The sequence below is a fragment of the Anabrus simplex genome, chromosome 1 (assembly GCF_040414725.1).
Source record: "Anabrus simplex isolate iqAnaSimp1 chromosome 1, ASM4041472v1, whole genome shotgun sequence".
NCBI lineage: Eukaryota > Metazoa > Arthropoda > Insecta > Orthoptera > Tettigoniidae > Anabrus > Anabrus simplex.
The window spans coordinates 721,471,489-721,615,667 of NC_090265.1; the positions used below are offsets into that span (position 1 = coordinate 721,471,489).

General features: G+C 40.4%; 1 protein-coding gene across 1 annotated transcript; it reads left to right on the top strand.

The window, feature by feature from the left end:
• The first annotated feature begins 5,385 nt into the window (after positions 1-5,385).
• LOC136856818 (homeobox protein Nkx-6.1-like) lies at positions 5,386-114,557 on the top strand. Its single transcript, XM_067134957.2, has 3 exons — positions 5,386-5,728; positions 105,790-105,986; positions 114,372-114,557. Exons 1-3 carry the CDS (start codon positions 5,386-5,388, stop codon positions 114,555-114,557), a joined length of 726 nt encoding a protein of 241 aa, XP_066991058.2.
• The last annotated feature ends 29,622 nt before the right edge of the window (positions 114,558-144,179 follow it).

Below are 144,179 nucleotides of genomic sequence, written 5' to 3' on the forward strand. Positions count from 1 at the left end.
AGGATGGTTGTAGAATCCTGATTTTGTACCTCCATATACTTTGTCTTTTCATATGAAATTTGCAGACCTGTTCTTGCCGCTATTTAATGAAGTTGTAGGAGAGGATTGCCAAGTCATCTGCAAGCGGGAGGCAATCAAGGTGTACCGGGCGAGTTGGTCGTGCGGTCAAGAGCACACGGCTGTGAGCTTGCATCCGGGAGATAGTGGGTTCGAATTCCAGTGTCGGCAGCCCTGAAAATGGTTTTCCGTGGTTTCCCATTTTCACACCAGGCAAATGCTGGGGCTGTTCTTTAGTTGAGGCACGGACGCTTCCTTCCTACTCCTAGGCCTTTCCTATCCCATTGTCGCCATAAGACCTATATGTGTCGGTGCGGCGTAAAGCAACTAGCAAAAAAAAAAAAAAAAAAAAAAAAAGGCAATCAAAGTGAATTTTGTTTTCAGAATTCTACAGTATTGATCCCTTTAGTTTCATTTTTCCATTCTCGAACCACTTTTTCCAGAACTAGATTGAATAGTAGTAGTAATAATCCACCGCCTTGTCTGACCCCTATTGTAATTTCGAATGTTTCTGAAATTTCTCCTAAAATAGTAACATTCGCTATTGTGCCTGTTAGAGTTTGTTTGATCAATTATTATTATTATTATTATTATTATTATTATTATTATTATTATTACATTTTTCTGATTTTGGTAACCACTTGTTCATTGGCATAAAGCCTTTAGCTGAAAAAGAAGTGGCATGATTCACATGTGCAGAGTAATTTTAAACGCTAAGGAGATGGTATATTCGAGTTGGTTTTTAGTGCCTATCTTTGCAATTTTAGTGCCTATTTGTTGATTTTAAGTGCATATTTGTCTGCCTACTTTGGGCATTTTTAGTGACTATAAATCATCGCCGTAGTTATAACAAAAAATTAACGATGAAGAGGATTAATTTCTGATTTGGTAGGCTTCACTTCTCAAGCATAGAATGCTGTCCCCTGCCAGTGTATAAGTAACAGTGACTCATCGCGAGCATATTTTTCGCTCTGAGGCTCACATCCACAGTACTTGTAAAAAAACAGAATACAATATTGGGGCGACGTGAAAGACCTGGCTACAGAACTTCCCTGAATGCTCTTTACTTCACAAGGAGGAATCGAAAGTAGAATAGATTTGATTAGATAGGCAATGCCGTACGTAAAAGATAAAACTATCTTCTTCTTCAGCCTTTTTCCACACCTGTCGAGTCGTGGGTGTGAGCTGTGGTTTTGCTAGTGATGGGATACTCGAATACAAAATAATCGCTTATTTGATTATTTCATTTTATTCCATTATTCGATTATATTTCCCAATCGATTATTTTTCGATTATCCATTTGAATAGTGATTAGTGAATATTTTTATCCGATTTTTTTTCGATTATTCATTCGAAGCTCCATTAGAATGAATGAGGCGATCGAATAGTGAATATTTTTTTCCACTGGATTATTTTTCGATTATTTTTATTATCCATCTGAGATTCTATTAGAATCAATGTGGCAATCGAGTAGTGAATTTCCCCATTCGATTATTTTTTCGATTATTCATTCGGAACTGCATTCGAATGAATGAGGCAATTGAATAGTGAATGCTTTCGAAATCATCGAATGAAAAGTGATGTTATTAAGACAGTTAATTCACTCATTTATTTTCAACATTTGGAGATACGTTTGGAAAAAGGCGTATTTCTATTTTTCATAAGAGTTCATCTATTCGCTTATTTCAATGGATTATCCATCCGACACGCCTAAACCGAAAAATTGATTAATGATACATCCGAATATTCTACGCGATAGGCTACAACTGAATGAAATTTGAAACTCATTCGATTATTTAAATAACCGGTGGAGATTATTCGAATATTAAAAGTAGCATATTTGATTATACCATCACTAAAACTCAATTAGCCTAGAGGAGAGTCGTATAATATGGAATACCATTTACTTTTGACAGTATAACTTCTTACCGAAATCAGTTAGGCCTATGAAATATAAATAAATATGGTTTGAAAATTCAAATAATTAGCCAAGATTCTCTATATTTTTAAATTGTTAATGTCCTCACGTCAAAATTATTTCTTTCAAAAAGTTGCACTTGGTGGGTAATACGGAATAGTCGGCTAATATGGAATAGTAGGGTAAATAATATGTGCCTACGGTAAATTAAAATACAGCTTCAATAAATTCTTTCAGTTATATTTAAGGAACGTTCTTACAGGTGGACGTACAGAAATTTTAAAAAATCGAAAGAATAAAATTGGTAATTAACTTAAATGATAATCTGTATACACTAATTATTCAGAGTTTTCTTTTTACAGTCACTTGTTCATTCAGTGACAAAAGTCACAGATGCAGAAACCGAGATCTATAGGTAGTTACATGTTATAATATACCAGGATTAATGCAATTAATATTAATTAATTTGAAACGTCATTTTACTTTGAAACTAAAACAGTATTCCATATATCCCGACACACCATGTTTGAATTAAAGGATTCGTCATGCCATAAACTTTGCACAACAAGGAAGTTACACTGGTGTAGCAATATAAGCAACTCTTGTACAATATATAACATTGGATTTCCTAGGACTAAACTCAGTTTTGGTAATTAATACAAGCTTTAAAAGAATTACCTGCAAAAGGTTTTCAAATATGAAAAACAAATATTCTTGCTCCACGCACTAACCTCACTCACGAGCATGTCGAAACTGAATACAAAGCATCATGAGAACATTTACCGTAATTCGACGAGTTTCCACCTGAGAGGAGTACGTTACAGGCAAGATATTGTGGTATTCCATATTGCCCGACTATTCCATATTACCCGATTCTCCTCTATAGGTAACTGAAACTCATCCGATTATTTTATTCGATTATTGAAATAATCGGATGGAGGTTATTCGATAATTAAAGTATTCGATTGTCCCATCACTACGTTTTGGTCATATTTTACGACCGGATGCCCTTCCTGACGCCAAGAAAATATGAAGGGATGTAATCACTATTGCGTGTTTCTGTGGTGGTTGGTAGTGTGGTTTGTCGCAATATGAAGAGGGGAGTGTTGGGACAAACATAAAGACCTAGTCCCCAAGCCTGAAAAATTAATCAGACGTGAGTAAAATTCCCGATCCGTCCAGTTGTTTTGGCGGAAGCTTCATACGCCTCAGAAACCATATCCCTTGGAGATCACTCCAAAATTACAGAAATTGGAAAGCAAGAAAGGGACGCCTGAAATTCCATGGCCATATCTATAGAATGGACAGCAACAGACTGACCAAAAGCTTATTTAAGGTAATTAACTCAAAGAAGATCAAATTAAACTGGCTAGAAGAAACTAAGGCGGACCTCCAAGAAATTAATATCACGGACGACATCTTAGAAGATCGTGGAGCCTTTAGTACAATAATAGCCAAGCACAAATTCAAGGAGAAACCTAAAAAGAAAACTGGTAGGAAGTGGTCCACAGAACGCGAGAAACAACACAGTGTATTCATGAAGAGAGTTTTGGAAGGATAAGAAGGGGAAAAGCATCAGGCCATCGAACAAGTTCAAACGCGCATAACGAAGAAATAATAATAATAATAATAATAATAATAATAATAATAATAATAATAATAATAATAATAATAATAATAATAGTCTAATAAAAGGAAGTTGAAAATATATGGTCACATTCTCAGAATGAATAATGATAGACTGACCAAAATAATTCTAAATCTTGCCCTCACACTGAAAGTTAAGAACAACTGGTTTAATGATGTAGAATCAGATCTTCAGGAAATCAACATCAACCAGGAAACTGTGAAGAACCGATCTGCTTTCAGAACACTGATTAATAACCAGTTTCGCGGAGCCAAAACCTAGAACTAATAAAACGTGGACAGAAGAACGTAAGAAGAATTTCAGTGACAGGATGAAGAGATTTTGGGAAGAGAAGAAGGCGTAATCATCACCTAAATAAGTTCAAGGGCCGATGACCTTCGATGTTAGGCTCCTTAAAACAACAAGCAAGCAAATAAGTTCAAGCGTGCTCCTCAGTTGGGCATAACGATGTGAAAATAATAATAATAATAATAATAATAATAATAATAATAATAATAATAATAATAATAATAATAATAATAATAATAATAATAATAATAATAGGTTAATGACATTTTGTAATAATCTGTACAAGATAGAATATCTACCTTGAATTAACCTTTTCTCTGTTGCTGTCCGAGTAATGGTTGTTCAGGGGTTTGTTCCGTAGTATGGCTCTGTAAGAACGGGGTAGCGTATAATGATTTTATGAACCCCGCAGAAAGATGGGATGTGAAGACCACAATGTCCGTCAAAAGGAAAGCAGGAAAGCTCTGTCTAATAAGTGAACTGAGGTAATGAATCATTACCGACAAGATTACGTAGAAAACCTCTGCTCTCATCCCTAACATTTCTGCGGTTAGTGGTCTCCCTCCCCCTCCCTGGTGGATGGAAGCGGGGAAACCACTTCACGGGCCACGCTTTTCGTTTGTTCTCAAACCAGCGATGATATGAGCTAAGGAGAACGCGAGAGGGAAAAATACAATAATAAAAAAATTGAGAGGCGTGACCCTACAGCGAGCTTCCCCCTCACTTTAGCACTGAACTCATCCGCTATTCTCATATCGTAAACTAGCCGAGCCAGGTCTACAACTCCGCCCTCACACGATTCTAAATGCAACTCCGCCTTTCAAAACGTGCCTGACGACCAATGACAGGCGAGTATAGCCCCACTGCCTAGCCAATCCTGCACCGGGATTGATCCGTTTGTGGAGGGGTGCGGGAGAAACGGGGACTTCATCAGAGCTAGTGTGGAGAAAAAGCTAGGCTTGTTGGGTTCTGGTAGCTGTCGGCGTGTATTGCCTCTAATTAAGATTGCAAAGCCGCCTGAACTGGAAGTGTTGTCTGGACCAGAGCTCCATCAACCGGCAAGCGCTGCGGTCGTGTGTTCGCTGCGAGTGGCGTTAGTCAAGTGTTCAAGATCATTGCTGTGACGACAGAAATGAGTGTTATTTACGTGGACATGGTGACATTTCCTTAATTTAGAAGTAGTTCAGTTTAATTAAACTGGAAGTCTTCTAAGCTGGCAGTGTCGACAGTGTAGAACAGCGGACGATTTTATGTCAATTAATCATAATAACAATAAATGTAATAAGACGGACAGTTGAATAACAAGAAATTCGGTAAAGTTAGGGACACAAATATGATTTTGCAATTTACAATCCTGGAAAATTTCAAATAGTTGTTGTGCAACTACAGCGTAGTTCTTACGAACACTCGCAAGGAAATGTGTTTACACTAGACAGTTTTTCTGGTTATGTCCGAGTGAGCTCATTGAACAATCATGATGCAGAACCCGTTGCTTAGTTACCCGGCCTTGTCGCACTTCTTAGACCTGCGTCACCAGCAGTTTCCGGCGACCGCTTCCGCAGCGACGGGCGGCTCGCCGCCCCCAGCGGGGCCTCCTTCACTCTTCATGTACTCCCGCCAGCCCGCCTCGAGCACCAGTGCCGGTAAGTCGTTCACCATTGACGCTATTCTGGGATTGGACTGCGGCGGAAGAAGCAAATGTGAAGCCCGTGCTACGGACCTGAGCGCCGCGGCGGCGGCCGCAGCAGCAGTGGCAGCCTCCAACGCCAGCAGAGGTGGCGCCATCCATCAGGCAAATCTTTGCAGACGGACAACCGGTGAGTAACGTGCACAGATCACGAAACTTTTTCTAATATTTATAATTATATCTTCATTGCATTTCGTAAACCGTGTTGTAATTTATTGCTATTCGTATTATAAGGAATGAGCCTCCGTGGCTCAGGCGGCAGCGCGCCGGCCTCTGACCGCTGGGTTCTGTGGTTCACATCCCGGTCCCTCCATGTGAGAGTTGTGCTGGACAAAGCGGAGACGGGACAGGTTTTTCTCCGGGTACTCCGCTTTTCCCTGTCATCTTTCATTACAGCCACACTCTCCAATATCATTTCATAAATCATTCATTAATCATTGCCCCAGAGGAGTGCGACAGGCTTCGGCAGCCGGCACAATCTCCATCCTTGCCGCTAGAAGGGGGCTTCATTCATTCCATTCCTGACCCGGTCAAATTATTGGAAACAGGCTGTCGATTTTCTTTTCATTTCATATTGTAAGGAATTTATTCACGAGTGGGAACTTAAGCGCTATGGGCACTAATTTCCACAAGTCAATGTTTTTTTTTAAACTCTCGAATGACATGTAGCCTATAGTCTAATATTATTTCTGTTGCCATTACTACATTAATTCATTCATTATGCAACTCGTGGATACAGTGGAACTTGTTTGCACGACTAAAGTCGAGTGCAAAAATGATTTATACATACAAGTTGTAGCCTATATATACGGTACTGTCTGTATGTTTATCCACTAGCAGTTAGCCGCGGCTTCGCTCGCGTGGATTTCGTAATTTGAAAAAGTAATCGTTCCTCAGTACTGTAGCCTACTACATTATCTGACAATTCCTAAAGTATAAAAACTCACCGAATATTGAGTTTCATTTACCCCAGAAACTCTTTGTGAACCACATTTGCGGTATTGCCTTTTTGGGCTGAGATGACCATGCGACATAGAACTGTAGGCTACATTCTTCTCTCAAGTCGAAAAAATACATGTTTCTTTATTTTTAAAAGAGATTCCAAATACCAGTTTTCACGTCCGTATTTTCAGTTTTTGAAATATAAGTATCTTCATAAAAAGAATTCAACTTCTTTTTCATTTCTTTCTGCCCACCATTCTCCGTTAAGTGGACTTTCCGAAAAAAAAATACGTGTTTAATTATTTTTAAAAGGTATTAAAATACGAATTGTCACGCCTGTAACATGTTAAGGTCTTCATATATACCTGCAGTCTACTGAAGATAAGCTCATTTTAAAAATTCACCCCCTTTTTCAGTTCTCCTTAAGTGGATTTTCCGAAAACAAATTATCTAGGTTTCTTTATTTTTACAGGAGATTCCAAATACCAATTTTCACGTCTGTGACATTTTACGTTTCTGAAATAGCGGGTACTGTAGATATAGTCTTTTAAAAAATTAACCCCCTTTGTCAATCCTGTTTACCCCCCATTATTTGGATTTTCCGATAACAAAAAAGGGCGTGTTTCTTTACTTTTAAAGGAGATTCCAAATACCAATTTTTACGCCTATAAACTTTTAAGTTTTTGAGATATAGTGCTTACTGTAGATATACTCGTTTAAACAATTCACCCCTCCCCCTCTTTTCACCCCCTTAGCAATGGAATATCCAAAAATCCTCCCTTAGTGAGCACCTACATTCTAATATAGTATAAATGTATACCAAAAATTTCATATCTTTATATCCAGTAGTTTTGGCTTGGCGATGATGAATCCGGCAGTCAGGACATGTTATTTTATATATAGCCTAGATTGCATAAGTTAACGAATGTAACGAATGTATCAATCCTATGGAAAGAAACATTTTAAAGGAACCACTTTTTCCGTTTGCGAAAATTGAATGATCTTGAATATGTCTCCCGGTCATCCATCAACGGCTGATAATTTCATGTGGCAAACATCTATAAGACATAGCCTGCACGGTTACTAGGTAACATTGTCTGATCATCCATCCGTACCTTAAATCACAGTCTACACGGTTGCTATGGTTACACTTCCGTCACGCATTCTGTCACGTCACGTTACACTCATTTTCGGATGACATATTTGTGTCAATAAGAAGTAAGGTATTAGAATTGCTCGTTTACGTGGTTATAGCAAGTAGCCTATGTATTCTTTGGTATGATGTAATATAGACTAATTGCGCATCTCCTGAAGCACACGGAGAAGGCTGTGATGTAAGTTATAGTAGGCCATGAACTCTCTAAGGCAGCAGGAAAAGTTATTTATATACTTTACAAGGTTAAGGGTGAGATGTTGATGGCCGAGTTGTGAAGGCAGTGATCTACCGTAATACAATAGGCCGTAGAGTGTGCGGTAAAGTTACTTCATTGCACATCTGTGGTAAAATAAATTTATTTCACAGTGTCCAGAAAAGGACTACTGTTCAAATGCAAATCTGTTTAGAAAACGCGTATCATTTTGTTGTTCTGGTAGAAATTAAATTTTATTCATAGTTGCTATGCATCAGAATAATGTAACTGTAAAAAAAAGGCTACTTTTTTCACGGTATGAAAAAAAATACTAAGAACTTCTTACCACAGAAACCAGTAAAACTTCTAAGTACACTGTTTCAATAAAAAAATGTATTAACTCTCAACGAAAATCGATATTAATGGTAGCCTACTGTCGGAAATACTCCTTATGTTAATTCCTAGAATACGACATTCGCTTGTGCTTTGATCTATTTATATGCTGATAAATTTGTTGATTAGCCTGTACTGTTACCTTGAAAACAAGTAACAATTACAAGCACTGCCTGCTGCATACGACCAGGCTGTTTCATTTAAATTTTGTAGTAGGCCTACACATTGAAAATTATTATATTATTCGGCAAGTATTAGAATGGTGATTTAAAAAATTATGACTAAACGGGTGGCTATTTTTACTTGTCTGATTTAAACTACTCTCTTATGGCTTATGCAGTAAATTTCCCACTTGTAAAAGAAAGCACCTCTTTAGCCTCTTGTTATATGAATGCTATTTTTTTAATATTTCTTGTAATATTTGCTTTTATGAAATACATGCGTTTGTCATTGCATGAACGAGAGTCGGTTGCTATCGATGGCAATAATGCTGGTTGGCAAGGAGATTTGCAAGGTGTTCATTCATATTGGTGTCAAGTGTTCCAAACAGCAAAACATTACAAACGTCCATATGAAAATGATTTTGAAATTGGGTAACGAATAAATTGTGACAGGAGAGCGAGACATTGATCTTGAAAAGGCTTTTGATGACTGTGCCAGGTGGGACAAATTGATGGCAATCTTAAAAGAAACATGGAGTCGATTGGAGGGATAGGAGACTAATAAAGAACTTGTACTTATGCCAGAGAGCAAGAGGAGATGAGATGAGTGAGGAAACTAAAGTAGGAAGATGTGTAAGACAAGGTTTCTGTTTATCACCGATACTGTTCAACATCTATTTCGAGGAAATAATCAATGGAAGTATTAATGGAAAAGGTGGAGTTTGTGTTGGGGGTCGGAGAATAGAGTGTATAAGATTTGCAGATGATATGGTTATGGCAGAAAGCGCACGGGAAATGATACAAATGTTAGATGAACTCAACACAAAACTAGAAGAATATGGAATGAGTATTAATAAGTCCAAGATCAAAAGTATGATAATTGGAGGAAGAGGTAGAAACTGTATTAATATCGGAGGTGAAGAAATAGAGCAAGTCAGTAACTTTTAAATATATGGGAAGTGTTATCAGAGAAGATGTGTACTGCACAACAGAAATTAAGAAAAGAATTTGCCATGGCAAAAGAATGTTTCAAGAGTGAAATTACTTTGTGGGCCACTAAACAAAGATTTGAGGAAAACACTTGCCAAGTGTTATATCTGGAGCATTGCGCTGTATGGTGCGGAGACTTGGACAGTACGCAAGAAAGACGAAAGAAGATTGGAGGCAATAGAGATAAGGATATAGAGGAGAATAGAACAAGTGAAGTGGAAGACCGGGTAAGGAATGAAGAGCTGGAGAAGAACGAACTATCTTGCAAATCGTTGGAAGGAGAAAAATTAACGGGATCGGACATTGTTTGAAGGAATAGCAGGAATGGTGAAAGGCAAAAGGAGAAGAGGTAGGGAAAGATATGAAATGCTGCACAACATAAATGGAAAAAATATTCGGAGATGAAATACTTGGCTGTGTACTGGCAAAAGTGAAAGAGGTTTATCACATGACAAGACTTGCCAAAAGGCGGAATACCTGAATGAATGAATGAATGAATGAATGAATGAATGAATGAATGAATGTGTGTGTGTGTAATAATGAAAACAACAAGCATTTCTATTTCTATTTCGTCTAACAAAGCGAAGACTTGCTACATGTTATAACTAGAGCCCGGAAGTTCAGGCGCTTGTTTTTGCTAAAATATGTAGGAAAATAAGGATTTAACATTTAGGAGATAGGCAGTTAAATAATTGAAATAGGCATTTATAATGATGGGCACTAAAATAATAAAGATGCTTTAATGTAAGCTACGTAACACACATCTGCATCACATTTTAGTAAGTTATTTAATCTTACATCCCCCTGTGGGTGGGGATGATAGAATAACGTCAATGGTATCTCCTGCTTGTCGTAAGAGGAGGCGACTAAAATAGGGACCAGGGCCTCTCGACTCGGGAGTGTGGGTTGGCGACCACGGGGTACTATGAGCTTAAGGGCAGACTACTAAAAGCAATGAAAGGTATTGGGCAGAGGAGAGAATTGGTGGTAGAATGAGTTCTTGGTTCAAGGCCGTAATTTTTCACCGTTTTTGTTCATACTTTAAATGGATCATCTACTGAAAAGTACAAGGTAATAATAATTAATCATTTCGTGTGGCTATTTCTAGCCGGGTGCAGCCCTTGTAAGGCAGACCCTCCGATGAGGGTGGGTGGCATCTGCCATATGTAGGTAACTGCGTATTATTGTGGCGGAGGATAGTGTTATGTGTGGTTGTAGAGATGTTGGAGACAGTACAAATACCCAGTCCCCGAGCCAAGGGAATAATTAACCATTTAAGGTTAAAATATCCGAGCCGGCCGGGAATCGAACCCGGGCCTTCTGACCCGAAGAGCACTGCACTGACCATTCAGCCAAGGAGCCGGACAAGTAGGCCTACAAGGTGGCAGGGAGGGATTAAGTTAGGCGGAAATGTAGCAAGCACTTTGGCCTATGCTGACGACTTTGTTTTTTTGTTTTGTTTGTTAGGGGCTTTACGTCGCACCGACACAGATAGGTCTTATGGCGACGATGGGATAGGAAAGGCCTAGGAGTTGGAAGGAAGCGGTCGTGGCCTTAATTAAGGTACAGCCCCAGCATTTGCCTGGTGTGAAAATGGGAAACCACGGAAAACCATCTTCAGGGCTGCCGATAGTGGGATTCGAACTTACTATCTCCCGGATGCAAGCTCACAGCCGCGCGCCTCTACGCGCACGGCCAACTCGCCCGGTCGACTTTGTTTTAATAGCAGATTGTGCCGAAAGCCTGCACTTTAATACCTTGGAACTTGAAAATAGGTGCAATGAATATGATATGGGAATTATCCTTTCCAAGTCTAAAGTGATGTCAGTCAGGTTGGGAATATAAAGCTGGAACGGGCAGATCATTTCAAGTATTTTCGATGTGTATTCTCCCAGGATGGAAATAGGCTATAGTAAGTTATATTGAATTAAGGTACAGGAAAGCTAATGCAGCCAGCTCCCGCACGAAACTGTCTTTACATCGGTCTGTTTTCAGACCAACTTTGCTTTACGGGAGCGAAAGCTGGGTGGACTCAGGATGTCTTATTCATAAGTCAGAAGTAACGGACATGAAAGTAGCGAGAATAGTCGCTGGTACAAACAGGTGGGAACAATGGCAGGTGGGTACTCGGAATGCCGAGATAAAAGCTAAATTAGGAATGAACTCGATGGGTGATGCCTTGACCGGCTTAGTTGGTGGGGTGGGGTAATGTAAAGCGAATGGAGGAGGAGAGGTTACATAGGAGAATATGGGGTCGATCATGGAGGTAAGAGAAGTAGAGGCATACTACGACGACGATGGTTAGACTCAGTTTGTAATGTTTTGAAAATAAGAGGTATAGAACTTAACGAAGCCACAGAACTGGTTACAAATAGAGCATTGTGGCGGCGATTAGTGAATTCACAGATGCTTACAGACTGAACGGTGAAAGGCATAACAATCTAAAATGAAGATGTATGATGTAGGTGTATTTATTTATTTATTTATTTATTTATTTATTTATTTATTTATTTATTTATTTATTTATTTATCAAACATCTTGGAGGATGAAAAGACGTTAAGCGAATATGATACAAAAATGAGTATTTCTAAGCCTAAGGTCATGTCAGACGGAAGAAACCTAAGGGGGGTTCAGTGTCAGATAGATAATAACCTAGCGCACACAGAGTTGTATTTTTCAATCAAAAGTGCCACAAAATAAGAATGAAAAGCATTTGTAAGCGGAAGGATCGTTCAAACTAAAGATGAGACTAGTTAAAACTCTGGCTTCCCCCGTCTTCCTCTACGGAACTCAAACGTGGACCTTGCGAGCTGCAGATATGAACAGGATCAACTAATTCGAGATGTGGTGCTGGAGGAGAATGGTTGGCATTCCTCGAGCACAGTGGCGGCGATTAGGGGGCGCGGGGGGGGGGGTACGAAGGTATGGCAGTCACCACATTCCCCCCCCCCCGCCACTTCATGGAGAAAAAAATACATTTTTATTCCATTTTATCCACGTAAAACTAGGATTTATTATATAAATAGCAATTTGAACAAACCCTCATATGTATTAGGTAACTACTTCCTTTAATTTCTTTAAATATTTACTCAGCTAACCGATTTTTAAGCGCCACAGCAAGTAGTGGAGACTCGAGCCGAGCGTGTAGAAGAACTATTAGTATCTGATGGCACAAAACTTTAGTTGCGCACATGTATAATTGTTCCTTTGGTGTGAAATTTCTATTGTGAATCAAAATCTCAACAAAAAAAATCTATAATTACTGCAGTTAAATTCGTAAACTGTCACCCTTTACTTCTCTGTCGAAATTCGCTCAGAGAGCATTAAAAACCGTTTTGCAGTTATTTTGTTTCAATGTCATTGTCCAACACCCCCCCCCCACACACACACACTATATTCCCCAGGCCCTCGGTACTTCCTTATTTCCTATAATTTTTTTCCCCTTCCCCGCATTTCTAATTTCCAATTGCCGCTACTTCGTACCAACGAGTCTATCCTTAAAGATCTGACCATCAGTATCAAGTTATGATCAGTGTGCCAGCAAACAATTTTGCAATACTTCGATCACATCGTTCGACTCAGGGAAGGGAATCTGGCAAAGCACGTAATTTCAGGACATGTGCTTGGGAACTGGATGAGCTTCTACACGCTGGACAAACAACCAGAACATCATATAACCCGCTTGGCAGAAAACCGCGAAGGATGTAAAGTGTAAACGGACACGAAGACATATCTTCACAGATCACGATCCCGAGGACTGAGGGGACGAAAAGAAGAAGAAGAAGAAGAAGAACCGTGGACGGCATGAAAACTGCACTAAATTTCTTGCGAACTTTTACAGATTTATGACTGTCTACCGCTAACCACTGACGAAGAATTACTAAAGGGACTAGGTCGTAATAATAATAATAATAATAATAATAATAATAATAATGATGATGATGTTATTTGCTTTACGTCGCACTAACTACTTTTTAAGGTCTTCGGAGACGCCGAGGTGCCGGAATTTAGTCCCACAGGAGTTCTTTTACGTGCCAGTAAATCTACCGACACGGGACAGTCGTATTTGAGCACCTTCAAATACCACCGGACTGAGCCAGGATCGAACCTGCCAAGTTGGGGTTAGAAGGCCAGCGCCTTAACCGTCTGAGCCACTCAGCCCGGCAGGACTAGGTCGTAAGTCAAAGCGCAGTACGGTTATCCCTATCTTGAAGGGTGGTTCGAAACTTCGCGATCAATCGACCTCATAATAATAATAATAATAATAATAATAATAATAATAATAATAATAATAATAATAATAATAATAATAATAATTGAGGTCCCTAAACAAGAACGGTGTGCAGCCCCAGCTGGTGGTAACTATGAACGTTTTCTACACGGTTTTCCAGATCAGACTGACCCCCATGTAGCCTACCTACTTGACCGGTCCACGAGTGACCGATAGTTAGAGGAGTTCTCAATGATTTCCGACAAGAGAGTAGCGTTACGAAAATATTGCAAACTTTGGGCTAGGGAGACTTGGGAGGGATGGTGTTGAATGACATTAGTAGATAAATAATCTTGAATTGATTGTGTAAAAGCAGGAAGAAAAAGTCGGCATTTATGAGGAAAAATTGGGATAAATATTAATTTTTTTGGAAGAGGATTTAGGGACTGGAATAACCTAATAGGTAGGCTAAATTTCCAACTTGTTCGAAATCATTTCAGTAAAGACTAGGTAAACGATTTATAGGGACTCTGCTACCTGGGGCATAGCCCTAAATGCAGATCAATGGTGATCTATTGATTGATTGATTGATTGATTGATTGATTGATTGATTGATTAGGACGTACCAGGCGCCACACATGGCCATTTACAAGCACTAGTGAAGATTATTATTTTCATCGGAGTAAAGAGGAATATAAACACTTCAAAGAAAAAATTCAAATTTCTTGGCTCGTTTTGGACTACCTAGAACATTTTTATCTGTCGAGGAATGGATAGTTTTAGCGTAAATACAGTAACTTCCATCTCCATTACGCAGGGCACATGCGAAGGGCTAATTAATGATGATTAATTAACGGGAGATATTAGACGTTGTTTTGAGCCCAACGACGCCCTTTTCAAATGTCTCAATCCATTTAAGCAAACCCCCTCTAGTCTGGGGAGAAGCAGCTGATCCTTGAGCATAGTTCGTTACCATGACGACTCCCTACAGTGACACGGTGACGTCACAGTCTCTTTCATTCCTGACTGCCCAATCACTGACTTTATTGCAGCAGATTTCAGCGCACAGGTTCCAGATCTAAATAAACCCCTAAAAATTAGAACAGAGGTTACATAAAATGGAACATATCTAATCAGTAAGTTGCGTGCCAAAAGTGTGGATTCAATCCCAAACCTCTCCGCAGTGCTCATATGGAGTGATAGCATATGAGGTTGTTGAGGGTGATTCGTCCGTCGGATGGAGACGTAAAGCCTTTAGCAGACCCCTTGCTGCTATGTGATGGTACCGGGTTTCACCTTCTCCCTTCCTACTATTATATATCAGGGCATTCATTTCATCTCATTAACTCCTCTGATGAGGTTGACATCAGGAAAGGCATCCAGTTGTAAAAACACGCTACGAAGATTCATCTCACTTCATACCCGACCCCGTAAGAAGTGGAACAAGTGTTGTTATTGTTGTTGTTGTTGTTGTTGTTGTTGTTGTTATAGCTGCCTCTGTGGATCAGTGGTAGAGTGTCGGCCTCCGAATCCCAAGATAGCGGGCACAAACTCGGCAGAGGTAGTCGGATTTTTGAAGGGCGGAAAAATGTCCAAGCGACACTCCATGTCGTACGATGTGGGAATGTAAAAGATCTAACTAACCGACAAAATTAATTAAATTAATTATTACTCAGCCATAGATGTCCAAACACATTCGGTGTACAGTGACATCTGGTAGGCCTAGAGTAAAACGGAATGTCGAAATTGACGAGCAAGCAGCCAGACGGCGCCAGCACACGCTAGTTGAAGCCATACGATTATTATTATTATTATTATTATTATTATTATTATTATTATTATTATTATTATTATTATTATTATTATTATTATTATTATTATTCACATCGGTTACTCTAGGAATAAGAAAAAAAGGCTGTTCAAACCTACTGGAAGGTGGAGGAAAATTACGAAGGTCTTTGGAAGTGTCTTTCTCTCTATTTATCCCTCTCTTTGAGCAAGAATGTCGGAATGGCTGGCACGGCCATCTAGCCTCTCTTGTTTCGTTCAGAGAACGTTTTATGGGGCCATGAAACTCTATTGAGTGTTAAGAAAATAAGTTGTTCAATTAAGCAAAACGTCCGGCTGGTTTCAACAACTGTACTTTTACGATGTGCGCAGTCGTCATAAGAAAAACTCGCTCAGTTGGGGAATGTTGAAAATGTAAACGAGTAGGTAACAGGACAATGTTAATGGAAAATAAATCATATACTACTGCATCCATTACAGTTATGCACTATAGTTCATTCCATGTTAAGAAAACAGTATTGCTCTTATGACAACAGGGTTGCCATTTCGAACGGCTCTGCTCAACACCATCATGAGAAAACGCTATGGTATCTATACATCACTCATACCTGCACTGCCGGGCGAAATCGAAAATTCAACTCAATGTCCGGATAGTTTCTCGGCGAAATTCTAACACATGAAGAAAAATTCGCCACAGAAATTAACTTGAATCTGGAAATATTACTGTGTCTATTTCATACGATAAAGCGTGAAATCAAAATTAAGCAACAGGTTCGAATAGTATAATATATTACTCATTACAATTTAAACACATGCGGTGAAGTTCGCTAAATAAAAATAAACTCCAATCTCGTTTGATATACGTAATATCACTGAAAACAATAATCACAACCATCACGATATTCACGGTATAACTCGAGTGTGATAGTGATGGGATATTCGATTCATTTTACTGAATCGATTCATTTGATTCCGTTCACGTTACTGAATCGATACAGTGATCCGATTCACGGCACATTAGTCACCGCTGCTACTGCATCTGTGTAGTATGTGCTGGTAAGACAGCAGCAACAGCATTCAGTGCTCGCAGCTGCCATCTGGTCTTCATACTATGAACTCCTTTCTTAGAAAAAAAATGCTAGTCACTCTAATACATCGAAGGTTTCCGGCGACGCAGGATGGGAAAGGTCTAGGATTAGGAAGGTAGCAGCCATGGCCTTAATTAAGGTACAGTCCCAGCATTTCCTGGTGTGAAAATGGAGTAACTACGGAAAACTATCTTAACGGCTGCCGACGGTGGAATTAGAACCCACCATCCCCCGAATGCAAGCGCATGGCTACGCGATACTAACCGCACGTCCAACTCGCTCTATCATTTTTGAAAATATGTATTTTTCTCTCAGCTGAGGATTTTTTTAAATTGTCATAGGTTATTTTGTATAGGCTACCCGATATGTACAGTAGCCCCCTGGTTTTCTGATTCAACATACTGTTGGTTAGGTTATTGCGTCAGTCGGCTCACTTAGGGTCTACTGTCCACATATGATTGAAGTCCTGTGCAACGATGTGGCATACGAACTGAGAGAATACTGAGCCGTTCTTCCCAATATAAAACAGGTACTTTTGAGTGGTCATGAGCATCACTCATAGTCATACGGCAGGCTAGAGTCAAGTTTAATTGTCAAATGTCAACTAAGTTATAATACTAAGATTCATTAAACTAATGAACACTATAACCTAATAGCCTATCTACTTACTAGCTACTTCAGAATTATGTTTTGACTACTTTTTTAACACTGCAAATAAATCCATCTATTATCTAAATCTCTCTGTAAGAAGAGGACAGTGAATGCAAGTGGGTATTATTTTCAAATGAGCTGAGCTCGAGAGTCCATTATAGCATACGATTCTTTCAGTGTAGCATGGCTCACTGTATGTCTCGCTGCAGCGGAAGCTCGGCTCCCCGTCAACGTCCAGTGAGTGTGCCACTCAGCACTGTCCGCTGGGAGTAAGCTGAACCGTGTGCCGTGAGCTCGCCGTTCCTGCGAACTGATTCACTCGGACACTTGAATGAATCGGTACACTGCTTCGAATCATGCATTCAGTAGCCAACACTAGAGTGTGAGGCTCCAAATGACCTGCAATGCCGACACTCCAAACATGTATCATCGTGAACTGTCCAGTGAAATAACTTCTCATCAGCATACACAGGCTAAACTCTCAATTTAATACAATTAATTCTCTCACCCGCAATGTTTCCAATCCGCGTTGTTTTCGTCTCGTAAAGATATACAGTAGAATCCAATCCAATTTACAATACCGTTATTACCTTGGCCGTGTGTAAGAATATATTTTGTTCGTGAGGTTGGCTGTCACAAAATACACTTCGCTGGTATCAAATAGAATCGTCGCCTTGAATTAATTGACGTTACTTACGGTCTTGCTTAAAATGTGCTTTACAACGCACTCACTTGGATTTGACAACCCTTACATTTTTCAATCGTTCTGGATCGCTACAGGACATCACTCCTCTTATACAACCTGGTTCCGAGGTTACCCGTGGAGCAGAAAGAGGTTAAAGAAGGTGCCGGTGTGAATGGGTCTAACTACAGTACAATATCAAAGTTTAGTTAAAACTTTAAAACTTTTCCAAAAACAAAATATTTTTCACTGAGAGAACATAACAACATATCAGGTACAAAAGCAATCTTGAGACAAGGCTAGGAAAATCCAAGACCAGTGAACTTTATAGATTCTGGGCTTCAAGCCCCTAGTTTCACAATTCCAGAGATACCGGATCCAGTTTACAAAACTTTAAATAAAATAAGGAACCATTAAGTCAAGGACAGGAATCCCCTAAATCAAGAGCACTTGCTCCCTCAATTACAATGTCAAGCCTTCCAGAGGCACCCTTCACAATTACAAAACTTTGAAAAGAGCTAACAGGCTTTCCGTTTCATCCAGTCTACTCGAGGCAACATAAAAAATCTAACACACTCTGGCCTTGCATGGCCCAACTTACAAATTGAAACAGGGGTATCTCGTACCCAACGTATAGGGCCTTTGCGAAAATGAACAGGTTAAGTAAACGGCCCTAAACACAAATTGAATGGAGGTGTACTCTGCCCTCCAGATAATGAAATATAAAATCCTACAGGGCTCTTGGCCGATGAAACTGGGGCTATTCCCACACTACTGAGGTGGCTCGCAAGGAAATTAATACATTACAGAAACGAAAGGTTGCGAAAACGTAGCCACCTCAAACCAAGATGAAGGGGAGCTCGAGTGGGTAACTTACTCTCTCTCCCCGATTTACAGTTAAAGATTTATGGAGTTTTTACATTAGCCAAAAGAAAGTTACATTTTAGAAAGGTACTGTTACATCATTAAAGATTTGGACCTTCCCCTCGAATAAGGCTGCGGAGGTGGCAAAGAAGTATGAAGTTATGTGGCCATTACCTTATAGACGTTCTGCTGACCGAAGAAAGAGGCTGTCCCGCCTCCTGCCTTAACGTACACACATGGAAAGACGACGATCAATTGGCCAGGAAACATGAAAAGCCGCAGTTTATATACCCTCAGGGAAGGTTCGAAATAATTCAAGATTAATCGGGACATAGCAACGAAGACATCGGTACGTCATACTAGAAACTAATCAAGCTGGGCTGAGTAGCTCAGACGATTGAGGCGCTGGCCTTCTGACCCCAACTTGGCAGATTCGATCCTGGCTCAGTCCGGTGGTATTTGAAGGTGCTCAAATACGACAGTCTCGTGTCCGTAGATTTACTGGCACGTAAAAGAACTCCTGCGGGACTAAATTCCGGCACCTCGGAGTCTCCGAAAACCGCAAAACGTAGTTAGTGGGACGTAAAGCAAATTACATTATTATTACGAAACTAATCAATGACAAATGAGCATTAAACAGCGGTTCTACGCTGGTGAGTCTTAGATAAAGTTGCACCGCGACTAGGAGAATAATGGATAGGAAGAGCATTGGGAGATACGAGGTTTTAGAAGTGAGCCATCGATATGACGCTGTTGATGGCGATTCGTCCGTTGTATGGCGACGTTAGCCTTGAGTAGACACCTTGGTGTTATTCAACAGGAGTAGGCTATCTGCCGATACTGGGTATACACTGAAAGGGTAAACCTCTGCCTATTTATTTATTAGCGCCGTGTTTTGTACAACTTGACTCAGGCCATAGAGCCTGCTATTATGCCAAATCATAGCTAATGCACATACTAAAATTCGGTAACTTGTTATAAACTGATTGTAAAACCTTATCATCTAGTTCCTAAGGTTAAAGTTTACATGAAGAAAGTAAATTATCTTACGACATATTATGTAAGTAATGTTTGCAACACCTTCTTTTAAACGGCTGTATTCCAGGAATGTCTCTAATTTCAGCCGGCAGGAAATTCCACATGATGATAACAGCAGGGGTGAATGAATCACTGTAACCAGCTGTGCGATGAGGTGTGAAACTTTGCAGGGAGTTGGTTAATGACCTTGTTTGATGATTATTTCTGGACGACAGGTATTGAAGGTCCGTTTTCGAGTAACCCGGCGTTTCACTCCGAAGTACATTATGAATCAGTGACGCTGTAAATTCTGTCTCTCCTGTAAACAGTGGCGGCTCGTGTTGAACTATGTTGGTGGTTCTGCACTGTAACGCCCAGTCTATTGCATTAAATAGTCTATTAAAAAATCGAAATTCGTATTGCGTACGGGAAGTGCCACGTGAGCTCGTGTGCATCCGTTCTCCAACTCTGCGAAAACGCCTAATGCCTCTCTTCCTCCATATCCTATCAGCTATGAAGTTACAGAATATGTAGGAAAAAATACATCTCAATGTGTAAGACTTCAAAGATGAAATGAAATGAAATGGCGTATGGCTTTTAGTGCCGGGAGTGTCGGAGGACAAGTTCGGCTCGCCAGATGCAGGTCTTTTGATTTGACGCACGTATGCGACCTGTCCGTCGTGATGAGGATGAAATGATGATAGAGACGACACATACACCCAGCCCCCGTGCCAGCGAAATTAACCAATGATGGTTAAAATTCCCGACCCTGCGGAGAATCGAACCCGGGACCCCTGTGACCAAAGGCCAGCCATGAAGCCGGACACTTCAAGGATATGAACAACTGAATAAAAGCATACAAAATAAAGATTTCTTCTCCTTATCGCAAATAATTTTGTTGTGGTTTCGACATACTCATTTTTTCTTACAAAAGTTCCGAGGCCTGCATACAACTTTCGGTCACGTAAAGTCTGTCGTGTATTCAACTGTTGTTTGTTATGAACAAACAACAGTGGTAGGATCAGAGAATAAGGCAGCAGAGATCTCAAACTCACGATAACGGTGGTTCTGGTACGTTTACTAGGATTTATGGTTAAAAACACTGTTCAGTATGGCCTAATTCAGCAATGTGCTGCATCCGTAACACGGTGTGGTCGACAGTTGCCCGCACCATATCGGGTAAAATCAGGGCGACGTATGGTTGTATGCTAGCCTTTAGATCAGGCAGAGACCGGATAGACACGATCATTCAGATATTCCCACAATCAGAAGTACATGGATTTAGATCGGGGGACCTTGAAGGCCACGCATGTGGAAAATGCCTAGAGATGATGCGGTCGTTACTGGAGGTTTCTCGCAGCAAATCTTTCACCTGGCGAGCGACTTGTGGTGTTCAATCACCACTTATCTGTATTTAGGGCAGTCGCCCGATTGGCAGATACCCTATCTGTTTTTTACCTTTTCTTAAATAATTGCAAAGAATTTGGAAATTTATTGAATATCTCCCTTGGTAAATTATTCCGATTCCTAACTCTCCTTCCTATAAACGAATATTTGCCCTAATTTGTCCCCTTGAATTCCAACTTTATCTCCATATTGTGATCCTTCCTACTTTTAAAAAACACCCCTGAAACGTATTCGTCTACTAATGTCATTCCACGCCATCTCTTTACTGACAGCTCGGAACGTACCACTTAGTCCAGCAGCTCGTCTCCTTTCACCCTAGTCTCCCCAGCCCAAACTTTGCAGCGTTTTCGCAACGCTACTCTTTTGTAGTAAATCACCCAGAACAAATCGAGCTGCTTTTCTTTGGAATTTTTCCAGTTCTTGAATCAAGTAATCCTGATGAGGGTCCCATACACTTGAACCATACTCTAGTTGGGGTTTTACTAGAGACTTATATGCCCTCTCCTTTATATCCTTACTACAACAACTCCTAAATATCTCCGTAACCACATGCATAGATCTGTACCCTTTATTTAAAATACCGTTTATATGATTTGCTGAATGAAGTTGTTTCCTTATATTAACACCTGCGTAGTTACAGTGTCACGGACATTCCTACCGTAATCACATGCTCTTGATGCGCCCGACCCCACCCCAGAATTCCATACCGCGACGTGCCAGCTCTAATTCCTTATATTGGACTCTCAAAGCAATCTCCACCACTCTTCCTGCAATATTATCAACACAAGAACACATAACTCTGATAGCTAATAATAGGAAGAGGAAATAAAATAGAATCAAAAGAGATCATTATTATTATTATTATTATTCCGCAACAACCAAGGAACTGATACAACGCAATTCCACCGGAAGAACATTCTGGGTCAGAGTTAAGGAAAAATTCACGTTCTGACTGCTTGTAGCGCCATATTTGCGCCTGGTGGCAAGAATTAGAACTAATAATGTTTGTGCACGGCCGACTGGATCCTTCGCTGCGCTCCGAGCTAGCTAGAGCAACGCATCAAGTCGGCCTGGGTTTGTGGCATAATTCGCGAACGCATTGTTTAGTTAGCCTATCTACGAAATTTGGTTACGTGAACGAATCGTATCCACGAAATTGCTTTGTAATTTTTGTCCTAAATGGAGGTTGATAATTGCTTTCACACAAATCAACAGTAAAATTTGTGGTAAATTAATAAATAGAGAAATATGGATACGTAAATACGTAACTATGGCGACTCTTTCGCTGTAGACACGACTCTCTTTTGTGGCATTCTGCTTAATCGTGCTATCTTTTGTTTCCTTCTCGAGGTCCAGGGCTAGCACTACCGCCGTCCCGAAATATTCAAATATTGTGTAGGCAGAGCCATCTACAGTTAAAGCCGGAAGGTACGTTTGGCAACGCTGTATCTATCTGTCAAGCGGAGGCCGAGAGAAAAGGGGGCGTGTCCGATTTTGAATGACTTTACCAATATTCACTACATTTAGACCAACACAGTGATTATGATAAATGCACACTCTTCGTAAAATGGTACTAAGAAACACACCCATCAGTAAATGCATTCACTGAAGTTAGAAATACCTACACATTTTATATGAATAAAAACAAAACACTTTAAGAACAGTACTCACAAACTCAATTATTGCGGAGCAATGACAGCTTCCTCCACTTAGTGTTTTTATCCTCCCTGCGGACATAACTCGTATTCTTCATCTGCTGTCAGCACTTGTTTACCACGACATTGGAAAATGTAGACAATAAACAATCTATCGGACCATTATTGTCACGCCCACAAAAACGGCGTTCAAACCAGAACTATTGATTGGCATCTCTTCCTAAAGCAGCTCAGGATAGAGAGAACAGAAATTCTTTATAATTTTCATAATCCAGGTAGTCTTCGTACACCACTGTTCTGCAGACACACACAACACAATGTGATGACACCACTGACCCACCTCTGAAGTTCTTGAAAATGGGGATTACCTGTTTCATTACTCTGCAGGAGACCTAAACAAGAGTCACAGCTTATCCTTCTGGATATTGTCCTTAGTGTATACCCATAAATTTACAGCATATTACCCCTGACATCTCAAAATGCCCACCAAATAAATTCACATGATAAAAGTGAGTTTAAGTTGTTTAATACGTCCATGTTGAACCCAATAACACCTGTCTTGATGGAATCAGACATTTCTAATTGGCTACAGCCAAACCTCACTTCTCCATACCATCATCACTACCGCAACCCTAGAACACCCTTAATCGTAATTTTCATTTCACTTTCTAGGACTTGAAGAGCAGTAACATTGTAGTTACAACCAATAAGCTATAAGTACTGAATATACTTTCTTTCTAAGTTATCAACTTTGAAACTTTTTTGGCAGTAAATAATTTGCTTTCACAGTTCCAAACGAAACTTTTTGAGTAGGGCCTAACTCTTCTTCCTTTTAGTGCAAATAATAATAACAATAATAATAATAATAATAATAATAATAATAATAATAATAATAATAATAATAATAATAATAATAGTCTAATAATAATAATAATAATGTTATTTACTTTATGTCCCACTAACTACTTTTATGGTTTGTGGAGACGCCAAGGTGCCAGAATTTAGTCCCTCAGGAGTTATTTTATGTGCCAGTAAATCTACCGACGCGAGGCTGACGTATTTGAGCACCTTCAAATACTACCGGACTGAGCCGGGATCGAACCTGCCAAGTTGGGGTCAGAAGGCCAGCGCCTCAACCGTCTGAGCCACTCAGCCCGGCCTTTTAGTGCAAAGTTCGAATGTTCCTTCAAAAATATTATGCATTTAGTTGAGACCACTTTGACATTTTACCATCTGCTAAACATGTCATTTCTTTTACCAACACCCGATAACTTAATATAGCCTATACAGTGACATTCATATCCTGGTGAATTTTGAGTAAATGGGTTACATTTGGCATTTCATCCATCTTCTTGTCTACCCTACTCGATATCTCCAGGCTTCTACCTTCAGGATCTTTTCTTTTAATACTTTTCGATGCCAAATATTTTTGGCAAATTTGGGAAAATAATTGGACATGCATCAGGGAGAAGCTCATTAGGTTTAGGTGGTAATATAATTACGTTAATTTAATATCACAGACTTTATCCTATGTTGAAAAACTTTCGTGTGTGGCATGTTTTATGCATACGACTGAATCCTTCCCAGGTTCGTAATTATCCCGTTTAAAATGACAAATCCATTTTTGTTTTAATTCCTCGTCTGAAAGGAAACTAAACGAGGTAACAAAACCTTTTTAATGCTATAGTTGTTACGATACATGGGAACACGGCATTTTCTGGGCATCTGCAAATACACGAAACATTTTATTAATAAGCCAAATTCAGTCCGCACCTTCACAAATAATAACGTTATTGATTTAACGTCCCACTAACTACTTTTACGGTTTTTGGGAGACGCCGAGATGCCGGAATTTTGTCCCGGAGGCGTTCTTTAACATGCCAGTAAATCTACCGACACGAGGCTGACGTATTTGAGCACCTTCAAATACCACCGGACTGATCTGGGCTTAGAAAGCCAGCTCTACATTCCAAGCTACTCAGCCCTGCTTGGCCTTCGCATTATTTCGATAATAGGCTCTACGTATGCTTATTCTATCACTTATCTTGTTATATACACTCGAACTTATCTCCGTGAAAAATTAAACGAAACACAAGACGAAGTTCACTAGACATCAACATACACGGACAGATCCCGCGCTTTCACCTTGGCCTCCAGTTGACGTTGCCAAAACTTACATGACTCCGGCTTGTAACTGTAGTCGGCTATGTGTGTAGGGCCTACCATTTTGAAAATCTCGGCAAGGTGGTTCGCAGCCAGAAGGGATACGATTCCAAGAAATACCGTCTAGAAGGGAAAAGTGGCTGTCGGCTAAATATAGGCAAGGTCCTAAAAAGGAAGTAGTTGGATATCCTCAGATTACTGTCGCATCTGTAGCCTTTACACCGTTATTCAGATGGTGGTCAAAGCCGTGAAGAATAGTGGATTTCTTGTGATAACTGTAACGGACAATCACAAAATAAACGTCTTCATGTTAGAACATTTAGGACAGCCTCGAATATCTGAATGGTAATGTCCCAGTCAATATAGAAACAGAAAATCAAAGCCTAATTTGCGGATACTAAGTTCATGTTGTTGAAGAGAGAGGATGGAGTGTGGCATTTACGTCAGCAACATCTAACTGCCTAGAACTTCGACACCACTAAATGGAACTGATTACGCATCACGACAGAGGAGGACTTCGATACCCAAAAGCTTGTTTTATTGCTTTGGTGAAGCATCTGCAGGAGTTTGTTGAAGCTGCTATTTCTTACTATCGGAAGACCTTCAAATTTACGAGCATTATATGAGGACTAGCTAATTCTCCCCTTTCAGAATGTGTTCTGTTACGGTGTAAGGTCAAAGAATATCAGCAAACTGTTTGTGATATTATCCTAACCAAGTTCGTAAGACCTCTATTAATTGATATGGCGTTGGCAAGAACACAAAATATTAGCCGCCCGGTGATCCCTCCAAGCCTTCGTCCAGAAAACTCTTTAAATTATAACGTGGAGAAGTCAACTGCTACTTCACACAGGCAATTTTAGAGATATTTGATATTACTGATGCAATTTACGAGTTTCAATGAACATATGGCTATACTGCATAGTGTTTTGTAGGCTGTCGTCATAATAACGTGTTAAGAACTTTGTACGTCTATGCCTGCCATCTAGCGAATATTTTTGTCGCAGCCTATTCGCAACAAGCCTCGCATAGAGCAGGCAATATAGGAGGATCGAGACGGCGGTGGCTAGTACTGACGAATGGAAGTGTTATGTCTGTGAAGTGTCAATATCTTTGTCCATCATGACTAGCGCGGGCAGTTCAAACGGGAAAATGGAGGTGAAAAGTATATCGTGAAGAAGACAAAAATTATTTTTGTTGAAAGAAAAATAGCATGATCCCTCGACCAATAGTATAATTATATTAATTAATGAGTTATGGGCACAATTCATCAACTCGCCCCACCAAGTAATATGAAGCAAAGCAAAGGAGTTCAAAGAAAATCGTAGGCCCACTCCAGACTGAAACCGGCTGGAAACTTAGGAACAACAGTGAAGTCTACAACAATGTGAAGACAATTTCAGAGACCACGAAAAAGAGAAGGTTATCATTTCTCGGACATTTGTACAGAATGAAGAAAAGCAGGCTAACTAAAAAGTCATTCGACTCACCTGTGGAACAAGAACAAAGACTCAACACACAAAAGTGTTACATGAACAAAAGACATACTGAAGCGCAGTGATGTAGTAGAATTCATCGTCATAATGCGCGAAGTATGTATATAATTTTTCTAGTAATAATGGTATTTATTAATGCACCGCTACTTTTAATTTTAATCTTAATTTGCTTAAAAGCAATTATTATCTGCCATTTACGACAAAAATGATAATGAAATTTCGTGGATACGATTCGTTCACGTACCCGGACTCGGCAAGAAATTGTCACCTGAGCCCCTATAACCGTCTGCCTTTAATCTCTGGTCAGAGCACTTTCGTGTTTTCCAAAGTACCCTCTGGGTTTTGTGTAGGTCTACAACACACGAGCCGCGTTCTGGCTCTATTAGAATCGCCTTTCAAGCTTTTCCTTTTCTCTGTAGCATCACACCCATCAACATATTAATTGTGCGTTATAATCCCGACATTCCTACCGTAATCACTTGCTCTTGATGTGCCCCACCCCGCCCCAGAATTCCATACCGCTACGTGCCAGCTCTAATTCCTTATTGGGCTGTCTGTCCGCCACTCTTCCTGCAATATTACCAACACAACAACACAATACTCGCATAGGTATAATACGAACATGAAATAAACTAGAATCAAAATAATTTACTGTTATTTTTTAAATTTTCTTATTTGCGAATTGACCCCTTAGGATCACGCTAAATTTTCATTTTTTATTTGTCTGTAGTTTCCTCTTCCTCCGTTACTCCTTCATACGGGCGCTATGCTGTTTCTTCTGTTCATCCAGGGTCTTCCCGTCTTTGCAGTTCTTTCGACTTGAAAATTTTGAATTATGGTCCGAAATGTTTTCCTTTCTTACATATGAACTTCCTGGATGTTGGACTTCTCTAGATCTTTACGAACTTCCTTAATCCATACCATCGTTGTTTTCTTGTTCCACAGCTAGTCGAATAAATTTTTAGTTAGTCTGGTTTTGTCCATTCTGTACAAATGTCCGAGAAATTATAACCTTCCCTTTTTCATGTTCTCTGAAATTGTATCCACATTTTTGTAGACTTTACGGATGTTCCGAAGTTTCCAGCCGGTTTCAGTCTAGATTGGGCCTAAGATTATCCGTATTCTTCTTCTTTCTCTGATCTCCATCTTCTCCAATTTGTAATTCATCTAGAGGCGTTCGCTTGCATACAGATATTCTGTTTTTACTACAGTGTTGTAATGCCTTATTTTAGGATTCCATGAGATGCATTTCTCGTTGTAGATGTTTTTAGTGAGTCTATAAGCTCTCTCCATTTTTGAGATACGATCGTCTACAGCAGGTTTCTCTCTCTTTCCAGTTCGCGTATCAAGTAATCCTGGTGAGGGTTGCACAGACTGGAGCCATACTCTAATTTGGGTCTTACCAGAGACTCACAAGACCTCTCCTTTCCATCCTTGTAATCCTGTAATCATTAAGAGGGGAATTCCTCATGACAGTATTCTTGGAACTTTCTGCTTTCTTATATATATATATAAATTATATGAGTAAAAGACTGGAATCAGAGGTAAGTCTTTTGCGGATGGTGTTATTTTGTATAGAGTAATAAATAAGTTACAATACTGTGAACAACTGCAAAAAGACCTCGACAATGTTGAGAGATGGACAGCAGGCAATGGTATGATGATAAACGGGGTTAAAAGTCAGGTTGTGAGTTTCACAAATAGGAGAAGTCCTCTCAGTTTTAATTACTGCGTTAATGGGGTGAAAATTCCTTATGAGGATCACTGTAAGTGCCTAGGTGTTAATATAAGGAAAGATCTAGATTGGGCTAATCACATAAAAGGGACTGTAAATAAAGGGTGCACATGGTTATGAGGGTATTTAGGGGTTGTAGTAAAGATGTAAAGGAGAGGGCATATGATTCTCTGGTAAGACCCCAAGTAGAGTATGGTTCCAGTGTATGGGACCCTCACCAGGATTACTTGATTCTACAACTGGAAAAAATCCAAAGAAAAGCAGTTCGATTTGTTCTGGGTGATTTCCGACAAAAGAGTAGCGTTACGAAAACGTTGCAAAGTTTGGACTGGGGTGACTTGGGAGAAAGAAGACGAGTCGACTAAGTGGCATGTTCCAGCTGTCAGTGGAGATATCACGCGGAATGACATTAGTAAGCGCATAAGTTTCTGGGGGTTTTTAAAAGCAGGAAGGATCACAATATGGAGAGAGGAAAACAACAGATAGGGAATCTGCCATATAGGCGACTGCCCTAAATGCAGATCAGTGGTGATTGATGATCGACTGATAATGTACGCGTTCGTTGATATGTTTCTTTTCTTGTACATTTCTCTGGTCGCAAGGCAGGTAGTCCTCATGTTTTTCACCAACTCTTTTATCTCTCGCTGCTCCTGTTCCTTACTTTTCCATATTATCCAAGGTACTTAAAAACTTTTCTACCTTCTGCACGATGTCCTCTGGTGGTTTCCATACCCCGGTTGTGTCCGGAGTCTTCAAGAATCTTCCTTATTACTTTTTCTTTAATTCTTCATTTTCTTCTTCGAAGCATTCCGCTGTATAAAGGCATTTCAGTTTATGACAGAGTTGTATTTTTTTTTTTTTATTACAGAAAGTGATTTGTTTTCTAAATGTCTTCCGTTAGTCGATAAGCCAATTATTATTCTATTATTATTGTTTTTATTCTTGATTCATTTGCCCGATCAAGGAGCGCGTTTGAACTTATTAACACTCTTTTGGTTTTTCTTCTTCTCTTCCCAATATCTTCTTCATCCTCTCGCTGTGTTCCTTTTTACGTTGTTTGATCCATCCTGTATTTAGAAAATGTGTGTTTGTGATATAAGATTCTGAACTTTATTCTATCTTGAATGGATTCTTCATTAATATCAATTTCATTTGGGTCTTCACTGATTTCTTTTAGTTAATTATTGATAATTTTCGTTGATAAGGCTAAGTTTAAATTGTCTTTGTGAACCTGTTATTATCCATTCTATACAAGTGACCGTAAAATTGCAATCATCGTTTCCTCATTGTATCTGTGACTTTTTCTGTGATTTCTTTTTCATCCATTTTACATTTTCGCATTTTATTTCTAAGATTTTTTCCTTGGGATTTTTCTTTCTTGTTTTTCGTTCATCTTTATTCGAGATCTGCCACCAATTATAATAGTTTCAGATGCATAAAATGCTTCTGTCTTAAGTATTGTGTTATAATATACAGCAGTCATTTTGCCTTTTGTGATATAGTTCTCTTATTGTATCTATTCCAAGTAATGGTGTATGCTCTTTGAAGTTTTCAATCCTTCCTTGTTAGCTTGCTGATTTAACCCTGTTGGTTCAATAATATCACCTACGTCTTAAATTTGTCTACTTGAGCGATATTTCCATATTTGGAGATTAATGGTTGATTGTTGAAACCAGTTCAAGTCCCTTCCAAATACTTTGTCTTTTCACGAGTAATTTGGAGTCCTGTTTTGGCTGCTATTTCATGGGGTTTTTCTACAGACTGGACTGCTTCCTCTCTGTTGTTAGATAGGATAGCAATGTCATCAGCAATTGCTAGGCAAGTAAGTGAATTTTGTTTTGGATATATCTACCAATATTTATACCTTTAGTTTCATTTTGCCATACCTAATCACTTTTTCCAGAACTAAATTAAATAGTAAGGGAGATAATCCACCCCTTTGTCTGACTCCTGTTTTGATTTCAAATGCTTTAGAAATTTGTCTTAAAAACGTTACTTTCGATGTTGTGTCGGTCAATGTTTGCTTGATCAATTTTTTTTTTTTTGTCAACTTGGAATTCCTCTTGCACGTTAAACACTGTCTGTGGGTCTACGATGTCGTATGCCTTTTTGAAGTTAGTAAATGTGACTACTATTTGTATGGTTTTTCGAATTTGAAGAATGGTTTTAATGTTGAAAATTTGCTCAGCATACGACGATCTCCCTCCATACAGGGTTGGCGTCAGGAAGGGCGTCCTGCCGTAAAAAAGAGCCCAATCCACATGTGCGACACAGTTGAGACTGAACAATAATGAAGTCTCTGAACGCTTAAATGCATCATTGCTTCGTTCGGCAGCAAAATCGACAAGGAAGCGGTTGCAATTCGTTTTATAGGATATGATGTAGGCTTCGAAACGGCACTTTCATCGTCATCATCTTCATCATCATCATCTGTTTACCCACCAGGTTCGTTTTTTTCCTCGGACTTAGCGAGGGATCCCACCTCTACCGCCTCAAGGGCAGTGTCCTGGAGCTTCAGACATCGGGTCGGGGGATACAACTGGGGAGAATGACCAGTACCTCGCCCAGGTGGCCTCACCTGCTATGCTGAACAGGGGCCTTGAGGAGGGACGGGAAGATTGGAAGGGATAGACAAGGAAGCGGCCGTGGCCTTAAGTTAGGTACCATCCCGGCATTCGCCTGGAGGAGAAGTGGGAAACCACGGAAAACCACTTCCAGGATGGCTGAGGTGGGAATCGAACCCACCTCTACTCAGTTGACCTCCCGAGGCTGAGAGGACCGCGTTCCAGCCCTCGTACCACTTTTCAAATTTCGTGGCAGAGCCGGGAATGGAACCCGGGCCTCCGGGGGTGGCAGCTAATCACGCTAACCACTACACCACAGAGGCGGACGAAACGGCACTTTGCTTTTCAAAATCGGACTGACGTTTCCGAAGTTATGCCCTCGGGCGCAGTAGAGCCAAAATGGCGTCTAATTTGGCGGCCCTCTTGATGGGTGATATCACAGAAATTATGTTTTAGTATTGCATTTTACTTTGTTGTTCTACGGGCAGGGATGAACAATATTGTCAACCTAGAACACATTTTCAGATCCATGTAACTGTGAAGTAATATGTTAAGTTACTTGAAATACTTTCCGATCGTTGCTTCTGGCCCTCCGTGTATTATAGGGCTTCATTTTTTTGCAAACACTAGTAGGGACTATACGCAGAAATAATGTTATATTAGAGAACTACGCTACCAATAAGACTGTTTAGCTGACTTTACTGAAGAACAGGTCTTAATTAATTTGTTTTCTCAGTTCAATGAAATTTGAAAGTCTCAATAAACTGGGTTCATTGCCCTCACGCAAGTCGCTAGTATCATTTAATATCGGTAGCTTTGCTTCTAAGCTAACATTAACGTGAGCGCCCACGAGAAAACAGGTGGCCCTCGACCGGTCTGCGACGTTTAGTGTAACATAAGGCATTGGATTACGTCTTAGGTTACCTTAAGTAGGAGTCACGTGATACTATGACAGTCGTCCACGAAACAGGGAACAACTACACTTCATCATGATCAAATTACCACACAGGGCATACAATCGTTATATTACTATTGCAGTTCCCCTAACGCGCTAAGGAAGACGTACTTCTTTGCCTCGTTTAGAAAGGCTATGATGATAATGATGATGATGATGATAATAATGATAATCAGTGAAATTGTTGAACCAGCAGTTTTAAATCAGCAGGCTAACAAAGAGAGAATTGCAAAACTTCAAAGAGCATACGAAGTTTCTCGGAACAGATACAGTAAAAGAACTATATCAAAAAAGGCAAAATTACGACATCATAACACAATAGTTAAAACAGAAGCACATTATGCACCTGAAGCTATTATAATTCGTGGCAAATCTCGAATAAAGATGATCGAAAAACAAGAAAGAAAAATCCTCAGAAAAATCTTGGGACCAAAATGCGAAAATGAAATTTGGATGAGAAAGAAAACATATGAAATATACCAAGTTACAAATAATAATAATAATATAATAATAATAATAATAATAATAATAATAATAATAATAATAATATGATGGTCACTTATATAGAATGGATGATAACAGGCTCACAAAGAAAATTTTAAACTTAGCCTTATGAAGGAAAAATCACAATAATTGGATAAAAGAAATCAGTGAAGACCCAAATAAACTGACATTAATGAAGAATCCATTCAAGATATAATATAATTCAGAACCTTATTTGCTGTGAAGTCCACCCGACTAAACTCAGGAAGGACTAAATAACGTAAAAAGGAACACAGTGAGAGGATGAAGAAGATATTGGGAGAAGAAGAAGAAGAAAACCAAAAGAGTACTGTTGAGGAGACAGTAGCAGATGAACGGGGTTAGGATTGTTCCCCACATGGTTGTGAGATACTGCTTTGAGACTTGACCGTGGCACGGAGCTTGTCTGCTGGCGAAAATCGTTAATCGCGGCTCTATGCTGTGAGGGAGGGGGTTGGGAGGCTAACGTCTTCATCTGAGGGCGTGCGGCTTGCTGTGTACAGGCCTCCTTAATTCTCAGTAATGAACAGTAATATGAAGTCGACTGCTGTGCTAAACCCACATTTCACATTTCTTTCTTCTCACTATCACGTTCCCATCTCTCATAGCATATGGTGGACGTGATGAATCTTTTCTGAATTTTTTAACATTTTCTGAATGGTTACGAAAGCATTTAAGTAAAATATCGCTTACCTTACTTCTTGTCAACTATATCAACCATCCGGGTTTTCGTGGATAAGTAAGGTAAGAATTAAGGAAACAAAACACGCCTATGATAGCCACCACTTCAGAGATTGAGTTATGCATTCTTCTGTGTTGCACCTCAGGTGTCAAGAGACTACCCTTACCTCAAGAGATGTCTATCGTTACTGCAGAAATTTTAGCTATCCCCGCAGCCATTACCTATGGAATTCGTCTCTTCTGTAAAATTCTAATACGTTCTGACTCACAATGTGCCCTTCAAACGCTACAACATTCTCGTTAGGACTTGTCTACACATCAGTATGTATTAGACATTTTTAACTTAATCTATGCAGCTCAGGAAGTACATCTCCTGTGGATTAAAGGCCACGCTGGTATAACGATGAACGAGATAGTAGACCAGCTAGCGAAAGAAGCCACAACATGTGAACTCCGCCTTTACAAACAGTTTTACCATATTCTGATTCCCTGTCCATGTCACAGCTTACTAGAGGAAAGCACTATGCTAACAATCAGCCTACCATACCAACGCAAATCTGGTTGAAGAAATTGAAACTACTCGCAGACACCTTTGATCTTTAGTAAGAATGAGTCTAAGCTATGGATGCTATCCGCGTCATCTACACAGGATCAAGGTCTTAGACAACCTTCACTGCCCAGAAGACCCTGGAGAAATAGCCGACTTGAACCATATCATACTGTCACGATGTAACTTCAGTTGCCATCCTGTTATCAAACCTAACTCCACAATATTACGCGCTGTAGTTTGCCCATATTTATCAGACTGTGGTATTAATTTATAAGATAAGACTTCCTTTTTTCAACCACGAAATGCATGTACCATAAATGTATTCTCACTCTGTAAATGCTCGCAGCATAGTCTTCCGAGGCCTAACGCCGTTAGTAGGAAATGTAAATTAAAAACTTCAGAGACAGAGAGAGAATTACTATTAAATCATTCTGAATGTAGGAGAAATACCACCAAAAACCACCGAAGTGTCCAAGTAGGTTCAAAGTTGATTGTCATAACGTGCCAAGGTGTTCAAAATCTGAACATAGATGTCTCGGTTCAAAGACACAGAACATTCTTTTTGACCCTTAAAAGCAAGTCCCTGGGAGCCTAGAAGGTTATTAAAAGATGTATAATTTTCCTGTTCTGATTAGAAGTTTCGTTACGCTTTTCTGTAACTACTTCACGCTGCTCTCTTAAACAAAACTCAATTTGCGAATTTTTCAGATAACAGAAGTATTTTTTTAGAATTCTGTCTTTATTTGATTAAAATCGTCGTACCCATACGCGTTCCGTACGTTCCTTTCTTTCGGAAAATAAAAGGCATGGCCAACAATACATTCTATTTAATTGTTAAAGCAACACAGCCACAGGATAGTCATGAATGTGCTCGTTGAAATGTTGAGTAAATGTCTCTGTTTTTGTTTTCAAACAAAGAGTTTAGCTTTGGTGGATCACTTTCAACAATGTCTAATTTCTCATGAAATGGTAACAAAAAGAAAGGAGCCTTAGGTGGTTTTCAGTTGAACACTTCCAACTAATTTCTCTAATCCCTGTACCGCAGTGCGTACTTACACCACTTTTCCCCACTGACACCAAGTCTTCCATCCTTGGTTCAGTGGGATGTGCGCTTCCAACTTACATACATCTACGCTAGTTCGCAGCGTACTGGAAGACTCAAATGAATAACTTAATTCACCTCTAGACTCTACGGCAAGATAAAATTCACTTAACCGATATACATAGCCTAACCAAACCAAAAACCAAACCCCATGGCGCAACAGCCCCGTAGAGCCATGGACTACCAAGCGACCGCTGGTCAGCCCAAAAGCCTGCAGATTACGAGGTGTCGGTTGGCCAGCACAACGGATTCTCTCGGCCGTTATTCTTGGCTTTCTAGACTGGGGTCGCTATCTCACCGTCAGAGAGCTCCTCAATTGTAATCACGTAGGCTGAGTAAACTTCGAACCAGCCCACAGATGCAGGTAAATATCCCTGACCTGGTTGGGAATCGAACCCGGGGCCTCCAGGTAAGAGTCAGGCACGCTACTCCTACACCACAGGGCCGGCGATATACATAACACATACACTATTTTTTTCAATCTGTTTTACATCGCACCGAGACAGGTAGGTCTTATGGCGACAATGAGATGGGAAAGGGCTAGGAGTGGAAAGGAAGCGGCCGTGGCCTTAATTGCAGGTAGGTTCAGCCGCAACATTTGCATAGAGTGAAAATGGGAAACCACGGAAAACCATCTTCAAGACTGCCGAGAGTGGGGTTCGAACCCACCATCTCCCGGGTGGAAGCTCACAGCTGCGCGCCCCTAACCGCACGGCCAACTCGCCCGGTCATAAATATACTGCTGACTTTGAGAATGCACCTAATGAAAAACTAAATAGTAGACTAATACGTAAGATAACTTTACTAGGCGTTCGCACAACTTCGTCATCTTGCCTGTAACTTCAGAATCACATCCATGGGGCTCGGGAGTTCCTACGTCCTACCACCCGACGGCCGACCTTGCAGTGGGGATCATCATTAGGCCTATAGCCTGTTATGCCTGTTAGAGTTCAGTCTGCAAGTCTCTGTGAATTTACTAACCGTCGCCACAGTCCTCTACTTGTAACTAGCTCTGTTTTCTTGTTTAGTTCCATACATCTTAAATCATTAGAAACTGAGTCTATAACCATCGTCGTATTCGTCTCACTCTACTGCTCTTACCTTCCATGACCGAGTCTAGTATTCTTCTAAGTAACCTATCCCCCTCCATTCGCCTCACATGACCCGACTGCTGAAGCCGAATGCGTACAGCTTCACCCATCGAGTTAATTCCTAACTTAGCCTTTATCTCCTCATTATGGCTTCCCTCTTGCCATCGTTCCTACCTTTCTGTACCATCAATCATTCTCGCTACTTTCGTGTTTGTTACTTCTAACTCATGAATAAGATAACCTGAGCCCACCCAGCTTTCACTCCCTCACGGCAAAGTTGGTCTGAAAACAGACCGCTGTAGACATAGTTTCGTCCGGGAGCTGATTTCTTTCTTACAGAATGCTGTTGACCGCAATTGTGAACCTGAACGAGCTAGAATAACATAGAGAGGTGGAAGCAGTGCCAGGCTGAAACTAAATGAACGAACGTCCGCCATGTTTTAGGCGGTTACAGAAGCAAGAGGGCATGGCTGTCGAATGTCGAAAAACATTGAACATGCGCATTATGGAATCACTGGTATGAAATGGCGTATGGCTTTTAGTGCCGGGAGATCCCAGGACGGGTTCGGCTCGCCAGGTTCAGGTCTTTTGATTTGACACTCGTAGGCGACCTGCGCGTCGTGATTAGGATGAAATGATGATGAAGACAACACATACACCCAGCCCCCGTGCCAGGGAAATTAACCAATGATGGTTAAAATTCCCGACCCTGCTGGGAATCGAACCGGGGACCCCTGTGACCAAAGGCCAGCACGATAACCATTTAGCTATGGATCCGGATATGGAATCAATGGTGCACAATTAAAGACAGCTGAAAGTTTAGAGCATTAATAATCACAGAGTGCGAATAGCGCCACTTTCTCCATGTTGCGGCGTGAGGCCATCACGATCACCTGATTTTAGAGTAGTTCGAAAGGATTTAAGGAGAATCATCATATAGTGACATACGAACACGAGCGTTATCCTGCTTGGCTGTTGAGGTTAAGCGTAAATTACAACAAAAGCCCGTGGACATCTATATATTAAAAGAGTTTACTAAAAAACAGCATTGTAAATCCGTTCGTCCGTTCTACTGGAGCCATTTGCTTCATTTCTATTTTATTATCTCCGGAATTACCTGCTGGTGAACCACAAGACATTCATAGGTCTCTAAATTCAGCCAACTTTGAGTAACCATTAAATGATCACTCCAATAATTGCAGGCGAAGGCTTACCCTTACCCGTAATAATAATAATAATAATAATAATAATAATAATAATAATAATAATAATAATAATAATAATAATAATAGACTAATAATAATACATTCTGTACTTAACAGGTTGCTAAGCGACTAACACTTTCATAGTGTAATTCTGATATATGTGTTTCTCATCCTTAGTCATTTCATTGCATGTAGCAAGACCAACTACAATATATCAGACCAAGACCGACTACAGCCGGTCTTGATCAGACCTTAATGCAGCTATCGATATTAGCTAAAATGGCGGCCCGATCGGTTTGTTCAAATGTAAACATGAGCATGTGAGAAGCATCTATTTAGTTCTTTCTGTTGATTTGGATTGATTAGGAAACGTTAGTGTAGTCATATTTTTTGAAACATGGTTTTAAAACTATTTTGATATATTAGGACGTGTCGATCGTATTGTATGCCTGGATGTAATTCATATTACAGGAGATGCACTCGCATTCAGATCAAGTGTACTTAATGCATCGTGACGATTTCGTAGTTACAAGTAATTTATTACGGTGCATTAAAACATTCGAAGATAAATTTGTCAACAGAGAGGATGTGTTCCGTGTACTTGATGAGCTGTTTTCCCGGAAAAGGCCAAAACTCTGTGTTGGTGCCTATCCTAGTACATTTCTCAATTACTATACCATTTGAGGATTTTAAAAGTGAGGTTATAAAAAGTGATAAAGCTATTTTTTAATTTGTGAATGAAGATTATATTCTCCTTGTTAAATTAGAGGATAAGGTATCAATTGATATACTGTCCCTTACAGGACGTATTTACGTTGCCAACGATTTGGGTGTTAGAATGCTTTAAACGAAAATAAATATGCTACCAGAGAATTTCAAGTTCATTCCCCTGTAGATTCTCTGAAGTGAAACAGATGTAGCAGTTTGGTGGATCATTAGGCCCTATCAGAAACATTGTTATGAGAGAATTGAAATTCGCGACAAGGTTATGTTTCTAAAAAATTTCTTGAACGAGGTAGTCTATTATAGGCCTACTTAAAACATATGGTAATAGAAAGGTCATTCAAATAAATGCATTTCTAAAACAAGTATTGATTTATAGGAAGAAGGATTACGGTCTGGAATAATTTACTAAGGGTTCTCCCTACACCAGTTCGATAAATTTCCCATTTCTTTGAAATCACTTAAGAAAGTACTAAGTAGACAATTGATACGTAATCTGCCACTTGGTTGACAGCCCTAAATTCAGATCATGGGTGAGTTATTAATTAATTGACGGAATTGAAACGTATCAAATATTCCCCCAGGACTGTTATTTTAGAATGCAATCCTTATTCCTTTATCATACTAGTTCATAGAAAATATGTACCGTATATTTTGAATTATCCAAATATTGTTTATCTAAACATAGGCTATCTCTAGATAGTGTTGGTCTATTACCCAAAGTAAAGTTTCTGTTCGTTATTATTGACAGCTCAGCAATTCAATACGATAATCAAAAGGTTATGTTTATGTATCACAGGCATGTTTACATGCAATCGATGCGTCGGCCATGTTGTTTTTGTATTAAGGTCTGATATTATTGTAGATGGTCTTGCATGTAGCCATGTTTGATAACTACCTCTGAAGCCAGAGAGTATACACTTCCTATGATCATGGAAGAATACCATTTCCTGCTATATATTCTTTGATTTTCTAGCCTTTCCCAGTTTCCAAATATATTCTGCAGATGGTAGAGCGTTTCTAATAACTTACATGCTGCTAAGAGAAAAATAGTCTACGTACAAACAGACCCCCATCACGACATACGCGTTATACATTATCCGGGAACACCTATCGAAGGATAGCCTAGCTACACTAGAAAGAGTGAAGGCCAAGTATCTTAAGAAAGTTCTCTGCTTGAAAAAAAAAAAAAAAAAAAAAAAAGTTCCTTCGAGACTAACCTATGAGCCCACAAGACAACCGTTCTATACAGAAGAACTGTCTTCTACGACACAATACCAAGTTTAAAATCATGAACTGCAGGATAAGAAAAAGCGAATATATAGATATTTACCAAACATATGGTATGACAACGACAGAATGAATGAATTCTGACTACGAACTGCGGCATAGCATAACGCGCTTCTTGTGAAATGTTCATAAAATCATTGCAAAGAGCAGGACTACGACAGGAATATCAAGACGAGTTATCTGACCTGTTTATAACGAATGCTGCAGAGCAGTACGAGTCCTCTAGTTAATTAGTATTTATGAAGGAAGTCCTTAAAACGAAAGGGACCTACAATAGGTTACAACCTCATTCTGATGATATTTTTAAGCGTATTGTATCCCAAAGAGTACTACTATAATATTGTTCAATGTAACGATTTATTTATTTTAGCTGTCTGTTTAACGTTGCACGAACACATGGGAGGTTTCTGGCGATGGAAGGATGGGAGAGAGCTAGGATTGGAAAGGTAGCGGCCGTGGCCTTAATAATTAAGGTTCAGTCCCAGCATTTGCCTGGTGTGAAAATGAGAGACCACGGAAAACCATCTTCAGGGCGGTGGTATACGAACCCACTATCTCCCGATTGCAATCTCACAGCTGCGCGACCCTAACCGTAACGCCAACTCGCTCGGTAAAAATATTGATAATGGTCTAATGTAGGGGACATACACTATACTTTTTCCTTTTACCAAATCATATTGGGATAACCATTTGCAAGGTAAGGGGCTGCCTGGCCCAGGCGGTAAAAGCGTGCTCGGTTCGTCCGGAAGGACGTGGGTTCGAATTCAAGAAACGAGATTTCCACTTTCGGATGTGCATATGGCCCTGAGGTTCACTCAGCCTACACCAAAAATGAGTATCAGGTTAATTCCTGGGGGCAAAGGTGGCCGGGCGTAGAGCTAACCACTCTACCCCATCAAGTGCCGAGGTTACGAATGGTGGAAGTCTTTACCTTCCACCCCTCCAAGGGCCTTCATGGCCTGTACGGAGATGACTTTCCTTTTGCTTTGCTTTTATCTGCAAGGTAACCTTGAACATTGTGTACGAAGTGTAGCCTAGTTTTTAAATATTAATGCGGCTGACGTCTACAATAAACACACGTGTTTCTTTTTTCTTTATAACTGGCTTTATGTCGCACCGACACAGATAGGTCTTATGGTGACGATGGAATAGGAAGGAGCTAGGAGTGTGAAGAAAGCGACCGTGGCCTTAATTAAGGTGCAACCTCGGCATTAGCCTGGTATGAACATGAGAAACTATGGAAAACCTTCTTCAGGACTGCCGGCAGTAGGGGTTCGAACCCACTATCTCCCGATTGTAATCTGACAGCTGCGCGACCCTAACCTTACGGTGAATTCATTCGGTGTACAGTAAACACTTAATGAATTTTACGAACACCAGTAAAATGCTATTTTTACTATGCTTGGTGTACGTTTGTCTGAAATAGGCCTACATTAAACCATTGCCCAAGCACAAGTCTTCAGGACAATTATCGAGAGAAAGAAAGAACCTGAACCTGAATATCAGACTTCAATGAATCATACATCACCACCAGATGGCAACAAAAATGAACTTTCAAGGGCAAAGATAAATAGGTACCGAGAAATCACCACTTATGGAAAGGCTGAGAATAGGGAACATTATAAATCACTTTACTCCGATTAGTGCAGCCATACGCTGAGCATACGGTTGACTGGCATTCTTGAAGGAGAGAATCTAACTTTTCACTTCTTAAAACACACGATGTTCAATTGCCACGCACAATCTTCATGTCACCACATCATACGATCTCCCACCAACACGCTTTGTTTTGATGTAGATGTTGATTCCCATAGGGAACATGAACTATTTGTCCTGAATGAGTAAATTTATAATACCAATATAATGGTCCGTTATTGGACGTTATAAATTTTCCAGCTAACTCATTCTTGGTTGCCTGCGTTTCGCCCTCGTGTGCTAAGTTGGGCTCATCAGTTGGTACTTAGCACACCTAGTAGGTGTGGCATTGCTGGTGGCTTCAAGTAGCCTCCACGGTATGCACTAGCCTTGCATCTTGGTAGGTGTGCTAAGTACCAACTGATGAGCCCTACTTAGCACACGAGGGCGAAACGCAGGCAACCAAGAATGAGTTAGCTGGAAAATTTATAACGTCCAATAACGGACCATTATATTGGTATTACGCTTTGTTTTGACAACTCGAAATATGGCTTCACTTTATCAACTAGCCTCCGCTCCAGGAGTGGGTAAATATGTCATAAAAACATACATTCCTACAGTACGGTGCGATAAGGTTTATTTTCCATTACACGTTCGCATAGGAAAGTGAACACAACGAAAAGTGTTCTGATGGACTGCATGGGAGGCGTGACCTGTCTTAAGGATAATAATGGATAGGAAGAGCGTTATGACATACGAGGTTTTGTTTTTTCAAGGACGATATGTTCATAGCGAATTCTTGTAGTGAAGAGTTAACAAGTAAAGGGAGGATTACAGTGATGCAGGGAGCTAATATGACGGGAGCGGAAAAACTAAAACTTCTAGTGATCAGAACACCTGTTCCTCGGGTGTGAATTCATTACTGGTCACGTACAAAAGCAACCCCGGAAGTCGTGAATGACAAGCTACCTTTACGAATCTTGGCTGCGTGGTACTGACGAGAAGTTTCAACGTACCTTTCGTAGACGACTGCTCTGCTCATCCCAAGATGCTCATTCAGGAGTTAAAGGCACTGCGCTACCGAACTTACATCCAAACTACAGCCCGTGGACAAAGGGGTGATTAACATCGTGAAGCATTTCCATAGCAAGAGCGCTCTTCAGAGAATTCTGAGAGGAACTGAATCCGAGGAGTCATTAACAGACATTAATCAACTACAGTCGATACGAATGCCGAGTAAATCATGGGCAGGAATCAAACTGTTTCCGCAAAGCAGGATTTTTGAAAGGAGCTTCAGAACACGAAGACGGGGGAAGTCACTCCTATTCCTGAAGAATGGGTAGTGTATCAGTAGACTGTTAACTGCAAAGCTGATTTTAAGCTTACAAAAATGTGGACTCTGACGTTATAGTGACCGAACCTCCTACGGATGTCGCAACGCTGCTGCCGAGCAAGAAGAAGAAGAAGGAGAAGAAGAAGAAGAAGAAGAAGATGATGATGATGATGATTAGAACTGCCTTCTCCTGTACCGTCAGCAGACCAGGCGTTAAGTGCAGTGGCTATTCTTCGATTGTACTTACGGAGTCAGACGAATTTACCCAAGTGTTTTCACAGAAATACATGTTGTTAAAAAGTAAGTAGAAGAAAATAAGGTTGACAGTAAAAAACAGAAGAGACTAATGGATTTGTTTCAAAGGTGTTAACGGAGGTATATATATCTTGTTTCGCTACTGTATGTACTGTATTCTATCTTCTAATAAGTTACTTTCATAAGGGTCATAATTAAAGCGATGCCGTAAAATACGAGTTTGTTTGTATATGTTTTATGTGCAATACATGCTAAAAGAGTATTCTCTATATCTCGAAATTTTGATACTCGAAATAAAATTTAACTCCCGAGGTGATTCGAGATATCGACGTTCCACTGTATGTGTATACACATCTACCAATACATGCTAGAGTCTTCTTAGCTACGATCTCAGTCTTAGAAGCTGTGTAATTAAAACTAACATAGTTCACCCGGACGAGACTAAATTCTCAGAGTAATCCTGCTGGTTTATTTAATACCGATGTGTATTCGCTAGCGCTGTTAGCGGAAGAGATAGAAAGTAAAATGACGCCACCGTCCTGTGTAGCGAGGCCTGCCACAACCACGGCTTCTAAATTAATCTTCCAGGCAATAAGGAGACAGCGGAGAAGTTTTAATAATGGATGTAAGCTGCCAATTAGCAACCTTAAAGGCTTCTTTCTTCCTACGTCCCTTACCTTCGATCAAAGAGACAAGACTAATAATATAATGTCCTAAGAGGTTAATAATTGCTTTTTTTCCTTTCCTACCTTCTCGTGCTCTGTTGGTACACACCAAGTAATTGTATCACTATTATATCACGTTGTTTATCGCGTGAGCGTTTTTCTTAAATGTTAATTGGAACTCATGGCATTAGTAGTTTGCAACATTTTCGAAACAGTAGGCCTACTCTTTTGTCGGAAATCACCCAGAACTATATTCTAACTGGGATCTTACCAAAGACTCACAAGATCTCTCCTTTACATCCTTGTAATCCTGTAAACATTAAGAGGGGAATTCCTCAAGGCAGTAGTATTGGACCTTTATGTTTTCTTATATATAAATGATACGAGTAAAGAACTGTAATCAGAGATAAGGCTTATTGCGATGATGTTATTCCATATAAAGTAGGCATAATGAATAAGTTACAAGATTGTGAGCAACTGTAAAAAGACCTCGACAGTGTTGTGAGATGGACAGCAGGCAATGGTATAATAATAATTTCGTGTGGCTATTTCTAGTCGAGTGCAGACCTTGTACGGCAGAACCTCCGATAAGGGTGGGCCGCATCTGCCATGTTTAGGTAACTGCGTGTTATTGTGGTGGAGGATAGTGTTATGTGTGGTGTGTGAGTTGCAGGGATGTTGGGGACAGGACAAACACCCAGTCCCCGGGCCACTGGAATTAACCAATGACGGTTAAAATCCCCGACCCGGCCAGGAATCGAACCCAGGACCATCTGAACCGAAGGCCAGTACGCTGACCATTCAGCCAACGAGTCGGACCAATGGTATGATGATAAACGGGGTTAAAAGTCAGGTTGTGAGTTTCACAAATAGGAAAAGTCCTCTCAGTTTTAATTACTGCATTGATGGGGTGAAAGTTCCTTGTGTGGATTGCTGTATGTGCCTGGGTGTTAATATAAGGAAAGATCACATAAATGGGAATGCAAATAAAGGGTACAGATCTCCGCACATGATTATGGGGTATTTTGGGAGTTGTAGTAATGATGTAAAGGAAACGGTATGTACGTCTCTGGTAAGACCCCAAATAGAGTATGGTTCCAGTGTATGGGACCCTCACCAGTATTACTTGATTCAAGAACTGGAAAAAATCGAAAGGAAAGCAGCTCGATTTGTTCTGGGTGATTTCCGACAAAAGAGTAGCGTTACGAAGATGTTGCGAAGTTTGAGCTGGGAAGAACTGAGAGAAAGAAGACGAGCTGCTCGACTAAGTGGTATGTTCCGAGCTGTCAGTGCAGAGATGGCGTGGAGTGACATTAGTAGACGAATAAGTTCGAGTCGTGTTTTAAAAGTAGGAAAGATCACAATATGAATATAAAGCTGGAATTCAAGAGAACAAATTGGGGCAAATATTGGTTTATAGGAAGGGGAGTTGGGGATTGCGATAAAATACCAAGGGAGATGTTCAATAAATTTCCAAATTCTTTGCAATCGTTTAAGAAACGGCTAGGAAAATAAGAGATAGGGACTGTGCCACCTGGGCGACTGCCCTAAATGCTGATCAATGTTTATTGATTGATTGATCCGTACTACAACCTCTCATAACCATATGAAGAGATCTGTAACCTTTATTGGCAAGCTCGTTACTGGTACCACAATGAAGATCATTCCTTTATATCAACACCTGTACATACAGTGTTTTCATCGACATTCCGAAGGCCGTACATCATCATCATGAGAGGATCGAGTGGAAGAGAAGAAGGAGAGTATTAGCGTAATAATGAGAAGTGCCACAAAGGTGTGAAAATGGGACGCCCTTTGACAAATTAGTCATGTCCTTCCTACAGCACTGTACAGGGCTGAACGGCCCCCCACACTGTTGTACCTAACATGCATTCCTGTACTGCTTTCGTGCTCATCTCATTATCTAAAGGCCTCACAGGAATCCGACCACATGTCCCCTCGACCCTAGAGACCGGTATTCACTTCCCAGCTCGTGCGCAGTCTCTGGAGCTGGAAGTGTGTGTCGTTGCGACTTAAAACAAAATAGCTTACCTTATCATTGGTACTTCTTATCTGTACCAAATCTCTCGACCATAGCCAGCGCACTTTTATCTCTCAGTTGCACTTCTCACGAATGTACAGTATTTACTCTCTTTTAAGTAGAGAAACACCTTTATCTTTCCACAGTAGACAATGGTGTGGTTACAGTATTATGCCTGTTGTACACCATCCAATTTTTCTTTCACTTCAATACTTCACAAGAAAAGTTGTCAAATTTCTCAAAGATTGTTCAGCATTGCTGACAGTTTGACAAGATTTGAAGAGATTTGGCAAGGTTTGATGACATTTTGTTTTAACATGGAGGAAAGGCAAACCGTAGTTGTGGTTCTTGGACTAGCACTGAAATATATTCTTAAAATGAAGGGAAAGGTGCGATAACCACAATGTAGGCCTACACGGCGAAAATATTAATGCCGTTATCTTCAACATATTTTTTGCAATATATTTACCATTTGCAGAGGTTATGTTATAACTTATTTTATTTATTTTATTTACTCACAAAATTGAGTAAAAATCATAGCAATGCAACGGAAATTAATATTTTATTAAATGAAACCATATAGGGTGGTCGGAAACAAAGTGAACGGAGGATTTGAGCGTCAGAGCGTTGGTCATACTGATACGTAATTTGAAAAAAATACGTCGATATCTCGCACCGTTGCAATTTTATCAGCTGCTGAAGTTAGCCAATCAGATCACTTCGTGGGCGAATTGAAATGGGCTATACGAGGCAGTGTTGCTAAACCCGCACATGGCTTGGTCGGGCTCGAGAGCCATTCCGAGAAATGAGCATCAGACACTAACACACTGTGGGTTTCAGCTAATGTCACCGTAGCGTGCTTGCTATGAACGAGCCTATCCTTGTTCATGTCCCTCCCCTGGAGAAGTTTATTTCTTCTATTGGCGCTATCAAGCCAGTCATAAGCCACGCGCAGATTTAGCAACACCGCCTCGCACAGCCCATCTGAATTATCTACTGATTTTAACTTATTCCACCGAGCTCGATAGCTGCAGTCGTTTAAGTGCGGCCAGTATCCAGTATTCGGGAGATAGTAGGTTCGATCCCCACTGTCGGCAGCCCTGAAGATGGTTTTCCGTGGTTTCCCATTTTCACACCAGGCAAATGCTGGGGCTGTACCTTAAATAAGGCCACGGCCGCTTCCTTCCCGGTCCTAGCCCTTTCCTGTCCCATCGTCGCCATAAGACATATCTGTGTCGGTGCGACGTAAAGCCAATAGCAAAAAAAAAAATTAACTTATTCCAAACGCATAAATAACACCATAAACTACAAACTAAAACAGGCGCTCTTATGACAGGCTGAGTAAATCCAGGTCACACCGCTAGACAGTGCTATAATCGCAGTCCCTCGATATCTTGCATATTGTCCTGTATTATCTCAACACCGACTCCAGTCCTCAGACCTTAGTGTTACTCTCGATCGTTCAAAGATGGCAACTCGAGTAGCCGGAAATGTTGGAAATGTCGGTTTGCTTTGGTTTGTTGTTATCACATGTAGTCGGTGTAATTTCTTGAAAGTTGACGATAATTGTTAGTTTCTTTCTACAATATAAGTGTGTGAGTGTATTTATATGAGCCAGTGGACACTTGGGATCTGTAATTAGGCTATACTCAGTAATATGAGAATATGTTTGTTTTGATCACGTTGTGAACCAGGTTTAGCTGTGGCAATGACTCTCATACAACTATTCGTAAGTTTTCTACAGAATAAAACATTAAGAAAGAACTGGATTAGGAATATCCATTGTGATTATTTTGAAGTCGATGACTAAAATGTAGTGTGCATACATCAGTGTGAGAATAAGTCTGAGGTTAGGGAAGACTTTTCTCTAATTACAAACGGTGAACCTATTCGTGTTACTTGAGAAATATTAATTTAGATAGAAATAATTGATTTTGCGATATTTCGTGCTTCAAAGTGTCGAGCGATTTAAATGCAAGTGCATTATACAATAATCTGCGCTTGCCTGCGGAACTGTTTGGCTAGATCTTGGAGTATGACAAAACGTATTAGTGTGACAGATGGAGCAATTCGTATACTGTCACACAGAAGAAATAGTGCCTTAGAGAGATTACCTGTATTTGTAGCGCAGGGTTTTACACTACCAGCATCCTCCGATTCATGCTGTGGTTATCTGTTATCAAGCAGACTACATGAAGCTCGTCCATGTGGTTAAAATATCAATGTTTAGAGTCAATAGAGTTTTTGCACTCATGTTCTTTAATGGGTAAAAATCTATTATATCTTTAGTGTCTGAATAAGGTTACCGCCATTGTGAGAACATTACTGTTAGAATTACCAGGGCTGTTCATTGGGTTAACATAATCATTTTGGGTGTACTTGGGCTGAGTGGCTCAGACGGTTAAGGCGCTGGCCAAGTTGGCAGGTTCTATCTTGGCTCAGCCCGGTGGTATTTGAAGGTGCTCAGATACGTCAGCCTCGTGTCGGTAGATTTACTGGCACGGGAAAGAACTCCTGCGGGACTAAATTACGGCACTTGGGCGTCTCCGAAAACCATAACAAATTTAGTTAGAGGGACGTAAAGCCAATAAATAATTATTTCGGGCGTACTTGGCTTTCATTGGGTGCTTAAGGCAAGAAATTATCCACCACTTCAAAACTAAGGCAAAAAATTATGTTTCATAGTTCTCGTGAGAGTGAATAAATTGAGGAATTTCGCACCTTAATTTATTCTGAAACATTCATAATGGTGTTATAAATATAATTTTAACAGTTTTATAATGTATTTTAATCTATCCAACGAAGTGCAATCTAAGAGAAAACGTCATTGACTAATTGGAATTTGTGAATAATCAGCTTATTGTTCTCTTTTCTAGTAGAATATATGTGATTCTAGTGGATTAGATGTGGTGCCTACTTGGCCAAGCGTTTTCATATGATGCTACATTTATCATGTTAAATTACCTCTGTTTGTATAATATGTACGTGATATTTTGGTTTTAGCCAGTACCAGCAGTCCGGCTACTTCAGACGCCATGTTTTTTTATATTACAGTCTGAGGTTTCGAGTCGGTCTTGATTATCTCTACTGTATTTTATTTAACTTATGTTTATTGGGAGGGCACGTGACCTTATGACCTTCTGGACAGCCACTATTTTCTTTTTAATATTTGTCTAAAGAGCAACAGAAAATTCACTGTAAGGACGAAAAATTCTATTAAATGGTGACTTCGCGCGCCTTGGTTTACAGCAGTTTTTAAACAAAAGCGCATCGGAGCGCGCTCACAAACTGCATGGTTCTGCCACTGCCTTCTAGATTGTCACTGATAGTGACTCTTATGAGAGTGAACTACTACTACTAAAATGTTTTCATTCCTCCCCTGAAAGGGGAGGCGGGTCTCTTAGACGGTGACGCCGTCTCTTAGACCAGGAGATTTATTCAACACCTCCTAGATAATAAGGCCTAACAACAGCGTAGTGACGTCACGCTACGGAGGCGATGGCAATGCAGAGAAACGCGGAACATAGTTAAACACAGACATGAATTTAATATTTTTTGCCAATGGAATAATTTATTTACTAACAAATAGCGTTTCAAATTTGAAGGATATTGAATTATACTGTCGTTAACACCGTATTTTAGTGACTCTGCCATTAAAGATAAACAGCAGACAGTTGTAAAACACGACAGCATTTTGCAATGTTAACTCACTTAGGCCGAATTGCTAACATCACAACAGAATGTTACAAACATATTTCAATTTAAATAGGTCTTACGTGATCTTAAAAGAAAACTAGCACGTATAATATTAGCATAGGCCTAACATCTAAGCTGATGTAGCATCACTGGCAGTATTTGCACATGAGCCTACAATGTTTCCTCTCTTGAAGTTCATGTACCGGTATGGTTTAATGAGAATTTCACCTACCATCGATGTTACTAATTTGTAATTCTGTTCGAAACCTTTATGTATTCCAGAAAGTATGTAAGTTTCTAACCTAATATTGGACTACCATTCGGACTGGAGCCTACTCTTTTAAAAGTATTGACATATTGTGGCAACATTAAATTGCTACTGTCTCATAAATTTGTAAAAATCGCACGGCGCAACAGCCTTGAAGGGCTTGGCCTTGATCCTGCTCAGCCCGAAGGCCTGCAGATTACGAGGTGTCTTGGGTTCCGCATGACGAATCCTTTCAGCCGTTATTCTTGGCTTTCTAGACCTGGGCCGCTATCTCACCGTCAGATAGCTCGCAAATGTAAACACGCAGGCTGAGTGGACCTCAAACCAGCCCTCATATCAAGGTAAAAATCCCTGACTTGGCCTGGAATCGAACCGGGGCCTCCGGGTAAGAGGCAGGCATTATATCCCCTCACCACGGGGTCGGCCATAAATTTGTAAACATGAGGAGATATCAGACAGAAGGTTGAACAAATAACAAGAAAATCATGCACATACTCCTTTATGAACTAAGAAATGTTTTAACTATGGCTATTAAATTAACTGTGGGGACATCATCCTCGGTGTCCAATTCACCAACTAGGACTAGAATTAACTTATTTATTGAATCTTTCTACACATTGTTACACTCATTCCTTGTGATGCAGCTGTGATGTTTTGTAACTAAAGAATATACCGCATTTATATTAGTAATTTTGTCCACATATACATTAGAAATATTTTTACTTTAATAAAACCCGTTTAGAATAAAGGCCATGTCTTATAACATGATTACATATGCCATGCAGTATGGTTGCCTTGATGTATCGACGTACAGAAAAATTACTTACGTTCCCTTCATCACAGTACAACAACCATCAGGTAACAACGTGTTTATTGTACTTTTCAGCTGTGTTGAAATTCTGTGTATGAGATATGTACTATCTTCAATGGCTCTGTTTATTGCTCCTTTCTATTCTACATTTTTGCCTGGTTCTTTTAACTACTCCTCTTCCAAGACCATGATTGTCAGAGACAGCAGTGGCTTATATCTTTTCCAACTGCCCATCATATTTATAGTCACATTCTGGCAGGATCAGTACCAGTTACTTCCCATAAAATATCACCGACTTTGAAATGTCTGTGGCATACCTGTAAAATAATGTATCACCGTGAGCGAAATTCGTGCATTTACAGAGTGAATCGGCCTACACCAGCAGCTCCTGTAGGTGGTATGTTTTAATGCGTATAATAATAATAATAATAATAATAATAATAATAATAATAATAATAATAATAATAATAATAATAATAATAATAATAATAATAATAATAATAATAATACCGTTGAAATAATGTATCCCATGATTGTGATCTAACATAACCTTATATCATTAAAGAGTAAATATGCCTACATATCACCAGCTGTTGCGTGTAGTTAAATACGTCAAAGGCCTATACTCATTATGATTGTGTGAGAATGTAATAATAATAGTTACTCACCATTGAGTTATTAGTAAATCTGTAGTCTTGTCTTGGAATTGCACGTAAACATATCTGCCGCATAACCTCGTCTTTCGTAAACTTAATGCATGCACTTCGTTATCACTGCCGGAATTCTCCTTAAAGTTGAGTACGCAACACATCAGTACCATTACGTACAACGGTATTAACAATTGGCACCATTAAACGAATTAAAACTCTTCTAATTTCAGCGTTACATGGCCAAACCCATTGCTGTGTTATTACTGAAAAGGTTCAAGCTTGCCTCCCGATTTTGACGTCACAGTATATTCCCAGAACAGTTGTGAGGCCTTATATATCTAGGAGGTGTTGATTTATTACGGTGGAAGAGATGTACGGGGAAGGTAAGAGGGTTGGCGGCTGTGGTCTAAACTAGGAACTGTACAGGCATTCGCCTTAGTGCAGGAGAATGGAAAACCACGGAAAACCATTCTTAGGACAGCCGACGGTGGGGACCAGCCCCTCTCCGTCTCCCGAATACAAAGGCGTAGAGCCACGGTAGAGCCGTGGCCACCCCTCCTCTTCTCGGTTAGTCGGTCGGAGTGCAGAGCCGTCGGACCAGCCGAAGCTCATTGAGAGTTACTGTAACACCGTGTTAGGTAACAGTTCCTAGGAAATGTTTGGATAATCGCAAGAATCTTAACATGGCTGCTAAATTTTTAACGCTATGTTAACAAAGAATGTGATAGTGTTCTTTTAACTTATATTTAATAAACCGGGCCTCAGTTTGAGAAGTGACAACACTGGCTTGTGAACAACGAGTAAATGAATACAAAGGAAGGGTTGTACAGTTTCAAGAAAAGAGGACACTCGAGTCATCTAGCGAAAGAAAAAGGAACTTATAGGTAGAACTCTTCTGGTCTCCGGAAACAAGCATATATCGGAGTGCGCTACAGCTAACGAGCGCTAAACGACTTCACTGCCCTACGGGCGCGGGCCACAGAAGACGGCATGTTTAAACAACATACTCCTCTATGGGAGAGGTGTAAATTTCATACTGTTCGGGCTGAAACTGAGGAGATGCATGCGACTTGATCACACTGAATCTTAGTAACCCACTTCAATATTACGAAGGCAGGAGTGCTTCTTGTCAAGTTCTCAGAAGATCGAACAAGTTAGTATTAGCAGCTTGCTTTGATCGTCTATTGGAAATAGCAGCGTCTGCCATATTGAGATGGTAGCGTTGATAGCAACGCCAAGTATGCAGAATTACTCCTACTAATGTAACACACAACTTTGTCATACCTCACAGCAAGCAAATTCCTTCTTAATTTGAAACCCTTCACCACCAAGCTGAGTAAAGTGCAATCTCCGTACATGTTCCTCTAAAACTAAAAAGGTAGTGATTTAAAGTGAACTAGCAGATGGCGATGTGACTATTTATACCCATTGTCAGCGTGAAAACTACGATGTGTAAGTCACATGTAACGAAATGAGTTTCGATATTTCAGTGGATGAAAAATAATTATTGTGCATATTCAGTTACCCACATGTTAATGGTCGCCGTCTCTGGAACACGTGAGCGCTTAGAGAGTTAACAGCGTGTTAGCTAACAGTTCCCAGGAAATATCTGGATAAACGCAAGAACCTTAACATGCTGCTAAATTTTTAACGCTGTGTTAACAAACAGTGTGTTAGTGTTATTTTAACTGAGATTGAATGAACCGGGCCTGTGTACGCAATGAAAACGCTGGAGGGGTGGATTGTAATCCAGACAGGAACAATGTGACTGAATCTCCTTGCTATCATCCATAAGCTCCAATATTTGACGTATGTAAGGGTTGTTCTGCCCTAAGGCAAGTCCGAACCTCCGCAGAGGTGTTCCTGAGCCGGAGTTTACGTGCGGTAGGGTGGCCAGTTCCTTTCTGCTCCTCCATTCCCTTACCCCCCACCAACAGCGCGTGGCAACCCATCCAACTCCTGACCACGCCCAATGTTGCTTAACTTCGGAGATCTCACGGGATCCGGTGTTTCAACACGGCTACGGCCGTTGGCCGACGTAAGTACGTACAGGTGTAAATAAAAGCAATGAGGAAAACACTGTTATGTCCTTTGTTGATTTTTTTTCAGTAATGATTTCTTTAATGTTCACTAATGTAGAACTCAGCTGGCATGTAGGTGGCTTTTAAGAAGATGTCTGGCACACAGCAGTGGCAAGCTGTCCAGGCAACTGGTAGTCAAAGTGTTTATGTTCTCTTGTTCCTCGAACGGTGAAGATCGTACACCAAATGTCATGATTTTGAAAATGACGAGCATGTGATGACAGTTATAAGGGAAGTATTAAATTACTTTGCAAATAACATCATAGTGTCATTTAAAACGTGATGTTACTACTCAAAAAGCAAAGCAAAGTAATCTCCGTACAGGCCATGAAGGCCCTTGGAGTGGTGGAAGGTAAAGGCTGCCACTATTCGTAACCTCGGCACGTGATGGGGTAGAGTGGTTAGCTCTACGCCAGGCCGCCTTTGCCCTCAGGAATTAACCTGGTACTCATTTTTAGTGTAGGCTGAGTGAAACTCAGGGCCATATGCACCTCCGGAAGTGGAAATCTCGTTTCTTAAATTTTACGACTTCCTGACGAGGATTCGAACCCACGTCCTTCCGGGTGAACCGAACACGCCTTTACCGCCTACTACTCATGTAGCCTACACAACTTGTGTATGAAACACGGAGTTATTGTAAATGAAAAATTCTAAGGTAGCTTACTTCTATTACAATAAATAATTGTGATAAGGGAATAAATATGAAGTAAAAAATGTCCACAGTTCTAGCCTTTCAGGCAAGCAACTCAATGTTGAAAACATCCTGCAGATACGAGCTACGAATTTTAGGTAAATAAAGTATAATAAATTATGAGAATATATTCTAAAAATTACAATCATTTTCTTAATCATGGTTTTCTCGTTATCCGGTCGAATAGATTAGCAGTTTGCCTTTTTCTACCAATTCGAGCGCTAATATGAGTCAATGCATTGTTTCACTTAAGCGCTTATAACTACATTCAGTGTGGACATTTTAAAAAATCAAGAAAACGCCTGAGGGTATTCAATCAAGGAACACTTTACAGAAAGAATTATATAAATAAGTTAATTTGGCTCGGATTTGAATAAAAATCGGCACAATTTAGGAAACTGCTTAATTTTACGTTTGTCTCAGTGTGGGGACCTCTACATTGTCTACAAAGCAATGTTTTCAACGTTATAAACTGAGCTCTAAGAATCTATTGTTTTCTTCTTAATATAAAAATGTCGCAAGTTATGGCTGAGGGTCATCCGAACATTTGTGACGGAAGTGTGTGTACATGGCAACCGTGCAGGCTGTGATGTAAGGTATGGATGGATGGTCAGACAATGTACATAGCAACTGTGCAGGCTGTGATGTAAGATATGGATGGATGGTCAGACAATGTACATAGCAACCGTGCAGGCTGTGATGTAAGGTATGGCTGGATGGTAAGATATGTTACCTAGCAACTGTGCAGGCTGTGATGTAAGGTATGGATGGATGGTCAGACAATGTACATAGCAACCGTGCAGGCTGTGATGTAAGGTATGGATGGATGGTCAGACACTGTACATAACAACCGTGCAGGCTGTGATGTAAGGTATGGATGGATGGTCAGACACTGTGCATAGCAACCGTGCAGGCTGTGATGTAAGGTATGGATGGATGGTCAGACACTGTACATAACAACCGTGCAGGCTGTGATGTAAGGTATGGATGGATGGTCAGACACTGTGCATAGCAACCGTGCAGGCTGTGATGTAAGATATGGATGGATGGTCAGACAATGTACATAGCAACCGTGCAGGCTGTGATGTAAGGTATGGATGGATGGTCAGGCACTGTACATAGCAACTGTGCAGGCTGTGATGTAAGGTATGGATGGATGGTCAGACACTGTACATAGCTACCGTGCAGGCTGTGATGTAAGGTATGGATGGATGGTCAGACAATGTACTTAGCAACTGTGCAGGCTATGATGTAAGGTATGGATGGATGGTCAGACAATGTACATAACAGCCGTGCAGGCTGTGATGTAAGATATGGATGGATGGTCAGACAATGTACATAACAACCGTGCAGGCTGTGATGTAAGGTATGGATGGATGGTCAGACAGTGTTACCTAGCAACCGTGCAGGCTGTGATGTAAGGCTTGTTACCTAGCAACCGTGCAGGCTGTGATGTAAGGTATTGTTACCTAGCAACCGTGCAGGCTGTGATGTAAGGTATTGTTACCTAGCAACCGTGCAGGCTGTGATGTAAGGCTTGTTACCTAGCAACCGTGCAGGCTGTGATGTAAGGTATTGTTACCTAGCAACCGTGCAGGCTGTGATGTAAGGTATGGATGGATGGTCAGACAAAGTACCTAGCAACCGTACAGACTGTGCTGTAAGGTATGGATGGATGGGCAGACAATGTTACCTAGCAACAGTGCAGGCTGTGATGTAAGGTATTGTTATCTAGCAACAGTGCAGACGGTGATGTAAAGTATTGTTACCTAACAACGGTGCAGGCAGTGATGTAAGGTATTGTTACCTAGCAACCGTACAGACTGTGCTGTAAGGTATGGATGGATGGGCAGACAATGTTACCTAGTAAACGTGCAGGCTGTGATGTAAGGTATTGTTACCTAGCAACCGTGCAGGCTGTAATGTAAGGTATTGTTAGGCCTACCTAGCAACCGTACAGACTGTGCTGTAAGGTATGGATGGATGGGCAGACAATGTTACCTAGCAAACGTGCAGGCTGTGATGTAAGGTATTGTTACCTAGCAATCGTGCAGTCTGTAATGTAAGGTATTGTTAGGCCTACCTAGCAACCGTGCAGGCTGTAATGTAAGGTATTGTTAGGCCTACCTAGCAACCGTGCAGGCTGTTTATTTTGGCTGGTGCCATCTTAAATTAGCAGCCGTTGATGGTTGGCCATGAGCGGGAAACATATTTGTGATCATTTGATTTTCGAAAAGGGAAAAGTGATTTCTTTATTATGATGTAAAGTTGTTCTATACAGCTCATGGTAACATGAAAATTTGACATATCCTGTTTTATAATGTTGCTTTACGTCTTACGAACACAGATAGATCTTATGTTGACGATCGGATAAGAAAGGGCTAGGAGTGGGATGGAAGCAGCCGTGGCCTTAACTAGGGTACAGTCCCAGCAATTGTCTGGTGTGGAAATAGGAAACTACGGAAAACCATCTTCGACGCTGCCGACAGTGAGGTTCGAACTCACTATCTCCCGAATGCAAGCTCATAGCTATATGACTCAAACCGCGCATCCAGTCTCTCCGTCTAAGACACTTTACAGAATTATAATTGATATAGTTGATATTTTATGCCACTAAAGTGGGTAAATAAGAGATAGGGCAGTATATTAATTGCATAATTACTGTCATGAAATATAGAGAGAATGGTTAATGGGATATAGTTCACACATTTGAACCTGGTTTTGATTTTCAAAATGAAATTTAATTAATTCCCGATTCGTATAACTCGACTACTCTACGTGTGACGGCTTGGCTGAATGGTCGGCGTTGAGGGCTTGGGTTCAGAGGGCCCCGGAGTCGATTCCCGGCACAGTTGGGGATGTTAATCGCGTCTGATTAATTCTTCTGGCTGGAGGACTAGGTGTTAATGTTTTTCCCAACACTTTTCAGACAACACACCACACTATTAACCACCACAGAAACACGCAATAGTGTTTACACCCCTCCACATACGGTTGGCGTCTGGAAGGGCATCCGACCGTAAAACAGAGTTATATCGACACGTGTAGGGAAAAGACCTTAAGAAGAAGATAACACGACTATTCTACACAGTGTATGTCTAACCGTTGTCCCATTTCCCTGTGGAGTCTGATATGAACCGAGATTAATCTTTGTAGCGACTTTATACGACCGGATGCCTTTTCTGACGTCGAGCTCATCAGAGGAGTTAATGAGATGAAATGAATGACGTGATATCGTCGCTACTGTGCCAAAACCACGAATGTGACAATGCTCTTCCTTTCCGCTATTTTCCCTGAAGACTGGTCACGCCTCCCAGCCACACATTGATATGCTATCCAGCAGAACAGTGTTCGCTGAGTTCGTTTTCCTATGCACACGTGTAAAGGAAAATGAACCTTACCGTACCGCACTCTAGGAATGTATGTTTCCACGAGATATTTACCCATTCCTAGAGTATGATGTATTTAAGGTTCAATTTCCTTTACACATGTTCATAGGAAAATGAATTCAACAAACATTCTTCTGATGGCCTTCATATCCATCTGTGGCAGGAGGCGTGACCAGTCTTAAGGGAAATAATGGATAGGAAGAGTATTGCCACGTTCGTGGTTTTGGCACCGTAACTACGATATATGACAGGAAGGCAGAGGGTGAAACCCAGTGCCGGCACATAACCTACTCCTGTCGAATAGCACCAACGGTTTACGACCCCATCCAACGGACGAATCACCATCAGCAGCGTCATGTGCCCTCAGTCCATATGAGCACTACGGAGAGGTTTGGAATTGAATCCAGGCTTTAGGCACTCAATCAAGTGGTTAGAAATTGTATACCACCACCTCTCTTACCCTGCCGGCCAACATTCTGATGGTGACGTTCTTTCGACCAACGGGACTCGAACCGGCTAACCATACTGATCTGGCACCTTAACGGCCATGGCGACGAGATGGGTTGACTTCTCTACAAAGTAAAAACACATATTTGGTTTGAAATTACCGTGTTTTAATAATTTGGCAACTAAACGCTGCAGGTAAAATCCTTGCTCTAATATGGGTCTAAAGATAAACTTGGAATTTACGGCAATACAGTTCGCCATTCCCCTCGTCCAGATAATGAGGGCTGGAGCGTGCAGCTGGTAATATTGTGTAGTGCGCACCGAGGAAGACATCCATTAGAGCGCGCTGTCGGGTATCGACCCCGGCCCGCAGTCAATCACATAACTCAGCGCCGAGCACTCGCCTGATTTACCGAGACACCTGTTGGCCCGATGGTCACTACTGTTAATTACCGGACATTCCTCTCAATAGCATGTACGCATGCCTTTCACCTACAGCGATATTTATAGTTTTATTAATCCAAAGCTTTCTATTAGTTCCATCTGCATCAAAGTTCATAACATTGTGTTCTCCATAGCCTTCTGTTAGTTCTACCAAGACCTACTGCAACACAGAGAAACATGGCTTCCGTACTGGGCCAAATCTGACATTGCGACGAGTGACCTTATAAAGGCCGTGACAATTTTCTGGTACGAAGATGTTCATCGATGGTTTTCAAAAAACACAAGTTCACATGTCTGTGAATAGCACAGTAAAGTAGTGGAAAATCACTTTTTTCCATCATAATTAGGACAAAATGAGGAACAATCAATCAAAACTTGTAATGTCCATAATTGCAAATTTTTCAGAAGAAACGAAAAACTGATAGTTCTTAAAGTATTCAATAAAATTTAATGCAGTTTTTACAGTTAGTTTGTTATTAGGATGCGGAATTAGATGCCGTGTTGCAAGAGATTAATAATTTATAGGGGATATCAGAAAAATAATTTTCATTCTGGACAATATACGTTTTGATCATTTTAAAGGACATGGTAAGTTTTGATGAGTTTTCTGTATTTTTATCATCATTACTTCACATTAATTTTAATACCTAAAAATTGCATCTTACAAAATTAGACCTTCAATCACTTCAAATTTACAGCAACTACTTAGAACAGTATGAAATGAATATCTCGCTGAAGAAATTCAACAAAGCGTAAAATTACTGTTTAAAAACTGGTTCAGTACAATAATTTATTACAGGCAGAATATTATTGTCTAGAATAAGCTACATGTATTACATTTTGTACAGCCCAGGTTCTTCATTTAAACAATCACATTCAGTATGTTCCAGAGTGATGATACTGAATGGAACCTCTAAAGTCGTTGAAAAAGTGTTTTTGTCCTTCTTTCCAATTTTCACCAAATCTTAAAGTGAGCAATTTCTTTACATCTTCCCTTTTTCTCTTCCCTTATCTTGCTTGATAATGGCAGAACAGGTCTATCTGTTGCAGAATGCATCTTTGCCAATCTTGTAAATGATTTAGAAGAGAAATAATGAATTTCTGTTTTAAATTTAAATCCTGATCACTGACTCCATTCAATTTTGACTTTTTCAACATTATTGTCTTAACTTAACTGATACAATTTTATGTCATTGGTGGACATTATACATTCTGATTCAGTCCCCAGCATCGACAATATACGATTTGTTTTAACCGCTCACTTACAAGATATTATTTCACTGTTACAATATACAGATAGATACAATCTGAATGCGGCAACATGCAGAACACGAAAAATACTCCCTGAAACTGCATCAAACTAAATTTTGTCCAAGGGTGGACATTATACGTTTTGATTGGTTGCTCCACAAATACTTACTCCAGGTGGACAAAACTTGTCATGTGCAATGAATAAACATTGTAAATTGTTATTAGATTATTAGTTACTGGTTATACTTCATGGATATTTTCTTATGACAGTTTATTTCCTGCAATGTTTTTAAAGGCTGCAAATTCCCTCCAAGATGTCGGAAGGGTAAACTCGGAAACTACTCATGTGACATAAATTCCATTTTTACAGCTACTACCAATAGCATGCATGTACAAAGTAGACTATAATCATGATATCTGTAAAATAGTTGTTTAGTTTACTTTTTCACGCCTGCAAAATTTTAAGACGTTACAGAAGAATGGAAAGACAAGTTGAAACTGTGTTGGGAGAAGATCAATTTGGATTCAGAAAAAATGTGGGAACACGTGAAGCAATCCTGACTTTACGCCTGATCTTAGATGACCGAATTAAGAAAGACACGCCCACGTACATGACTTTCGTGGATCTAGAAAAAGCATTCGATAATGTTGATTGGACCAAGCTGTTTGAGATTCTGATGGTGATCGGCATCAGATACCGAGAAAGGAGAATTATCTACAATCTATACAAAAATCAGTCTGCAGTGACAAGAATCGAGGACTTTGTAAAAGAGGCAGCAATCGAGAAAGGAGTAACGCAAGGCTGCAGTTTGTCCCCTCTCCTTTTCATTGTTTACAAAGAACAAGCGTTAAAGGAAATCAAAGAGGAATTTGGAAAGGGATTCAAAGTCCAAGGAGAGGAACTCAAAATCCTAAGATTTGCCCATGATGTTGTTTTATCTGACTATGCAAAAGATCTGGAGAGTTTGCTGAATGGTATGGACAGAGTCTTGCAGGAGGAATACAAGATGAAAATAAATAAGTCCAAAACAAAAGTAATGGAGTGTCGTTGAACAGAGGCAGGTGATGCAGGCAATATTAGATTAGAAAATGATGTCTTAAAGGAAGTAGATGAATATTGTCACTTGGGTAGTAAAATAACTAATGGTGGTACAGGTAAGGAGGACATAATATGCAGACTGGCACAAGCAAGGAAGGCCTTCCTTAGGAGAAGAAATTTACTCACTTCGAACATTGATACAGGAATTAGAAAGATGTTTTTGAAGATTTTCGTCTTGAGCGTGGCACCGTATTTAAGTGAATCATGGTAGGATAAGGTAACTAGCTCGGAAAGAAAGAGAATAGAAGCTTTTGAAATGTGGTGTTACAGAAGAATGCTGGTGAGATGGGTAGATAGAATCATCAATGAAGAGATACGGAATCGAATGGGTGAGAGGAGATCGATTTGGCTAAATTTGTCCAGAAAGAGAGATAGAATGATAGGACACATATTAAGACACCCAGGACTTGTGCAGTTGGTTTTTGAGGGAAGTGTAGGTGGTAAGAACGGTAGGGGTAGACCAAGATACGAATATGGCAAGCAGATTAGAGCAGATGTAGGATGTAGTAATTATGTAGAAAAGAAAAGGTAGCACAGGATAGGGTGGCATGGAGAGCTGCATAAAACCCGTCTATGGACTGATGACTCAAGTTCGAATTATTCAAATTTTCATACATTTTGTTTGAATATTGCATTTCCCTCATTTTCATAAATAAAGAGATAGGCTACATTCATGATTATACTCTATTTTTAAGACAATTACACTCTAAATCAGTGTGCCAAATTTCATTTGTCAGTGATTAATGGTTATAGAGATAGTAAAATTAATATAATAAATAATACAGTACCGGTTAAAAGTTTAGGACCACATAAAGAAATCACGAAACGTCATCTAGAATCTGAAATTCTGCCACTAAAGCTCAGTAATTTTATTTCTGAGTTCTCACATCTAATAGAATATATGTCGCCTGATTTCTTTGAGTTATTCCAAGTACTGTAGAAGTTATGAATGTCTAACTGTTGGAAGGTCACACACAAAAAATAATTGGTAATATAATGTACTGCATACTCTAATTGGTTGCAAGTATCACTACCAAGATTTATTTATAGACTTAGCAATAGGTGGGGGCCATTTTAGTATAAATATAAAAATTCCGAAAATATGCGGCACCCGTTTCTTTTTGCGCATATTTTTTCAAAGCAGTGTCAATAGTGTCAAATTTTTCTTTGTCTTTGTTATGTATGGTCCAAGATCTCTGGACGAGCTATCGGCGTCCGGCTTATCTACCCTGATAATTCCATTTGCACTCTGCAGATGGCATCCAAGAACACAGTTCTGATGCCGTTAGCTCACACTGAGACCTATGACAAGGACAGGGAAAAATGGACCATATTAGCGCTGGTTTAAAAAAAATTAAACGCACAGAAATCCATACCGCATTTTTTCGGAATGTTTATATTTGTACTAAAATGAGATACGACCTATTGCTAAGTCTACAAAAGAATCTAGGTGGTGATACTTGCAACCAGTTACAGTATATAGGCCTAGTAGGCTATATAATATTTCCAAAAATGTTAATTTTCTGATGTGACCTTCCAACAATTAAAAATGTATAACTTGTACAATACTTGCTTTAACTCAATGAAATCAGGTGACGTATATCATATCAGATGCAAGAGCTCAGGAAAAAATACAGAGGTCTAGTAGCACAATTGTAGGTTCTAGATGACATTTCATGATTTTATTATGTGGTCCTAAACCTTTGACCGGTACTGTACACTTTTACAGGAGAGCAATTCAAAGTAGTAAAAATTAAGTCCAGTATCTCAGTAAGTATTAATGGTAGACCGACGTTATTTGGCACAATATTTTAGTGTGCAATTGTCTTAATCGTGAACTACAGTCAAGAATGTAGCTCTTTATGTATGAAAAATAAGCCATAAAGTAATGGACAACATTTGAGAAATTTTGAATTGTAATATTTGAAATCTGTCCGCCTCTGTGGTGTAGTGGTTAGCGTGATTAGCTGCCACCCCCGGAGGCCCGGGTTCGATTCCCGGCTCTGCCACGAAATTTGAAAAGTGGTACGAGGGCTGGAACGGGGTCCACTCAGCCTCGGGAGGTCAACTGAGTAGAGGTGGGTTCGATTCCCACCTCAGCCATCCTGGAAGTGGTTTTCCGTGGTTTCCCACTTCTCCTCCAGGCGAATGCCGGGATGGTACCTAACTTAAGGCCACGGCCGCTTCCTTCCCTCTTCCTTGCCTGTCCCATCCAATCTTCCCATCCCTCCACAAGGCCCCTGTTCAGCATAGCAGGTGAGGCCGCCTGGGCGAGGTACTGGTCATACTCCCCAGTTGTATCCCCCGACCACGTGTCTGAAGCTCCAGGACACTGCCCTTGAGGCGGTAGAGGTGGGATCCCTCGCTAAGTCCGAGGGAAAAACCGAACCTGGAGGGTAAACAGATGATGATGATGATGATGGTATTTGAAAATTTCCTACAAAAAAACTATTTTACCAAATATCTTCATTACAGTGTACTTTGTAGCGGCATGCTGTGGGTATTAGCTGTAAAAATATCATTTATGTCACATTAGTAGTTTCCGGGTTTACCATTTCGACAGCTTGGAGGGAATTTGCAGCATTTCCACTTTAGTAAGTATTACTCGCGAAACTTTTGCCCGCCTGGTGGCCATGATCGTTAAGGCGCTGAAGTCTAAACGGTCTGACACCGAGGTTAGCCGGTTCGAGTCCCGTTGGTGGAAAAAATTTTCACCATCAGAATGTTGGCCGGCAGGGAAGGGGAGGTGGTGGTATACAATTTCTAATCACTAGATTGCGTGCCAAAAGCCTGGATTAAATTCCAAACCTCTCCTCAGTGCTCATATGGAGTGAGGGCGTATGACGCTATCGATGGTGATTCTTCCGTCGGATGGAAACGTAAAGCCTTGAGCAGACCCCTTGGTGCTATTCGACAGGAGTAGGCTATGTGCCGGCACCGGGTTTCACCCTCTCCCTGCTATCATATATCACGTCATTCATTTCATCTCATTAACTCCTCTGATGAGATTGGCGTCAAGAAGGGCATCCGGTCATAAAAATCCGCCACGACAGATTCATCTCACCTCATACCCGACCCCGTAGGGAAACGGGACAAGGGTTGGACAAACACTCGCGAAACTTTTAGTGATACTTCTTTGTAAGGGGCTGAGGAGTAAGGAGAGGCTAGCCTGGTTCCGGTAATACTGCCAAATGAATGGAAATGAAATCTGAATTGAATCGATAATATGATCGATCGATAGGAATTTTCTAAACCTTTATTATCTTAAGCCAACAACTGTGTCGCACACACATTATATAACATTTCTCGATGCGAAACTTGTTCCTTGCATGAATTCTATATTTTGGCTTTGCTGTGTAAACAACAACAGTACTAGTACGTAAAGTGTACGTCAGATGTCTCACTGCGATTCATAGTTTGTGTTCAAAGGTTGCCAATGCGAATCTCGAAGATTGACGAGGTCTACCGATTTAGCACCAGGGAGTCCAGATACCACTTAAAGTTTCCCGAGTAATATAGACTGCTGTTATTACATTTTTTCTACGGAAGTGAGTCTGTTTTACCGTCGTGTTTTTTGATACTATTGACGACGAGACGAAAGAAAGAAAGAAGGACAGAAAGAAAGAAAGAAAGAAAGGAAGGAAGAAGGAAAGAAAATATATTCATCTGCTACGGAAAGTGATCTTCTACATTACGACGGAGATGTTAAAAACGAGTGATTTAAAGGTATCACTTTAGTAGCTGTTACGTACAATATTTTATCTCATACCACGGTGAAGTCCGCCTCTGTGGTGTAGTAGTTAGTGTGATTAGCTGCCACCCCCGGACGCCCGGGTTCGATTCCCTGGCTGTGCAACGAAATTTGAAAAGTGGTACGAGGGCAGGAACAGGGTCCACTCAGCCTCGGGAGGTCAACTGAGCAGAGAGGGTTTGATTCCCACCTAAGCCATCCTCGAAGTGGTTTTCTGTGGTTTCCAACTTCTTCAGGCAAATGACGAGATGGTATCTAACTTAAGTCCACGGCCACCTCCGCCCCTCTTCCTTGCCTGTCCCTTCCGTTCTTCTCATCCCCCACAAGGCTCCTGTTTAGCATAGCAGGTGAGGCCGCCTGGGCGAGGTACTGGTCATCCTCCCCAGTTGTATCCCCGACCTAGAGTCTTAAGCTACAGGACACTTGCCCTTGAGGCGGTAGAGGTGGGATCCCTCGCTGAGTCTGAGGGAAAAACCAACCGTGGAGAGTAAACGGATTAAAGGTGCGTCCACACCAAAATGTTTTCGTTAAGTTTGTTAATAAACAAAATAGCGTGTTCATAAACTTTTCCAGCATGTTGATAAAAAAAAAAAATTCTTTAACTTTTGTGAATGAAACTTTTCATTAACATTTCGTGTTTTCGTTAACATTACGGTTCACACATGCGCAAGGACGCAACTCGAGCACGCAGATTCGTAGCGCGGAATACGACGATTTCTTATTTCTTCCAAAAATTGACTATCAAATCGCAAGCGAAAGTTCTAATATACAGCACCTTTAATTCTGTATGATATTCTTTTAGCTGTGTTCTAATGTAAGTTTCATTTCCAGCTTCGCTTCTCGCTGAATAACCTAACCTTCCATAATCGCTTGTATATCATCAAGATAATACTATCCTAACTAGCTAGGTTAAATTAAGATTTTCTCTGTTTCGTACCTTTACTAATTCCTTGACATTATTCAAACACCTCAGACACAACAACTGAAATTGCTTGTTTCGATACCCTAGACAAGTAGGTATATAAGTGAAATGTCACCAATTGCCAGGAATCTTAAAGTTATAGGCTATCTATAAAAAAGAATAGCCTGTGATTAGTGGAGCCGGCTTTCCGATATTCTGTATCATTACTTCCAATTTCAGACCCTATTACTGTCGACAACAACTGAAAGTCACGTGGGGGCATTCTCAAGAGAATTTTGAAAGCCTGCTGCGTCAGGAATTAAAAGTTCTGATATAAGTGTTCTCTCCAAACATAATTCTACTCGCCTTTCCAGTATTTGTCGTTGTCACACTTGGCGTCTGCGCTTTTTCTCTTTTTTCTCTTCCGTTTGGAACAAAAATTACAGTGAAATTTCATGGATACGATTCGTTCACGTAACCGCCGAGAGGTTTCATCGTGCTGACCACACGACACCTCGTAATCTGCAGGCTGTTTGGTTCAGCAGCGGTCGCTTGGTAGGTCATGGCCCTTAGAGTTTGTTGAGTCATGGGGTTTGGTTTGGTTTATCTGCTGGAAATGGATTAACCTATACATTAGTCAGCATCGTGATGGCGGCTGGGAATGCAGAGACGCCATTTTTGATGTAGATGCTGTAATCAGGCGGATAAAAATTCAACAAGGTTAAGTTCGGTGTTCCCTGATTCATAATCTCTCTGCCTATCCGTGTTTATGAAGCGAAGTTCGATAGATCAGGGACGATTTCTAATAAAACGGCGCGGGAAGTAATTATTAAAGAACGGTAGAATCTCATAGTTCGGAATAAACAGTTTCACATGTTTCTTAGCAACAAAATAAAGAATGCTGGAACTCGACGTATTTACTGTAATTTACTGATGTAAATTCAGGGTATTTCATTTGAAAATGAATTACTTATTACCAATCAGCCAATCACCACTGATCTACATTTAGGGCCTGTCGTCAACGTGATAGATTTCCTCACTGTTGTTCACCTAATCTTTTCTTGAATGATATCGAAAAAGCCGCAAATTTATCAAGCAACTCCCTTGGTAAATTATTCCGATCCCTAAGTCCTCTTCCTAAAAACGAATATTTTCCCCATGTTGTCCTCTTCATACTGTGATATTTTCTACTTTTAAATACACCACATAAACTTATTCGTTTACTGATGTCATTCCACGCCATATCTCAACTGACAGCTCGGAACATACCACTTAGTCGAGCAGCTCGTGTCCTCTCTCCAGAGTTTTCCCAGCCCGAACAGTGCAACATTTTCGTAACGCTACTCTTTTGTCGGAAATCATTCAGAGCAAATTGAGGCTTGAGCCGCTTTTCTTTGGATTATTTTCCAGTTCTCGAATCAAATAATCCTGGTGAGGGTCCCATACATTTTCTGGGCACTTACCAGAAAATCATTCGCCCTCTCCTCTCATAACCACGTGCAGACAATTGTACCCTTAATTTGCAATCTCGTTTATGTGATTACCCCAATGAAGATCTTTCCTTATGTTAACACCCAGGTACTTACAGCGATACCCATAAGGAACTTCCACTCCATCAATACACTAATTAAAACTGACGAAGGACTTTCCCTGTGAAACTATCTTCAGCAACACGGTAGAGTTGTTCGACGGTTCTTATTCCAGTTCACTCTTGAATATTCTTGAGACATGACTTTCTTTTTCTGCACACTTCTCGTTGTCCTTCAACTTTCCCCTTTTTTTAAATGACGTGCTACACTGTATATCGCCGTTGAAGAGACAAAACCTCGTATGTCCCAGTGCTCTTCCTATCCATTATTCTCCATAAGACTGGTCACTCCTCCTCGCCACAAATGGATAGGTAGTCCATCAGAACAATTTTCATTGTGTTAATTTTCGTATGCCGACGTGTAAAGGAAAATGAACCTTATCGTACTGCACTGTAGGAATACATGTTTGAGTGACGTGTTTACGCAGTCTTGCAGTACAGGAACTCGACATTAGTATGAAGATTGGAGGAAGAACTATACACAATTTGAGATATGGTGATGATACAACCCTACTGGCAGAAACAGAAGGAGATCTAAAGACTTTAATTTCCCGCCTTAAAGAAGAAGAAAAAGGGCTTCTATCTCAATATTAAAAAAAGGCAAAGTTATGACTACGGATGAATGTGGTACAGTTTGCCTAAAGCTAAACGGGGAGGAGATAGAGAGTGTGGAGAATTTCATCTTCTTGGGAGTCAATAATCAAAGTGGAGATTGCAGTCCTGATATTAAGAGACGGATTTCGCTTGGACGAATCGCTATGATGACTATGTCCCCGATCTGGAAGAGTAGAGATATCACTTTGACTACCAAGTACGGATTAGTCAATGCGATGTTCATGTGTGGATGCGAGAGCTGGACGCCGAAACAGGCAGACAAGAGGTAGATCGACGCTTTTGAGCTCTCGTGTTGACGAAGACTCTTACGAATATCATAGACTGCGAAAATGACCAATGGGACAGCTTTAGAGTGCATCAAGCCCCGAATACCACTGGTTGATAAGATTATGAAACTGGGACTAGCAAACCTTGGTTACGTTATGCAATCAGATGCATTGGAAAAAAGAAATCATGCTAGGAATGATCAGCGGTACAAGAAGACCAGGTCGCCAGAGGACTCGTCGGTTCGACACCATTAAAACAGACGCCACCCTCACCCTGCAACAGCTAAAGGAGGCAGTGTGGAACAGGACAACTTGGAGAGCGCTAATCCATAGAATCGCCCACAGTCGGATCCGACTGAACGGATGGCATCGTCATCATCATCATCATCATCATCATCATGTCCGACTCGTTGGCTGAACGGTCAGCGTACTGGCTTTCGGTTCAGAGGTTCCCGGGTTCGATTCCCGGCCGTGTCGGGGATTTTAACCTTAATTGGTTAATTCCAATAGGAAGGGGGCTGAGTGTATGTGTTGTCTTCATCATAATTTAATCCTCATCACGACGCGCAGGTCGCCTACGGGGGTCAAATAGAAAGACCTGCACCTGGCGAGCCGAACCCGTCCTGGAATATCCCGGCACTAAAAGCCATACGACATTTCATTTCATCATCATCATCATCATCATATACTGTATTTAAGTTAAATTTTCCTTTACACTTTTACATTTTCAATATCTTATATTTAAGGTTAATTTTCCTTTAAACTTTGCATACGAAAATGGTCACAATGAACACAGTTCTGATGGACTGCTTATCCATATGTGGCTAAGAGGCATTGTCAGTCTTAAGGAAAATAATGGATAGGAAGAGCATTGGGACGTACCAGGTTTTTTCTTCATCGACGATCTCTTTCACCACGTGCCCCAGGTACACAATTTTTCTGCAATTGATGGAGGTCAGGAGCTCTGTTTTAGAGTGTGCTCTCTGCAATATCACTTCATTAAAGACATGCTCTACCAAGGAGACTTTTAGCATTCTTCTATGAAACCAAATTCCTGGAGCTTCCAGCCATTTATATGTTGGTCGTTTTCAAAGTTAAAAATTCAATTCCATAAAGCAAAATTGACCAAACTATGCGCGGAAAGTTTCAAATTCAAGGCGTCATCACACGGTGAAACCTTCAGTACAATTTTCCAATTAGGAACTGGATTTTAAAATAATACGATACATTTTGTCGCAATTATAGAACCCGTTTCTTAGCTGCCGTGTGTTTACCTTGTCGCAGTAGCGCTCGTCATGGCGCTGTGGAATGTAATCTGGTAGCTGAGTACAAATTAGCGCTGTAAATACTGCGAGTGGGGAGCCTGTTGTAATAATGATGTCGTTTACAGTGTACAATTAGCCCGCCAGCTCCCAGAGGGGAGTCCACTCTGCACATAGACGCTCATTTTGTTTTAAACTTACACTGTTATAAAACAACAGCTTATTTATTGACATTCTTCTGATCTTCAAGCAAGATTGGAAACGCTAGATAATCTAGAACTCCAGTTGCGCGTCAAAGCCCTCATATAATTACTTTTAAATTTGCCTCCTAGGGTTACCAATTCTGACCATTAAATTCATTGATACACAGCAGAATTTATACTATTCTAATATTGAGAATAATATCTCTTCAATCCATTCCGCATAATAATAACGTATGCACGTTGGGTATTCAGCCCGAAGGCTGGTTTGATCCTCCACAGCTCCGCCAATAGCTGACACAGATAGCCAGAGGCATGCTAGGGAAATGAGGAGTGATGTAGTTTCCCGTCGCTTTCCTCACCGAGCCAGAAGTGGCTACTACAAATCAATCTGCCAAGCCCACTGAAATGCATGCACCAACTGACCCTATGAGCAACATTTTTTCATCATTCATAACAGGGACTGGCTGCATAAGGAATGGTATTACTAGAATCGCCCATACCTCGGTCACTTTCATATTGTCAAAGCCAATGAAAAAAACTGATACAGGTCAGTGAAAGTAACAAATTTATTCAGGCACAATAATAATAATAATAATAATAATAATAATAATAATAATAATAATAATAATAATAATAATAACAACTGCAAAGCAAATTAACGACCCTCAGGCACAGGGGGGAAAAGCAGGCCTCCAGATCTCTTTGGCGAAAACACAATTTACAATTAATATCAAACCAGCACCAAGAGAGCTAAAAGTAAACCAGGGAGCAATCAAACGGATGGATAAGTTTAAATATCTTGGTGAGGGGATAGAACGAAACATCTCTCAAATAGAAGCTTTCTTGTCGCGCATTAATAAAATGCAAATGGTTATCAACTGAATAAAGACGTTTACAACAGAAAGTCCATATCCTTGAACGCATAACTCAGACATTATTACACTGTCATAAGACCAGAGGCTTTGTATGCAGCGGAATGCCTTGCTATGAACAAGATTGGCCTGACAGAAAATTGGAAATTAAAGAAAGAAAGGTCTTAAGGCAATTTTTTGGCCCAAAAGACAAAAGAAGAGTATAGATGGCGGTATAACCATGCGCTGTACACTCATGTCCAGAAGATCTCTGAGAGGGAGAATTGCATTTTATGGCCACTTGGTAAGAATGAAACCCACACAATTATCGAACCAGATTTTTACCTATTGTAAAGATAAGAAGACCCAGCCTACTTGGTTCAACGAGGTGGAGATCACGTATGAAGATATAGCCTACAAGAACGCAACCCCCTCAGGAGGAAGTCAAAAGACCACCAGGGTTTTCAAGTAAGGTCAAGTTGAAGACGGGAAAGACACGGACGGAGGAAAGTAAAGAGCAACACTGGCAACGAATGAAGGAGAAATGGGTAGAGATCAACATAACGTGGTCCTTCGTAGGCCGGTACGAACAAATAATAATAATAATAATAATAATAATAATAATAATAATAATAATAATAATAATAATAATACAATCTAGTTTTGGAAAAGTGATTTGTGAATGAAAAAAGAAACTGACAATGAGCATGAAGAAAAACCAATGAGTGATGTAGAACTCTGAGTCTGTTTCTCTGCTTTGTCGACTGGGCCTCTATCAAAGAGAACAACCTCTCAACACAAGCACGGCAGAGAAGATCTGAGCAATTTTAATTCAGCTAATTGTTCTTCACTATTACACGACTCAATGTACTTGCACCAAAACTTGCATCAAAACGCACTGTTCAGATATAAAAACAAAACAGTGTTTCTGTACCGTAAATTTTGAAAATCAAGAGACTGCTGTTTCAGTTTACCTAATAAGATGTTTTATTGGGCGAGAAATGCGTAATTTAATGAAGATGCAGCTGGATGATACACGAGTATCATACCATCGCCCTCTACTATGACTGCGCTAATACGCCTTCTCATTCGTCCAGTTATACATGTAAACGAGCGAACACGGCGTAGTTACCAGTTCAGGCGCTTGGGGCGCTGGCAAGCTGGCATTAGTCTGCTTTACGAGACTATTTCAGCGATCATTGCTAAGAGTGCCGGAGTAATTTGAGCCTGTGTTTATGTTACTTTGTGGTTTTCTTTGTTCGTGGACCGTCTTATGCTTATGTTCATAATATGGTTTACTGTTGTGTGCCTTTATGTAAAAGCAAAAGCAGATCGGGAAATGGGATTTCATTTCATGAATTTCCTCTCAAGGAGCACCAACGTCAAGAATGGTTAAATATTATTTCAAGGAAGGATTTCTCGCCGAATTTCACTTCAAGATCATCGGTAGTTTGTAGTGTACACTTTCTGGAAAGTGACTTTTGTCCCGGTTTAAAAGTAAGGCGTCTGAGACACAATGTTGTTCCTAGCGTTTTTCCCGCCTATCCACCACACAAGCTTCCTGCTGAAAAGCAGATTAGGCGTAGTATTCATAAGTCACCAATTACTCACAGAAGCAAGAAAAGGAAGTGTGATGAAGGCTCTGAATCCACTGGCGGACTGGGCGAGGATTTACGTGAAAATGAAATTCAGCTGACTGTCAGTTATTGTTCAGTAGGGACACAGACAAATTCTGACCTTGAAAGTAGGTTGTATAAGGCGGGAAAAGAGAAAGCAAACCTTCGAATGAAATTGTGGCGGGCTAACATGAAGATAAAAGTGTTAGAGGACAGACTAAAGTTAGCACATAATAAGCTAGAACAATATCAGAATAAGTATTACGATTCTTTAACCTCCGTAATTGAAGCACAGCAAAATGACGCCAATAAATCTGATCTCAAAGCATGCATTTTGCTAGACATGCTGGAGAATTTTCGCAAAAAACTACCAAGGTGGTCCGAGAATATGATAAAGAAATGCGTGATTTTTCAATCTGTCTCTCCTAAGGGCTATAGATTTGCGAGAAACTATATGCTTGCCATACCGAGTAAATCTACACTTTCGCGCTATGTAGGAGATATAAACTGTGAGACTGGTATAACACCCTTAATAAAGGAGCGCCTCTCAGCTTAGAGCCAGCGCCTAAATGAAGCGGAGAGATTGTGTTCATTGGTAGTCGATGAAATGTCCATCAAGCAACAGATGTTATACGACAAGAAACTCGACTCCTTCTTTGGGCAGAAAGACACTTCATTCCATGTTGAACAAATAAAAACCACTCAAGATGACTGTCATGCATGTGAAAAGAGAAATCCAGTTACCCTGGCCAATAACCTTCTCTGTTTTTTTATTTCTGGTGTGACTACTAAATACAGACTACCAGCAGCATTCTTCTTCTCTAAAAGGCTTTCAGGTACAGAGCTACATACTTTGACACTCACAACAATAAAGGAAGTTGAAGCTTGTGGCTTTTTCGTGTTGCGCATTGTGAGTGATAATCATAAGACGAATGTCAGCATGATGAGAAGAATGTCTTCTTCAAAAGAAATCAAACCGAAGATCTGTCATCCTGTTAATAGTGAAAGGCCTCTTTTTCTTGCCTTCGATCAATGCCACATTCTAAAAAACGTAAGAAATTCTTTACTTGAAAAATCTATGTTTGATGGTTCCCAAGACATAAGTGGTGATTTTATAAAGAAACTGTATGAGATTCAATCGAAAGAAAGTGTGAAACCAGTTCCTTTTCTTACTCGCAAGCACATTGAGCCGTCTAACTTTGAAAAAATGAATGTGCGGCGCGCGAAAGATATTTTCTCGACTGAAGTAATAACAGCCCTAGAATACTTAAAAGACCATTCATATCATAAAGATGCGCGCGATTTTGTTAATGCAGGTGCCACTATCAAATACATGATATCAATAAAGAAATGGTTTGATATACATGATGCCAGTAGCCCACATGTAGCAACATTGCAGCCGGACAAGATGCATTTCTTCAGCTTGGATGACGAAAGATTGGAGTGGCTGGAAAATGATTTTCCCCAGTACCTCAAAGAACTTAAGACCGCCAGTGAGAAAGCCGGAAAACAATTTCTCAGCAAGGAGACGTATGAGGCCATTCTGTTAACGACAGCATCAACAGTGGGTTGTGTCAAGTACCTTCTTCAGTCAGGATTTCATTTCGTACTGACCCGAGCATTTAACAGTGACTCTATAGAGATGGTTTTTAGCGCTCTGCGGCAAATGTCAGGCAGCAATGACATGCTGGATGCTAGAGCTGTCATTTTCAGTCTCAACCGAATTTTGAAAACGGGAATCTTAGCTATTCCTGCAAGCAGTAACGTGGAGGTGGAGTCTGGCACTTTGTGATCGGAAATGCGGAAGAGAGAGTTCCAAACACGCCCCAAGGTCAACGCAATGTAGTGCATTTACCAGATCAAGTTACGCGTATCCTTGAGGATATGCACAAGTCCCCTGGTAAGTTACTTCTATAGTTACGGTAGCTAATGTTTCATTATATTGTACAATAACTATTTCTTTATTGTTGGTCTGAGGCACGATTTAAAACCCGAAAATTTTCTCTTTCAGATCTGGGCTACCCATCTATGAAGTTAGCATGCCTGTCATATATAGGAGGTTTTGTTCGAAAAGCACTCCTAAAAATCAAGTGTGACTTCTGTTTGATTCTGTTGACAAGACCGAGGTGTTCATCAGTGCTAATGGACTTGATTTATAAAAGAGATGAAAACAGCAGGCTGCAGTACCCATCTGATTTGCTGCTGTGGATTTTGAACATTATTCATGATTTTGTATTGAAAGCACAACCGTTTATGCATAAAAATCCTGGTGCGTCTATGTGCGACTATTTAGTGCCTGTTTTGCGGGATTCTCCTCACTTCAGTTGTCCTGAAATCGGACATTCACAGTTAATTAGTGAAGTTATTTGCGAGTGTGCTATTCCTGTATTTTTAAATAGCATAGCCACATCAACAACAGAGATCTTTGAAAGACCGAAATACTTGAACTCGAAACCCTTAAACAGAAAGGTTCTGCGTATGTAGCTCTCAAACAGACAGGTGTTTGTATCTTTCCTGTGGTACCGTTGACATTATTTTTTACGGCTTTTTCCGCTGCGGAGAGACAGGCTCTTCATTGAATTATTTATTAAGATGTAAGATGTGATTTAAATATGTTCACCGAGTGATTGGCTAAATATTTAAAAAGATATATATAAATTACTTTACATGTGCTGTAATGGACAATCGTGTTTGAATGCCAGCGAAACAGCGCTCTGCGGTTAAAATGGGAACTAGGCCCATATCGCTCATATCGCTGTATTGGGAAGGCGTATTAGCGCAGCCATAGTAGAGGGCGACGATCATACAAACATTAACTGTTCATTGAAAACCGGAAGGAAGGAGAACTATCGCAGCTATCTCTAAATCAGCTAAATAGATCGATACATCGATTGCAAGCGATTTAAATTTATGTTTTCGGTTTTACCAGCATAACAGATCGATTGTAAACGAATAAAAAAGGGTCTAATTCAATAATCGATATAACAATATGTAACTTCTTGACGATACGAGATGAAAACAAAAATCAGAAGACGTTATTTCCCAACTATAAGAAAAGGCGGACATTAGGAGAGATCATATGCACGCGGACGCTACATCGAACGTCGAAAATACGGACATGTCCGCATAAATGTGGACGTATGGTAACGCTAGGCATGATGATACACTGTATTTCCACTGAAATATTACTTTTCAAAAATGTGTAGGTTACATCCTTATTCCGGGGAGATCTACATTTGTTGACTTAAAAATAATAATAATTAAATACAAGTGTGAATTATTACAGTTGTTTTAAAACCTAAGACAGTTCCCAGCTATCTCCTTCGAAATTGTGGCCGTAATACACACCTCTTTTATTTGTTCGTTGGGTATTTAAAACATTTATAAATCGCACAAATACTGATGCTATTTCAGTTCACAATAGAAAGTTATTTATTTATTTATTTAATGCATTAAATTTTTTCCAGTTTCTTCAGACATTTTAAATACAAAATTAGATATTTTTTCCCAAAATCTATGGGAGAACGATGTTCCTCCACGTTCCCCCTCTACTACACATCTGATGCGTAAGACGTAAAAACATGAAAAGGTTTGGGGTAGGATGCTATTCTATTCGTGGTGAAGATCCTTTCCGGTGTAGCCGGGATTCTAAGACGGAACCGGAACACTGCACCATAACACCTCTAAATAAATGAATACATATAAACAATAAATAAATACATTTAATTGGTGTTGAGTTTGGCTCACATTCCAGTCGGTGTGCTGGCTACCACGAAAGTTACGACAAACACGCAGCATATGCTATGCACGCCCCATTCACACCACGAGACATCAACCCCCACACAGCTACATAGTGGATCAAACAGCTCTTGTCCATTAGCCTCCTCCGTGCTCACTGCTGCGTCATTTCTCTTGTTCAGTTATTCAGAGGCTGTCATAAAACGTACAGTATCTAACGGAACAATAGCCACTAACAAACCTCACCTCATTGTCACAGATAAACTGGATAAGAAGACGTAGATCCACCGAACTCCCATAACATCAAAATCAAGATCTAAGAAAAATCTAGCAAATAACTTTCATGGACCTCGCAGGAGTAATGAAACAACTCTGGAAACAGCAAAGAGTTACTGTCGTTACAATGTTGTAATTTTAGCACCTGGAGTTATACAAACACAGCTACAGACAGCTCTACACCAACTGAACCTATCGCCCACCTCACGCTTGATTTTGGCATGAATATTTTAGGGCAGGGGGTCATTCGAAAATTTCTGTAACGCGGAAAAATATGTGACGGAAGTGACTTCACATTAGTCGTTACTATAGGCCTTGGTCACCAAAGATGCTGCGGCTATGGATTTGTACAAAATAATAGAGTATGTTGAAATAGAAAGTGTACCGTCAGTGTCGTCACATTAGTCGCTACTGTAGGCCTTGGTCGCCAAAGATGCTGCGGCTACAAGTTAAGTTCCTTTGACGTAGAATTGTAGTTCTGCTTGATATAACACAGAGTTTCATTTATTGAAAGACATGTTCTTGATCATTAGCTTTTCGCAATGGGAAATGTTTCTTTTTTGCGATGTATAAAGAGTGTAACAAAACGGTACGGTCCAAGTTTCAGGACACATTCCTCACACATAGAAGAAGAAACGCTTTATTTCCATGTTACGACTGTACATTAATCACGGGAAACACACAGGAACAGAACGCACCAGCATACTATGAAATGTTCAAAACACCTACCGTTTGCATTGATATATGCATAAACCTGCCGTGGCACTGCATCCCGAATGCAGGAGTATGATGCAAGTGTAATAGAGTAGTATAACTTGCAAACAACTCTCTAACCCATCGGTAAATAATGGAAATATCCAGCTCGAATTATTATTATTATTATTATTATTATTATTATTATTATTATTATTATTATTATTATTATTATTATTATTATTACTTGTGAGGTGTGGCTATGAAGTTGTTTACATCTATTAGTATTAGTAGTATTATTATTATTTACGTAGTTCTGTACGGACTTTATTTGGTGTAAATCGTGACCGTATTATTGGTGAGGTTATGTCATGAAACATCTGCTGTATGTATATTAATATGAGTTTATTTAATGTAAGAACACGTAATTAATAGTATATAACTTCTTATTACCTGTATATATGATGTATGAATCCAATGCAATATTGTGCAACACACAGTAATAGTCCGGAACAGCATAGGATCTTTGGCACTAGAGAGTTACAGGAAAACCTGTTCATTGTAAATAGGCTATTGGAGACTCTCGAAATTACGAGAAAACATGTTGTGTCATATTCTTCTCGAAGCCTGGCCAGACAATGTATATAAAGAGGCAGTCTTGAGGGTTGAGAGGAGTTGTTTAACAAAAGTTGTGAGTGCAAGTCGTTAATCGAGTATGTGAATTAATGTTGTAATTGGCAGTAGGTTGACATGCTACTGTGGCAGTATTCTTCTTATTATTATTCTTCGTAACAGTGTTTTGTTCAAGAGCATAGTAGTCAGGTGTTCAAGATGGCAGTTTATTAGTGCGTGTATGTATCATTTGTAAAAAAATAGTGTACACAACTGACAGCATTTCGTGTGTGCGTCTTTATGGTAACAACAAGTATTGCACATGTTTCGTCCTTATACGGGGGCTACGGGCTATTGCAAAACATATTATTTTACACTTGTTACTTTGGTTCCATGCTGGTTGCTTCGTCCAGATTCACGTCGGCACCTCCGCAATAGTCCCTTGTAAAAAATATAGTCAGACGATCTCATCTCAGCTATCCTCGAAGTGGTTTTCCGTTGTTTCCCACTTCTCCTTAAGGCAAATGCCGGGATGGTACCTAACTTAAGGCCACGGCTGCTTCCTTCCCTCTTCCTCCCTTCCGATTTTCCTATACCCCCACAAGGCTCCTGTCCAGCATAGCAGGCGAGGCCATCTGGGAGAGTTACTGGTCATCCTCCCCAGTTGTATCCCCGACCCAAAGTCTCACGCTCCAGGACACTGCCCTTGAGGTGGTAGAGATGGAATCCCTCGCTCAATCCGAGGGAAAAACCGCCCCTGGAGGTAAACGGATTAAGAAAGAAAGAAAGAAAGAAAGAAAGAAAGAAAGAAAAATGAACCCATCGAAAATTGTTCTGATGGACAGCATATCCATATGTGGCTGGGAGGCGTGACCAGTCTTAAGGAAAATCATTGTGACATACGAGGTATTGCATTTTCACCGCCGATTACAAGAATGCAGTGATAAAGTCAGAGAACAATTCAACGTACAAATTTAAAGAAGATTGTGAGATTGCACAGAGGAAGACCTGCATTTGAAGATGAATGTTTCATTTGCACGTAAGTTTTCAATTTGTATTCTGTAGGGTTTGTGTAAGAGCTTCTTCACTGATTTATATAAGGACTGATATATTTACTTACAGATGTCTCTTCTCCACATTGCACGGAAGGAGATCTCTTATTAATTTATGTACCGGTAAACAATACAAAAACAGGTCAATATTGTCAATTCTTTGGCAAAATCAAATCTAAAAATTAGTTTCTTCGGAGGGTTCGAGGGAGTGAGAAATATGATTTTCTCAAAACGTAAATGCTATTTAAAATAATATTTATAATTGCCGGCCCCACGGTGTAGGGGTAGCTTGCCTGCCTCTTACCCGAAGGTACCAGGTTCGCCACATCAGGGTTCTTTACCTTGATCTGAAAGCTGGATCGAGGTCCACTCAGTCTGCGTTATTACATTTGAGGAGCTACCTGATGGTGAGATAGCGGACCCGGTCTAGAAAGCCAAGATAACGTGCGAGAGGATTCGTCGTACTGACCACACAATACCTTGCAATCTGTAGGCCATTGGGCTAAGCAGTGGTCGCTTTGTAGGCCATGTCCTTTCTGGTCTGTTGAGCCATGGGGTTTGGTTTGGAATTAGGCTATATACAAAGTGGTCGGAAACACCGTCAACCGAGTATACGATCGTTAGAGTGTTGGTTATACTGATAAGTGATTTGAAAATAATATGTTGATATCTCGCGTTGTCTTTTTATCAGCTGCTGAAATTAATCACTCACCATGACGAATATAAGACCAAGAGCAGAAGAGACAGAACACAACACAACAATGGTTAATGTAATGTTATTGTTGATCAGTTTTATGAACTTTTCATATTGTAGGCCTTTACAGTTAGTTTTCTTCCGACTCTGGGATCTTAGAGCATTAGAGTATCTAGTGTAAACAGTATCTAATGTAAACAAACTTCTTCATTCTTTCATGACTTGCCCTTGTCTTCATTCTTTATAACTTTTGTTAAGTACTACTTTTCGATAGGGCAAATAGGTAGGCCTATTTAAAAATTAAAATTTTAGGTACCTTCCCTTAAACTACCATTTCATTCATCGCGAATAATTATTTATAGCCTAGACTGAAGTAGCATATTCCCCGACTTTACATACCAATTTTCATTGAATTCTGTTCACCGAGTTTCTGGTAGTTCGGCGTCGATATGGACTTAGCAACAAAAATCGAAATTCGTGAATATCTCTGTTATCATAGCCGGTACGGTAAAAATGTATAAGGCATAAATTATCGGAAATTTAATTAATCTATAACTTTAGTTATGTAATATTTATCGATATGACCACTAATAACGTACGAAGGTCGATCAAATATAAACGGGGTTTTTGTTCCTGAACATCAACAGTTGGTAGGACTGGCCCCGCGCTTCTCCTATGCTTAGGCGGGATCGTTAGGAGTGGGGAGAGCGTGCTATTAGATATTTTCCGCCGTTTCTTCAGTAACGCTCACGATGTCGGAGCACAGGTGCACCACTCCACTGCGCAACGCATAATTATAAAATTTCTTGCTCATGAAGGAGTTACAGCAGCGGAAATTTGCCAGAGATTGACTGCACAGTTCGATGATCAAACACTGTCAAGGATGTGTGTGTTTGCCTGGCATAAAAAGTTCAAGGAAGGACGAGAATGGGTGGAAAATCAGCAACACGATCGCCGCCCTCGGATCAGCATTACAGACGAAAACATGCGTGCGGTTAAATACATTATTGACGATGATCGACGGGCGACAGTATCAGAAATTGCAGAGCAAGTCGGAATCAGTTATGGGAGCTGTCAAGCAATCATCACAAACGACCTACAGTTCCGTATAGTGTGTTCCAGATGGGTCCCTCAACTTTTGACCAAAAATCTGAAGTTGAGACGTTTGGAGGTCTGTCAGAGGCTTCCAGCAAGGTTTGTGGATGAAGGTGATCGTCATGCGATTTCCATTTTTTCGGACCGCTTAGAGAAGCTCTAGGAGGGCAACGATTTGAAGATGACGAGAGTGTGGAAGACTTTGTGCGCAACTGGCTGGGGACACGACCCTGTTCTTTTTATGACGAGCTGCCCATACACTGGGGCAGATGCATTTCCAAAGGAGGAAACTATGTGGAAAAATAAACTGTAATTGCCTTGTGTTTTTCAATAAATGAATTTAAATAAAAAGTAAAATCCCGTTTATATTCGATCCCCTCTCGTAAATATTTGAGGATCAAATTTTAGGCCTTCGCCTAAACTACCATTTCACTCAGCGTGAATAAAATTATTTATAGCCTAGATTGTAGTGCGTCATTCTTCGACTTTACATACCGATTTTCATGAAATTATCTTCAGCCATATTCTCCTGATGCCCGTACAGACAGACAGACAGACAGACAGACAGACAGACAGACAGACAGACAGACAGACAGACAGACAGACAGACAGACAGACAGACAGACAGACAGACAGACAGACAGACAGACAGATAGACAGACAGACAGACAGACAGACAGACAGACAGACAGACAGACAGACAGACAGACAAAAATGAAGGAGTAAAGAGTGCATTTCCTTGTTACTTTGGGCACTACCGATATAGAAACGCCATTCTTTTTAAACAGACGTAAAAACTGGTGTTTGGATTCAACTTTAAAATTCAAGTAACACGTATTTTTTTGTTTTCGGAAAATTCTCGTAAGAGGGCTTGAAAAGATGTGAAATAGGGGTTGAAGTATTTTTATTATGATACTTATCAATATAAAGAAAATCGTAACAACCGTGTGTCTGTAGACTGACTATTTTTGCGAAATTATCGTACAGTTATCCGTCTCAGGTGTAATAATTACCATTTGTGTATATTTTAGCTTTTGTTTCCCAACTCCATTGTAAATGGCAGTCAGCAAGTCGGCCTGCCCTTATCATCAGAACTCCGCATATCGCCCTTTCATTGGAAACAAAGTATTTTTTTTTTGCTATTGGCTTTACGTCGCACCGACACAGATAGGTCTTACGGCGACGATGTGACAGGAAAGGGCTAGGACTGGGAAGGAAGCGGTCGTGTCCTTAATTAAGGTACGGCCCCACCATTTACCTGATGTGAAAATGGGAAACCACGGAAAACCATCTTCAGGGCTGCCGACAGTGGGGTTCGAACCCACTATCTCCCGAATACTTGATACTGGCCGCACTTAAGTGACTGCAGCTATCGAGCTCGGTTGAAAACAAAGTATGGGAACCTCCCTATGCTGTTTCTTGGATAACGCTAAGAGACATGCAATTTAAAAATCTTTTCACTGTGTGAACAGTAGGCCTAATTTTCTTCGATATCCGTATACAGTGAAGTACGAATATTTACTAGTTTTATATACATATAGATATGAAACTATTGACTCTGACAGTTTCCCGTCACAAGAGTACAGATGCAGCCGTCCAGAAACATAGTATTTTAAAAGGCAAGTGTTAATTCAACTATGAAATCGTTGAATAAAAAATGCCATTGACTCTTCATTGCGCGCTTCGCTCTCGTTCAATTACACTGAGAGAATGCTGTAATTATTATTTTATTTCAATTTATCGGTTTTCTGGTTTTTTATTATTGCTCTTTCACCGAGCATGCACAGCGGTTTTGAAATATTGCGTAGAATATAAAGAGAATGCAGGATTAATAATGTTTTAGCAGGCTTCAGTGACAGACTCTCATTCATGAGTGCAGACATAGCAAGATAAGGAAATTCTAGGGGCCTATGCTAGAAATCTCGTATGTTCATAAAGTATGCGGTGGAGTAGTCCCCTGGTGAACTTTTGGTGAACTAATGAATACACAAATCAGTACAATATTAGACAGTCTTACTTACCACTTAATGTAATCTTTCTTTTTAACAATGATGGTATCCACTTGAACGGAAGCAAATGCAAGTACAATTGCATTACATTCCTTCATCGAAGTCAGCCACAAAGTCCATTGCCTTTTGTCAAATGTCGGAAAGCGTTCTCTGTTGATGACGACGACGGAGCGCCCTACTGCCCGGAGTTCAAATGACACGTCAGGAAATCGGTGGCCTCAGAGGGGTTCCTTCAACTTCGGAAACAGGTCCAAGTCACAAGGACTCAAGTCTCGTGATTACGAAGGGTGTTCGAAGACCTCCCAATGCATACGACAGAATAGAGTGATTTGGGCCGATGACCTTGATGTTAGGCCCCTTTACACAACAAGCATCATCATCATCATCATCGGATAGAGTGATAATCTCGCAGAAAACGTGGACGTTTGCACCGCATAGCCGGGCGCAGATGTCACTCCAGAAATCGGCAATAGTAGTCATTGTTGACGGTTTGTGCCTCAGGCACAGCATGAGTAGGCATAACACCCTCCTAGTTGTATGCCACAATCACCACAAGCTTCATCCGACTGGGTCCTGTCGAAATTTCTGTGGACGTGGCGAACCTGGGTGACGCCATTCATTCGATTGACGCTTTATTTGAGGCACAGAGGCTCGTGCCCACGTCTCATCAATGGCGACAATTCGCTGCAGAAATGCTTCTCCTTCTTTGCGATATCTGTCCAGGAGGATGCCAGCCAGTGCATACCGGTACCATTTCTGTACGTCGATGAGTTGTGAAACTCAACGGGACACAATTTTCCTCATGTTAAGACATTTCGTCGGTATGCGCCACACCGTTTGATGGCCAACCTCTACGGATAATTCCCGGACAGTCCGTCGATGGTCTACGGAAACGAGACCACTCACGATGTCAATATGATCTTCAGGAATGAACGAGCGAGCTGTGCGGTGAAAATCCGCAATCTCATTCGGACGCTCACGAAACACTTTGACCCATGGTTCAACCGTCCTGTACTGTAATGCATTCTCGCCACGGGCTTCACGCAAATCCTCGATAACATTAGGATCCATTCTTACCACGGCCAAGATCGATTTTAATACACGAAGCTGATCACGTTTTGAAAACGTGCTTTAGAGCGGAGAAATCCGCACTCGTCACTTGATTGCCACACAGCAAAAACACTCCTAACTGGATGCCTGTCAAGTACACAAGAGCGCTGTCATGCCCGATCTCCTGCGAGTGTCTGAACTACGTTGCCACTACTTTATTTACAGCCCTCGTAGATGGATGCATACGGTACGGTCAGTACGGTCAGAATGGTGAATACGACCCATTACCTCGCTAAAATACTTTGTTTCCGTCAAACACTTCAAATATTGTGGTTATCATTCCATTGCTTTTTGAACCTCTATCTGGGGCCAGTTTTAACCTTCTGAGCATTCTCGACTTCTCACTATATCTATGGCACGAGACAGAACTCAGGAATGGACACACCCGCGCCCATAAATGGAGCTCTGCTTATCATAATGGCCAATATGGCACTATCACTTGACTGAAAGAAACATATTTCTGGCTGGGGGGTCACCCGAAAATTTGCGTTACGGAAATTAGTGTGACGGAAGTGTTATCCTAGTGTCCGTGCAGGCTGTGATATAAGGTACAGATGGATGGTCAGACATGGTTACCTAGCAACCGTGCAGGCTGTGTTGTAAGGTACAGATGGATGGTCAGACAAAGTTACCTAGCAACCGTGCAGGCTGTGATGTAAGGTACAGATGGATGGTCAGACAAAGTTACCTAGCAACCGTGCAGGCTGTGATGTAAGGTACAGATGGATTGTCAGACAAAGTTACCTAGCAAGTGTGCAGGCTGTGATATAAGTTACAGATGGATTGACATACAATGTTACCTAGCAACCGTGCAGGCTGTGATATAAGGTACAGATGGATGGTCAGACAAAGTTACCTAGCAACCGTGCAGGCTGTGATGTAAGGTACAGATGGATGGTCAGACAAAGTTACCTAGCAACCGTGCAGGTTTTGATAGAAGGTACAGATGGATGGTCAGACAAAGTTCCCTAGCAACCGTGCAGGCTGTTATGTGAAGTATTGGTGGATGGTCAGACAAAGTTACCTAGCAACCGTGCAGGCTGTGATGTGAGGTATAGTTGGATGGTCAGACAATGTTAACTAGCAACCGTACAGGCTGTGATGTGAGTTATAGAAGGATGGACAGACAATGTTACCTAGCAACCGTGCAGGCTGTGATGTGAGTTATAGAAGGATGGACAGACAATGTTACCTAGCAACCGTGCAGGCTGTAATGTGAGGTATAGTTGGATGGTCAGACAATGTTCTCTAGCAACCGTACAGGCTGTGATGTGAGTTATAGAAGGATGGACAGACAATGTTACCTAGCAACCGTGCTGGCTGTGATGTGAGGTATAGGTGGAGGGCCAGACAATGTTACCTAGCAACCGTGCAGGCTGTGATGTGAGGTATAGATGGGTGGTCGGACAAAGTTACTTAGAACCGTTCAGGCTGTGATGTGAGGTATAGATGGATGGTCGGACAATGTTACTTAGAACCGCGCAGGCTGTGATGTGAGGTATAGATGGATGGTCGGACAATGTTACTTAGAACCGTGTAGGCTGTGATTTAAGATATTGTTACCTTGCAACCGTACAGGCTATGTCTTACGACCGGCGGTCATCTGAAATTAGCAGCTATTGATGGATGGCCATGACCGAGAGGCATATTATTTAGGATCATCAGATTTTTGCAAAGGGAAAAGTGGTTTCATTTCTTTCAAAATTACATACAGTCGTCTTCGTGAATTTCTCATTGTATTTTCCTTGTAAATTGGATATACCGAGCTCGATAGCTGCAGTCGCTTAAGTGCGGCCAGTAACCAGTATTCGGGAGATAGTAGATTCGAATCCCACTGTCGGCAGCCCTGAAAATGGTTTTCCGTGGTTTCCCATTTTCACACCAAGCAAATGCTGGGGCTGTACCTTAATTAAGGCCACGGCCGCGTCCTTCCCACTCCTAGCCTTTACCTGTCCGATCGTCGCCGTAAGACCTATCTGTGTCGGCGCGACGTAAAAAAACTAGCAAAAAAATTGGATATAACAATCTGTATCTGGTGCCAGATTTAGCTGTTGAAACGTTGTTTCTATCGCCGTGAAAGACAGACGGAACAATAATTTTATGAATATAGATAACAATTATTATTATTTTATTTAAGATCGTTTCAACCTCCTATGGTTTACGATTACACAACTTCCTTGACTGTTGATGTTCTTTCTGTTTACGCCAGTACTCTTTCGTTCTGTGGCTCGCTTTTGCTCGTTCCTCATACGGGAACACCCTTCTTGTTCTCCTGGGTCGAAACGATCCCTCACCTCCGCAATTTTCCTTCTGAACACTGTTCTGGTTATAATATCTCCCTCCTCAATGTCACATTTTTTTAAGATCCTGATGAACTTCTTTCAGCCATGGTACTTGGGTCTTTGTTCTTTCCTGGAAGATGAGGATCTTATTTGCTAGGCGTTCCGGTCCCATTCTTCTCAGGTGTCCATAGAAAGTCAGTCACCTTTTTTCTTATCGAAGTTGAAATGTTCTCGCATTTTTCCTACAGCTCTTGATTTGATCTCAGACGGAAGGTAAACTCATTTTCTGTTGCTTTGTTGGGCTCCAGAATTTTCCTCAGAAATTTACGCTCTTTCTTTTCTATTTCGATAATCCCCTTGCTGGCAATTGTCTCTGCAACATAGATGCATTCAGGTTTCCTCACGGTATTACAGTGTTGACTGGATCGGGATTTGGGCTTTTAAGTGTCCTGGCATACAGTAGTCTGAATACAATCTCCATCTTCTTTGCTTTTTTTTTATATGTGGCTTCTAGTTGTTGTTAGGAGTCAGAATATACCCCGTTATCTCCCCTAGATATATGAATTTGCGGATTCTCTTTATGTCGCCATGCTTGGTCTTCATTGTTCATGTTGGTTCCTTAGGATCTATGTTCATGTACTTAGTTTTCTCAAAGGATATTTGCAGTCCTGCCTTTTCTGCTGTTTCTTGCAAAACCTCATTTTGTGCAGTGACATTCTCTAGATTTACAGCGAAGAACACTAAGTCGTCTGAAAATGCAAGACATTCAAATTTAAGTCCAGCCTTTTTGTGTCCTATCTTGATTATTATTATTATTATTATTATTATTATTATTATTATTATCAATTCCCCTCCTCTCTCCGCCGCTATTGGCGAGCCACTCGATTTGTTACGGTAATAAAGTAGCCGCGCAAACATTTATATTATCTGTTATTTCCATTCTTTTGTGCGCGTTCCCCCTCCCAAATAGCCAACATGAATTTTAATGAAAAGCTGCGGTGTGCTCGGCACATACATGGCGCATTGTAGTACACAATGAAGTGATTGTTAATTGGTCACCTCTTTATTCTCGTCCCCACCCCGCACCCCCTACTAAATATGCATACAACGATCGGTTGGCGCGCATTCTTCGTCTCCCGCGTTCTCTCTTTATTCCAACCGCTTCCACCATACCCCGGTTATTATTTCAACCCGTCCAGCTCTTGAAAATATGTTACTGATTTATTTGAGAATGCGCACTCCACCCTCTATATAGAGCTCCACATCACAAGAGCACTCCCCGTGTTATTTCCGCTTCATTTGTTTTATTCTGCAATGCATATTATTATTATTATTATTATTATTATTATTATTATTATTATTATTATTATTATTATTATTATTATTATTATTATTATTATCTACATATTAAAAGAGTTTACTAAAAACAGCTTTGGCAAATCCGTCCGTCCGTTCTACTGGACTGATTTCCTTCATTTTTGTTTTATTTTCTCCGGAATTACCTGCCGGTGAATTATAAGGCATTGGTAGATGTCTAAGTTCAGCCAACTTTGTGTAATCATAAAATCATATCATTAAATGATCACTCGGATAATTGCAGGCGAAGGCTTAGCCTAACCCGCAATACATTCTGTACTTAGCAGGTTGCTAAGCGACTAACTCATTCATTAATATTCTGATATATGTGATTTTCATCCTTAGTAATGTCATTGCAGTCAGCCATGTTTGGTTACTACCTGTGAAGCCAGAGAGTACACACTTCCTCTGGTCACGGAATAATAGTATTCCGTGCTAGATACTCTTTGATTCTATCACCTTTCCCACCTTCCAAATATGTTCAAAGATGGTAGAGCGTTGCTAAAAACTTACGTACTGCTAAGAGAAAAATGTCTACGTACAAATAGACCTCATCATGACATACGCCTTAGACACTATCTGGAAACACCTATCGAAGGATAACCTAGCTACACTAGAAAGAGTGAAGGCCATGTATCTTAAAAAAGTTCCCTGCCTGAAAACAAAAACAAACGCTCTTCCGAGACTAAACTATGATCTCACAAGACAACCGTTCTATACAGAACAACTGCGATTAAAAATACCATTACCGGGCGAGTTGGCCGTGCGGTCAGGGGCACACGGCTGTGAGCTTGCATCCGGGAGATAGTGGGTTCGGATCCCACTGTCGGCAGCCCTAAAGATGGTTTTCCGTGGTTTCCCATTTTCACACCAGGAAAATTCTGGGGCTGTACGTTAATTAAGGCCTTCCAGCGCCTAGGCCTTTCCTATCCCGTCGTCGCCATAAGACCTATCTGTGTCGGTGCGACGTAAAGCAACGAGCAAAAAAATATAGGCTACCATTCCCTTCTACGATACAATACCAAGCTTTGCATCAAGAACTACAGGATAAAAAAGCGAATGTATGGATAGATTTTTTACCAAACAGACGGCATGATGACGTGAGATTGGATGAATTCTGACTAAGAACTGCGGCATACCATACTGCGTTTCTTAATAAATGTTCATAAAACCATTGAAAAGGACACAGAAATATGACTACTATTATTATTATTATTATTATTATTACAAGCACGTATCCGCGGTTTTGCCCGCATTTATTAATTCAACCGCTAGATGTTTTAAAACGAGGTGTGAAAATGGGAAACCACGGAAAACCATCTTCAGGGCTGCCGATAGTGGGATTCGAACCTCCTATCTCCCGGATGCAAGCTCACAGCCGCGCGCCTCTACGCGCACGGCCAACTCGCCCGGTCTGGACCATGTTTATTTAATCCTGGATCAGTATTCTTATTCTTGTGCGGTTCCATGGATGAATGGTTAGCGTGCTGGACTTTGGTCACAGGGGTCCCGGGTTCGATTCCCGACAGAGTCGGGAATATTAACCAACATTGGTTAATTTCGCTGGCACGGGGGCTGGGTGTATGCGTTGTATTCATCATCATTTCATCCTCATCAAGACACGCAGGTCGCCTACGGGAGTCAAATTGAAAGACCTGCACCTGGCAAGCCGAACATGTCCTCGGACACTCCCGGCACTAAAAGCCATACGCCATTCCGTTGCATTCTTATTCTTCATGAACATCAATGGTATGCTGGGGCACTGAGTACCCCGGAAGAATAACACAACTCTGACAAATTGCAATTATGTATTACTAATATTAATAATAATAATAAATAAAACAATAGAGAAAATAATCTGAGAGTTCGGAGTTAAAACCAAATTGGCAAACGTTATCCGTGAAACGCTCACAGATATACGAGAGTAAAATTTATGGGTGAAATATCTAAACCATTCACAATAAATACAGGTGTAAGGCAAGGTGATGGTTTATCTCCTATTCAATTGCGTCCTGGTGAAAACAGCAAGAATTTGGAATGAAAAACTGAAAGAACACAAGCTATCACCAGTAGCACTGGGAAGAAAGTTAATGTTACTGGCCTTAAGTCACACTAACTACTTTCACGGTTTTCGTTGACGCCGAGGTGCCGGAATTTAGTCCCGCAGGAGTTCTTTTACGTTCATTAAATCTACCGACACAATGCTGACGTATTTGAGCACCTTCAAATACCACCGGACTGATCCAGGATCGAACCTGTCAAGTGGGGGTCAGAAGGCCTGCACCTCAACCGTCTGACCCACTCAGCCCGGCAATTATGTACGGCACTACAACAAACTGCAAATACAAACGAGTAAAATGAATCTTGCGGCACAGGATACTCGCGATATTAACGTTTTACAATGAAAATAACTGTATGAACATTTCAAAATAGGACAGTGCTAAATTTGTTTCATTATTTTTGCAGACATTCGTTCTTTGATCGCCTTTGAACATAACCACCATTTTCACTCCTCACAACTCACAATCACAACAAAAGACCAAGATACAGTGTATTAAAACAAACGTTTTGCATTCTTTTCACACCACAGTGGTCTTGGAGTCCTTAGATCTTGGGCAGACGGAGCACCTTCCGGGCGATCGATTGGAGTAGAGATTTGAAGTCTGTGCAACATCCAAGGCCTCAACAGTTCTTCTCCCAATTTGAAGAGAAAACCTTCCCTGGATTTTACATGTTGACTTACTGGAAAAATGTTCTCTCTGTAAATTATGTAGCCTATCCATTTAAGCACACAGTGTTTATCAGAACAACCCTCAAAAATGTCTAAATCGTGTACAATATGTTCATCATTTTGAAGATAATCCATTTGGTTAACACATATCAGGAACTACACAATTATATTTTAGTTGACTTTCAAAAATAATACCAGCGACAGAAGAAGGAAAGGTTACATTAACCGTATAGTGGGGTACCGAATGCCTCAGAGACACTGCTTTAGCTATTGATTTAGCGTATGGCTAGAGATATAGTGTCTGAATTAGATTGGATCTAAATTTCTATATACGTATATATAAATTTGAAGCCTCCGTGGCTCAGGCGGCAGCGCGCCGGCCTCTCACCGCTGGGTTCCGTGGTTCAAATCCCTGTCACTCCATGTGAGATTTGTGCTGGATAAAGAGGAGTCGGGACAGATTTTTCTCCGGGCACTCCGGTTTTCCCTGCCATCTTCCATTCCAGCAACACTCTCCAATCTCATTTCATTTCATTAATCATTGCCCCAGAGGAGTGCGACAGGCCTCGACAGCCGGCACAATTTCCATCCTCGCCGCTAGAAGGGTGCTTCATTCATTCCATTCCTGACCCGGTCAAATGACTGGAAACAGGCTGTGGATTTTCATTTTATATGTAAATTTGGGATGTAGTCTGTAATTTCTAGGGCCGCGAGAGCAAAGTCACCAGCACTTTCTTGTGTTACAGTCGGTGATGATGTGCTGGATCGTCTGTTGTCTAGCACAGCAGTCGAATTGAGGTTTGAAATTCTGTTTCACTTGTAGCGGAAGGCTGCACAGTTCCCCTGGTTGGTTCGAATCCTGTTCAGTGCGGACCATAGTCTTTAAGGGAGGTTGAAACCAGGTGATGGCATCTTCTTCATGGAGGCATTGTTGGGTAGTATTTGTAGTTGAGTCTCTTCAGCCATTCAACGAAAGTTTGGTAGTTGCTGTCCCTCAAGATCATGGCATCTCTTGTTGGTAGTTTTCTTGAACGCAGGTGATTAGTATTTGCATCACCGATATCATGTCTCGCCAGTTCTGGGTTGTTCATTATTTTGTTGAATTATCTTAGAACATCTTTACGTCTGAGATCTGGAGGGGGAATATGACTTAACACTGGTAATCAATGCATGGGAGTAGGTTTGATTGTGCCAGTGATGAGACGCATTGTGGTGTGCAGTTGAGTGTGGACAGTATTTAGCCAGACAGCAGCACGGTATTCGGCAGTCGAATACACGAACCCTAGGGCTGGGCATCGCAGAGTTGCAGCTGTAGATCCCCAAGTTGTTCCACATAGTTTATGAATGATGTTGCGAGTTCTTACTTTTGCAGCAACATTCTGGAGATGTTGTTTATAAGACAATGTTCTACCCATTGTGACCCCTAGATATCTAGGGTCTCAACTGACAGTTGTCCATGTACACCTTTAGCTCCCTATTAGCTAGTTTGTTTCTTAGATGAAAGCAACAGACTTCAGTTTTGCTGGTGTTTGGTTTGAGTCCCCTCATTTTAAAGCAATGTGTCAACTTCTTAAGGTCTTTTGTCAATATCTCTTCCGTTTGGTTTCTGATAGTGATTGCCCAGTCATATGCGTATCCAAATTTCCTTGAACGCCTCCCCGACATTCTGCAATGTATAAAATAAACAACAAGGGAGCAAGAACCGACCCTCGACGTAGTCCGTTGTTCGGCGATCTTTGGTTGCTTACATCTTTCCCCTTGTATACACGGAATTGTCTTTGACTCAACATTGTGTTCAAAAGTTGTGTAGTTATTATACACGGGATAACTTTCAGGAACTTGAAGAGTACTCCATCTTTCCAGTCGGTGCTTTGGCTATAAATAACTGCTAACACGTACATACATTGGCAGAAAGGCAGTTGAAGTCAGGTCAAAGTCACAGGAGGAGGGTGCTTATAAGTTGTGCCAACATAACTTAATCGGGGAACAAATATTCTCCGGGGCATTGAGTACCCTATTGTACTGTTCCAGGGTTAAGTTTCCAGATATATTTACGTATCCTTGCCCACATGTCCTTCATTCTCCTAATGTGAGCGATTCTTTTGTCCTCTGCCGAGGGTTGCCGTGTCACACGTTTGATCTCATTTTCAGGTACACTCCAGTTCTGGATTTTTTGTTTAAAGATACGTCTATCTAGGACATCTTGTTCGGTTATACCTCTCAGCCTCTGCTTGGTGCCAAAATTTTGTTAGGACCTGTTTCGTAGTCTGCTGTCAGATATACGGAACACATTACCGAAGAAAGTCAGCCTCCTTTTCCTGGGGACGTCTGTTACTTTGCCCACCTTGTTATGCACTTATTCATTTTTCCTAAGATTCCATGTTTCTTCATTTTTAACGGGTCCTAAGATCTTTCTCCCTAGCCGTTTTTAGTTTCTCCAGTTCTCTTTTTGAGGCTTTGTTTCTCAAGCTCAGTGTTTGATGCATACAAAACTTCTGGTCTTACAACTGTCTGGTAGTGTCGGATCTTAGCTCCCCGTGATAATGATCTCTTATTTTATGTCTCGGCTGCCTTCATTTTGATTTTCTCGCCTCCAGACTCTGGTTTTCATTATTCCTCCACTCATCTAAATATTTAAAAGTTTCAAGCTATTGAACATGATTTATTTAACGAACACTGTTTTTATATAAAGTGCATGAATTATATTATTTTATTTCAGATTATATTGTTAGTTGGTGGGTGGAACAAATAAACCAACACGTTTATTATGTCCGGCTCCATGGCTAAATGGTTAGTGTGCTGGTCTTTGGTCACAGGGGTCCCGGTTCGATTCCCGGCAGGGTCGGGAATTTTAACCATAATTGCTAATTTCGCCGACTCGGGGGCTGGGTGTATGTGTCGTCTTCATCATCATTTCATCCTCACCACGACGCGCAGGTCGTCTACGGGAGTCAAATCAAAAGACCTGCATCTGGCGAGCTGAACTTGTCCTTTGGACACTCCCGGCACTAAAAGCCATACGCCATTTCATTTACCATTTATTACATAAAAAGCAAACTAATTTTTCCTTATAGTGCGTCTGTAAAAACTATATTAAACGTCCTTCCATTTGAAGCTAAGATGTATGGAGTGATTGCCTTTAGGGTTGGGCAGACCGGAACAGTCAGTTATTCCGAAACATTAGGAGCTTGAGGTGGAGTGTTTCGGTACATTGTGCCGGCACACGGCACACGGGACTGTAACTGCGCGGTAGAGAGAACTTCTTGAGGCTACATGATATGCTCCGTGTCAGCGGGAATGTGCCTGTACCGGACATGCTGTGTATAGTTACGGCCAGCATAAAGCTGCACGGAACGTGAAGGAACAGTCGGAACACTGAAAATTTTAGGTTAAGATATTTTCGGTCAATATGAAATACACATAACACGTTTACAGTGGCAGTGCATGTGCAGGTGTTTAAATATCCAAGGATATTTTCACCATTTGAATATATCGGCCTGTATTGTAATTAGGGCCATGATAAAACTTCACAGCACGTGAAAAAGCAGTCGGAACTCTGAAATACACACCCAAAAATCATGTCGGAATGTTGTTTTTAGGATAAGAATGTTTTCATTCATTCTGAAATACACCTGTCACATTTACACCAGCAGTAGATGTGTTTACAAACGTCACAATTTTATTATTAACCAATTAAAAATATACTCACGCAGTTGAAGAAACATTCGTCAGTACTCTATTTAAGTACACAATATACAAGCCGAACACGAAAATCAAAATTAACCCATACAAGCAAAACACGAAGATAAAAATTAAACACTATATACAAATAGAACAGGAGATTAAAAATAAAATTATACAAGCAGAACATGAAAATAAAACTTAAACACAATATGCAAGCATAACACTAAAATAAATATTGTGGGATGATTAAGTTTGAAATATCTCGTCATTGTGCCGGTTGAAGATCTCTTGGAGACAAAATAGAAGAACATAAATTGCATTTCATTCTGTACGGTTTTATTCTAGTAAAACAAGTCCTAAACAGGACCCCGGTGCGACATTATGCAAAGTTTACAGTCTTTCGTACGATATACATTACTAGGCTTCGATGAAAACACTCTTACAAAACAGAACACATTAAGTTATTCCCAAGTACCGAAAGCCAGTTGCCGGTACAATGGAAGTCACAGAACAAAGAGAATATGAAAGAACGCGGAACACACCAACACGTGGCAGTACACTGCCAGTATCGACAGTCAGGTACCGGTAGTAGGCGAAGGGCGAAGGGCAGTGCATAGGGGCGCTTCTAACGGGATAGCGAGTCACTATCTCTGTCTCGCTTGAGAATGTTTCGGAACAACTGACACTCGGTGTTCCGGAACAGCGGAACATAACTGCACCGGCACAGTGCGCCGAAACAGAGACATAGCGCCCAACCCTTATTTCCTTTCCAGTTCTTGAACAACGCACGTACAATTGACTATGGGAGAAGCACAGTTTCCGAATATCCTGTCGAACAAATTACAGCGATTGTCATTGTGCCCTGTTGATTCTCATAACGAAACTCAAACGAACGGGCAACTGCAGACGCCGAAATTGAAACGGTATATCCGAAAGGATGATATGGCTGGGTATAGCTCAAATACACACAGAGTAACACTTCCGGATATCATGGTCTAAATATGGCTCCTCGTGTCGGGCTTCCTATGCCATAGACTTAAAATGGCACCTTGACCGAACTTATCATCGCTGTTTGGGCAAAAGGTTATATCTCACAAAGCTCTTCCTATCCATTATTTTCCTTAAGACCGGTCACGCCTTCCAGCCACATAATGACATTTAGTCCATCAGAACAATATACGTTGCGTTCATTTCCCTTTGTTTTTACGTGTAAAGGTAAATGAACCTTAAATAAATCATACTGTAGGATGGGCAAATATGTCATGCAAACATACATTTTTGCAGAACATCACCATCCAGGCAGGTCTTGTCATCGGGTGAACCTCTTCCACTGTTGCCTGTCCTGCGCCAAATATTTCATGTCCGAATATTTCTTTCCTTTGATATTGTCCAGCATTTGATATTTTGCCTTCCTCTTCCTGGCTTGCCTTTCACCATTCTTTCTATTCCTTCTTTCAATAAACATTCCCTCCTCAAACACTGTCCGATCCAGTTCATTTTTCTCCTTCTAATGATTTGCAACATACTTCGTTCTTCTCCAACTCTTTGTAATACCTCGTCATTCGTCACCCGGTCTTCCCATTTCACTTGTTTTATTCTCCTCCATACCCACATCTCTAGTGCCTCCAGTCTTCTCGCGTCTTCCTTTCGTAATGTCCAAGTCTCTGCGCTATGCTCCAGATATAATACTTAGCAGGTCTTTTCCTCAAATCTGTGTTTAGTGGTCCACAAAATAATTTCGTTTTCCTTTGAAAGCCTTCTTTTGCCATGGTAATTCTTTTCTTAATTTCTGTCGCCTAATACATATCATCTCTGATCATATTTCCCAAATACTTAAAGTTACTGACTTGCTCTATTTCTTCGCCCCTATCCTAATACGACAAGTTCTACCTCCTCCACCAATTATCGTACTTTTGGTCTTCTTGTTATTCATTCTCATTCCATATTCTTCTAGTTCCATGTTGAGTTCATCTAACATTAGTATCATTTCACGTTTGCTTTCTCCCATCACAACCATATCATCTGCAAATCTTACACACTCTACTCTCCTTTTTCCATTAAAACTTTCATTGAGTATTTCTTCGTTATAGATGTTGAAAAGTGTCGGTGATAAAGAGCAGCCCTGTCTTACACCTCATCCTAATTCAGTTTCACTCATCTCATCTCCTATTCTCACTCTTGCTCTCTGGCTTAAATACAAATTCTTTATTAGCCTTCTATCTCTCGAATCAACTCCATGCTTCTTTAGGATTGTCATCAATTTGTACAGTACGGTACGATTTAAAAACAAGAGGTATAGAACTAAACGAGGCCACAGAGGTAGTTACAAATGTAGCATTGTGGAAGTGTTTCTTAAATTCACAGAGGCTTGCGGACTGAACGCTGGCATCGGCTACCGTGTGCAGACATTTTTATATAACGCCATCCGGCTGTCTCCTCGTCAATTTTGGCGTTCTCTTTCATTGTATTCTAGGCTTACTAGGGGGCAGAGTAAACCGAATCTCTCGTGGGTCACCAAATGTATCACCCGAGGTCTTTTACATGGTGACATCTTACGAGATGGAGTGTCGAATAGACCTTTCTCCAGCCTTCAAAAATCCTGGTCGTTGGATGCAGAGTGGGTCTCGGACCACAAGTGGCCACTGCTGTTCCGTGGTCGGACAGCTCTGCACTCCGACCGACCAACCGAGCAGAGGAGGGGTGGCCACAGCTCTACACCTTTGTATTCGGGAGACAGAGAGGGGCTGGCCACCACCGTCAGCTGTCCTGAGATTGGTTTTCCGTGGTTTTCCAGTCTCCTGCCTAAGGCGAATGCCGGGACAGTTCCTAGTATAGGCCACGGCCGCCAACCCTCCCACCTCCACTGAACATCTCCTTCATTATCATCATCATCATCATCATCGTTGACCATCTCCAGTTGCCCGGGTGTGGTGTACGAGCCCCCTCCATCTTTGTCTGTCCATGAACCACTGTTCTCTCTAATCTTCTCCCAATCTTGTCCTCTCTCCTGGACATCTTTCTTCAACAGATCGGTCCATTTTCCTCTGGATCTGTGCACTGGTCTTTTTCTTTAATTTCTCTTTCATATTCTCTTCTTGCAGTCCTGTTTGCACTCATTCTTCTTACATGGCGAAACCACTTCACCGTTACAAATCTCCTGGCCTGAGAGACGGCGTCATCGTCTAGGAGGCCCGCCCCTCTCTTCAGAATGAAAACCATTTAGTAGTAGTGATAGTTCAAAAATCGGACTACCACTGCCGGGTTTGAACCCGCTATCTTGTGATACGGACGCTGTACCCCTCATCCACAGAGACAGCTATTTAAAGGTAATAACTACGGAGGTAAAGGAGGTAACAGGTGTAAGTGGAGTATTGAGGGAGCGCTTAGCTAATCCACAGAGGTTTGCAGACTGAGGGCTGAAAGGCTGTCTCCCAAGTATCTGGTTACACGCTATATGAGCAGCTCTTTAATACTTTGCCTGTCGGAGAGCGCCGTGAAATAATGGAGAAGGCAGTCGTTTGAACAATGGAAAATGGCGCACGGAGCCACTGGCTGGAAGCAATCTGCGTATCAATTGAGGGGGTCCTGGTTTCTCACCTCGAGTGATGAATGGTCACTTTCCACTCCAGCGCGCAGTTAATGAGACATGTGGCCACATTGAACTTGTGATAAATTACTTTTGTAAAAGAAGCTGCACATGAGTTTTATGAGCGACAACCCTTCTCCTCACCCCCGTCAGGCAGCTCACGTGTGAGCACTTAATCAGGGGTTACTGCCGCTAAGAAGCATATTGCTTCACCCGTCCGTTCGTTTCCGTTAACGGGACTTCCGAAGGCCTGTCTCGATGACGTAACGACCGAGGCTAAAATGAGGAAGACTGAAAAACGTTACAAACACGCTAGGATTTTCATACGTAATATAAATGGCTAAATATGTACACTAGTCCGCCTCTGTGATGAAGTGGTTAGTGTGATTAGCCGCCATCCCCGGAAGCCCAGGTTCGATTCCCGATGACACTATTTGTAGGGTGGTCAAATTGTTAAATACGTATTCATGCTTATTTGTTTTCATGAATGTCATTATTATCACTTGCGATTATTCACAGTGAGACAGTGCCATAGTAGTCGGGATTGCATTAGCTGTTAGCTTATTAATGTGCGTGCATAAATCTCATTGTAGTGTACTTAATTAATGAATGAAGCAGATTTCTATTCAGCCAGTGCCATGGGATTATTATTATTATTATTATTATTATTATTATTATTATTATTATTATTATTATTATTATTATTATTATTATTATTATTATTTATCTAAAAGTATCGTGGTGCTGGTCAGTGAAAACTTGATCGGAAGAGATGGAGGCACAGCCCTGCCAGAGTAAAATGTCACGAACCACCACTGCACCTCAGTTCACAAGAATCACCGCGGACGGAACCGATGTATTTTGTCAGGCCTTGATACTTGAGAATGGCGCATGCGCACGACTTCTCGTCAGACGAGCATAGTATAAAGGGCAGACAAAAATAGTAGATATCATTTTCGGGTTCTCGACTGTACACGGGGAAGACTTCTACAGTAATGAGGGTTTGAATTTAAGAATGCTTTACCCAGTAGCGCCGCTAAGAAGCTCGGTCCCCCGCAATAATTCAAAATGGTCCCCTTGTTTACTGTTAAGGAAAGTTACAAGTTTATTTAGTAATAAAAGGTTCTATGTTATTACAATGAACAGCAATGGCGATAATAATAATAATAATAATAATAATAATAATAATAATAATAATAATAATAATAATAATAATAATAATAATGAGTTACACAATTTAGTTTTCAAATCCTAAGGAATAAAAATAATACAAAATGGTACGAACACACACACAAGAAATACACATTCCAATTTTAGTAACCAAAACACGCTGGCCGTCACAATATTAAGAAATAGTCTCGATCCGAGGACCAAATAATTTACAACTCAACCATCCATCGTAGGCCTACTTAGCTACTGCACTGACTGCCAAGAGTTATAAACAGGCTTGAAACTTCAGTATTTCCAGTTTAGATCAGGAGGATGTCCTTGTTATCGCATCTTCGCTGGCTACCGGGTTCTCAGAACTGGATAATTACTTCAAAAGCCATGTTGATTGTTGTGAGTGACAGCAAGGGATGGTTATTATTAGAACAGGTTGGGAACTCACATTCTTTCAGAAATAACTGCTGTACTCCTATTGACGAAAGAAACTCTGCCCTACGACTGCCAGAGTTTGGAGTAACCCTCTGTAATACAAATAATACTGTGTTCTGTGCTGTAGCTTTATCAACATGTAAAATCAGCCTTCATCTACTGAAGTAAGGAACAGTCATGGGCGGGGTCTGCGGGGTCCTTATCGCCACCACTGGCTTTACCGGTGGTTATAGTAAGTGGTAATGGTACGCACATTCGTCACCAGATGCTCGCTTCACTCTGGCATAGCGCCAGCATTCCAAGCAGAAGCTGATCACACCATCTAAGCTCCAATTAAGAAGTTCAACATTACACTGTGTGTGCGTGCGAAGTAACAGAAAGGTCATCAGACGAATCAGGGACGACTGTGGTAGAAGAAATAAATCTTGTTGTTTGAGTCATCAGTCCATAGACTGGTTTGATGCAGCCTTCTGTGCCACCCTATCCTGAACTAACCTTTTCATTTCTACATAACTGCTACAGCCTACATCTGCCCTCATCTGCTTGTCATATTCATACCATGGTCTACCCCTACCGCTTTTACTCTCTACACTTCCTTCAAAAACCAACTGAACAAGTCCTGGGTGTCTCAAGATGTGTCCTAACATTCTATTTCTTCTACTCGTCAAATTTAGTCACAACGATCTCAGCTCATCAGCTCGATTCAGCCCTACTGACCTCATTCTTTATTACTGTCCATTCTTCTTCTACTGTGTTTCCTTCAGCCTTTCCATTCAATCCTTGCGCAACATGTTCCTTGAAACAATTCTTCACACTCTTTCCTTTCAACTTGTCTAGATCCCATCTCACTGGATTTCTTCCCTTCTTCAATTTCTTCAGCTTCAGACGGTATTTCATGGCCAACAAGTTGTGATCAGAATCCACGTCTGCTCTTGGGAAAGTTTTGCAATCCAACACCTGGTATCTCAATCTCTACCTAATCGTAATGAAGTCTATTTTATACCTTCCAGTGTCTCCAGGTCTCGTCCATGAGTACAGCCGTCGTTTGTGGTGTTTGAAACAAGTATTAGCAAGGACAAAATTGTGATTGGTACAGAATTCAATCAGCCGACTTCCTCTTTCGTTCCTTTGTCCCATTCCGAATTCTCCTACTGCATTACCTTCTCTTCCTTGGCCTACCGCTGCATTCCAGTCTCCCATCACAATTAGATTCTCGTCACCTTTTACACACTGTATTAAATCTTCTATCTCTTCATATATTCTTTCGATTTTCCTCATCGTCCGCTGAACTAGTAGGCATATAGACCTGCACTATTGCAGTGTCCATTGGTTTGATGTCTATCTTAACAACAATAATCCTTTCACTATGCCGGTAGTAATAGCTCACCCGCTGCCCTATTTTCTTATTTATTATTAAACCAACTTCTGCATTTCCTATGTTTGATTTTCTATTAATAACTAGCAAGATACCCGTGCTTCGCTACGGTATTATACTGAAATTTATAATTGAATGCTTATTGTTTTAGATATATAATCCGCCGAAATTCGCGATCTGACTCGTTTTCTGTGAGAATCCACCAAAATTCCCGATCTGACTCGTTTTCTATTAGATTACGGCACGTTTCCTCCCATTTTTCAATCTTCCTTTCCAGGAATCGATTTCGTACTTCCCGGGCTAGGCTCAGGTATTCCTCCCGGTCAGTTGGGTCCGTAAATCTTTGCCATCTTTTCCTATAATCATTTTAATATGTATAAAATCCTTCAGGAGATCCGGCGTGGTGTCATATTGGGTGCTTTGGCGGCACTGAACCCGCGGCCGGACTGCATTCTTAGTCATTATCCGTCCAGGAGTCGTTTCCAGCGCGGTCCGTACATTTGACGACGGTCCGGAACATTATTATTATTATTATTATTATTATTATTATTATTATTATTATTATTATTATTATTATTATTACTATCATGTGTTGCTGGAATGGCTGATGACAGGGAAAACCGGAGTATCCGGAGAGAAACCTGTCCCGCCTCCGTTTTTTCCAGCACGAATGTCACATGGAGTGACCGGGATTTGAACCACGGAACCCAGCTGTGAGAGGCCGGCGCGCTGCCGCCTGAGCAACGGAGGATACTTATAAATACATTAAGAACAGTAAAATCAATAGGTCTCACCTCCTTCTACACTCCACCGCCGTTAAGTTTATTTACCGCCACCCCCCACCCCAAAAAAAAAATTAAAAGAAGGCTTGTTTCTTTATGTTTAAAGGAGATTCCAAACACCAATGTTCACGTCTATTGCCTTCAGTTTTGAAATATAAATATCCCCATAAAAATAATTTACTTTTTCACTTCATTTCACACTACTCCCCCCCCCCCCAAGTGAATTTTCCCGCAAAAAATACTTGTTTCTTTAATAGTAAAAGATCTTCTAAATACCAATTATCACGACTCTAACTTCTTCAGTTTTTGATGTATGTGTCCTCATGAAAGGAATTCAACTACTTTACACTCCCACCCTCCAAGATGGTTTCCCCACCAAAACGTGTTTTTCTTTGTTTTTAAAGGAGATCCAAATACGAATTTTCACGTCTGTAACAACTTTAGTTTTTATTAGATGTATGTATTCTCATACAATTAAGTCAATTAAATTTTCAATTCTTTCACCCCCCCCCCCCCCTTTCATTGGATTTTCCGAGAATACGTCTTTCTTTACTTTTAAAGCAGATTGCACATATCAAATTTCACGTCTGTAACATCTTCATTTTTGAGATATCAGTAGCCTAATTAAAAGAATTCAACACCATTTTCAGTCACTTTTACCCACCCCCCACCACCCAAGTGGTATTTCCGAAAACTATAAATAAACGATTCGTTATGTTTAATAGAGATAAAAAATACCATTTTTCACTTCTGTAACATGTTAAGTTTTTTTAGATATACTGTAAAAATTCTCATTTTAAAAATTCACCCCTTTTGAGTTCCCCTTAAGTGGAGTTTCCAAAAACAAATCACCTATGTTTCCTTACATTTACAGGAGATTCCAAACACCCACTTTTTACGTCTGTAACATTTTACGTTTCCAAGATATTCTGTAAATATAGTCTTTCAAAAAATTCACCCCAATTTGTCACTCCTGTTTAACCGCCATTAATTGGATTTTCCAAAAACTAAAAAATACGTGTTTCTTTATTTTTAAAGGAGGTCCCATATACCAATTTTCAGGTCTGTAATATCTTCAGGTTCTGAGATATAAGTAGCCTCATTAAAGGCATTCAACCCCTTTTTCACCCCTTTTCACTCCTCCTATTGCGATTTTCCGAAAACAAAAAAATACGTGTTTCTTTATTTTTAAAGAAGATTCTAAATACCAATTTTTACATCTGTAAACATTTAAGGTTTTGAGATATAGATACACTCATTTTAAAATTTCACCCCCCTTTTTACCCCCTTAGCGCAGGAATATCCAAAAATCCTCTCTTAGCGAGCACCTACATCTTAATATGAATATATCCCCAAAATTTCATTTCTTTATGTCCAGTAGTTTTGGCTCGGCGATGATGAATCAGTCAGTCAGTCAGTCAGGACAAGTTATTTTATATATATAGATAATTCTGTAGTCGCTTGACCAAAAGTCCTGCTCTTTCTGCCAATGTACTTCACTTCCCTATACGAACTACATCTAACTTTAGTCTATCTATCAACCTTTTCAGATTCTCTAACCTACCACAACGATTCAAATTTCTAACATCCCACGCTCCGACTTGTAGAATGTCAGTATCCATCTTCCTGATAGTCGCCCCGTCTTGTGTAGTCCCCACCCGGAGATCCGAATGGGGGACTATTTTACCTCCGGAATATTTTACCCGGGAGGAAGCCATCCTCAATACATCATTCAGAGAGAGAGAGAGAGAGAGAGAGAGAGAGCTGCATGTCCTCGGAAGTTAGTTACGGCTGTAGTTTTCCGTTGCTTTCAGCCGTGCAGCAGTATCAACACAGCTAAGCCATGTTGAGTATTATTACAAGGCCATATCAGTCAATCATCCAGACTGCCGCCCTTGCAACTTCCGAAAGGCTGCTACCCCTCTTTCGATGAACCATTTCTTAGTCTGGTCTCTCAGCAGATACCCATCCGATATGGTTGCACCTGCGCCTCGGCTATCTGCTTCATTGGCACGCGCAAGCCTCCCCACCGCGGCAAGGTCACATGGTTCGCAGGGGAGGAAGAAATAAATAGAAATTATTAAGGGGGCACATACAGCTTAAGTGGTCAAAAAATTGATTTTTCTATTTTGTTATATGATCTTAGATTATACTCTTCTGTGTAATTCCATGAAAGAATTACATTAATATCTGCAATAGTTCTTGAGTTATGACCTAAAACGTCATTTAAATCCCTGCAGGCACCACGCTCCATTCTGCTGTCACATAGATCGGAACGCATTCATTCCTTGTTTCCGAGTTATTACTACAGGCAAATTCATATTTGCCGCGGGGACTGATTGTCATATGACTTGCTCACTTTCTCACACTTCCATGGCACTGGTAGCGACATCTACTTCCTTTTATTATTGTTTGTTACCATGCCTACAAAAGATCAGCTGTTTACAGATATGCATATGTGACTTCTGTTTTTATTACGTAAATCTATTGTCTAGCGAGTTGTATTTTAAAATGAAAAATGGGAAAGAGGATATCTTCCTGTTTATTATGGGAATGCTATCAGGGAAAACTGTAATTCTGTAAATGAGACGAGGAAGGCTATTTGGCCTGTATGGTACTACAAAGCATCCTCAGATGGCAAGCCATACCATTATTTCTGCCCAAAGGGACCTAATTCTTGGTGCTCTTACCAAAATACCGTAGTGGAAGGGAAAGTTCAGCCTTAAAAACACAAAAATAACATATCCCTTTCTATAATGGAGGTTGTCAAACCTGTGTTTAAAGATTTGGTTAAAACAGATCTCCTGAAGATGTGTGTAGGAGGCCAAGATGTGTGTAGGAGGCCACACCCAGAATAATAATGAATCCCTAAACTCCAAAATTTGGATAATTTTCCCAAAATGGCTTTGCAGGGCATAAAGTGGTAGGCATAGCACTAAATGATGCTGCTATGACTTTCAATGATGGTATGCGGAGTAGATTGAAAGTTCTTGAAGAGCACAACTTGTTCCTGGAGAGTACTGCAGGCTTTCAGCCATATCAATGTTCAACGAGTCACTTACAGCCTTAAAAGAGCTAAATAATCGACAAAGGAGGCAAGGAAAATAAGGAGAAGACTAAGGATGGAAAAAGCATCCCAGAGAAACTCACAAGAGGGAATCATGTATGCACCAGGGATGTTCTAGTGTTCATTCATTTCAGTTGTAACTTTAATGCTCATTTATCGCAACTTGAGTTTTTCAAAACGGTTTCCCTTGTAACATGAACAGTTTTCAAGATATGAGCATGAAAGTTTGTATTTTACATCACTTTCTAGTGTTCTAAAAAGTGAATTAATTTCGTAGTAACATCATAGCCAGATCTTTTTTAAAAAATATTTTTTGAAATAAAATTACCTAAAAATGAATGATAGGAAGTATTGTTTTAAAAATATTACTTAAAAATAAAATGTTTTAGACAACTTAATTCAGTTTGTTCCTCAATTATTTGGGAGTATATAAAATCAAAAAATATTTGAATCAATCTAAAATTGTGGATGATACGAGGGAAACGCTACTCTTGTGTGAAAAAAACTGCAAAATTTGAAATGCCTAGAAACATCTTTAAAAATTATAATTTTCTAAATATTGATAAATATATAGGTTTACAAGGACCTCTTAGTCATGCATGCAAAAGTTTAGCTAAGAAGGCCCTGTGGAAGCTGTAAAAATTGAAATTGAATATTACCTATTTTAGATAGGTTTGAGCTGTATGTGCCCCCTTAAAGTAAAATAAAGTGCAAAGAAAGAGGAATAGAATAGAGCCGAGGAATATAAAGAAAGTGTGTAGAAAAACACGGGGTGAGTGTAAACGTAAATAATTTTTCCTTGTTTTCTTGACATGGCATAAGCCCAAAAACCTATTTCGCGTCTATTCCACAATAGTTCAAAGTTTTAAAATAGTGATCCACACGTGTATTCTCGGTATTGTTACTGACGAGACTTTTTGCGTGTGTATGCTACTGGTGGTTTTCGTTATAAATAGCAGAGAAATGCATTTGCGCTCTTTGGTATGAAAGCAAGCTCAAGGACCATTGAGAATATCTCACCCAAAGAGATACAAAGATTTACTAAATTACTACAAAATATATTATGAAGATAAAATACAGTCCAGGTTGAATTAAATTAGATCTCTAAGAAGGGAAGATGTTTACAAAATTTTATATTAATATTCCAAAGGAATATTGTCTATACCAGAGGAGTACGCTGGACATTTCGACCCACGGGCGCATATTACTGTAAGTGGGGGGCAGGCAGGCGATGAAATGAAATGTCGTATGGCTTTTAGTGCCGGGATATCCCAGGACGGGTTCGGCTCGCCAGGTGTAGGTCTTTCTATTCGACTCCCGTAGGCGACCTGCGCGTCGAGATGAGGCTGAAATGATGATAAAGACAACACATACACCCAGCCCCCGTGCCATTGGAATTAACCAATTAAGCTTAAAATCCCCGAATCGGCCGGGAATCGAACCCGGGACCCTCTGAACCGAAGGCCAGTACGCTGACCGTTCAGCCAACGAGTCGGACAGGCAGGCGAAGAGCGTATGCTGATCAGGTGCAGTGACGATGCTACGTCACAGGCCGTGAAGGTTGGGCGAAGTTCTCCCTGTCACTCTCGATCACTGCTGCGATACACGAGTTTGAAATGGAGACAGAAAATAACGAAAGAAAGTGCACAGAAATCTACGTCATTTTCAATTTACGTTGTAAGAAATAAGTTATTTATGTTCAGTACAGTTTTTGTATTTTGACCGGATACAATAAAGTTAAGCCTACAACCTCATATATTCTTGTGTGCCTACGAAATGAATTACAGTTTTCACTATTAAATTTTAAGAGGTCCTTTAGAAACATTTCTAATTTCTAATATAATACGCAGTGAATGTGGATAATCTGTGGCTTAGATTTAAATTATCTGATAAACTCACCAATAAACCAATAAACTTACAATCCAGGAATAACATCAGTTAGGTTATTTATTTGAAGGCATACTTGGTAGATGCATTTACACTGTTGTACTTCAATCTTGCATAGTAAATGTCTATGTTCTCCACTAGTGATGAAAGTCTCTCGCCATTTAGAGGCTAGCTGTTATCATCGGACGCCTGATAAGCTTTAAATACTATGAATAGAAATTCAGCGAACAGGTCAAGTCACATAACATTACAACACTGTGTAAAATCAGGCAGTAAACTTGTTGAATTATGTAAAGATATTACGTTTTTCTGAATGAATAACAGGAATTTTACGTTTCTTAAAATGGAAATACTGCCATTCCCATCGAAGGAATTGTTAATGGTAGCTTGTACGCTTAAACCCTGTACCTTTGTAAATCGTGAGGCAAATATGATAACGTTCTTTGAATGTATAAATATAAGAAAATAAAACTTATATAGAGTGCAGTATAAAAAGTCAAACAGGAATATCCTGTAAATGTAGTTTACTTTCTTTTTCTTGCTATTATAAAGTCCTTTAAAAAATCAATTTCGCTGAGTACTGCAGGAGAGCTTCGTAGTCACAATTGGACGCCACTGCTCCACTTCTCTGCTAAGTGTGTCCGCTCTTTCGTTTCACTGTGACGTATGTCTGCTACGTAAGCTGCCCGCATTCAGGTCTCGCCAGCCCGGCCGCGAACTTGCACATGATTTTTTTCAAAATCCTCTTCCTTGAAATAGATAAACATATTGTGCAGGTGGAATCACCCTCCTATCGGTAGTTTACGAATATCCTCACGTAATTTCTTTGTCGGCCAATTCTTTTGCGGTTGCGGTTCAATACTATCGTGGTATACATGCTGTCTAGTAGCGGATCTCCTGCTATGACCTCGTCTTGACAGTGTTGCCAACTTAGCATTTTGCCCACTATATCTAGTTTATTTCCTTCAACGTGCCTCATGTGATGCGGCGTTGTGGTCCCCTCAGTATGAACGAAAACACACACACACACACACACACACACACACACACACACACACACACATATATATATATATATATATATATATATATATATATACACACACACACACACACCAGGGGCTTGGGAGCTTGAGTTGGCGACCATGGGACCCTTAGTTGAGTACTCGCATCGCTTTAGTGTTATGTAGATGATGGTTGCCAAGTTGTACTTCCTCTAAAACAATAATCACCACCACTTCCACCTGTCAGGCATAGCTCAGAGTAGGCTACATAATTAAATATCCATGGCTTGCGTTTATAGTAGATTGCTAATTGAACTACTCGGTGAGCAGTGCTGTATAAATACTTGGCTTATTTTTTAACTTTATTCTAGTTCTGATTCAGCTTTTTCTGCCTTGCATTGGATGATGATCTAGCTTAATAAATGAAAATTGTGTTGGCAACACTGCCGGGTCTTGATAGTATCTATCTTTGTTCCAGACAAGCTGTGTGACGGCGTTACGTTGTCGGGGTCCGCTGCAGGTCCTCACAAGAAGCCAGCCAAGTCGAAGAGAGTTCGGACCATCTTCACTCCCGAACAACTGGAGAGGCTGGAGGCGGAGTTCGAGCGTCAGCAGTACATGGTGGGGCCCGAGAGACTTTACCTGGCGCACGCGCTGCAGCTCACTGAGGCCCAGGTAAATAATAATAATAATAATAATAATAATAATAATAATAATAATAATAATAATAATACGGTGATTAAACCTGAAGTGCCGTATGCAAGTGAAATCTTGGTACTTAATAATAAAGGTGATCTGGAAAACATCTTGAAGGAGGAGAGGAAGATCTTGAGAAAAATTCTGGGCCCAGAGAAAAGAGAAGAAGGGTATAGGCTCAAATCACGCAAAGCTACAGAAAGACTGTCTAACCTTGCCGCAGACGTCAGGAAACGAAGACTAAAATTCTATGGACACGTTCACAGACTGTCGTCTTCAAGGGTAACCCACAAGATTGTAACATATACTGAAAAACTGAAGAACGTACCATGGATACAAGATGTTAAAAATGATCTGGAAAAGGCCCAGATAGAACCATCAGAAATACTGGACAGAAACATTTACCGTCACAAGATAAATAGTTGGGTAGTAAAGCCAGAGAATGAAGTCCCTAAAAGATCGGGGACTAAGTGGTCAGAAGAAAGGAAACAGGCACACAGTGAAAGAATGTATGGTATGTTAAAAAGGCGAATCATAAATGTAGTGCGTGATCCAACAGGGTCCATACGCAAATAATAATAATAATAATAATAATAATAATAATAATAATAATAATAATAATAATAATAATAATAAAGAGAGAGTGGCTGCACGGTTTCGGTCGCATAGCTGAGAGCTTGCATTCGTGAGATAGTGGGTTCGAACCCCGCTGTCGGCAGCCCTAAAGATGGTTTTTCGTGCTTTCCCATTTTCACATCACGTAAATACTGCGGCTGAACCTTAATTAAGGCCGTAGTCGCTTCCTTTCCATTCCTAGCCCTTTTCTCTCCCACCATCGTCTGATCAGTTTAACGCAAAAAATTGCATAATAATAATAATAATAATAATAATAATAATAATAATAATAATAATAATAATAATAATAATAATAATAATAATAATAAGACAGAAGTAATGTCGAACGTCAAAGATGATACGGAACAACTAAACACCAAATATGGAACGATAAACCGCGTTAATAAATTTAAATACCGTGAGGAATGGATCCAGCAAAATGGAACTAACAAAGAGGCCATAGCAGCAAGAATTAAAAAAAGATGGAAGTAACTTTCTAAGCCACCCGCAATATATACAATTAAAAGTGCTTTTCTCTGAACACAAAAATTCGTCACTACAACACTGTCGTCAAACTAGTATCGCTGTATGCATCTGAATGCCTTATCATGTCCGAAGAATGTTTGCTCGCGGATTTAGAGAGGAAGGAAAGAAAGATCCTACATACCATACTTGGCCCAAACTACAAAAATGGCATCTACGTTAGAAAATCCAGGCAAGAAGTATACTCTAAGATAAAAAAGACCACGGACACAATGCGTAAAGGCAGAGTTCGCTTCTACGGTCATATACGACGGATGATCGACTCTCGTTGGACGAAACGTATCTTCAGTATATTTGACGCAAAACCAAAAACGGCAATGCCATGGTAAGTTAATGTCAAGAAAGATCTTAAAGAAGTGGGCATACAAGCAGAAGATGCACAAGACCGAAATCTTTTCAGAGCAGCCATCAAGACTTTTGGGACTTTCCGGGCAACTGGAACGAAATTGACAGAAGTATGTCGTGCTAAACACAGTGAGCTAATGAAGACGATGTGGATCAAGTGAAAAATGAAGAAATGCCAGAATGTAAAGTGAGGCTTATCGTGGTCGTGGTCCGTAGTTGGTCGATTAGAGAAGTTGAATGAATAATAATAATAATAATAATAATAATAATAATAATAATAATAATAATAATAATAATAATAATAATAATAATAATAATAATAATAATAATAATAATAATAATAGCATAGGCTACTTCTTTATTATGGACTGTTCTGCCTTTCAGTGTTCAGACCGCAAGCCTCTGTGAATGTACTAAACGCTTCCACAATCCTCTATTTGTAACGAGTTCTGTGGACACACCTCTTATCTTTAAATCATTACAAAATTACTCTAACCATCGTCGTTTTTCTGTCCCTCTACTACTCTTACCCTCCATAACAGAGTCCATTATTCTCCTATCCTCCACCATTTTGCTCACATGACCCCACCACCAAAGCCGGTTTATGCGTACAGCTTCATCACTCGAATTCATTCCTACTTTAGCTTTATCAACTCATTCCGAGTACCTTCCTGCCACTGTTCCCACTTGTTCGTACCAGCAATCATTCTCGCTACTTTCATGTCTGTTACATCTAACTCATGAATAACATATCCTGAGCCCATTCAACTTCCACTGCCGTAAGGCAAAATTGAGAGGGTGAGTTTCAAAACCTGCCACGTGCCATTTTCCGTCAAATTGCGTTAAGCATGCCATCTGGTCGTCAATATCAAACTCTACCATGTGCTGAAAAGTAATCTTGCATAAGTCAACCAAGTGCTGTAATATAAGGTTTTGGATATTGGGGTGAGTTTCAAAACCTGCAACGTGTATGCACCAATCATGATGCTTCGCATTAGGTCACGCCACTGTCGCTGCCCTTGCTTTTAGGGTGTTAGAGTAAGCATCAGTTAGTTTTTGTGAGCTGTAACTGTGAGTACTGAGTGTGTTGACAGCCAATTACCTTAATGCCTAAACTTGTATAACCACTCACGTTTTCGCATTGTTAACCCTGAAGATAGAATAAAGCATAATGTTATTAATTATGGAAGTTGTATTTGCTCTAAAAAATCCTATAACTCATTTTTTCACTGTTCCCTTCAATTTGAGTTTCAAAAGTGACAACGTGCAAATAAAATATACAAAATTCTTGGCAACAATGGCTTCGGATCTTTGATTATTCCGGATACTTATAGAGATAACAAATGCCAATTAATTCACTAAATTTGAAGTTTGTAAGTATAATAGTATAGAGGTTACACGTTTTTCTTAAAATGTTAAAAATATCACGTGGAAGATATTTCAACTCACCCCCGCAATTGGTCTGAAAACAGACAGATATAAATATTCTTACAGATTACTGCTGATCGCAACTGCGAGCACACTGCATTAGCTTGACTGCACCTTGATTCAATCTCACTTACTACACTATACTGTTATCCTGGGAGAATACACATCCTTAATACTTGAAATAATCTACCGGTGTCAGCTTTGTATCTCCAATCTGACATTCATTTCTCTTGGATTTCAAACCTACTGACATGAGTTTAATACGCATTGCACCTATTTTCAAGATACAAGTTATTAGACTGCTGGATTTCAGCACAGTTTACTTACCATTAAAACCAAGTCGTCAGCATAACCTAGACTCAACTGTTTACTACATTTCCATCTAACTGAATTACTCTCAGCCACTATATAACTTTCAGCTATCTATCAATGTTTTCATTCTCCACTCTGAAGGGGTGGGACGGGCCACCTAGAGGGTTACGCCCACACTCTGGCCAAGAGATGCGGACGGGTTGGGGAGATGCGATGGAAGGAGGAGATGCGATGAAAGAAGGAGGAGATGGGAGGGGTTTGGCCACTTTACTAAAAGGTTGGGAACTTTATTTTTTTCATTATCATTATCATTATCAGTTACAGAGGTCTGTTTCCTTGTACAGTTTAATAACAGTACTTGGGCTATAAACATCAATTAAATACTTTTGTTTTCATTGTTCCTTGGTCCCTTCGCCGAAGACAGGGTAGCACATATGTGAAGAATTGCACATAATTTCATAAGCCTACGGTGAATAGAATGTAACTTCAGTCGGTGATTGCAAAGACTGGAGAGGATGCGATTCTATGACGTAGTTGCTTGAGCTGAGGGGCTGTGAATGCGTTCAAACAAGGGTTTCTAATGGTGTACAGTTGAAATACGAATTTAGGCCGGAATGGGTGGTTAGAAAGTGAAGACTGAATGTTTGATTTGCTGAAGCTTGTGAGTGAGAACTAAGGTCTGTTGAAGGGGTGGATATTTAGTAATGAAATGGTGACAAAACGAATTAGATCATCGACTGTAGGTGATGGAAAAGGGAACGGCTAGGTGATGTAGGTGGATCAATGGTGGTGATAGGGGCTATAAGTTCTGTTTTTTTTTGAGGAGATGCAGGGCGGCGCGGCAGCGGCGAGAATGCTCGGCGTTATAACCACCACAGGTATGGCAGTGGGGGGGTTGATGCGTGTTGGGACACCTGGGCGTAGAGTGAGCTTTATTGCAATGGCCACATTTAGGAGTGTTGGCAGTACATTGAATGGTGGTATGATTGTTGTAGATGAGACAGCGCTCACACCATCTTTCAGTAGACGATCCATATAAACTATGAAAAACAGATGTGTAATCCCTGTAAGTACCTTGAACCAGGAACTCATTCTACCGTCAATTCTCATCGCAGCCCAATTGTAAACATAATGCCTTTAATTGCTTTTAATAAACTTCCCTTAATCCCATAGTCACCCTCCATGGCTAACATCTTTTTTCCTCTGTCATATGCCTTCTCTATATTTACGAAACATGAACATAACTCTCTATTTCTTTCGTAGCATTTTTAGTAACCTGTTGCACTACCGAAAATCTGATCCTGACAGCCTCGCTATGATCTGAAATTCATTGGTTTTCACCCAAATTATTCTTAACTATTGGTCGCACCGTCCCTTCCAATAATTCATATAGACCTACATTTTAGACGCTATATTTGCCATTGAACTTCCAATATGTCTCCTTAGCTGCAGTGGCGGTTTTACGTGCCTGATACTCAGTCAGCAGTATCTTAATCTAGTTGGATATTCCAGGTAGAGGAGGTGGCTAATACCGACGAATTACTGATATTTACCTATGATAATAAAAATCTTCACACAAAGATACGAAAGTTGAAAGCTAGAAAAGCAGTTGGACTTGGTAAGTTTTCTGGGGATATGCGAAAGGTGATGGTTTAGGATATAGTGTTGTATCTGAACTACTTACCAGCCGGGGTTTTGAGGTAACGAAAACACGTGATTTTCAAGGGAAATAATAATCCTTAATTTTAAAATAACTAAAATACAGTGAAATAACGTAACTACAGTAACCCGTTCATTCAATTCATTCATTCGTCGATACATTACTTCAACAAATGTTATAATTATTTTATTTTTTATGAGCTGCTTTACGTCGCACCAACATGTCTTAGGCGACGATGGAATAGGAAATGGGAAGGAATTGGCCGTGGCCTTAGTTAAGGTACAGCCTCAGCATTTACTTGGTGTGAAAACGGGAAACCGAAGAAAACCATCTTCAAGGCTACCGACAGTAGGATTCGAACCCACTATCTTTCGAATGCAAGCTCATGTTTCGCGCCCCAACAGCACTGCCAATTCGCTCGGTAATAATAAAAGTCACACCAGTAATTTGTAACAAGTGAATTATATTTGCGCCGTACTTTCTACTTATAAGTGTCCCGTATGCACTACTGATGAATGGGATATCTAATAACTGATTTTCACAGGGGTAAGTACTATTGGCTGCAGGTAGGTTACGTCAGAATACGAAGAGATAACAACCGGCCGCCCGCTGCAGGTTCCTCAGTGCTAACCGTCACATGCACCCCCTTGCGTTAATAAGCCGCGTTTTCGAACACTGAGTAGTATGCCGGTATTTTATACAGTAGTACTACAGTTACTGTCAACATCTCGACAGTGCCTAGTGTGTTCAGCAACGACGAATACACGGGCATAATTTTAATCTGTGGAGAGTCTGGTCGAAATGCAGCCGAAGCTCGCAGAGGTTTCCAAATAGCCGCCTCCCTTATATACATATTTTTCGTCGAACAGAGTTGCAATGGATCGTTCAAGGCACGTACCACACACAAGCAACTGTTTGGTAGAGTGGAATGTCTGCATGTGTATAAATGAATGAGTTATTAAACTTTATTTTCTGCAACTTTGGCGTATGAACAAAGGCACTCTGCTACAGAACGTGTTGTAAAATGACTGGTATTTGTTTCACATCCAAAATATACCACGTTGTAGCACTCCCCTGTAAAGCAGCGACCAGGCAACCCTTTCATCATTAGTGAATGACGGACACTGAAAAAATGAAATGGCATATGGCTTTTAGTGCCGAGTGTCCGAGGACAAGTTCGGCTCGCCAGATGCAGGTCTTTCGATTTGACTCCCGTAGGCGACCTGCGTGTCGTGATGAAGACGACACATACACACAGTCCCCGTGCCAGCGAAATTAACCAATTATGGTTAAAATTCCCGACCCTGCCATGAAGCCGGACAATGCAGGACTCTTATAAGTGATTGGATAATCGAATACTTTTAAGAATCGGATAACCTCCATGCGATTATTTAAATAATCGAATAAAAGAATCGAATGAGCTTCAAATATCTTCGCATAGAATATTCGGATGCGTCATGAGTCAATTTTTCGCTTTGTGTCGGATGGATAATCGATTGAAATAAGCGAATGTATAGAAATACGCTTTCTTCCAAATGTATCTCAAAATGTTGAAACTAAATGAGTGAATTAACTTAATTACATCAATTTTCTTGGATTATTTCGAAAGCATTCAATATTCAATTGCCCCATTCGTTGGAATGGAGTTCCTTATGAATAATCGAGAAAATAATAGAATGAAAAATTTCACTATTCGATTGCCTCATTGATTCCAATGGAGTTTCGAATGAATAATCGAAAATATAATCGAAAAATAATCGAAAGGAGAAATATTCACTATTCGATTGCGTCATTCATTCGAATAGAGTTTCGAATGAATAATCGAAAAAATAATCGGATGGAAAAATTATTCACTATTCGATTGCCTCATTCATTCGAATGAATAATCGAAACATAATCGAATAAAATGAAATAATCGAATAAGCGATTTTGTATTCGATTATCCCATCACTACTTATAAGTAGAAAGTACGGGACTGGAGGACCAACTGGTATATTAAGTGTGGTATTGTGATATATAAAGTGGGATCTTAAAATTACAATTACCGGGCGAGTTGGCCGTGCGCGTAGAGGCGCGCGGCTGTGAGCTTGCATCTGGGAGATAGTAGGTTCGAATCCCACTATCCCATTTTCACACCAGGCAAATGCTGGGGCTGTACCTTAATTAAGGCCACGGCCGCTTCCTTCCAACTCCTAGGCCTTTCCTATCCCATCGTCGCCATAAGACCTATCTGTGTCGGTGCGACGTAAAGCCCCTAGCAAAAAAAATACAATTAATATATTAATAGTCTTTTTCTCATTACCTGAATGATCAGCGTTGAGGCCTTCGGTTCAGAGGGTCCCGGGTTCGATTCCCGGCCGGGTCGGGGACTGTAATCGCCTCTGATTAATTCTTGTGGCCCGACGATTGGGTGTTTGTGTTCCTCCCAACACTTTCCTCTTCACATTCAGACAACACACCACACTATCAACCACCACAGAAACACACAATAGTGATTACATCCCCTCCATATAGGGTTGGCGTCAGGAAGCGCATCCGACCGTAAAACAGGGCCAAATCCACGTGTGCGACACAATTCGCACCTGCGACGCCACAAGTGTGGGAACAGCGGTAGAAAAATAAGAAGAAGACATTAACAGTCTTATTAAATATTCAAACAACTTGGAAACATTGTAATTCCTTACGCCTGCAACACATGACTTGTTCAAATCAACCGCCAATTTTCTAACTTCTGTGTGCTGTGAAGTTTAAGCATGTGTTTTCATAGATGCCATAAAGATAAGAGCACTATCCAGTCTACTTTCTCGGGAGGTATTGTTCACTAAACACTGCTAAGAACTGCGCGGTGTTAAGCATCATGCGCAGTACAGAGAGCAATAAAAAAGTGTATAATATATTATACATCGCCAAGTTCGGGGTTAAGGTGCCGATGGTTAAGCTATAGACAAGCACAATTATAACGTGGCTGCGATTTTTTTCCCCAGAGAAATATGGCCTCTTACCAAACGGTTGTAGTCGGCTGTCGGTGGATGTAGAATGACCACGGCTGGTCCGTGGTCCAACAGCTCTGCACTCCGACGGCCAACCGTGCAGAAGAGGGGCTGTCCTGAAAATGGTTTTCCCTGGTTTTCCATTCTCCTCCATTCAGGCGAACGCCGGGACAGTTCCTAGTATAGGCCACGACCGCCAACCCCCTCACCTTCACCGTACATATCCTTCTCCGATTCAAATCTCCTGGCCTGTGAGACGGCGTCACCGTCTAGGAGGCCCGCCTCCCCCTTCAGGGACGGAATTAGTTGTAGATCGAGCTTAAGCGGGTACTGAACCCGATTCTACTTCGAAACTATGTATAGAACCTCCACTGAATAATATGTTGATATTTTAAAACAATATTTGCATGCGCTATTTACCATCTCTTCTGTCATAAGCATCCCAGCTCTTACTGTTGTTTTTCTTGACAGGTGAAAGTGTGGTTCCAGAACCGTCGAATCAAGTGGCGCAAGCAGCACCTAGAGTTACAGCAGCAGAGGTTGGCAGCCCTGAAGCACCAACAACAGATGCAGCAGCAGCAACTGGACATGGAGGATAGTGACGGGGAGAGCAATAGCGGAGACGACACGCCTTGCTACCCCACAGTGCCTGAATAAAGAGGGGGCAGGGAGGGTACAAACATTGACAGTCACGGTACTTACCAGTGAATTACTGTGCACCCTACTCAACACGTGTGTCTCACAGAAATATGTACTCTCAGTTGAACTGAATTACTAACGGAACTCGCTTTCCTTCAGTTTGCCCTGTTTCTTTTTTTTTAAGTCCGATATGTGTCTAGGTGACGTCCGGTGGCATGTTGTAGGTACGGTGACCATATGCCCCGAGAAATTCGGAGATCTGTACCGGTGTCCCGGAAAATAATCGTGATCAATTCATTCATTTTTATGCATGATAATAAAAACTGACAGACACCTTCCTGGCGGAGTGCGAAGAGCTGATAACAGAACAGCATAACTGTTCCCAAGTTTAAGAATATCTGTGAATTCGTTTTGTCACTTTCTAGAACTAATGGGCCCCTACAAGGCCATCTTCAATAACATCCTTGGTGCATAAAAAGAGCGTTGTCGATAGTTCCTGGGGATCAGAGAAGTCGTAAATGACAATTAAATACATTAAATCCATGACAATCATCCAAATGAATCATTCGGAGCCTTACATAGAAATGTATGAAAAAGATATCACTTTTCCCTTTGAGAAAATTACATGATCATTAATATGTCTCCCGGTCATGGCCATCCGTCAACGTCTGCTATTTCAGATGGTAACCAACCACAAGACACAGCTAGGTAACACTCTCTACCCATTCATCCGTACCTTACATCACAGTCTGCACGGTTGCTAGGTAACACTTCAGTCGAACACAAATCTTCAGATGACCCCACCCCCCTCCTCCCCGCATCACGTCAGCCAAAAGACATATTGGTGTCAAAATTGAAAACAAGAAAACGTGCTCATAAAGAAGTCGTCGTCGTCACAGAATTATGATTGCTACACATCGTAAGTGCTATCGATGGCCTCAATTGCAAACTTTGAATGAAATGATCCAGGGACGTTGTACAAACTTCATTTAAATGATTTTTAATTATTAATGATTTTCATCACACTACCTATGACTATTTATAATTATTCGGTATTTAGAAATAAATAGATGAGACATCAAAGTCAGGCGCTTTATATCAATCCATGCTTGTACTGAATCACAACAGTTAAGAAGAGGGGTTGCTGGTGGTTGTAGTGTTGTCAGCTGTCCAATATGAATCTTTCAGCCTCAAGAAATACGGTCACCGTAGCTATGGCTAACCAGGGGAATGTGATTTTTTCTTTACCTGGGGCATCGCCGCTAATGTTTTTTCATACGCATAGACTATAGAGTAAAATGTGATACTCGAGAAGGAAAATGTACTGTACGTTGTAATGTGAAACAGACTACCACTGGAAAATGAAAGTGAAGATTATTTTAATTATTTAAGAACGGATGAAGGTACATTCCATGATTTCTACTTGTCATTTCTTAAAAAGCATAATTTAAGCTCCTTGATTTTTAAACTCTGTTTTAATAATGAAAATTATGATTCTCTCTCTGTCCCACAGTTCAAGCAGAGCTGCAAAAACTTCGATGATAAAAGGTAAAGAGAGGTTGCATTACGTCAAGAAGGCCGACTGAGGGAACAGTGCAATTAACTGAGAGAATTGAGCAGTTAAGGGTGCAAAATAGGACTCATTTGCGCAGTTCACTGTAGGCTATTAAGTACAGAGTTCAGACAATTTGAACATGGGTATTTTTTTGGGCGGGGTTATTTCTGGAATTCGTGTTATCAGTTTTCCGATACTCGAGCGAGTTTACTTCGTGGTTAGGATCGCGTAGCTGTAAGCTTGCATTCGGAAGATGGTGAGTGCAACTCCCACCGTTGGCATCTCTGAAGAGGTTTATTTTCGTGGATTCCGACTTTTGTACCAGAGAAATGTTACACTGTACTAGAGTTATCCCGCATTTTAAGGTATTTTGTAAATGTCCCGCAGGGGACGTCATTTGGGCCGCAATGATTTCGTTTTCTATCTGAACGAATTTCCCTGTTATTGTCATCGGTACGAATTTTCACAACACGCAACTGTCAGCCATCTAGCTTCAACTTAAAAACGTTGTTAACAATATGAGCTTTGAAAGTGCAAAGAAGCAGCTAAAAGCATCTTTAGAGAAGTGTTCCGGATGTACCTTCCGACTTAAGAGTTACCGTTAGTGCGTGGCCATTCTGCAGCACGAAGCGCATCAACGTAAGACCTGTTGTATTAACTGGTCATTTTTGAAATGGATTCAGCATCGGATAGTAATGCCTTTCTACTTCGTCCCAAAAAACAAAGCCATAATTCAAATCCGAGAAGGCAGAAATAAACGCGTATGTGAGAAACTAACACGCCATACTTCTCTGCTGCTCGAAGTAACATCCACGAGGCGCATTTTAAACGTTGGAAGAAGACGTTCAGTATATCTCATGGGTGAAGTGTCTTCGACACACAGACTGGAAAAAGAAGTTGTACAATAAAGATGAGTGAAATGCATTTTCTATGGTATTACTTCGCTGAAAGTACTGTGGGTTAAAATCCACAGTTCTATCAGTTCAGGCAGGCAACTCAATGTTGAAATCATCCTAGGGATATGAGCTACGAATTTTAGGTAAATCATAAAGTATGGGAATGTTTTATTTATTTATGTATTCCTAAAATTTGTAATCCTTTTCTTAATAATCGTTATCCGGTCGATTACATTAGCAGTTTGCCTTTTTCTACCACTACGAACGCTAATGTGAGTCAATGCAGAGTTTCACTTAAGCTCTTATAATTACATTGGGTGTGAACATTTTTCAAAAAGTCACAAAACGCCTGAGGCTATTGAACCAAGGAACACATTACAGAAATAATTATGTAAATATGTTAATTTGGCTGGGATTTGAATGAAAAAGAAGGCGAGTAAAGAAACAAGCGATTTTAGGCTGTTCTTGAACTGCCGCAAGTGATTTTCAATTTTAAGTTTGATTGAGCTATGGAAGATCCACAATTTGAAACCTTTCCGGGTGCTTTAGCTCTTCAACTTTCGGCACAATTGAGGAAATTGCTTAATTTTACGTTTTTCGTCTGCTAAGAAATGTTTACAACATTAAAAAGGAAATTGGTAACTCAATGCTTTTGCAAATGTTAAAATTACAGCTAAAATGTATCTGTCCCCCAAACTTGTGGAATGTGTCCCCTTTTTGACTCTCCTTCCTTCAATAGTTGGTCTCCCTAACTGTACCTTCATTAAGGCGAGGTCCGCTACCTTCGCAGTCTTAACTCTTCCCCATCCTTGCCTCGTTATCAACCTTCGATGTGTTAGAGCGACGTTAAACCATATCTCGACACCATTGTAACCATGGCAAAAATTGTTCGTCATGTACACTCACGTTCATAAAAAAACAGAACACCTTGAAAGACTAGAGATAGGAAGTTCATATTCACAGGACATGTTCATTAATATGTCCTGCAGAAAAGATTAGCATTTCAGTCACCTAGGTTCAGCTTGTGTCCTGTTGCCTAGTAGGCACCGGGTCCTCCATGGGCACTGATAACTTGTTCCATGCGTGATGGCTTCGCCACGTATAAGGCGCGAATGGAGTCCTGGGGTATAGCCACCCATGCTGCATTCACCTGGTTCCACAGTTCGTCTTTGGTGTTTGGCATTGTGTCACAGCGTCGCACCCGTCGTTTCACATTATCCTACACATTTTCGATTGGCGACAAGTCCGGTGATCGGGCGGGCCAGGGCAACAGTCTGACATCCTGTGACAACAAAAAGGCACGTGTTCGTGGTAGTGCATTATCCTGCTGAAATATGGCGTCTGGAGTGTCGTGCAGAAAGGGCATGGCTACGGGTCGCAAGGTATCATTCACGTAGGTCAAACTGGTCACAGTGCTCTGGACACTCACCAACTGTGATTTGTGGTTGTACCCAATAGCACTCCAGACCATAAGGCCTTGAGTTGGCGTAGTATGTCTTGTGCGAATGCAGTCAGTGTGATGCCTCTCCCCCTGTCTGAGGCGAACTAAAATGCGGCCATCATTTTCAAACAAACAGAACCTGGATTCGTCCGAAAACACTATCTGCTGCCTTTCCTGCCCCCAGTGAAATCGTTCCCTACACCATTGCAGTCTAGCATGTTTATGTACATTAGTCAAAGGTAGACGGAGAAGTGGACGACGCGCCAGTAACCCAGACTGTCACTCCTGATACTGTATTGTATGATGTGTTCCATTGTACCACTGTTGTGCCAGAGCCGAGGAGGACGCAGATCTGTCTTGCAATGACATTCGGATGAGGTGTCGATCTTCTCGTGGTGTGGTCTGGGTGGTGCGACCAGACCCATCTCGTCGTCTTCTACGGCTTTCTGTGAACCATTCTGTACACACCCGTTGCACTGTCGACACACTTCCTCTCACACGAGCGGCGATTCCCCGGATGGGTGCATTACTTTCTCTCATGCCAATAATGCGCCCTCTTTCAAACCCACTCATTTGACGGTACGGTTCTCGCATACGTCTGCGAGGCTTCCTGCACGTCTGTTCAAGTCACACTGATCCATTACCTTCCGTTTATAGTGACAACGAGAGCCGCAGACACATTTTACCAGTCGGTGATGTTGCGCCGAGATATCGATGTGAACCTTGGACCTGAGGGCTGACATGATTCAAATGCTAATCATGTTTTTCAGAACATACTAATGCACATGTCCTGTGAATATGAACTTCCTATCTCTAGTCGTTCAAGTTGTTCTGGTTTTTATGAACATGAGTGTATGTATACTAGGTCAGTAGTGACATCTATACGTTGCCATAAGAATGTAAGCTCTTAACTCGCTCTTTTGTTTTCTAAGTCCAAAAACATATCCATGATTCTATGCTATTCCGTGTAGTGCGGAAACATTTATTTAAGAGAGCTCTTTTCTGTTTCGTTCAGACAGGACATCGGATTGACTGAGTGTATGTGGGCCTACCTGTCGTGCGTAAAATAATGGCTAATGTGGAGGGTAAACAAGACAATGCGACATAGCATAGGACATAATCTTTCTTCAGACCAATGTGGACATGAAATAGCAAATACTGTCCATTTTAATGTTTGAACTTCACAACGTGTCCTCCTCTGTGGTGTAGTGGTTAGTATGATTATCTGCCACTCCCGGAGGTCCGGGTTCGATTCCCAACTCTGCCATGGAATTTGAAAAGTGGTACTCAGCCTCGGTAGGTCAACCGAGTAGAGATGGGTTTCGATTACACCTCAACCATCTTCGGAGTGGTTTTCCGTGCTTTCCCACTTCTCCAGGCAAATGCCGGGATGATACTTAACTTAAGGCCACGGCCGCTTCCTTCCTCCTTCCTTGTCTAATTCTCCCAATCTTGCCATCCCTCCACAAGACCCCTGTTCAGCATAGCAGGTGAGGCTCCCTGGACGAGGTACTGGTCCTGCTGCTCAGTTTTATCACTCCTAACCAAAGTCTCACGCTCCAAGACACTGCCCTTGAGGCGGTAGAGGTGGGATCCCTCGCAAAGTCCTGAGGAGAAAACCAACCCTGGAAGGTAAACAGATTAAGAAAAAAAGATCATTGTGACTATCAAGGTACTGTTTCTTCACCGACGTCTGTGAATGCACTTTTCATTCGTTAGAAGTCATAACATTGTGCATCTCTTAATTATGTGACCAAACTTTCCAGGATATCGCGATATTTATTCACTCTTGATTCAGAAACCTTAGAAAGTGTCTTGATACATAGGAAATGTTGAAACTGATTAAGTGAAGAGTGGCGGATCATTTCTGGGTGTACCTATGTCTCTTTGCGAGCACTGGCCTAGGTTTCTCAGACCTGCAAGAGACAAACACATCTCCTTAAGATCGTTCATGGTAAATGGTAATGTTTTCAAAGTATTTTAGCACAACTGTCCCTGTGCCACTAGTCCTGCCGCAGTACGGCCCCATAACCGCAGACAATGAAGTTCAGAGTGGAGGGAATTACTCAATTGTGCAGTGGATTTTGAAAAATGTCCTCTAACTGGAGTAAGAGAAAACAATACCTTTTATCCCGTGACTTGCTCCATCGATAAGGCGAACTTTGACAAACTTTTCTCAATAGAATCGATAGCGCTCTCTCTGCTCGGATACAATGGGCTGCTCTATCTTCCTCTCGAAGAGTTAAGAATGGCAAGGGAATATAGGTTTTCACGGGAACACCATTAACTACGTATCTGGAAATTAACAATAATTCTGCTTCATCTCACGCTGCGTAATTCCGAATTATTAGTAATTAGAGATAATTACTTTGAGCTCTGTAACATAGGCGAGGAATGTCGAGCAGAAGGAAATCCTAACATTTCTTTGTGTAAAAAAATACATTTAAGCTCTTTAGACATTTTCAGTCGTGAAATTACCAGCGTTTCGCCCCAGTGTAGCAGTGGGCTCATCAGTTGGATTGTTACGCCTTTACAAGAAGCTGGCGACTAGTGCGGCGTTGAGAGAACACTGCAAGCCTCTATTGTAGGGCAGTGCAGTGACAGTGCACTAGGGGAAGCATGTGCCTCCACTTGTATAAATGTCTGCCTTTGGCCTTTGATTTCTTTGCGTATCGTATTTTTAAGATTTATTCACTCTTCGCCTTAATATTATGTAATATTCTTTCCATCATTTATATCTCTCCATTTTATACAGCACTACAGTTCGCGTTCTAATATGTCCCCCTTATATCCTTAATAAGATATGGAAAATGATCTGAAATATCTATTTCCCAGAAGAGCACCTTAATTTAATTTCTACCGAGCTCGATAGCTGCAGTCGTTTAAGTGCGGCCAGTATCCAGTATTCGGGAGATAGTAGGTTCGAACCCCACTGTCGGCAGCCCTGAAAATGGTTTTCCGTGGTTTCCCATTTTCACACCAGGCAAATGCTGGGTTTGATGGTAAAAAGCCAGGGCCATGGAGTTGACGTTGCCGGTGTTGCTCCAGCAGTATACAGTAAAATAGAAATGAGGTACATTTCTTAAATATTTAATTCGTATTTTCTTTCTTCTTTCTTAATTCGTTTACCCTCCAGGATTGGTTTTTCTCTCGGACTCAGCGACAGATTCCTCCTCCACCGCTTCAAGGGCAGTGTCTTGGAGCGTGAGACGTTGGGTCGGGGAATACAACTGGGAAGGATGACCAGTACCTCGCCCAGGCGGCCTCACCTGATATGCTGAACAGGGGCCTTGTTAGGGAAGATTGGAAGGGATAGAAAGAAAAAGGGAAGGAAGCGGCCGTCGCCTTAAGTTAGGTACCATCCCAGCATTTGCCTGGAGGAGAAGTGGGAAACCACGGAAAACCACTTCGAGGATGGCTGAGGAGTAAATCGAAGTCCCTTCTGCTCAGTTGACCTCCCGAGGCTGAGTGTACCCCGTTCCAGCCCTCGTACCACTTTTCAAATGTGGTAAAGCCAGCAATCGATCCCGGGCCTCCGGGGATGGTAGCTAAACCTGGAATATCATTCGATAAAAGTTTACTATGGTTCACGCAAATTTTATAACAGTATAAGGGAGTAGAGGTGATGCAACTCCTATGTGGAATTTCCTGTAGAGGAGAGATGTGTTCACTGCGATGTCCAAATACCCACCAGTCCGGCTCTCGAAGTACATTTACTTGTACGACCTAATAAAGAGTAGCACACGACATTCTCCATTGTTAGAATACAGTGGCGGTGGGCTCTCAGGAGCACATGAGCACGTGAACACCCAGTTGCAACGCATATTCACGCATTCATGGATACCGGCAATTTAAAATTGTTTCCTTTCTTCGACCTGATTTCGTCAATCGGTCGAAAGCATTCTACTTATATCGAAGCTCCGTTTCACTGTCAGCTGTTCGTTTCGACTGACAATGCCAGGGAGCACACTGGAGAATTTGCTACGAACCTTAAGACTATACGCATGCGCATGGAGATGACGTCATGGTTTATGCGCAGATATATCCATAAGCGAGGAGCACGGTAAGGAATGTGCCTTTCCGTCTACAACCACCCTCAAACCACAGATAGTATTACAGTTGACCACAAGGGTCCGCCACCTCGCCTGTTACTTTTGGCTATAGCTCCCAGAAGTTACTATTGCAATACATTGCCGGAAGATTTCGCTAGCAGGTAACTCTGAACAGGTTTTCGTAATCACGGGGTCAGAATGCCAGAGCCTCAGCCCAACCAAAGCCTGAGCGACTCAGTCCGGCAGTCGTAATTTTACTTTTACTTGTAGACTCAGAGATTAGGTTCGGGAAAATGCATCCTCGGTTATAAGGGTTCTACCATATTATGAGCAGAGAAACAACCGTACAAGGAACGTTTAGTGAAATGATTTAAGTAAGTGATTTTGTATTCTACTTTGGTATATTTCAGACGTGAATGAAAATTTTCTTGCCGGGCTGAGTGGCTCAGACGGTTAAGGCGCTGGCCTTCTAACCCCAACTTGGCAGGTTCGATCCTGGCTCAGTCCGGTGGTATTTGAAGGTGCTCAAATACAACAGCCCCGTGTCGGTAGATTTACTGGCACGTAAAAGAACTCCTACGGGACTAAATTCCGGCACCTCGGCGTCTCCGAAGACCTTAAAAAGTAGTTAGTGGGACGTGAAACAAATAACATTATTATTATTATTATTATTATTATTATTATTATTATTATTATTATTATTATTATTATTATTATTATTATTATTACAAATTTTCTTGTGAACCCCCTGAAAATTTGGTCACGAGCCGCCGCTGTTAGAATAGCTACTAGCATTGCTGTTGGTCAGCACGTAATCGGATATGACGTAATTCCGGCGCATACTGTCCGCACGGCAAGGAAAATGTTCATTTAGCATTTCTGCCGCACCTTTAGTAGCCTACTTGTCACGTAAGGCTGTACACTAAAGAGCAAATATCGCCGAACTATTCTCTTCTCTAATGGCTCATCAGTGCTACCAAGGACCAAGGTCTATATACACAGGTCAGGACACGCATGTTACTTATGGAGCCGCCATATTGGGACTAAGTCTGGGCGTTCCTCACAATACTTCCGTGTTGGATACAGGCGAGTTTCGGATTTAAAAACAACAAAAACTGTTGAAATTAGTTTTTTTTTTGCTATTGATTACATGTAATTAATAGTTTTACCATAACCAGCGAATTGTAAAATAATACTAAGATATATATTTTGTCATTTATAAGCACTCGGTTTTCATACATTGTGAGCAGTTGCAATGGCATTAAGAACAGACTATATGACAAAATTATTATAATCAATTTTTCAGCCAGTAGGCCTAATTTAGGGTACCTAAGCATGAACAAAGTAATATAATAATAGTAATACAAAGAAGTAGGGGCGGTAAAGGCGCGCTCGGTTCGCCCGGAAGGACGTGGGTTCGAATCCCCGCCAGAAGTCGTAAAATTTAAGAAATGATATTTCAACTTCCGGAGGTGCATATGGCCCCGAGGTTCGCTCAGTCTACGCCAAAAATGAGTACCAGGTTAATTCCTGGGGGGCAAAGGCGGCCGGGTGTAGAGCTAACCACTCTACCCCATCAAGAGCCGAGGTTACGGAAGTGGAAGCCTTTACTTTCCACCCCTCGAAGGGCCTTCATGGCCTGTACGGAGAAGACTTTGCTTAAAGAAGTGTGAACGGTTAACAGTAAATAATTACAAATAGGCTAAGGCCTAACACAAAATTAACTTACGCCCATTATAATAAACATTAAAACCTTCGTAACGTAATGGTTAATGTAATTAACTGCCGTCCTCAGGGTCCGGGTTCAATTCCCGGTACTGCCGCAAATGTAACAATGGTATGTGTTCCGTATGGTACAAGTAGCTCACATCTATTGCAGATGTGCCTGATAAAAAAAGAGCCGCGCCGCCGCGGGGTGACGACACGAGTTTTCTGTTAGATCTATAATGTAATGCGTTTGATTACAATTCGCTTTATGTCACACCGACACAGACAGGTCTTATGGAGACGGTGGGAGAGGAAAGAGCTAGTAATGGGATAGAAGCGACCGTGGCCTTAATTAAAGTACATCCTCAGCTTTTGCGAAAATGAAAAACCACGGAAATCGATCCTCAGGGCTGCCGACAGTGGGGTTCGAACCCACTATCTCCCGAATGCAAACTGATAACTTTTCATTAATGAATTCTACAATTTGGAGTGACACAATAACCCATGACAACTTAATCTCACTGTACTGTATAACCACGGCCGACTTGATGCGTCCCTGTAGCAAGGAACGCAGCGAGGGATCCAGTCGGTCTGGTATAGCACATAGCGGAGACGTTTGGTCCCAATATGGCCGCTGCCGCAAATAATTGTGGGAGCGTGACCAGACCTGTGTATACAGACCACGGCCGACTTGATACGACTTGAACACGTCTGATAATATTGATGAAATGAAATCCACAGAAGAACACATCTAGGATGCTCTTCTAGAACTTTCAGACATACGATGTCACGAAAATTTGGGTTCATTATTTGGCCATTTATTTTGTACGAATTCTTGGCTCAGCATAGTGCCATTCGGTCCAGATTCCCCGCTGGGTGCTTTTGATCGTTTCAAAACCCACCTTAATATACACAGTATATGACACACTGCACTAAGAAAACCACAGAAACTCTTCCACATAGGGAAGGTCATCCAGACGGAAAAGTGGGTTCATTTCACGTTATTGCCGACCCCAGACAGTTGCGAAAAATCCAGAGTTCTAGCCCTTCAGGCAAGCAACTCAATCTTGAAAACACTCTAGGGATATGAGCTACGAATTTTAGGTAAAACGTTATAAAGTATGAGAATATATTCTTTATTTATTCTTAAAAATTACAATCCTTTTCTTAATCAACTTTATCCGGTCGATTACATTAGCAGTTTGCCTCTTTCTACCACTACGAACGCTAATGTGAGTTAATGAATTGTTTCAGTTAAGCACCACTACGAGCGCTAATGCGAGTCAAGGCAAAGTTTCACTGAAGCCCTTATAACTACACTCGGTGTGGATATTTTTCAAAAAATCAAAAACGCCTGAGGTTATTGAACCAAGGAACACATTACAGAAAGAATTATATAAATAAGTTAATTTGGCTGGGATTTGAATAAAAAAGAAAACGAGTAAAGAAACAAGCCACTCTAGGCTGCTTTTCGGAACTGCATTTAGATCAGAAGTGATTTTCGAATGTGATTATTTTTTACTTTGATAGACCTATCCAAGACTCACAATTTCAAACATTTTCGGGCCCTTTATTCCTTCAACAGTCGTAAAAAATTTAAGAAACGAGATTTCCACCTCCGAAGGTGCATATGGCCCTGAGGTTCACTCAGCCTACACCAAAAATGAGTACCAGGTTAATTCCTGGGGGCAAAGGCGGCCGGGCGTAGAGCTAACCACTCTACCCCATCACGTGTTCGGTTAACAATGGTGGAAGCCTTTACCTTCCACTCTTCCAAGGGCCTTCATGGCCCGTACGGAGGTGTCTTTATTCCTTCAACTTTCGGCACAATTGAGGAAATTGCTTAATTTTACGATTTTCGTAGTATGGGAACCCCTACTGCCCCCGTTTTGCCGGGCAGCTCAGCCGGTAAGCAAAAGTTCCCAGAGGCGGAACGTTCGCTTACAGGCGACGCTAAATTATAGGGGTCAGAGACAATCTAAGGACTGACGACAAATGAAAACACTAGAAAGAAATGGGTTTTAACATTTATTAAATAAAATATTAGCACTTTCCAGGTTCTAGAAATATTTTCAAAATCTTGAAATAAAATTAAATAATTCTTCCCTGCCGGAATTCTTCCGCAATTCTCCATTAATTTGAATTCTGTAAACAGACGAAATTAAGCCTTAATAAATCGTCCTAAGAAATTAAACAAATTATTATTTGAGAAAAACCTATCTCAAAATCTCAAAATATGAATTATTTCTCCTTTTCTTGAATTATAATTTAAATTGACAATACTCTGCGATTCATTTAAATTGTAAGTCAAATTTCTACGTCACACGAAAAATCCAATAACTCCCTTCTATTAATTGAATATTATTTCAATTAATTATTTAAGCTTCAAATTATATAACAAAATTATTTTGAAATCAAGTATCTAACTCATTTGATTCTTATTCTTACGTCAATTGTCCTAGTGTTGTGCACAACTCACAATAAGGCTTAAAATTCTCGCATTATAGCGTTAAACATTTTTCATTCTGTGAGCTTATTTCATTGACGCGATCCTTGCTTAAGTATTTTTTCTCGAAGCAAAGATCCTAATCTATCTTATTTCGTCATAAAATCACTTAAAGATTCAAAATTGAGCCAAATATGCTCGCCGCAAAACAACAAAATAATCGAAACTTTACGCGCTCAGCGTACACACAACATGACGAAATATAACCATGGAAATCACAATTATAAATAAATCAATCATTCATCCATCTCACATTCAAGCTTTGGTCCACGTTAATATTATTAAATAAATTTATCGAATCCTATCTTTTGATTTTTATTTTTAAATTTTATCTGAAACATGAGAACTTCTCTCGATGACCATATCAGACAAGGGTTATCATTACAAACGTCTGACGTGTGATTGTGACAGGATTACCACTTTTCCAATGAAATAAATTCCACAACGATGTTCCAGAATAATTTTGTAGTAGAAATCGTCACTAAAAATTCCATAGAACTGCCTACAGTCACAGATAAATAAACATTCGCGCATACGGTCTATGAGTCACGACTACGTTATTTTTAATCTCTCATTATCACAAATTATTGACCAACATGTGCTGTACAAGAAGAAATTATGTTTAAAAACACACTCTCTTCCTTAATTGACTCATGTAATGGACACACAAATAAAATCCTATCTTAAGATCCATTTACAAGTCTCAAAAATTACCAATAACAGTAAATGCAAAATCTGTGGACATTCAAGCCACGACCAATATTCCAGGTCACATCTACTTCAAAATAGCACATATTAATCATTTATAAGCACAGCAATAATTTACACTCATGACCTTTAAATATTCTATTAGACCGTAATAATGTCAATTATTATTATTATTATTATTATTATACGCGCGCGGTCGCGTCATCGCAGGCTATGTTTTAAGGAAATCATAGATGACTCTATTCTATTTCGGATCTATGGTAAACCACAAAACATCAAGGAAAAATCCTAAATTCACAGAACACGTCGATATTCTGTCCCAGATAAATCAAAAATTATTCCATCATTAATTTATAAATTGAATATTATTATCGCGTGGGTCAAATATTTTTAACACTTCCCTAGACTTAACATGGGACAGTGAGAACATGTCACGAAGCACTCACTCACATAGAACAAATTATAGGTCCCAAATACACTCTCGCACACATCAAATCTACCAACACCAGTGAAAGAAGAGTGAAAATCCTAACTACAAAGGCTATTAGAAATGACTTTAAATATTCAAGCAAGGACTACGTCTACATAATTATTACAACAGAGAAAAGAGAAAAGTATAATTTAAAATCTTAGCTGTAGTAGACTTGGCTTCTGGACTCGGCTGATGATCAATGAATATTTAACCAAACTCCATCTCTGATGTTATTCTCTCCCGGGCTGAATTATGCCTCACATTTTAAAGATACATGGCTGCAGCAGGCGAGGACTCACGACAAATACGTACTTCGTCGTAACGCTGAAGTTTCATTCTTCCAAACTATTTAAGGTTGCTGGGGATCTTGCGTCTTCTGGTTGAAGCTGAAACTAAAAGATATGTCTTAGAAAAAATACTCCACACACACTCGATTCTTCAAGATGGCACAGTTTTACCTACTTTATAAATTCTCTTCAGGTTTATAAAACTAAAGAAATCTGAACTGCTGCGTTTCCGATATTTTTTTGTCCCAAAATTTCCTCGGAAGCAGAAAATTTCGTCATTCCTTAAATGAATACAGGTAATATTCTACGTCGAATACGTCGTTTCTAGTGACACATGTGCTCGAACAATTCTTCCCGTAGGCAACTGAGCAAAGACCAAATGAGCACTGAGCGAATGCAAATGAGCAAAGAAAGCAAAAGAGAGCAAAAGAGAATGATTTCCTCAAGTACATGGGTATTTATTCCTTCAAGACGTAGGTGTGTCTGTTAATTAATTTTTATTGGCTAAGACTTTGCGATCAGGCTAACCTTGCGGTCCAATTGGTTGAATATCATGACGTCAAAATCTCAAAGTATTGATCGCTTTTAATCTGGTCGAGTTCCTGTCCACGTGCCACCTTCTGCTGTCTTCAACAAGGCACAAAAAAAAAACCCAGACTCGTATGCACGGCACGGGAAAAACCTGTTCCCCTCGCTGGCTAGCAAACAATGCAGAGTTGAGATCACCTGCCGGGATGATAAATTTATGCATGGTTCCACACTAGAAATAAAATATTCTTCCCAAATAAACTAATAACCAATTTTCAAGGGTGCATATTTCTCCCGTGGCTGAAATAATGATTTGATGGGCAGATTAAATCATTATTATCTGGAAATATAATTAACATGTCCCTTGAAAATTTTGAAATACAGTTATGTGTCACACTATTCCATAATTATTCCAGATGACGTTCCAGCACGTAGCCTACTATTGTCCAGTTCCAGCGCAGCACAAAGCAAGCGTAATTGACTCATAGTGGAATCTTGTAACTCCTGATATTCTTTGCATACTTCTTCCGTCATATTGACCTGCGTTGAAGCATGAAGGTAGATCGGATCCTCATCTTCGTTCCATGACGTTACCTCTTCCAAGATGACGTTTATTTGATTTACAGCAGATTGTTTAGGACAGTGATAGCTCTTCAAATTTGAACCATTATGAACTCCTTCGTACGATTGATCAAAACTTTGTATGCGGTAGGCATTGTTCCCATAGACTTTAATAATTTTGTACGGCCCAATAAATAACGGTGCAAACTTGGCATAAAATTTACTTGTGGTTTCTGAGGAAGCTGGTTTCTTGAGTAACACGAGCTCATGTAATTTTAATGGACGACGAAACTTCTTGTTTCTGACACGTCTTTGTCTTCTCTCAGCTTGTTCCTTTAGAGATTTAGCTGCCTTCTCAATATTCTCCTCCAGGGTAGGTTTTACATTTCCTGGGCATTGAATGATACTATCCCAAGGTCGGTAAGGTCGTCTGTCAAAATGAAGAACAACTGGAATCTGAGATGTTGCCTCGTGCACAGTGTTATTTAAGCATTCCATCATAATTGGTAACACATCTACCCATAACCAATGTGTATTTCCGCAGAAAATACGGCAGAATTTTGACAGTTCCTGCATTACTCTTTCAGCTGGATTGCTCGATGGATGGCGGACAAAGTTCAATATATGCTTAATGCCTAATTGTTCCATAGCTTGACGAAATTCAGCGGAGGTAAATTGTGATCCGTGATCAGTCAATATGGCTTTTGGCTTGCCCATGTGAGGTATCAGATTGCGGATTATCCGACGGATTACAGATTTTGAATTCGCCTTTTGGATAGGATACAAGGCAATATACTTAGAAAATACGTCGATAGTGACTATTACATGTCGGTTTCCCCTCCTAGAGATCGGGACTGGTCCAAATAGGTCCATTGCAAATAACTGTTTAGGCCCTGTAGGTAATATGGGAATAGGACTATGCTGAAGCAGATGAGAGCTGGGTTTTACTCGCTGACAAGTATCACATGTGCGGACTACATTACGAACAATGGTTCGAAGTTTCTCCCAAGTGAATTTCTCTTGAATAGTGGCAACCGTCTTATCAATACCACCATGACCTGTTATTCTGTGCGTATGCCAGATAAGGGATTCCTGTAATTTTGGAGGCACCACAACTCTAAGTTCCGATTTTGCAGAATCAATGAATTTAAATAATATTCCATCCAAATATTGGTAACGTGAAGCTTTCCTCTTATATCTTCTATAATTAGGTTCTCCAGGTTTGATTCTCTTCTCCAAAAAGTCTATGATGTTTCGTAAATCTTTGTCTCTCTTCTGGGCTTGTCGGATATAACGTAATTTTCTCAAAAATTCGTGGTCCTCTGGAATTAATTCAATCTGATGAATTTCCTCAATATCGGCATTCGGGTTACGACTTAAACAGTCAGCTAACAAATTGCTTTTTCCAGTACAGTGCTCCAGTTTGATGTCAAATTGCTGGACAAACATCGTCCACCTGAATATTCGTTCAGATGCCATGGTAGTTTTCAACATGAACGTTAAAGCTTTGTGATCAGTCCTGATAATAATTTGATAACCATATATTATCTTCTGCCAGTATTTGAGAGCATAAACTATTGACAACATCTCCAATTCAGTAACCGTGTAGTGCTTTTCGTGATTTCTCAATTTTCTGCTGACGAAGGCAAGATAAATTCTCCTTTCAGGGTCTTCCTTATTTTCTTGGAATAGCACAGCTCCAATCCCAATACCTGATGCGTCTGTTTGTAATATGAACGGTTTTCCAAAGTCTGGATATCCTAATTTGACGTTTTGTATCAGCATTTCCTTGGTCTTATTAAATGCTGTCTCACATTCATCATTCCATTTCCATCTGTTTCCCTTTTTTAGCATATCCTGTAAAGGTGCGACAGTCTGCGTAAAATTAGGGCAATGGTTGGCAAAAAAAATTGGCCATCCCTAAAAATTGCCTTACATGTTTTACTCTTAAGGGCCTTGAAAATTTACTTATGGCTTCAATCTTGACCGGGTTAGGTCTGATTCCCTCACCATCTATTATATGTCCTAAAAATAGAATTTCAGTCTGACAGAATTTCGACTTGGCTAGATTTATGTGGAATCCTGTTCTAGAAAGATTCTCCAGCAATTTCTCCAGTTTAGATAAGTGATCTTCGAAGGTTTCACTGGCCAACAGTAAATCGTCAATGTACTTAGTCGTGAAGCTCTTTACTTCCTCCGTAAGACACCGATCCAATGCTCGGATAAGAGCGCTTCCTGCATTAGATATGCCAAAGGGCAATTTTCGGAAGACGTAGGTCTGTTGATTAAACATGAATCCAGTTAGGAGTCTAGATTTTTCCTCTAGGAGAATGTGATAATATGAGGAAGTGAAGTCGACTGACGTAAAGAGATTCATCCCTCGAAATTTCCTTAGAACTTCCTTAATAGCAGGTGCCTGGTCTCTTTCAGGGATCAACTTCCGGTTTATCTCACGAGCGTCTAAACACAAACGAAGGGATCCATCTGGCTTGCTTACGATGACCAAAGAACTAAGAAAGGGTGTACTGGCTTTCATTATGATCCCATCCTTTTCCATGCCTTCGATTAATTTTTCCACTCTGGAATGGAATTTCTCCGGGATCGGGTATGGCTTCTTCTTGAAAGGAGTCCAGTCAGTTACCACCAATGAATATTTAAAATCTGGAATTTGTCCCGGTTTGTCATCAAACAAGTTCTTATATTTTAATAATAGATTTCGTAGTTGTTCCTTTTCCTTGTCATTTCCCTGAGCTGAATTCACCTTCTGATTTATAAGATCCAAGGGATGCGTTCTATTTTCGTCCTCTTCAATGATGTCATCCAGAACCTGATGAATTTCTTCTAAGGCCTCATGGTCTTCTTTCTCCCTCGATGGTAAGGCGCAATTTATGTGGAACACCTCTTGGTCGGTTACATCAACAGGATTCATGACTGTAATTTCTGAAAATTCCTCCAGACGAAATACTATTTGGTTGGAGTCTAAACTAATGTTTGCGTGGTATGATGTAAGAAAATCCATTCCAAGAATGATATTAAATTTAATATTTGTCATGGCCAAAAATATATTAGGGAACTTGGTGTTTCCGATTTCCACATCGAGAAATGTCTGCTGCTTGCAACTCACAATCTTGTCAGGGATAATTCCTTTAATTTTAACATGTGAGACGGGAATGATGGGTATTTCATGCCTTTCTCTTAAGTCATTCATAAATGATGTTGATATTACACTAATAGTGGAGCCGGTGTCAACTAAGCATTTTACTCTCACGCCACAAATTTTAGCTAATATTATCGGTAATGTCCTTGCATCATTTCTACTAGTCTCAAGATTTTCTTCTAACAGATCATCAGATTTAGTAACCCATGAATCAATCTGAACTACAATCCATTCCTTCGGGACCTCTGAATTACAAGAGTTAGGATTCGAACTATCATTTTCTAGTTGGATGGATGTTTTTTTTTTTAATAGCCCCTTGGCTATAATCTACCTCTTCATAGCGCTGGCGATTTTCTTCTTGCTTAGCCCTTTGGTATTCTAAGCTTTCCGCTCCTACTATATCTGGGTTCACGTCCTGGTCCTGAATCGCGTGACGCCACTTGGATTTCTCCTGATTTTCCTTGCGTAATTCCTGGATGTATTTCTCTCTCTCTTCTTGTCTCCAGTTTCTTTTTCTTCCTCCCGTATAGTTAGTCTCGCTATTTCTTCTCCACCTTCCTCGAATATTTTCATAGGGTCTGCGTCGTACATTCCTTCGGTAATAATCTCTCTCCTCGTCACTTCTGTGTCCTGACCTAGGAGAACGGTCTCTCGATGACATTTCCTTTGTAGTTCGACCGCTAGGTTTCCCTTGGTTGAACGAAGCTCCACTGTCGGCTCGGACGACTGTAGTTTGTAACACCTGTTGGTCTTGACCTAGATTACGCCTTGGTTGCTCTCTCGAAGTTAGGTCGAGCTGTCGGAGCACGGCTTCGGCCTGAATTGCGGTCTGCGCGTTCGAAGCGATCATTATACGTTGAATGTCCGCTGGAAGTTGCCTTATTATTACACGGACTACTTCAACTTCTGAGGGTGGCATATCAAGCTCCTTTAGTTTACGTAGCTGGGCTGAAAAATAATCGGCGTAGCGTGTGGGCGTAGAAGAAGCGTACCTCTTAGCGTAAAGTTCTGTTTTTAAATTATGCTGTAGGTCACTGTTCCAATATCTCTCCAGAAATGCCTTCTTGAACCCTTCAAAATCTTCAAATGAATATTTGAATGCTTCATACCATGTTAATACTGAATTCTCCAAATAACGTTCAGTCACCCTTAGTTGGCGTTCAGGAGGTATCTTATTATCTCTGAAGTATTCCTGAAGTTCACGAATGAAGCTTTTAGGAGTAACGCCTTTAACGTTATTAAACTTCTTCGGTTGTTCCTCATGAAGTTTAATAATATTAACAATTTGAGTCTGACCTGAAACATTTGCCGAATTTATCCCACTACTGTCCTGATTTATGTAGGGGTTGGTGTTATTTAAGGGATTAGCCATGTCCACCACTTTTGGAGTCGAAGACGGGACTTCACCAGACGTCCGCTTCTCTAATTGACCTTGCCTTTCCAATAATGTAGAAGTGACAATATTATGCCTCTCGCCCTGAAGTTTAATTATCTTAAGCTCTTCAACAAGCTCCTTAATTCCGTCCTGAAGTTCACGCTTCGATGCTTCGGACTCAGCTTTTACTTCGCTAATTTCCTTGTCCATTTCAGTTTTTATTTCTTTGAGACCTGTCTGCGTCTCTTCGATAGTCTCATAGAAATATTCTAGCCTTTCTGACGTGGTTACTTGGGAAACTTTTATTTCTGCTATGACTCCCTTTTCCACTTGTTTCAAAGTTTCGTAAAGGCCGGTAAACTTCTTGCTCCATGCCGCCTTAGTTGCTGTAAGGTCGTCTGCATTATCCACAATTTTCTCCTCGATATTCTGAAAGTTTTTCTCCACCTCATTTTTGTATTTATCAAGCCCCTGTAGTACATCTGTCTGGACTTTAGCGAGTCTCTCACTAACTTCGTTCGACATCTCAGCTAACGAACTTGTAATACCCGCCTGTATTTCACCTTTAAAGTCTGAGAAATTCTGTTTCACTGCTACAAGTTCACTTTGAATGGATGCTATTTTCCCATTAAATAATTTCACGTCCATGTGCAGTTTATTAATGTTTTCGTCCGTCCTATTCTGTATTTCTTCCAATGCATTTTTAAGATCGGATTTAAATTTATCCTGTCCCTCGTTCAGTTCTAATTTCAGTTTTTCATTATTTTCACTAAGATCCTGTTTTAATTTATCATTGTTCTCGGTCAGTCTAAGCTCAAGTTTAGCTTGATTTGCACTAAGGTCCTGTTTCAATCGCTCCTGATTTGCACTAAGGTCCTGTTTCAAGCGTTCCTGATTTTCATTAAATTCAGCGCTAAGTTCCTGCTTTAGTTTAGCACTACTTTCACTTAAATCCTGCTTCAAACTATCCTTCAAATTCCCTAACGCATTCTCCAAAAATGCACGCCATTCATCCATAATAACAATAAACTTTTCAAGAAACGGCAGTTCAGACCTCGGGGAGAATAATATCAGAGTGTAAACCAGAGTCCAGTTCCACGTCTACTAATGAATTAAGCTCACCTCCTTAGGGGAAGATTTGTATATCATTTCAATAATATTTAACTATTAAAATCCGAAATGTTGCGCAAATGCAGTCGCATAAAAAAAAATGAAATTTTCCTAATCTCCAAGATTTTGTTTCAAACATTCAACATGGCCCTTCCTAACTTTAACTAAAGTGCTCTCTGCCACAGAGATCTGGGCTAATAAATGTTATCAAATAACCCAAAAATCCTATTGTCGCCGCATCTTGCTTATGTCCAAATTTTGGACTACAAGATCGAGTCCTTAGATTGGCGTCGTCAATTAAATTCGGGCCAAACACGTTACGGGCGCCAAATTTGTACTACCTGCCCCCGTTTTGCCGGGCAGCTCAGCCGGTAAGCAAAAGTTCCCAGAGGCGGAACGTTCGCTTACAGGCGACGCTAAATTATAGGGGTCAGGGACAATCTAAGGACTGACGACAAATGAAAACACTAGAAAGAAATGGGTTTTAACATTTATTAAATAAAATATTAGCACTTTCCAGGTTCTAGAAATATTTTCAAAATCTTGAAATAAAATTAAATAATTCTTCCCTGCCGGAATTCTTCCGCAATTCTCCATTAATTTGAATTCTGTAAACAGACGAAATTAAGCCTTAATAAATCGTCCTAAGAAATTAAACAAATTATTATTTGAGAAAAACCTATCTCAAAATCTCAAAATATGAATTATTTCTCCTTTTCTTGAATTATAATTTAAATTGACAATACTCTGCGATTCATTTAAATTGTAAGTCAAATTTCTACGTCACACGAAAAATCCAATAACTCCCTTCTATTAATTGAATATTATTTCAATTAATTATTTAAGCTTCAAATTATATAACAAAATTATTTTGAAATCAAGTATCTAACTCATTTGATTCTTATTCTTACGTCAATTGTCCTAGTGTTGTGCACAACTCACAATAAGGCTTAAAATTCTCGCATTATAGCGTTAAACATTTTTCATTCTGTGAGCTTATTTCATTGACGCGATCCTTGCTTAAGTATTTTTTCTCGAAGCAAAGATCCTAATCTATCTTATTTCGTCATAAAATCACTTAAAGATTCAAAATTGAGCCAAATATGCTCGCCGCAAAACAACAAAATAATCGAAACTTTACGCGCTCAGCGTACACACAACATGACGAAATATAACCATGGAAATCACAATTATAAATAAATCAATCATTCATCCATCTCACATTCAAGCTTTGGTCCACGTTAATATTATTAAATAAATTTATCGAATCCTATCTTTTGATTTTTATTTTTAAATTTTATCTGAAACATGAGAACTTCTCTCGATGACCATATCAGACAAGGGTTATCATTACAAACGTCTGACGTGTGATTGTGACAGGATTACCACTTTTCCAATGAAATAAATTCCACAACGATGTTCCAGAATAATTTTGTAGTAGAAATCGTCACTAAAAATTCCATAGAACTGCCTACAGTCACAGATAAATAAACATTCGCGCATACGGTCTATGAGTCACGACTACGTTATTTTTAATCTCTCATTATCACAAATTATTGACCAACATGTGCTGTACAAGAAGAAATTATGTTTAAAAACACACTCTCTTCCTTAATTGACTCATGTAATGGACACACAAATAAAATCCTATCTTAAGATCCATTTACAAGTCTCAAAAATTACCAATAACAGTAAATGCAAAATCTGTGGACATTCAAGCCACGACCAATATTCCAGGTCACATCTACTTCAAAATAGCACATATTAATCATTTATAAGCACAGCAATAATTTACACTCATGACCTTTAAATATTCTATTAGACCGTAATAATGTCAATTATTATTATTATTATTATTATTATACGCGCGCGGTCGCGTCATCGCAGGCTATGTTTTAAGGAAATCATAGATGACTCTATTCTATTTCGGATCTATGGTAAACCACAAAACATCAAGGAAAAATCCTAAATTCACAGAACACGTCGATATTCTGTCCCAGATAAATCAAAAATTATTCCATCATTAATTTATAAATTGAAAATTATTATCGCGTGGGTCAAATATTTTTAACACTTCCCTAGACTTAACATGGGACAGTGAGAACATGTCACGAAGCACTCACTCACATAGAACAAATTATAGGTCCCAAATACACTCTCGCACACATCAAATCTACCAACACCAGTGAAAGAAGAGTGAAAATCCTAACTACAAAGGCTATTAGAAATGACTTTAAATATTCAAGCAAGGACTACGTCTACATAATTATTACAACAGAGAAAAGAGAAAAGTATAATTTAAAATCTTAGCTGTAGTAGACTTGGCTTCTGGACTCGGCTGATGATCAATGAATATTTAACCAAACTCCATCTCTGATGTTATTCTCTCCCGGGCTGAATTATGCCTCACATTTTAAAGATACATGGCTGCAGCAGGCGAGGACTCACGACAAATACGTACTTCGTCGTAACGCTGAAGTTTCATTCTTCCAAACTATTTAAGGTTGCTGGGGATCTTGCGTCTTCTGGTTGAAGCTGAAACTAAAAGATATGTCTTAGAAAAAATACTCCACACACACTCGATTCTTCAAGATGGCACAGTTTTACCTACTTTATAAATTCTCTTCAGGTTTATAAAACTAAAGAAATCTGAACTGCTGCGTTTCCGATATTTTTTGTCCCAAAATTTCCTCGGAAGCAGAAAATTTCGTCATTCCTTAAATGAATACAGGTAATATTCTACGTCGAATACGTCGTTTCTAGTGACACATGTGCTCGAACAATTCTTCCCGTAGGCAACTGAGCAAAGACCAAATGAGCACTGAGCGAATGCAAATGAGCAAAGAAAGCAAAAGAGAGCAAAAGAGAATGATTTCCTCAAGTACATGGGTATTTATTCCTTCAAGACGTAGGTGTGTCTGTTAATTAATTTTTATTGGCTAAGACTTTGCGATCAGGCTAACCTTGCGGTCCAATTGGTTGAATATCATGACGTCAAAATCTCAAAGTATTGATCGCTTTTAATCTGGTCGAGTTCCTGTCCACGTGCCACCTTCTGCTGTCTTCAACAAGGCACAAAAAAAACCCAGACTCGTATGCACGGCACGGGAAAAACCTGTTCCCCTCGCTGGCTAGCAAACAATGCAGAGTTGAGATCACCTGCCGGGATGATAAATTTATGCATGGTTCCACACTAGAAATAAAATATTCTTCCCAAATAAACTAATAACCAATTTTCAAGGGTGCACTACATTGTCAGCTAAGAAATGATTTCAACATTAAATATACCAGGAACAAGTGATATTTATTTACTCGTGACCATTGGTTGACCAATGATGATAGACGAAAAGCTGGTTTGACGAATGCAGTTTGAAGACCACAGGGAAAAAGTAAGTAATGTCACAAAATTACGAAAACAAGCATGACCCTGACTGGCATCTGATGGCATTGTTCGATACCTTTCAATTGGTAAAAATTATGGTAAAATCATGAAATATCTCGGTAAAATGAAAGGTTGAAGTTTTACTATCCAAGGGGAAATTAAACATTAAAAATAAGTTTTCTTAATTTTTGTGACATTCCTTGTTTTTAAATGTAGTCTCCCGTTATTAATTTTCAAGATGCTCTGTTTGATATTGTTCTTTTTCCTTGAACAGTTCGTAATATCATAAGAGAATGAATACATTTGACAACATTGTTTATTCTTCCAACCAGCTCTTCACTTGAATAGACATAATGATATGACAAAAATATTGGGATGGATCTTTTAATTTTGCTGGAGAGGCATTTATTTATTCTATGTTACACACCAATTTTAAGTAGAAGTGTTATACAGAATTTTTTGTGCTCTCATTTCATGTATAATAGTGATTATTTTTCCCAGTGACATCTTTACTTTCTCTCATCTTTGGTTTCCTTCTCGGAATAAACACAGCAAATGAACTGGAAGTGACAGATTGTATAAAGACAAATGAGTGCAGTGTATATAATTATTAACATAATAATTTATGTAATTTGTGTATAAAGATGTGTAAATTTGTGTGTAATGTACATTACAGGTTATAAAATCACGCTATGTATGCATGTTTGTACGTGTGAGGTCACATAAATAGATTTTATCACGAAATACATCAGCGTTGTTTCTTTTATTTCCTCTTTTATTCCTACCTTCCTTTTCCCCACCCTGTTACTTTGTATCTTACATTGTGGGCCTAAAATGTGATATACAGTGATGGTGATTATTGTTTGAGAGGCAGCAAGCCCATGACCGTACCCCTATTGATATTGTTTAAGACTACCCTTCGAGGGCAGAAAGACCCTGAGATACAGGTGAAGAATTTTCAGAACACGTTTCATCGCCCATTAAGTAGAGTCCGATGTGGATCTACAGTGAGTTTCTATCATAGGTTGGCCGGCAGGCACGCCCAGCTTAACTGCCTGCCGTTGACTCACCACTCCCCGCTCCGCGGCATAGCAACAAGGGAAGCACTTAGCTCACTTTATCCGTGCATGACATGATATAACAATTAAAATTTAAAAAATAAGAATTAAGAACATTAGTAATTAAGAAAATAAGCTCGTACAGGAGATGTTGGAAATGTTCTCGTCCTGCATCCACAAATTTCTGACATCGTCTTGAGCACTTCCTAATCTCGGCTTCTTATCCAAGTTGTCTTACAGATTTTGTCGGCGAATTTTCTAATCTTTCTGCGATTTCACTTACTTTTCCTTCGTTAAGTACACGTTTTTAACACTTCGCTTCTTATCGAGTAAAGAACCAGTTTCTCTCAATTTGTTTACGAGTTTCTGCATGGCCTTTCTATGTGGAGGGCGTACACCCGGAAATTGTGTTGCAAATCGCCTAAGGACTTCCCTGCAAGACTCTGTTTCCACATAATTATCGTACATATGTACCTTTTCCTCTACCGTATACACATGCGGAGGCATTATGAGAATTGTAATGGAAAGATTTTGGTAATAACCTGAAAAGGCTAGGTCAAGCAGCAGGAAAACCTTTCTGGACAGTAATAAAGAATCTTGGGAAGGGAGGGAAAAATAGGAAATGAACAATGTTTTGAGTAATTCAGGTGAACTCATAATAGATCCCAGGGAATCACTGGAGAGGTGGAGGGAATATTTTGAACATCTTCTCAATGTAAAAGGAAATCATCCTGGTGGTGTTGCGAACAGCCAAGCTCATGGGGAGGAGGAAGATGTTGGTGAAATCACGCTTGAGAAAGTGTAAATGATGATAAATAAACTCCATTGTCATAAAGCAGCAGGAATAGATGAAATTAGACCTGAAATGGTGAAGTATACTGGGAAGGCAGGGATGAAATGGCTTCATAAAGTAGTAAGATTAGCATGGAGTGTTGGTAAGGTACCTTCAGATTGGAATAAAAGCATTAATTGCACCTATCTATAAGCAAGGGAACAGGAAGGATTGCAACAACTATCGAGGTATATCATTGATTAGTATACCAGGCAAAGTATTTACTGGCATCTTGGAAGGGAGGGTGCGATCAGTGGTTGAGAGGAAGGTTGGATGAAAACCAGTGTGGTTTCAGACCACAGAGAGGCTGTCAGGATCAGATATTCAGTATGCGCCAGGTAACTGAAAACTGCTACGAGAGGAATAGGCAGTTGTGTTTATGTTTCGTAGATCTAGAGAAAGCATATGACAGGGTACCGAGGGTAAAGATGTTCGCTATATTGGGGGACTATGGAATTAAAGGCAGATTATTAAAACCAATCAAAGGCATTTATGTTGACAATTGGGCTTCAGTAAGAATTGATGGTAGAATGAGTTCTTGGTTCAGGGTACTTACAGGGGTTAGACAAGGCTGTAATCTTTCACCTTTGCTGTTCGTAGTTTACATGGATCATCTGCTGAAAGGTATAAAATGGCAAGGAGTGATTCAGTTAGATGGAAATGTAGTAAGCAATCTGGCCTATGCTGACGACTTGGTCTTAATGGCAGATTGTGCCGAAAGCCTGCAGTCTAATATCTTGGAACTTGAAAATAGGTGCAATGAGTATGGTATGAAAATTAGCCTCTCGAAGGCTAAACTGATGTCAGTAGGTAAACAATTCAACACAATTAAATATCAGATTGGTGATATAAAGCTAGAACAGGTCCATAATTTCAAGTATTTAGGTTGTGTGTTCTCCCAGGATGGTAATATAGTACGTGAGATTGAATCAAGGTGTAGTAAAGCTAATGCAGTGAGCTCGCAGTTGCGATCAGTAGTATTCTGTAAGAAGGAAGTAGCTCCCAGACGAAACTATCTTTACATCGGTCTGTTTTCAGACCAACTTTGCTTTACGGGAGTGAAAGCTGGGTGGACTCAGGATATCTTATTCATAAGTTAGAAGTAACAGACATGAAAGTAGCAAGAATGATTGCTGGCACAAACAGGTGGGAACAATGGCAGGAGGGTACTCGGAATGAGGAGATAAAGGCTAATTTAGGAATGAACTCGATGGATGAAGCTGTACGCATAAACCGGCTTCGGTGGTGGGTCATGTGAGGCGAATGGAGGAGGATAGGCTACCTAGGAGAATAATGGACTCTGCTATAGAGGGTAAGAGACGTAGAGGTAGACCAAGACGACGATGGTTAGACTCGGTTTCTAACGATTTAAAGATAAGAGGTATAGAACTAAATGAGGCCACAACACTAGTTGCAAATCGAGGATTGTGGCGACGTTTAGTAAATTCACAGAGGCTTGCAGACTGCAGACTAAACGCTGAAAGGCATAACAGTCTATAATGATAATGTATGTATGTATGTATGTATGTATGTATGTATGTATGTATGTATGTATGTATGTATGTATGTATGTATGTATGTATGTATGTATGTATGTATGTATGTATGTATGTATGTATGTATGTGTGTATAATCGTGAATTAAGCAGGATGCTGGATTCAGAGAACGTGTGGACGTGGAGTTTTGAATGTGTAGCTTCTTGTCCTTAGCATTTTCCCCATTTATTGAGGGATAATTCTAGACATGAATAGCTATTCTGAAAAGAAACGTGCATATTTTCTTTATAGACCGTGTACCGCTACTAATAATTGGAACAACATGGGCCTAAGATGCGGAAAATATGGTTGATAAAGCTACATAAAATCTGTCCAGTTTTAGGGCAATGTATGTCTTCAACATTATCTGAACAATTCTTTATAGGTACCGTAGGCTTAAGTCATAATTTCTCCTTGTTCGCACCTGTTTTATGTTAATGATTACATAAGCTATCCGCAGGGATCTTCTATTTCCTATTGCGGTCCCTTTTTAAAATATTTCGATGTACCTATGTAACATTCGTTCTTACCGCTTATCTCGTGTCATAGAAATAATAATAACATCGACAGATGTTTTCATGCGTGTATTAATGTAAGTTAATACATATATTCGTACCACGATTTCCTCGTCGAGCTCAGGAGTGCCCTCAACATAGCCATACGAGCATGGAGATCTCTTCCCCAGTCACAAGCTATTGCACAACCGGCGAGATATGAGGCCTTGGACACACTGAATCATTTTAAAAATATGGAAACTACGCCAGATTATAATTGAGAGGTTTAGATGGCCTTGGAAAGTAGGTTTTAGCGAAAGTACCGCGTAAATCATTGCACTGACCAAAGATGTTTCTGCACTTTAACAAGGAGGAAATTAAAACGTACTTGAAGTAATGATCCCGTATTGTCGTGATATAATACGCTATAAGCTTTGGGGGCGAAGATACTACAAAAATGTGACATCTGTCGAACATCAGGAAGCGGAGTCCCAGTTCAAAATAAGCCACGTATTCAGTAAGGACGATGTAGTTTAAAACGTCATGTTCCATATAAAATGTGTTGATATATTAAACTTTTCTGCTTGAAGGGTGTCTTCCAATAAAAGGAGCTGGTGCCATTCTCAAACTGTTCGATGGTCGTGACTGAGATACATATTGACAAAGAGGGGCGTTACAGTACAGATGGTCGATGTGATCCTGCAGGTTGTGGTGTGAAGTATTCATGGATGGTCATGACTGAGATACATATTGACAAAGAGGGGCGTTACAGTACAGATGGTCGATGTGATCCTGCAGGTTGTGGTGTGAAGTATTCATGGATGGTCATGACTGAGAGACATGTAGAAGACTACTTTATCAAAGAGGCCTCATCTCATCACTCTAGAGAACTGATTATTTCATACCTGGTTGTTTCATAGGCTCTGAGTCAGTCTCCCCCACTTTCGATACAGTGAATGGACACCTGTTCACTCCATATTCCACGAAGATGTCTCACAAAAACGATTCGTTAGATGCAAGATCAATTTGAGTTTCGCCGGGCTGAGTGGTTCAGACGGTTAAGGCGCTGGCCTTCTAACCCCAACTTGGCAGGTTCGATCCTGGCTCAGTCCGGTGGTATTTGAAGGTGCTCAAATACAACAGCCTCGTGTCGGTATATTTACTGGCACGTAAAAGAACTCCTGAGGGACTAAATTCCGGCACCTCGGCGTCTCCGAAGACCTTAAAAAGTAGTTAGTGGGACGTAAAGCAAATAACATTATTATTAATTTGAGTTTCATTTATTGAAGGACACATGTATAATCATTTCATTTCCCAAACGGAAATTTGACACCATTTTTGTATTTTTAATTTCTTTGTTATTTACTTATTCTATTAAGCAGAGTACAGAACCCTAAAAGTCTAATTTTTGAAACATTCTGGACAAGATTCATCCATTGTAAATACCATAAACTCACACAGTTACAATAAATGCCTGCTCTACGAATATATCTCGCGATATGTTGAGTGAAGTTAGTTGTAGCGTTTCGGGAAGGATTTCGTTGCTCATAGGGTCGGTTGATAAATGCAGTTCAGTGGGCTTGGCAGATTGGTATGTAATAGCAACTTCTGGCTCTGTGAGGAAAGCAACGGGAAACTACATCACTCCTCATTTTCATAGTACGCCTCTTCAGTGAAGCCTAGGCCATCTATGAAAGCTGATGGTGAAGCTGTTGAGGACTCAACCAGCCTTAGGGCTGAGGACTGAACATGCATTGGCTACATACAACGCACTGTGTTAAAGCACATATAAGTTTCACTTTGCAATATTGCTTTAAAGCTTCCGTAAACTCGTGGATAGAAGGATGAGTTTATCTTAAACTAGCTGATGTACCCGTGCTTCGCTACGGGATTCTCAGAAGACGGCATAGGTCATTACAAAAACGTCAGTAGGAATGTAGCTATTAAAAGCAATGTTATCATACAAAATACTCGGTCAAATGTT

Bases quoted from the DNA above. Each gene is read 5' to 3' on its own strand.
- LOC136856818 (XM_067134957.2), top strand. From the start codon at position 5,386: ATGATGCAGAACCCGTTGCTTAGTTACCCGGCCTTGTCGCACTTCTTA. The intron at 5,729-105,789 runs GTGAGTAACGTG...TCTTTGTTCCAG, and splicing joins TCTTTGCAGACGGACAACCG to ACAAGCTGTGTGACGGCGTT. The intron at 105,987-114,371 runs GTAAATAATAAT...TTTTCTTGACAG, and splicing joins TGCAGCTCACTGAGGCCCAG to GTGAAAGTGTGGTTCCAGAA.